Source organism: Lithobates pipiens, unplaced genomic scaffold (assembly GCF_037356315.1).
Source record: "Lithobates pipiens isolate NorthernLeopardFrog02 unplaced genomic scaffold, aLitPip1_a1.2 Scaffold_8, whole genome shotgun sequence".
In the NCBI taxonomy this organism is placed as follows: domain Eukaryota; kingdom Metazoa; phylum Chordata; class Amphibia; order Anura; family Ranidae; genus Lithobates; species Lithobates pipiens.
In genome coordinates, this window is record NW_027507903.1 from 135,270,342 (window position 1) to 135,414,520 (window position 144,179).

The following is a 144,179-nucleotide window of genomic DNA, read 5'->3' on the forward strand; positions in this document are numbered from 1 at the left end:
CCTTCTTAAAGGTGGCTCCCGGATTCCGATAAGCCCCCCGCCCGCAGACCCCGACAACCAACGGCCAGGGTTGTCGGGAAGAGGCCCTTGTCCTCATCAACATGGGGACAAGGTGCTTTGGGGTGGGGGGCCGCGCGGCCCCCCTTCCCCAAGGCACCCCCCCATGTTGAGGGCACGCGGCCTGGTACGGCTCAGGAAGGGGGGCGCGCTCGCTCGCCCCCCTTTCCTGGCCGGCCGGGTAGCGTGCTCGGACAAGGGTCTGGTGTGGACTTTGGGGGAACCCCCACGCCGATTTTTTTTCGGCGTTGGGGTTCCCCTTTAAGCCCATTCCAGGCGGCGGAGCCCGCGACGTATCCTTCGCGGGCCCCGCCTACCTGTACACGCGCTCGAAGTGGGCGGACTTTCCGAGCGGGAACAGTCCGCTCATTTCGAAAGTACAGCGGACAGGCCCACACACGGGCGGACTGTTCGCTCAAACACAGTTTCAGCGGACAGTTTTTCGGAATTTCCGAAAGACTTTGTCCGTCCAACTGTCCGCTGAAACTGTCCGCTGAAAGCCCACACACGAGCGGACTGTCCGCCCAAACACTGTTCAGCGGACAAGGTTGGGCGAACAGTCCGCCCGTGTGTACGCGGCCTGAGACTCAGTTTCCACTCCAATACTTAAGGGCCTGTGTTCACAGACTTTTGTTTATTAGCTTGTCTAATTGGACAAAGTAGAGAGCCTGCTGTCACCACCCTGCTTCCCTACCTTGTCCAATCAAAGAACCCTTTGCACCTACTGAGAAGATGCAAAGTGATTTCTGATTGGTACCTATGTTGAGTGGCCAACCTCCTGTGTTCACAATGAAGCAGGGCAGCCACTCAGCATGGGACCCGGAAGCAACTGGAGTAGCATTGTTTACTACAATGATTTCCAGTTTCCAGGGGCATTGGCCAGGTTTGGTATACCATGTATGGTCCAATGTGATTATGTATAAAGTGTGCATATTTAGGATTCCTCTTTAAAGCTGATCGCCATGTTTCCTAGTGATTTCTAGCTTCTAGAGCTGGGGTCTCAAAGTGGTGGCCCTCCATCTCTTGCGAAACTACAAGTCCCATGAGTCATTGCAAGGCTGACAGTTACCAGCATGACTCCCACAGGCAAAGGCATGATGGGATTTGTAGTTTTTTTTTTTTTTGCATTCAAGAAATATATTTATTGAAAGGTAGAAACAGTACAGGGGTAAAGTACAGACTCGGAGTGGAGTTAGACAAAAATAAGGCATAAGAATACAAATTACCAATCAATAAGTGTATCAGGTTATGTCCAAAACAAGAATTATCTATCAGCTCAAATCTGAACAGGACTGTAAACCAGGGTTAGCAGCACAGCTAATTGGCCATACATATTGTGGCTAACAATGAGCAGCGCAACATATCTATACTTTGTGAGATAAAGGAGAATAAGAAAAAACAGGAAAAAAGGAGAACAAAAAGGAAAGAGAAAGTTGAGTCAGCAGGAGAAACGGTGGGGAATCCGGTGGACTAAGGACATTGTATACAGCATGTAATAAGTATCATAGTGGAGGGTCATCAATCCAGACCACGGTAACTTTGTATTTCTGCCAGGTCAAACTCCAGGTCACCCGACCAAAGACTTGAATTCCGGCGAGAGCCGGTACTCGAACCAGGGAGACCAGGTCTTATGGTAGCGTTCAATGTTTTCCTCCGATTGTGCTTTGGTGTCTTCCAGCTCACCAATGTAAGAAATTTTGAGTAACCATTCTTTCAGGGAGGGAATGCGAGTGGTCTTCCAGTGTAGCGGAACAAGTGACCGAGCCGCATTGATTAAGTGTCTAGATAAGGAGTTTTTATACTTCTTCATAGAGAAGTTGGTAATGTTGAGTAAACAGCACGCAGCATCTAAAGTAAGCCTGGTCTCCGTGATTCGACGCACCTGCCCAATCACTGCATCCCAGTATGGCTTTATCTTTTCGCACGTCCACCAAATATGTAATATAGTACCCTTATCCTTTTGACAACGCCAGCATAAGTCGCTCGACAGAGGGTACCACTTGTGTATTCTGTCGGGTGTAGCATACCAGCGGGTAAGTACCTTGTACGCTGTCTCCTGCATCCTTGTACTGATGGAACACTTATGAGCCAGTGAGCAAGCCCTCTCCCATTGGACATCAGAAATGTTTACATTCAGGTCTTCCGACCATCTCTCTCTGAACCGGTCGCTCGTTGTTGCTTTTAGGTGCTGTAGCCACTCGTAGGCTGTAGAGGTTGTTTTTAGAACCCTGTCCCCCTTGAGGCACACCGACTCCAACTCCGTGAGGTCTCTAGCAAAAGAATGCTTACTAGACTGTCGATTAACATAAGAACGTATTTGGAAATACGTCCACAGGGGCATGTCGGGTATATCGTTGTCAGTTTTCAGGTCTGAAAAGTCCTTCATAACTCCCTCATTGAAACAGTGAAGTGCAAGGAGGGGGTGTTGTTTGTTGTTGGATCTTAACAATTGGTTCCCCAATCCTGGGGTGAATTCTGGATTGTTTTGTGAGGGGACCTAAGGGTGTGGTAAATCTGTCTTGTTTAGATAGTAAGTGGAAAACGTCCAATGTTGTCCCTATTAAGGGGTGTTTTTTTAGGCGCGAAGGGTACACGGATCTCGGGATCCAGGGGGAAAAGAGCAGGGGTATTGGGGCAGACTCCTTTTCCAGCACCACCCACTCCTTTGTATCGGCATGACAGTGCCAGTCAATAATGCGGGCGATGTGGGAGGCATGGTAGTAGGTCTTGAAGTTTGGCACCCCCAACCCTCCCAGAGGTTTAGGTCTCATTAATAGAGCGAATCTAATACGAGGCGTTTTCTGCGCCCACAAGAATTTCAGCAGCAATGCCTGTATGGCCCTAAAGAAACTTTGGGGAATCCTGACAGGGAGGGCGCGAATTAGGTATAGTACCCTAGGCAGGACATTCATTTTGCAAATAGCAGCCCTACCAAACCATGAGAAGAGCTTGGCATGCCAATTTTGCAAGTCCTTCTCAATTGACCGGAGGAGGGGCACAAAGTTATGTGTGAAAATAGAGTCAACCTTGGGAGTTAACCAAACCCCCAGATATTTAATGGCATGCGTGACCCATCTGAAGGTACTATTGTCCATGAGTTGTTGCAATTTCTGTGCCGGCAATGATATGTTCATCGCTTCCGACTTGGAGTAGTTTATTTTAAGGTTAGATATGTAACCATACGTTGTGAATTCCTTTAAAAGGGATGGCAGTGTTATGTGTGGTTCGGTGACAAAAAATAGGAGATCGTCGGCGTAACCGGCCACCTTAAACTCCCTCTCTCCGACCTCGAAACCTCTCACCGACCTGTTAGTCATGATCTTTCTGAATGAAAGGTTCAAGTGTAAGGATGAATAGCAAGGGGGACAGGGGACAACCCTGTCGGGTGCCATTCCTTATGCTTACTCTGTTAGACAGCACACCGTTAATTTTTAACCTAGCTGAGGGATCCTGGTACAGGGATGCTATCAAGTTCAGCATGCCGGGTCCCAGTCCCACATATCTACAAGTCTCAAACATGTAATCCCAAGCTACTCTATCGAAGGCCTTCACCGCATCGGTTAACAGGAGAAGGCCCTCGATCTTTCGCTCACGGGCCGCATGTATCAGGTCCAGGGCCTTAGTAACGTTATCTCTGGCCTCCTTTCCAGGCATAAAACCCGCCTGACTCGGGCCTATCAGTTTGGGAAGAAAAGATAACAGTCTCGTAGCTATAATCTTCGCTAGCAGTTTGGCATCTAGGTTTAACAGCGAGATCGGCCTATAACTAGCGCAGTTTACTGGGTCCTTGTCCGGTTTTAAGATAACTGCAATGTGAGCAGACAGAAAATCCGGTGGGACCTGCCCTCCCTCCGTCAAAGAATTCAAAGCGGCCAGAAGGTGTGGGGTCAGTATATCTCGGAATGTCTTGTAGTATATGCCTGTGTATCCGTCCGGGCCCGGGCTTTTGCCTGTCTTAAGTTCCTTGATTGCCAAATTGAGTTCTGCTAGGGTTATGGGGGCGTCAAGAGCAGTAGAGTCTTCTTGTGTAAGTGCGGGGAGTCCCGAGTCATGTAGGTATTCTCGTATCGCATGTGTTCTAACACTCTGTATGTCTGGGGGTTTATGTTGAAAAGCTTAGTATAAAAATCGTGGAAGTGTTGGGCTATTTTGTCAGTCCTCCTGTCAACGTGACCGTCTTTGTTGCGAATACCTGGTATGTTGGTGTTATTTGTGAGGTCCCTCAGGGCTCTAGCGAGCAAACATCCAGCCTTGTCTCCCTGTTCATAATACATCTTTTTCCGAAGAAACAGAAGCCGCTTGGTTTTTGAATCAAAGAGCTGTTTAAGGGTCAGTCGCGTCTCTAGTAATGTTGCAGCAGAGCGTTCGGACAGAGACTGCTTATGAAGTGTTTCTAAACTACGAATGGTGTGAGTCAGTCGTCGAATTTCGTCCTCTCTTTCCCTCTTCCTTTGAGCTCCCATCGCCATCAGAGTCCCCCTAACGGTGCATTTGTGGGCTTCCCAGAGCACTAAAGGGTCAATATCAGGGGTTACGTTAAGCTCAAAAAAAATCTTTTACGGCAGCTTCAATTTTTGGAAATAGTGAAGGATCCGTCAGGAGTGAGGAGTTCAGTCTCCACATGGGGGGCGTTTTATTGGTAGGCACCAAGTCGATACTGAGCGACACCGGGGCATGGTCAGAAATAGTTTGAATTCCTATATGAGCCGCATGTACTAAGTGTAGGTCTCTTTGGGAAACAAATAGGTAGTCGATCCGCGAGTGTCTGTCGTGCGGGATAGAATAAAATGAAAAGTCTTTATCAGCTGGGTGTAAATAACGCCATGTGTCTATCAAGTCTAACGTGTGGAGAAGAGTTTTTATTGTTTTCAAGGTCTGAAAGGAGACGAAAGTCTTCCCAGTAGAAGTGTCCAGTAAGGGGTTGAGTGGGATATTAAAATCCCCACCTAGGACCAAGCATCCCGACCCAAAGCTCTCAAGTTCTTTTATCATTCCCCTACAGAAGGCTAGATGGGAGGTATTAGGGAAATATACATTCGCCAATGTAGTAGGTATACCCGCCAAGGTCCCCTTTAAGAAGATAAATCTCCCGTCTGGGTCCACTAGTTTGTCAGAAAGCTCAAAGTTTGCCCCCTTACTCAGTAGGATGGAAACCCCTTTCGACTTAGAGACATCATTAGTTGAGTGGTGTGCTTCTGTGAAGTAGGAGTCGGTGAGCCTAGGGACGTGGCCCGTTCCAAAATGAGTCTCCTGTAGGAAGACGATCTTAGGCCTACCTTTTTTCAACTCCCTCAACAAGGTTGAGCGCTTCTCAGGGATGTTTAACCCTTTCACATTGTGGGACACCAGCGTAGGCGCAGTGCCCAGTGCCGAGTAAGCCATCGGTCCAGGTCAGAGAGAGATGTCGAGCTGTGTCCAAAGGCCCCACCTGTGGAGAACAAAAATTACAGACTTAGAAATTATTCCACCCCCACCGCTTCCACCAATAAGAAGGCCAAGAGAAACAGATAGAGAATGGGGAAAGGAAACAGAGAAATAAATCAGAGGGAGCCGAGCCCCAGCCCTTGTAGCGTACATAACTAACTATAGAATCCTCTCTGCCATAAGAGGAGATGTATAAAACTTACCTCTTAAACGAGTGAACATATTAAACTAAATCCGGGCATAAGAACTGAGAATCAAACCTGCTAAATATTAAAGCCAGCATCAGGGGGTGCCGCCGACAGATGTGCGGGCAGGAAGAACGGGCAACCTCCCCCCTCCACCACCACACACCACCCCCCTCACAGGTACGCTGTGGAATACCCCATGGCCCACCCCAAACCATCTTAGAACCCGTAGCTGCTCAAGTAATACAAATGTCTGCAGGGTCCTGCGGTTATAGGGCAATAGACTGTTACAACCCTCACAGCGCCCCCAAAAACAATAAACCTGAGGGGTCAAATGGTGAGACAGCATTGCACAGCAAACTAGGAAAGGCACTAGTCTCTAAGGTCAAAAATTTCTTAGAACATCCACAGTGATACTGAAAGCGTAGGAACGGTAGCAATTGTTTGCCCAGGAAAGAAGCGGTGAGGGCGAACCACAAAAACTAGAAACTTGTGCGTAGTAATTCAACATGTCAAACTCTAGTCCTCAGGCTGGGACCGCGAGGAGTGTGCTCTTCTGCGAGGCGTGCCCGCACCAGGGCTCTCCAGCCAGGCCGAACGTTGTTTTTTAGGATGGCGCTTGTCGGGTGTTGACACGGGGGAATGGGGCGGACTTCTCTCCCTGGGTGGCAGTGCATACTCCTGGTACCAGTCCGGTAAGTCCACAGGATCTAGGTGCAAAGCGTTGCAAAATTCTGGGAGATCATTCGGCGTGCGGAGTGTGTATTGCTTGCCATTGTGAGACACCAGGAGGGCGAAGGGGAAGCGCCACGTGTAACGTAGGTCTCTGGCCCGCAGTATCTCCAGCAAAGGGCGCAGGGCTCTGCGATTTTTAAGGGTTATTTGCGAGAGATCTTGAAACAGCTTAATGTTCTCGCCATTAAACACGATCAGTTCGTTTCTACGAGCCTTAAGCATGATTTCCTCCTTTAGGGAAAAGTTCTGCAAGCAGCATATTATGTCACGCGGAGGCAAGGTATCAGGGCCTCTAGCTCGGAGAGCCCTGTGGGCCCGGACGAATTCAATAGCAGAATCTTCTGGCCTCTCCAGTACACTATTAAAGACCCTTTGGAGCGCTGGTACTATCTGCTCAGCGGTCACTGATTCTGGCACCCCCCTGACTCTTATGTTGTTCCTCCTTCCTCTGTTGTCGAGGTCCTCCATGTGCCTATTCAACTCAATAAAGTGCTGAGCATGTGTGGAGGTGACATTGTCTAAGCGGAGTATTGCTTTGTCTCTGAGCTTCCCTGCTGTTTCCGCGGTAGCCATCTTTTCAGTGAGCACAAGCAGGTTAGTTTTCAAGTCTGTAATGGCCGCTGAAAATGATGCCTTGATGTCAGCAGCAAAACCGGACATGTCTGCATATGTGAGGGGATGGTCAGGTCGAGCCATTCTCCTACCGTTATCCTCCGTAGCGGATTGGGAGTCCTCGCTGAGATCGCCGTCAGTGGGAACTGGCGCCATCTTGCCTCGTTCCGGGGCCCGCTGTGCCATCGCCTGTTTCTGAAATATGTCAGAGATATTTCTGCTGGCAGATACCGCGGTCGATCGGCGGGATCGTGAGTGCTGTGATCCGCGAAATTGCTTGTTCATCCTCGCTGGGTGCTGGGCAGAGAGGTGCTTAGGGCTTCAGGCTGCACGGAGCTCCTCTTTCAGGCGGCCATCTCCGTCGCGTGCCAAGCCACGCCCCCCCGGGATTTGTAGTTTTGTAACAGCTGGAGGGCTGTCAGTTTGAGACCCCTGTTCTTGAGGGATCCCAAAGGGATAGTATGTACATAGTTACATCAGTCCAAGCTGGAACAATGTAACTATGTAAAAATATCCATACCTGGAATTCTTTAAGTGTCATGTGCAATGCATGCATTTTGAATCCTTATATTGTAAATGCAGCCTGACTCCATGCATAAGAGCCAAAGGATCAGCAAAACAGTTAGGGAATTACCATTATCGGAAGGAAACCAGCAATGGTAGCTTATATAGGTTTCTAATATCTTTTTGTCTGATTTAACAAATATGAATCATTTTCAGAACCAATAGGACTTTCTATAGTATGGTCGAATTAACGTTATTTTTATTTCAAGTTTCCTAATTAGAACGAAAGAGGAAATGCTTTCTTACTGATAATTTTTTTTTTAATTGCTTGCTAATTCTGGTGACAGAATTAGTCAGACTTTGGCATTAAAATAATGTGAATTGCTGCTATAATCCCGGACTAAACAAGATTCTATATTAAGGAAGAGGTCAGCCAGTGCAACAGATGCCACGCTAAAGATCCTGATGGATGAGGTAATGTGTGTATCTTCTTGCATCAAGATTAAAATGGATGGAATGGCAGTGATGTATAGATTTATACAATGAGAAATCCCGATTACATAATTAAATTGTTTTGAAACACTGTGCATTCTTATTCTTAGGTTCACTTTATATAAATATACCTTGGCTTACTGGCTAGTAATACAGTATATGATTAATTGACTTTTGCTGTCTTCTGGTGACATTTTCAAATTTCAGAAATTACCTTTTAAATAATTATGTGTCCTTGCTATAGTTCTAATAGAAGATTTCTACATATTTGATGAAACTGTTGTCACCATGAAAGAAAGCGAGGGAAATCTCTTTAATGGGGGCCATACATGAAACAATATTATATAGATAAAATTATATATAGATTCCCTGTTCGATTGGGAATATTATCCAAAGATTGCACCATGTACTTCAGTTTTTGCATTCAGACTGATCAGAATAATTTAAATTAATTTGATAATTGATCAATGGCACAGTATGTGTCTTTTTGATAATTCATAGATCTGATCATATTATCCGATCCTGTGAAGAATCGTTCAACCAGATCATTACATGTATGACCACTATGGGTGGACATTCATTTTAAGGTATTTCTCCTGCTTTAAGTTTGGTATTATAAGTGTGTTAAAGTTTTATCCTGTTTTTCTTTATACAAGTTCTTGTAGTGTCCACTGAGCCCAGTGGGAAATGTTCAGTCGTATAGTGACTATGTTGCTTAAAAAAAAGACGTACCTGCAAATACAGAAGTCAAGTACTTATTTCTCATGCTGCCCACACTGCCAAACACTGATCGGATGCAGAGAAATCCCCAGAAGTTCCTTCTGAAACTGACTCTGAAGAGAGTGTTGCTCTCTCCCCTGTGCTCGGTGGTTTTTCCAAACACCCTATGTTACCACTGTATCCTGTGTAGGTTTCAGATAAAACGTTGCCCGGGGATTTCTTCGTATTGGTGTCAGGAAAAATAAAATTATCGTTGCATATCGATTTAAAGCTCAACTCCAGACCTTAACAGACACATATACAGTGCCTTGCGAAAGTATTCGGCCCCCTTGAACTTTTCAACCTTTTGCCACATTTCAGGCTTCAAACATAAAGATATAACATTTTTATTTTTTGTGAAGAATCACCAACAAGTGGGACACAATTGTGAAGTGGAACGAAATCTATTGGATTTTTGAAACTTTTTTAACTAATAAAAAAATGAAAAGTGGGGCGTGCAAAATTATTCGGCCCCCTTGCGTTAATACTTTGTAGAGCCACCTTTTGCTGCGATTACAGCTGCAAGTCGCTTGGGGTATGTCTCTATCAGTTTTGCACATCGAGAGACTAAAATTCTTGCCCATTCTTCCTTGCAAAACAGCTCGAGCTCAGTGAGGTTGGATGGAGAGCGTTTGTGAACAGCAGTTTTCAGCTCTTTCCACAGATTCTCGATTGGATTCAGGTCTGGACTTTGACTTGGCCATTCTAACACCTGGATACGTTTATTTGTGAACCATTCCTTTGTAGATTTTGCTGTATGTTTGGGATCATTGTCTTGCTAGAAGATAAATCTCCATCCCAGTTTCAGGTCTTTTGCAGACTCCAACAGGTTTTCATCCAGAATGGTCCTGTATTTGGCTGCATCCATCTTCCCCTCAATTTTAACCATCTTCCCTGTCCCTGCTGAAGAAAAGCAGGCCCAAACCATGATGCTGCCACCACCATGTTTGACAGTGGGGATGGTGTGTTGAGGGTGATGAGCTGTGTTGCTTTTACGCCAAACATATCGTTTTGCATTGTGGGTAAAAAGTTCGATTTTGGTTTCATCTGACCAGAGCACCTTCTTTCACATGTTTGGTGTGTCTCCCAGGTGGCTTGTGGCAAACTTTAGACAAGACTTTTTATGGATATCTTTGAGAAATGGCTTTCTTCTTGCCACTCTTCCATAAAGGCCAGATTTGTGCAGTTTACGACTGATTTTTGTCCTATGGACAGACTCTCCCACCTCAGCTGTAGTTCTCTGCAGTTCATCCAGAGTGATCATGGGCCTCTTGGCTGCATCTCTGATCAGTCTTCTCCTTGTCTGAGCTGAAAGTTTAGAGGGACGGCCAGGACTTGGTAGATTTGCAGTGGTCTGATACTCCTTCCATTTCAAAATGATCGCTTGCACAGTGCTCCTTGGGATGTTTAAAGCTTGGGAAATCTTTTTGTATCCAAATCTGGCTTTAAACTTCTCCACAACAGTATTACGGACCTGCCTGGTGTGTTCCTTGGTCTTCATAATGCTCTCTGCGCTTTCAACAGAACCCTGAGACTATCACAGGTGCATTTATACAGAGACTTGATTACACACAGGTGGATTCTATTTATTACCATCAGTCATTTAGGACAACACTGGATCATTCAGAGATCCTCGCTGAACTTCTGGAGTGAGTTTGCTGCACTGAAAGTAAAGGGGCCGAATAATTTTGCACACACCACTTTTGAGTTTTTTATTTGCTAAAAAAGTTTAAATTATCCAATAGATTTCGTTCCACTTCACAATTGTGTCCCACTTGTTGGTGATTCTTCACAAAAAATTAAAATTTTATATCTTTATGTTTGAAGCCTGAAATGTGGCAAAAGGTTGAAAAGTTCAAGGGGGCCGAATACTTTCGCAAGGCACTGTAATTACCTTTCTTTTTTTTTCTTTCAGCCCTGCAGCTTTGAAGAAAAAAAAAAATACTAGTGTGTACCAGGCTATAGTTTGTGGGAAAATCTGCAGGCAACAGCCTGTACAAATAAATAACAGACTTTCAGGAACCTCTGCTATTCGCATGTAACCATACAAGTACATACAAGTGGTTATATAAATACATACCGACCGTACAGTTAGGAACTTTGACAGGCTCTGGACACGGACAGTTTGCACCCAGGGATAGTGTTTCTGGCTGGAAACAAACTGGATGCAGCTAACTGGCAGGTTTATATGCACCACGGCATAAAGTTTTGCTGCATCTAGAGAAAGCATTTAGCTGCCTTTGAACACAGAAGCCTATACTCTCCAGATTACTCATCTGAATTAGCCCTGCAGATAACTCCTTCACAGTACATGCAGGTAGAGAGGTTGGGAAAGGCTTGTTTTTAAAGTGCTTTTATTCTTATTGACTATTATACTAAGATTTCTATATAAAGATGCTTTGCATAATAGTAAATCAAGAAAAAAGCAGCTTTGTGCATTCTGCATTCTGTATTCTTGTCCATGAGAATGTAGTACAATGGTTTGGGACTATACAGTACTAAATCACACTGAGGCTGGATCCAATGAGAGCTTTAATCTCCATCAAATTATATCTAGATTCCTAAAACTGCAGGTGAATTATGCTGAGTACACACGAGCAGAATGTCTGACAAAAAAAGTCAGATGGAATCTTTTCATCGTATATTCCAATCATGTGTATGCCTCATCTGACTTATTTTTTTTTTTTTAGGAAAGTTCTGATGGACCTAGAAATAGAACATGTTTTAAATCTTTCAGACGGAACCAAATTCTATCGGGAAAACCAAAAATGACACATGCTCTGAAGCAAGTACGAGATGGAAGCTATTGGCTACTGGCTATTGAACTTCCTTTTTCTAGTACCGTCGTATGTGCTCACCACGTTCTTGACGATTGGACTTTGATGTGATTGTGTGTACGCACGACAGTTTCAGCGGAACTCCGTCGGAAAAACCTTCAGAGTTTATTCCGATGGGAAAATTGGTCTTGTGTACGTGGCAGTAGAAATGAGCTAGATAATAACAGAATTGCTGAATACCAATCTTAGTATAATGGAGGAGATATAATGCCTGAACTTCATATTAAAATACAGAATAAGTATTCAATGACATACACTTAGTTTTCATGTGATTTATACTTAAAATGTTTATTGTAAAAAAAAAAAAAATTGTCCCATTAGATATTACCCAACAGTATTCCACAGTAGCAATTAATAGTTTATTCACTAATCAGTAGATAATGACGGTTATTTACTGAGGCTGTAATCTATTTGGTATATAACAGACAGTTCCCCTGCATTTCTATCTTTACCCTTATGTCATCAGTCAATATTTAGCAGGGTGACGTCATCAAGTCTTTGCTTTTTCCAGATAACACTTGAAATCAAGTATGCAATCATTTAAAGCTTAAGTAAAGGTAAATATATTTTTTTTAAATCATCATTAAGGGTGGTACTTACATTGAATAAAAAGTGTCCCTTGTGCTGGTGGCTGCTATGTTCATTTAAATCTTCATTCATCTTTCTGCCAGATTCCCTTGCAACTGTGATGTTCTGATGTTGGGGGGTTAATATGAGCCGCTGGACTCATCACAGCCACTCATCAAAAGTGCTGATTATGCCCACCCTTTCCGCCCCTGCTTGGTTCATAAAAGCTGTAACATAAAGGTCTGCCTCCTCCATTCATAAAGCCTTTCCATTATAGGAAGGGATAGTACAGCTTTTATGAATGAAGCAGGGGGGAAAAAAAGGGTGGGCAAAGTTGGCAGGCTTGACAAGATGAAAGGTCTAAAAGGCCTGTAAAAACCCCCACAGCACCGGAAGTTACCAGCTACAGGGGAATGCAGGGGGCACAAGGGACCCTTTTCATTCAATGTAATTACTGGCTCCGGTGCTGATTAAAAAATAAATTATATATATATAATCTTAACTTAGACTTTAACCTGATTTTTCTACACATTCATGTTTACTAATGCTTACTCTGTAGGTATATGTATTCTGATGTCAGGTGGCATTTTTTGCAGTTTCGCTAACAGCAGACTACTATGCATAAATTGGTGTGCTTGTTCTGTAAAATAAAGTGCTGGGTGAACTGATATCTTTCAAGGTGAAAATACTGATATATATTGATAATAAATACATATGATAAACAGGCATTTCACATTTGTCAGACAGTCAGTAAAGTTACCAACTCATTGGCACAAATTGGCAGCAACCTGACATCCCAGCACTGAATGTCCATCTCCCAATGACTAGACCAAAATGGAGATGTTTTAAAGGCAGAAAGATAACTGTGAAGAAACATTATTCATAACATTGCTGCATTTCTCACTGAACTTTCATGATACATATAAACATATCAGTCAATTCATGCATTGTAAAAACTGGTCTTATCTGACACATATGTTACACATGCACATTCCTCTTACAAAGCGTTTTATAGCTTTAATGTGAAACAGGGTCTTGGTGATATACATAATCTGCTGTATTTTATAACACAAAGCAGACTTCACAACTACTGATAGCAGTTTGTATGTTTGTAGTTAGTACAGGAGTGAGATTGCAGCTAATACGGTAATGCACATGTAGACTGATCTATTCATTGATATGACCCTCCACCATCACTGATTAATGAAAACTGTCCTGAACAAGTATAAAAAGGTTATTGTTTATCAGACCAAATCCTATTATAGTTCACACAACAATATCAGCCTTAAATTCCCAACAGGGTTGGACGGTACCAAGGCATAGTTTCCAGCCTCATGTCTTGTTGTCCACAACAATCAATTGGAATATTAATTTCTTTTCTTTTAGGCATGAGGCTTAAAGGGATTAACATTCAATTGAGTCTTCCATTAACTGCATGAGAGAGCCAGGAGTGATAATTTCACTGCCCATTGGTGGAGTATGGGCATTCAGTTCTCTGTCGTGTTCTGTCACTTCCTCATTCACTTCTACAACAATGGGCAGCCGGGCTAGTTGTGGGGGTTCAGGCCATGTTTCTGAGGTATCCTGGTTCTCTGACACTTCCTCACTGGCATCAGTGTTTGCATCATTAATTGCTTGAAGACAGCTATTGAGGTCATCGTCTAGTGGAGGCTTCTGGTCACTGCTATCCACTTCTTCATTGACCACCAGGGCTTGGGTAATCGCAATTTTTTTTGATTGGAGTTCCTTTGTTGAGGTGGCTTCCTGGTGGGTACATTGATTTCTATTCAAAGGCTCAGCTACAATGAAAGGGGTGGGGTTTATAGGAATATAACAGAAAATATTGCCACATCCAATAAAAATGTGCACAAGATAAATGTAAGATTTCCTTTAACGTCACTATGCCTGGTGGCAAATTTGTCAGGCATAATAGTACATCACTTAGACAATAATACATTATATTAGTCCCATCCTACATAATGAGGTATGAAATGGAATAAGCTAGAATAGGCTATTCTGTTACTTGGCTTGGGTATTTACCTGACAATTCTTGTCTGTTTCTGCATGGAGAGCTTCCATGACACTGGTTTCCAGGTGAGATCACAGCTACAGCTGGCGTCCTTTTTTGCTGCTTGCTTGTGTTCCCGTCTGCCTTTCCTAACTCTTTTATTTTGCTTTGTTTGCTAGGTGACATCCCCTTATCTTGCTCTTCAGAAGTCTTCACATCATCGGGGCTCTCACTGTAAGCTGCATTTTGGTAGCCTTTCTCCGCTCGCTGTGGTGAAGATTTGCTGGTATTTACCTGCAAAGGTCAAGCCATAAACAATGTCATTCACAGCTATAAATCATGTGAGTGTGATACTTGGCTTTTTACTTATTTATTGGATTTAATAAACGTTAATGCACTAGGGCTGGTGTGAGCTCTCTCTTGCTCTGCATTTTACAGCTATAAATCTGCAAATCTAAACCGGAAATTTAACATTGAAAGAGATTTTTTATTTTAAATCAGAAAAGTTTATTGAGCACACTGTAAACAATTTTTGTTAACATACAGTACATAGTCAAAAACAATATTAAGGTTCCAGAGTGAGAGAACAGCAAAACATCAAGTGCAAAAGTCTGTGACACATACGTAATCATCAGGAATGCAGTAAAAATTTGAGCGTCCAATATACCATAATCTGTGACCCATAATAAGGTCTGACATGCAATTGGTTAAAGTGTAAAAGCATTAGACAAGATTTCCACAAGCATTAAGGTTACAAAATTTTATCTATGATAAGATCTGTTGGGAAAAGACCTGGTATGGCCAACCAACTTCCCTACAGCTTCTCAAATTTCCCAGGACACCCTACAAGCTGGAACAAGACTGAATCCAGGTGGAGGGTATCCCCCATGGGGTTGATCTACTCTCTATTGGTCGGTGTCTGCTCTGATTTCCAGCACTGTAAGATAAGTCTCATAGCCTTATAAAAGGTTCTGCTCACAGCTGTCTAGTAAACTCCATTAGGTCGTGGTCAGAAAAAAGAATTTACCAGCAGAAAAGCTTTTATTGCATTGGAGACTCAGTATGTCTCTTCTGTAATAAAAGCATCCTAACTGATTGCTAGTGAAATTCTAAAGATTGTACACTGGCATTTCTTGGGGCTGGGATGAATTGACTCCTATTCACAGGTGCGGGAGTGCCATCATCTTGAACCCATAAGAAGATTTATTAGCATATATGCCGTATTAAGGAGGTTTTCCTTCCTGTTTTGTACACACAATACAAAGTGAGAGAACGTTTCTCCAAAGTAAGAGAACACTCCTCTTAGCCAGTTGTGATCAGAAAAAAGGGGTTCCCATTCCAAAGTACTGACACCTGGAAACGTATTTATATTAACAATTTATAAAAATATATTATATACAAATGATATATATATATATTTTACAAGGGTGTATGTGAGAAGGGTTACGTGTCACCCAGGAATCTTATCCATACAGGTTGAAAGCCTGGTTGTTCAGTCTCCTTTTAATTATAAAATCTTGGTCCTGAGTCCTGGAGTTTGGAAGCTTTGTAGAAAGTCAGGAGGGAAGAAGCCTCCAATCCTGAGTCCATGTTTTGTGAGCAACCATCTGTAAATAGGCCATTAGATTGGAAGTGACTGTGGTTCAGGACTCCACACAGGAGACAGAACAGCTTTACCTAGGAGAGGGTAGGAGCCAGTGTAGCTAGGGGTGATGCATATTAGACACAAGAGTGTGTTTGAGAAGAGGAAGAGGAATGGAGGCCTGTAAGTCCAGACAAGCCAGGAGGCTGGTATGAAGTATTAGTTTTGCTGAGGAATGCTGAAAACCCCTGTGAGGGTAACTCTTTGTGTGAAGTTTGGAAAGCTACTTTGGTTGTACATCTCAAATGGATCACAGGTGTGCAGTCCATTCTGCACTCCTGTGACCCATTCTCAGCTAAAGCCCACTGTTGGCTCACATTATAGAGCTGGTTCAGGAACTGAAAAGATCCTGACCATATGGTAGGAATCCACCCAGAAGTCTGGGGCGGCACCTGGCTCAGCTTCTCAGCAATCACGAGATCCTGAGCCAGCCCCTCCCACCCCCTTGACAGCCCAGCTCTCCAGTGAGCACTAAAGGGGCAGATCAGACTGCTGAGAACGACAGTCCCAGCTCTCTACTCATATTTGAGGAGGAGAACTGAGTGATCATGGTGTTAGATCGATCAGTCCTCACTGCAGAGCCGGGGGGGATAGATGCAGCATCAGGTCACTGCCGCATCCACCTAGGTGAGTATACGTTTTTTGAAGCCCTAAAGCCTTCTTGAAAGTATATACGTTTGTATATGTATATGTTTGGAATAATAACTGTGCTCCTCCTGGACCGCTGTTTTTAAAGTAAATTCGGAGGTAAATTTTGATGTCAATTTTGAAGTAATGTTTTTCCCATCAACCAATACTCACTGTCTGAAACCATTTCAAGCTCTTTTTCGCAGCGCAAGAGAGAGAAGAGATGCAAGTTAGCATTCATATAATTAAGGCTATAACACTGAATTTGGAATCAGTGTTAAATATTACGTTTCCTATTAATATCTTTTAATTATTAAATTCCATAGCTAAAATTATTGTACAAAGTATCTAATTATCATTTGGCTAGTAGATTACATAGCTGTGTCATTTCAAGCTTCACCAGATGTTTTTTTTAGAGTATGTTGGTATTTTTTCTTTAACTTCTGGCCACTCCTATGTCAAATAGGATTTTAAATAAATTCTGTTGTGTATCTTTTATACTGCGGGGCAGTTGAAAGCCCATGCCTAAATGAATTGGTACACCTCTTTCAATAATTGGAACATATGACTCAGATGATGCTTTTTTAAGTTGCCATTATCCAAATCAGTGGTTCCCAAACTGTGCTGATAGATTATGCTTTTACCACTGTCTGTACCTGACCTGCCCACGCTAAGTTGGCTGCAGCCTGTGCCAGTGAAAGCCTCAATTTAAAATTCAGACTCACACAAAATGGCTGCTGGAGTCTACAATCACAGACATTTTTGTGCACAGATTGTAAACAATGAGCAGAAATGTGTCTATAATTGTAGACCTTGTTCTCCATTTTCTAGAGTGTTGTCAGTGTGTGGGTGTGGCAGACAAAGTACAGAAAGATGTCCAGAAATAAAAAGAAAAATGCAAGAGAAGGGGGATAACAGTAAATGCTCAGACTCAAGAGAATTCTGATTAGGGCAAGTCAACTGGTGACAAGACTAGAGGAGAACTATGCACCAGACAACGAGACTTTGCTTGGGAAAGAGTCAGAAATGGATATGTCCACAATTAGTCAGGGTTAGAGGGTATGGTCCTTGCCAGTCCCAAGTATCTCACAAATACTGTGTAGACTGAAGCGTTGGTGGGGCGCTTGATACTAATGTCAAACAATGACTTGCATGTATGTAGTGAGGGCAGTTCTCTGTAAAACAGGTGAACCCAACAGAGGTCACTGTTAGTAGTGATGCCCAAAAAAAATAAAAAAATATGGTTAACAGTGAGAAGTCCAACTAAGTTTAATAGGTCCAGTTGACTTTTATTTGCAAAAGTTAAAGTCACAGAAGTAGTCAACACTAGTGAGCCTCTCAAATATGTTGACTACTCCTGTGATCTTCACTTTGGCAAATCAAAATCAACTAGGCCAATTAAACATGGTTGTCCTGGTCACTTCTTGACCATCATTTTTGTATCACTAATACACTTTAGGCATAGTTTTGAATAGTTGTTATTTCCTCTCATCTAATAAAGAAAACACACAGTATGCAATGGTGTTGTAATAATTTGGTTTTCACTTAAAAAGTGTGATGTGTCTTCAGGATTTAATGCTCATTTGCGGTGTGCCATATGTTGGCAAGAACCACTGTCACTGTCCTAGAGGGCAACATTCTTCTTCTTTTAATGACTAGAATGTTTAAACCATGTGTTCATCAAATACACACCAATATGTTGTTTGCTAAATAAGATAGTAATTGCTATAATAATTCCAATATGATTCTATAATTCAGTTAAGATCTGATCACGTTTTTGGAACCGATAATTCAGATTAATTTACCATTATTTGACTTATTTATACTTGAAATAAGTGTGGCCAGGGTTTGGAGGAAATGCATCTGAACATTCCCCACAAAAAGACTCTGCTAAAGCCTAAAATAATCCTTCTATACAACTGTATATCTCATCCAGTGTGGCAGCCTTGGCCAAACTGTGCACTAGTTTAGATGCTCACTATTTAGGCCAAATGTTAGCCTACAGTAAAGCACTGCAAAAAGCTACGCTGATATATTAAATTAAAAAAGAAAAACAAATATATACAATGCTCATTGCCATTTTCAAAACTTTTTTCCATGCAGTGTTTGAAGATATGCCTGAGACAGTTTAGAAAATAATTAATAGTATTTTATTTCTGTCTAATATTTCATTAATAACTAGCAGCACTAGAATTGTCCGTTCGAATCCCAGCCACGACAACACCTGCTTGGAGTGTGCATGTTCTCCCTCTGCTTGTGTGGGTTTCTGCAGTTTCCTCCCACCCTCCAAAGACATTCTGGTAGGTTAATTGGCTCCTGTCTAGATTGGCGCCCCAGTATATATGAATGAGAGTTAGGGATATAAGATTATAAGCTCCTTAGGGGCAGGGGCTGATGTGAATATAAAATAATAATAATTATATATATATATATATATATATATATATATATATATATATATATATATATATATATATATACACTATATTACCAAAAGGATTGTGAAACCTGCCTTTACACACACACAAACTTCAATAGCATCCCAGTCTGTAGGGCTCAGTATTGAGTTGGCCCACCCTTTGCAGCTATAACAGCTTTGACTCTTCTGGGAAGGCTGTCCACAAGGTTTAGGAGTGTGTCTATGGGAATGTGGGACCATTCTTCCAGAAGCGCATTTGTGAGGTCAGGCACTGATGTGGACGAGAAGGCCTGGCTCGCAGTCTCCACTCTAATTCATCCCAAAGGCGTTCTGGTATCAGGTTGAGGTCAGGACAGTCAAGTTCCTCCACCCCACACTTGCTCATCAATGTCTTTATGGACCTTGCTTTGTGCACTGATGTGCAGTCATGTTGGAACAAGAAGGGGCCATCCCCAAACTGTTCCCACAAAGTTGGGAGCATGAAGTTGTCCAAAATGTCTTGATATGCTGACGCCTTAAGAGTTCCCTTCACAGGAATAAAGGGACCAATATCAACCCCTGAAAAACAACTCCACACCATAATCCCCCCTCCATCAAATGATTTGGACCAGTGCACAAAGCAAGGTCCATACAGACATGGCTGAGCGAGTTTGGGGTGGAGGAACTTGACTGGCTTGCACAGAGTCCTGACCTTAACCCGCTAGAACACCTTTGGGATGAATTAGAGTGGAGACTGTGAGCCAGGCCTTCTCATCAACATCAGTGCCTGACCTCACAAATGTGCTTCTGGAAGAATGACCAAACATTCCCATAGACACACTCCTAAACCTTGTGGACATTCTTCCCAGAAGAGTTGAAGCTGTTATCGCTGCAAAGGGTGGGCCAACTCAATATTGAACCCTACAGACTAAGACTGGGATGCCATTAACGTTCATGTGTGTGTATGTGTAAAGGCCGTCCCAATACTTTTGGTAATATACATAACTAAAGTGCTGCATAAATTGGCACACGTATAAATACCTGTAATAATAACTACAGTAGGGTTGTTAACAGAAAAAACAAACTTTCGGAAATAATAGCATTAGAAAACGTTTAGGGCTAAACAACTTCAGAAAACCACTCAGATGTAAAATTGCAATTGGTTATTGATAGTTAGGTTAGGTAGGCTCATATTCTACTTCCTGTGAAAACAGTACAGCTGCACTGTACTAAACAAATCAGGCTTTTCAATAAGCTTCATTAGATGCTCCAGTTTCCCCTTCCCACCCCCTCTTCTCTTCTTTTATCCTTGTAATATATGTAATGGTGATACCTGTGCAAAATGTTTGTCTTTGTTCCTTTATGCAACTATACAGAACAATGTTGAAGTAAATTGTATAATAAGGATAAATTAATCATTTTGAACATACATTGGTTTTGAATTTCATACATTGGTATGAACATACATTGGTTTCATTTTAATAATTTTAAATATAGAATAAGGATTACTTTTTATGGCAAATGTAATTGATTGGGGTTGATTATATCAATACTGATGTTATACAATGATGTATTACAAATGTGCTGTAACTTTAACAATGCTATTATTGCTAGTGGAACTTGTATATAAATGTTTACACAGCTCCTTAACTTCCTTGATTAACCATTTCAGCCCTGGAAGATTTTATCCCCTTCCTGACCAGAGCTTTTTTTGTGATGCGGCACTGCGCCGCTTTAACTGACAATTGCACGGTCGTGCGACACTGTACCCAAACAACATTTCTTTTGGTGGTACTTAAATACCTCTGCGGTTTTTATTTTTTGGGCTATAAACAAAAAAAGAGAGACATTTTTTACTATAATAAATATCCCAAAAATATATTTAAAAAAAATGTATTTTTCAGTTTAGGTTGATATGTATTATTCTACATATTTTTGTAAAAAAAATCATAATAAGTGTATATTGATTGATTTGCACAAAAGTTATAGTATCTACAAAATAGGGGATAGATTTATGGCATTTTTAGCAAAAAATTTTTTATATAAGTAATGGCGGTGATCTATGATTTTTATCGGGACTACGACATTGCGGCAGACAGATTGGACATTTTTGACACTATTTTGGGACCATTGACATTTATACAGTATTCAGAGCTAAACATAGCCATTGATTATTGTGTAAATGTCACTGGCAGGGAAGGGGTTAAACACTAGGAGGCGATCAAGGGGTTAAATGTATTCCCTTAGCGTGTTCTAACTGTAAGGGGGATGGGCTACCTAGGACATGACAGAGATCACTGCTCTCGATGACAGGGAGCAGTGGATCCCTGTCATGTCACTAGGCAGAACACTTGTTTACATAGGCATTTCCTTTTTCTGCTTCTTCTCATCATGCCCGGGATTACGAAGGGACGTACGGGTACACCCGTTTGCTCACGTGCCATTCTGCCAACGTACTTCGGTTTGCGGCGGTTGGGAATCGGTTAATAAAGAAGTGTGGGAGTCTAAGAAAACAAACAATTCTACTCACCTAGATGTCTGCACCATCAATCCGATGCTGCCACTGTCCCCTGCCACCTCTACATTGAGAAATGAGCGGTCAGAGACGGTGGTCTTTTTTAAAGAGAGAGTAGAGATTGTCAGTGACCGGCTCTCTGCTCTGCCCCTCTAGCACTCATTGAAGTGGTGGGCTGTGGAGGGGCTGGATGCGGCTGGCTCAGGCTCTCAACAACATGCTAAAAGCCTGAGCCAGCAGCTAGTCAGGCATCTGGGCAGATCCCAACCTTATTGTTGGGATCCCTGCACAGCCTGGATAAGCTCTGTGATATCAGCCAACTTTATCCAACTGTTAGCTGATTCTGGGTCACAGGAGAGCACAAGTAAGTGCACTCCTGAGACCCACAGGAGGAGTATGGTCAAAAGAGCTTTGGCGATACTTATTCGTTTAATCTTCTGGGTGGGTGAAACATATCAAAGCAGAAGAACATGGAAGGGTATTTGTTCCCATTGGCATACAACAAAGCTTATTCAAAATTCTGATTTTCTTGGCTGGTGCAGTTGTACTTTTTTAATAAAGTGGAAAGGTGGATGAGGCAGGTCTCTAAGCTTAGCTGATACACAAGCCTGGTAAGAGCAGCCTGAGGGTTGCATATTACATGAGTTCTATTGCATAGAATCAGATTATGTTATGTAATACATCTATTTTAGCATCAGGTAGACACAAGACCACTAATGTCATACCACACTAGGATGCTTCTCTGTGACAAGTGAAGTTTGGCTCATCTGTTGCTGTTGTTGTCGACGATTCTTCACAATTCTTATTAAAAGGAACAGCAACAACCCAAACACTATCCCCAAAACCCCAAGTCCAGCACCTATCATGGGAAAGTCTGGCAGAGTGAACATGGCTCTTGGCTCTGATGGATCCCGAGGTGCTAAGAAAACAAGTAAATAACAATAAAAAGAGAGTCTCAAACAATAAGTTTTAAAGAACATTCTACCTCTATGGAATTGACAGGCAGAATGATGGGGACCAACAAAAATAGGATGCCAGCTTTTACTTAAACAATCAATCACTTTAAGAAAGAAATAGGAAAAATCCATTTTGGTAATGTGGTATATTTTAATGTCACTATGCGTGCTTGATGGCTTTAACAACATTACCTTGTGGTGTTATAAAGCTATGGTACAGAGTTGAAGGTGAGGATCTAACTATCGGGGACATCTCAAAATTCTGCTTACTAGAAGAGTGGATGCGTAAGAGGGAATATGTTTTGGTGGTGTTCACTTAAGTAACTTCCATGAATACGCCCTTTCATGGACGCTGCTGTATCATTTATAAGTTTACAGGTGTAAAAAATATCTTAGGCCCGTCATACTTTTTGTATATGGGACCAAACATTATTTTTGATGGAGATTTTGTTTTTAGTAAAAGCTGGAGAAGCTATCATCTAGGTCTGGAAGTGCTGCATTTATATATATATATATATATATATGGGATAATGGGAACTACACACACAAACACACACGCAAAGTAAACTATGTAGTATTAAGGTTCATATGGTAATTTACAGATCTGGTTGTCGGGAGAGGTGACACATATCCTACCTGCTTGCCCATGAGCCAAGACCTTCACGGTCACTGTGCAATTTGCTATTTCCCCAGATTCTTCATCTCTTGCAATTATCTATAGTTAACACAGGAAGAATGTTGGTTAAATATGAATCACACTTAACAACCGTTTGTTTTAACATGAAACAATGCTGTCTGAATCACTTATGGTTAAAGTAAAGGAAATAAAATGAATTACCAGAATATATCATGATGTAAATATACAGCAACTGAATAGAGAAAACAGTAGCAGTGAGAGGAAGACAGTAGGTAAATAAAGGTGCATCAGTTTATATTGGTTGTAGAAAGGCTTTATGATCTGTGACTTAAACAGTGTACATGTTGTAGACATGTCACTGGAGAAGTGATCGAGGGGGTGTACATCTCACCTAGGTTGCTACACAGTGTGAGATGGTAAATCCAGGATGGATCAGTTTCTCAGCAGCGATATGCTGCTGAGTTGTTATTTAATTTTGCCGGGCCTGGGTTTATATGGAATGGCAGGTAGGTTTGGTAGAGGGACCTGTCATTCCACATCCCCCGATCCAGTTCTGGGTTTGGGATCAGGTGAGCTTGGATCCTAATTAGCCTGGGAAGCTAAAGGCTCTGTAGGGTCTGCAGGTGATTGTTCTCAGCCAGGGAATGAACAATCTGTGTGTTGAAGGAAGCTGCAAGCACAGCCACTGCTGGAGCAAAAACTCACCCTGCGATATCCAGGCGAAAGACGCTGTGTTTGTAAGTGTCAGATAGGTGAGCAGAACCTGTTAGTAAGCGCCCAGCCGGGCTAGGACTTTTATTTTTGTTGTACTTAGAAAGCACGGTGTTGCTGTATATTTTGTTTGCTGGACTGTTTGTACCACGAATAAACGCCAAGATCTGCTTTATAAATTCCAAGTCTGCTGTGAACTGTGTCCAAACACACCCTACCCCGGGAAGATCCCTTACAATGTTTAATATTTGAAAAATCATTTGCCAATCACTATTGCTACTTGAACAAATTATGAATTCAGAAGGAACTGGACCCTTCTGCTTCCAATCCTCCATAGCGCACATGTTGTCCTAGCTATAAATACATACCTGTGGGATATACAATCTTAAAATGTCCATGCTAGTATCAACAACAATCTTTGTAATACAAGCAGATTGCAATAAGCTTTCAATAAGGATATATGTATATAAGGAATAAGGATATGTATGTAATCCATTCTAAACTGTAAAAAACAAATCTGCAGCCCTAGGAATGGGACCTCCTCTCAATCTTCAGCTTAAACAGTAATCCAACTTCCACATATATGAAGTACCACTAAAAGTGCTGTCCTTAAATTAAAAAAGAGGTCAAATAGACATATAGCATACTGTATGTGCATCTTAGTGTATCACCATGCTGCAATTGTGAAAGGTCACCACCATTGCTAAGAAATCCAGATGGACACTCACCAGAATGTAGGCCCTCACTGCAATAATAATAGGACCTGTCCCAACAGATAAGATATTCAAAGTAATTCTTAATGACGAATAATCCTCCAAGTCATATAAATCATAAAAGAGAGAAAGTCTCCAGTAGTGCAGCATTCTTTTTTAACAAGGCCGCACTCTAAATTTGAAAAGCCAGCAAAAACGTACTATCACCCAAATAGAGCGGACAGGGAGTGATGTCAGTACTCAAAGCTCCTCCCCACGTATTTTTATCCTATGGGATGTCATCAGGGGCTCAACACTGCATGTTTTTTTTTATAATGTACTTGTGGGATGTCTATTTGATGATAAGGCTATCTCAGCTTTTGGCACCAGGAGCCTGAAGCAGCACATTTTGTTATTGGACTTTTGATGGGGAAAACAAATATGCCTTCTTATAGTAAACACATGTGTCTCCCTTACCTCAATAATTTATTGTCACCTAGAATGTTAACCTTACCCTTAGTATTTACAATAAACCTGACCCCTAAATTGAACACTTAAAGTTTAACCTCCCTAAAACACTTAAAATGTATTCCTAATTTGACTATGGACATGAACCCTTAGTAGATAAGCTAATCACTTAAACACTTAAACTCTAGCCTAGCCCACCAGTTCACGTCCTGGGCTTGCGGTGGTTATGCCGGGATAATACCTGCATCCTGGTATCAAAATGTACAGCAGCCAATGACTTGTAAAGCAAAAGTGATTTAAGTATCTGTACAGCCTAGGTCCCATCCCACTGCCTTTCTCGGGCCTATTCCATCTGATCAGGAAGCTGGAGACTGTTCCGACCGGCAGTATTGACTGCATTGCAAAGAGAGAGAGGAACTGACGTTCCTCCCTCTCTGTGACCCCAGAAACCAGAAGTGACAAGGATTTGGTCACTTCTGGTTCTGGTTTTCTTGTTTAATTAATGGTCAATGAAGCAACCGATCAGACTGATCTGTTTCTGATTTGCTGTTTTGGCTGCCAGAGGAGAGCTCTTGGGTTTAATAGACGGCCCATGCTATCACAAGGGATGTTATTCATCATTTGTGATGGCAATAAAGTTGATTAAAAAAATGACAGTGTAAAAAATAATAAATAAAAAAGAATAATAATAATAAAACATTTTTTAAAGCGCCCCTGCCATGGGCTTACGCACAAATGCAAATGCATATGCAAGTCCCGCATATATGAACAGTGATCACACCACACATGTGAGGTATCGTCACGAACCTCAGAATGAGAGCAATAATTACAGCTCTGCCCAACCACTGCCCAGATTACTGTGCCACTACTTATCTTGTACACCAAAAGTATCAGCATCCAAACACAACAGTCCTATTTCAAGAAATAATAGGATTAACATCACAATGTATAAAACTCCTAATTTGATGATATACTGTGCCATTCTTTTAATTTTGAAAAAAGTGGTTGGTAAGTCTAAGCCAAATTTTTGAAAGAATTCCATGAATGTTCTTATTACATAAAACTGTACAACAGTAACACATATTAAACAGTATATGTTGGATGTAATGCAGCCTCTTACTTTGTGTATCTGTCTGGAAATCTTACCTTTAGAGGATAGGTTTCCATTACTTTCAGCTGGTTTGCTCTGGCTATGAGTAGACCACTTTCTGTTATGTGAAATAGCTGACTATGATTAGACTGTGAGGCTAGGCTGAGATGAATCTGAGGATTGGTTCCCTGAAAAGAGATTAAGATCTTTTCTGTAACCTTCAGACCACAAAGCAGAAAAATACTAGATTTATAGACTGTAAACAATATCAGCTTTACAATTATAGAATAGTAAATAGGTTTGTTAAAAAAGCACCATAGGGTCCCTAATATTTTTTTCTATATATTTTACTTCATGAAGCAGAATATCAAGTCACAGGTTACAAAGGTAAGTGCTTATGTTTCCTATTTAACACTGTTTAGCAATGGACATTAGCTCATGGCATTTTACTGGACTTACATTTGGGAAATCTTCATCTGAAGGTATAACGGAGAGCACACGTCCATTGTAAGTGCTGACAAGGGCTGCGGGATTGTTATCTTCCTGAACAAATCCTTGGTACTGAGGAACGACAAACCGGGGTGAATGCTTATTTGCTGCCAGCAGTCGTACCAGTACTTCAGCCAATGAATATTTTCTGGAATCACCAACCTGTGAGGCCTGCAATGAATGCATATGAAGAAAGTACTGTAAGTCTGCTATTCAAACATATGTAAAGTCATGCTCGCCTCCAGGACTTTTCCAGAAGCTTCCCTAACCTCCGGAACTCCCTACCCAAGTATGTCTGGTGAGCTCCTAACCTGTCTGCATTTTGACGATCCTTGAAAACTCTTTTAGTCAGGGAAGACCACTCCACCTCCACCTAAAAACTATATATAATACTGTATAATGCAAGCGCACAAAGAAATAACCTATGCAATACCAGTGGTGAGGCTTAATTCGAATAGTCTTTGCAATATTGTAGGAACTTGTCCTGAATAGTAAGGTCAATCGACCAAGAGATTGATCAAGTATCAGTCTATAATAATGTAGGGCAAGCTCTTCTCAAGGGTGGAGTCACCTCTGTATGGCTGAAGTACAAGAAACAAACAGAAATGTGCCTGATAAAGGAGAAAGGAGCACTCATGCTCAGTACGAGCCCTGCGCATCCTCTGAAACACGTTGGGTTCCTTGGGCATTCTGCTCCCCAGGGATGTCACACGCCACCTTCAGTGCTGCATTCCATGTTGCTTCCCATCTACCAAAGCCCTGAAAGGACACTGAGTGGGCCGGCCTCCCTCCCTGCCATACCGCGGTTTCTGCTAAGCTGGACAGATGCACTGCACTACTTCTACCTTGAGAGATATCTATTATTTATTTGTTTAAAATGTGAGTGTTTCATTGATTTTTTGGCCAACTTTATACCTCATTAAATACTGCAATTAAAGGCGCTTTTCTGTTTGTTTCTTCTAAAAACTGTATGTGAGTCACCTCCAGCAGATTGGCCCCTGCAGCTTTTACCTTTTGTACCATCTCCCCCTCCCTTTAGATTGTAAGCTCCATGACCAAGATCCTCCTATTCCTTATGTATTGAACTGTGTTGTAATTGTACTATCCCCTTTATATTGTAAAGTGTTACACAAATTTATATAAATATTTTGCAGCTATATAAATCCTGCAGAATAATAAAAATTGTATAAGTCAAATTTAATGCAGAGTAGAATTAGGATCAATTATTGAACAAAGCTTTATAAAAAAAAAATACTGCTACACAAATTTAAGAAATATCTTATCAAGGTCATGCAGGCTATTTAATCTCTGTCTAGTCCTTGTCAATCTTGTCTGTCTGTCCAAGTATTCAGCTTCTATTCCTGTTTCCAGTCAAAGCACATTTGCCCATGGGCATTTATTTACTATAGAACAGCTTCTCCCAATATAAGTCAATGAAAATGCAATAGCAGCCTGACACTGGCTGATTATCCTCCCTGTCCTGCCCACATCCAATTCCTCCTGCAGTTCAATCCCCCCCTATGTGCCTAGGAAGAGGAACAGAGTATAGAGGGCCACGTATCGGCAGCTCTGGACACAGCTTAGAAAAAAAATTGATCCAGAGGTCAGAAGCAACTTTCAAAGAACTCATTAGGATCTCAAAAGTATGTCTAACTGATCTTAAGTGTAGATAGATGCACTTAACAGTATGTTGCATTTGCAAAGTTACACAAGCCCCAAAGCAGACCATAGACATATGAGTGGAAATGGATGAGGCAGGCACAATACAATTGCACAGGAATGTAAGTTTAGCTAGCTTTAGCCTCACTTACGCATTTAGGATGTTCTTATCCCAGTGTTTGGTTTATATGAATAGAATAGGAGGAGACAGCACAGGTGGTATGCCCAGTGCCAGCTATCTTGTTGGAAATGACAGTCATTGGGCTGGTTTCCAACCTACCTGATTGACTTCCCCCCCCCAAGAATGGTCCAAAGAGAGAGGGTCTGATGTTGCCATAAACAAAAGATTGTCATACAAAAAGGCTGAAAATGTCCAAATCAGATGATGCCCATCTTGCGTCTAAGGTCAGTGTATTTTTGTCAGTGAGTCTTCCAGACCGTCGTTTTGATTTGTAAGCCTCTACTAAACTCTTCTTTTGTCAGACTACTGTTTATGTATGTGATGTTAGTCTGTTAGTTTGTGTTAAGTTGCTGCTCAGTTTTACATTGCAGTCATTTTCTATTTCTCATTCTTCAATTGCCTCAAACAAGACCCCAGTATGCTGGCCACACTGTCTCCTACTAGTCTGTCTAAGATCCCTTGGTATTAGGAAAACTGAATGTGGCATGAAGTTCCTTTCTTCTCTGCTAGTATTCAGTGTACCACATTCTGTTCTTTAAAAATTATGGCATCCTTGCATATTCGGGTCAATTGAGGTAGTTTCCCATAAGGTTATTACATGTTGATACGTTTCTGTGTTTTTTCGTGTTGATGTGTCTTAAATAGAGTATCCTGATTTATACCCTGTCAACTTTTCATTCTTCACTCTTCTTACTGCTTTTCTTATTCCACAATCAAATTTATTTTTTTCGTGTTGGCTAAACTGAATGTCTTTTTTTCAACTAAATTAACTATGTAACTATGTCAATTCAGATTCCTGATCTGGGATCTGACTTTGTTTCTATTGATCCTGCCTCCAAATGCTTTTTTATAGTTCACATCAGTGGCGATACCTCCACCTCCCCCGCGGGAGATGGACGGGAAGGCGGCCTTACTTTAGGAGATGACGAGGATCATTAAGGACAGGGGGTAGGGATGCTGCTCCTCGCTCCGGCCGAGGGAAGAGCAAGGGGCTTCTCCTCCTGACTGAACAGTCCTAAGACTCCCTAGCCAATCGGGTCTCAGGAACCGCTTCCTGATTCGCCAGGAGGAGAATTGGGAAGACAATAGCGAATATTAATTCGCTATTGTCACACAACTGGATGGGCTCAGGGCACAGTGCTCTGTGCCCCGAACCCACCCTTTTTTTAAGCCAATTAGAGCCTTGGGCTCTAATCACGTGCTTCCAAAAAATTTTTTTAAATCCATGCGTCCGGCACCCTGCATGGAGATTAGGGGGCCTGACGCGTGGATTAGGGGGGTGGTGCCGCCACTGGTTCACATAGTATATTACATTGCATGAATTGGCTTTGTGAGAATTAATTAAACAATTTTACTCATTAAATATCTTTTTATGAATGAAAATGAAAAGACTGTGCTCACCATAACCTTCAGATTAAAGGTTATAGGGGCAAGATTGCTCTCCAGGGTGTGAGTAAAGAACACAGACCCAGTCACATTATCAATCTGGAATTTTTCACTGTCAGGACCTATAAAGACATAAATAGAAAATGTTTAGATTGATATAACACAGACAAGGACTGCTAAGATTACAGCACAACAGACATATGGATTAGCAGATAAGAGATTCAGATAGAATTAGTAAGAAATATTTTGTTTAAATAGCAAACTTATACATATTGCAATAAAATAAAAAGGATAACCATGAACCCTGGGATCTCACGAAACTCAGGCCGCGTACACACGGGCGGACTGTTCGTCCAACTTTGTCCGCTGAACAGTGTTTGGGCGGACAGTCCGCTCGTGTGTAGGCTTGTTCGTCAAACAAAGTTGCGCGCATGCTCAGAAAGGATTTTCACGCTGAAAGCTATAATGCAGTGTATAGGACGTCGTATTTTTCGTCCCGTCGTACGTGCCGTTCACGTCATCGCGCACGGTTTCAGCAAACTGTTCGTCCGTCGTGTGTGGCCATGTCCGTCCATGCTAAGTTTGAGCGGACTGTTTGCCGAAACTGTTGGACGGACAAAGTTGGGCGAACAGTCCGCGCGTGTGTACGCGGCCTCAAAGGAAATACACTGTCAACAGAACTTCAGGATCTACTAGATTCTAGTAATGGATTTAAAACCACTGAATTTACATGAGCATGTTAAAAACCAACAAAGGATAACAACCTTATGTTCACAGCTCACTCCAAACACATGACCCCTCATGTGAGGCAAACCATATGAGCCCATTTAGTCTATAAATTTCACCTGACAGCAGGGAATATGAGATGGGAGCCATGATTCCTTTGTCACCATCTTCAGCATATATAGGTCCAGGAGAGAAGACAAGGGGCCCTGTCTAAAAATACAGATAGAAGTGCATTATTCATATCCACTATACAATTTTTTCACAATATTGCCTTACAAAGAAAGAGGTGGAACATTGTACCCACAAATACTCACTGGCTCCTTTCCTTTTGTGATATTGACCAAGTATGTAGGGCTAACACAGACATTAAGACCATCATGAGACATGAAGTTACATGGGAGGAATTGTGGATATTGGTCATCTCCATCCAGAACCATGACCCGCACTTTAACTGTAGTGCGCTGACGTTCTCTGGTTGTCATCTCCTATTGAAATTACAAAGAAAATCATCTATTGTACATTATAATCTGTTTCATTGATATTACCTCAGGGGTACTTTATGGTTATTTTAGCCCTTGTAAACATGGTCAGAGATTCCGATGGAATGTGTCCTATCGGACCGTTTTGTCGGATATTCCGACTGTGTGTGGTTTGCATTGGACTGTTTCCATCGGAATATCCGGCGGACCAACTTTTACAACTTGCCGGTAAAATTTTCAGACAAAATGCTCCGATCAGACATACTTCGATCATGTGTAGCCTACTCCGACAGACAAAGTGCCACGCATGCTCAGATCAAATTCCTAGACCAAAGCTATTGGCTACTAGCTTGAACGTAGTCCCGTCGTAACGAAATAACGTCATCACGTTATGTACAATCGGATTTTCCGACAACTTAGTCCGACCGTGTGTATGCAACATCACTTCCGGACCTCTTCCGGAATTAATCCTTCGGAATTACTCTCCGACCGTGTGTACAAGGGCTTAGATATAATCAGCCATATATTTAGGTCATTTATGGACTTTCCCTGTCAGTGTGGCCCACTCCAACAAGAGTGTATGTTATCAGTTGTTCACTTGTTTTCCAGTGTCTTTCAGATTTGGGCATGACCATACAGATTACAGATTGGGCTACCCACTTCAAAGTAGTAGATGTGTCATTCTGCTCAATACGTTTATGTATGCAGAAGAAAAGTGTCAATTTGTCTCTCAAATACCACAATGAATATAATATTCTTGAAATGACCAGAACGTATAAATCTCATGTTTTTCTATGAATCTGAAGCCTAATCATTAAAGATATAGGGTTTTCTTTGCCTTAATTTGGATCAGCTGGACTGGACTAATATAACTGCACTTTTCCTCTACTAGAGTAATGGCTGGAATACACGGTTAGAAAATCGGTCGATTGCTCGACCGTCGATCGATGAAACAGCGTTCGCTGGTTGAGATCGTCCCCAAAATTAACCAATCGACAAAAATCTTTAAAAGAGCAATCGATTTTATACATAGTGTTGACATCTCATGTACAAGTGGGGTCATCTATTGGTTCCGCTCATGCGTGATAATGTTCAAAGAGATGTATTACTGACAACCTTGACACCAACAAATAGAAAATTGTTCGAAGAGGTTAAAAGCGCTGCTGCCACAGCAGTTTGCAGACACTTCGGCAGCACTGCTCAATGATTTCAATGGGCAGGGCATTATCGGAGCGGTGTATACCTAAACTGCCCCAAAGAAGCTGCTTGCAGGACTTTTTTTAATGTCCCGCAAGCAGTGCTGGCACAAGGCCATTTGGTGCCCAGGGAGAAGATGGCAAATTGCTAGGTTTAATGCGATAGAAACAGAGTTCACTCGCACATTTTAATTATATGTGTTTTTATTGGAGCCACTTTGAAATAATAATGCAAAAATTGTATTTTGTTGTTTATAGTGTAAAAAATAAAAACCGCAGAGGTGATAAAATAGCACCAAAAGAAAGCTCTATTTGAGGGGAAAAAAGGGCATAAATTGTATTTGGGTACAGCGTCGCACAACCGCGCAATTGTCAGTTAAAACAGCGTGGCATCGCAAAAAAATGGCCTGATCATTAAAGGGGTAAAACCTTCTGGAGTTGAAGTGGTTAACACATACCTAAGAGTAAATATCCCCGAGTATAATCCCACCCTCACCGTGTAAATCCCCCCAGTGTACTCCCTGCAGTGTAATCCCCCCCTATAAATCCCCCAATGTAATCCCTTGCAGTGTATTCTCCCATGCAGTAGGAGGTGAATTAATGGAGCAAAATGCCTTGTTCCGGCACTGGGCTCTGGGACTCCAGTGGTAATGGGTACCCCGAGAGGAGAATGGGGAGAAGCGCCTCCAAGTCAGGATTAATCAGGTTTATTAGGTACACAAATGTATTTGTCCACTTACATGTAAAAAACGAATTCAGCACAAGAAATCCTCATTAGTGGCGCCAACCCAGCGTGGTGAGTCCTCTGTTGTGTATCCATCCATTAGTACCAAATAAAGTCCCGTCCAGCGGGATATCGATGTACAGTCTAATGGAGCTGAAAACGAGGCTTGGATCTTATCAGCTGTAGAACACAGAAGCCCAGCACGGTGACGTCACTGCTAATGCAACGATGTTTCGGCGCATGTGCGCTGTATGCAACAGGCACGTGCCTTCCTCAAGCATAGAGGACAGAGGCTGATAAGGGCCTTATATGTGCTGATGTTTGGCACCATCATTTGGCGCCATCATATTAGGTACACAAATGCATTAGGTACATTTGTGTACCTAATAAATCTGATTAATCCTGACCTGAAGGCGCTTCTTTCTGTTTGTTTTGCATGTCTTTGGAGCTAGCTTCTGGCTTCCCCTGGAGTATGGATTGTCAGCCTATTTACACAAAGGTTTTTTGCACATTTGCCCTATATTATCGTTTTTTATTTGATATAGTATCATTGACTGATTTGAAGTGGACATTTCTTGAGTATTTAGTACAATCCAGCAACAGCGCTACTAACCACTGATTTTGAGGAGCCATGAATACCTGGTAGCGAGCTCCATACTCAGGTGCCGAGCTGGGGAAGGAGGGGCAGAGCTGAGGCACTGGGATTGAGTCGGAGGAGGAGCCAGCAATACTCGGGAGCAAGCTCCATACTCAGGAGCCGTGCTGGAAGGGAGGGGCGAAGCTGAGGCGCTGGAGGGAGCCGGAGGAGGAGTCAGGAATACCCGGGAGCAAGCGCCATACTCAGAGCCGGACCGGGGAGGTGCCCAGGTGAGCCGAGGGAGGAGCCAGGAATACTTGGGGCCGAGCTACAGAATCGGAGCCAGACAGGAAGGGAGGGGCGGAGGTGCCAAAGTAACCCCTGGGGAGGAGCGAAATGATATTGAGCAGCCGGGAGGGGAAGGGAGAAGGATCATAGCCGCCCATTGGTCTCCTGATCATGCCTCCCTTGCTTGAGCAATCTGATTAGCTGCACTGACTCTGAGTTGCATCCTGGCCGGGGCGGTGCCACCGCACACTCTGCACAGACGTTTATTATGGTCAGTCTGCCCCTGCTCGGGAGATGTCATCTGGTGGAGAATACAGAAGCCAGCGGCCATGGCTGCGCCCTAGGCGGAAGTGCCTAGTTCGCCTAGCGGTAGCGCCTGCCCTGAGGACACTTCACACTTCACATCACCCCTCCCACCCCCAATAAATTGTACTGTCCAGGGCATCTTCCCTTCACCCCCCCCCCCCCCCCCCCTTGTACCTGTTCTGCCCACAAGCGCACCGCTCCTGTGTGAAAGAACTTGGGCTTTCACACTAGAGTGACAGAAGAGGCTCTTTACAGGCACTTTGCAGTCACAATTTTTAGCACTAAAATGCCTGTAAAGGGCCTCAGTGTGAAAGGGGCATTAGTCTTATTGTTTGAGAAGGTTTTCATGTTTTCTTTGAGGCCTGTTAAACTGTACTGCAAGCTGAAATTTCTCTTATATATGTTTATTGTTTAACTTAAAACCTGAATTCCAGGTATGGGTATTTTTGCATAGTTACATTGGCCCAAGGGTTCACTCAGCACAGGCACCATTCAGAGAACACTGCATTTTCTCTGGATTTTGTCCGAAACTGGTGTTGCATACACGCGGTCGGACAAAGTTGTCGGAAAATCCAATCCTTCGGAACGTGGTGATGTTCGTTGCGTACGACGGAACTATGTAGAGGCTAGTAGCCAATAGCTTTGGTCTCATAATTTGATCTGAGCATGCGTGACATTTTGTCTGTCGGAATTCTCTACAAACGATCGGAAAAAGTCTGATTGGATTTTTTAGTCGGAAAATTTTAGATCTTGCGCTCAAATTTTTTCCGTCGGAATTTCCAATAGAGCCCACACGATTGGATTTTCCGACAATCTGATCGGACCTTTTCCGTCTGAATTTCCGACTGTGTGTACAGGGCATTACAGTGTAACTATGCAAAAATAATACCTGGAAACAGAGTTAATGGTTAATTTGTATGTGTGAAGGTTGAAGAGCCTCTTCTAAACTTGTGGCTTCCTTTAACCTTATGGCTGCCAGGTATTCCCTCATGGTGCCATTAACGTCATGAGGGTGCTTGGTATTTATTTATTTTTTCTATTTTTCCTCATGTACAGAAAAAAAGCCAAACCATGAGGAACAAGGTTAAAAACTCCAGTGTATTTCCTTTTTCACGTCAAAAAATGAAAAAAAAAAGGCTATTTCTCAGCTTCAAAGAGCTTTGACTCGCAAAGTCACCTTGAATATAGTGGCTATTCTTTTTTCCCCTTATGTTCACAAAGGTGCAGGAAAAACACAATGACGTTAGTCTGCTACTTCATATACCTTCAACATTGTTAAGAGGATAGGACCCATATATAGGTAAGATCAGGATGTTAAGCTGAAATCTTAAAGGTAATAGCAGGGGAGTCCTATAATGACCTAGTCAAAACCAGTCAAAACCTAGCATGGGCAGTAGTGTCAAATGGTTTATGAGCAATACTATTACCAGATTAAAGTTAAATGTGATTACTTGCAGTGTGAGGGGGACACCCATAGCCAGGATTACTATCTATTTAAAACTTATGTCTACCTAGAAGAATGAGTGCATCTGTCTTCACTTACTACAATCATCATAGTTAAGTCTATTTAATGAGCATTTAAAAAGGGTTCACACTAAAATAACTTGACTGAGAGATAGCCTTCTGACCCACATGGACAATTTCCAAATTGTTTATGGCCCACATTTGAAGATTTTAAGAATTTATATATTTTTTTTAAATATTCATTTTTTTTTTGTTGAAAAGCTAGACGACTAATACAAGCTTCGTGCTAAACTGATAAGATTATGTCACGACCGGCTTTAAGAAAAGTAACCAACAAGTGCCTTCATAAAAGAAACGGCTCAATCCATTTAATGAGGATATACTGGATTAGAGAAGACACTAGCAAAAGTGTGCCCTATTGCTAACTGGGAGAAATGTACAGATACTGGGAAATAAATGTGTGTAATAGTTTGACAACACTTTACCATAATAAAATATAGTACTATAAGTATACAACATTAAGTACCGTATTTATCAGCGTATAACACGCACTTTTTCCCCTTAAAATCAGGGGAAAATCGTGGGTGCGTGTTATACGCCGATACCCCGCCGATCTCCAACTGATTGTGGGGAAAGGAACAAGCGGAGCCGAGATACACAAAGCTGTAGTACACTCGGCTTTACTCGGCTCCTCTCGCAGTCTCGCCCACCTCCACTGATTGCGAGAGGAGCGAGCGCCGCTGACATACAGAAAGCCAAGTGTACTTTGGCTAGACTCGGCTCCTCTAGCAGTCCCACCCCTGACTATGAGCTAGCCGAAGTACACGCGGCTTTCTGTATGTCAGCGGCGCTCGCTCCTCTCGCAATCAGTGGAAGTGGGCGGGACTGCGAGAGGAGCCGAGTGTACTTCGGCTTTGTGTATCTCGCCTCCGCTTGCTCCTCTCCGCTCAGTCAGTGAAGATCGGTTGAGATCAGCACCAATTTTAAATCGGGGCAAACCTGAAAAGAGACAATGCTGCAAAGAGACTGGGCAAGGCTGCAAAGGCACTGGGCAAGGGTGCAGATGGACACTGGGCAAGGGTGCAGATGGACACTGATAAGGCTGCATTGATGGGCATTTAAATGTAAGTTTTTTCCCTTAAACTTCCCTCCTAAACTTGTGTTATATGCCTGAACATGTTATACGCTGATAAATACGATATATAGCACAGACAATATCACCTTTAGATATGATTTTATGGTGAGGATAATCATTATATAGTTACACAGTTAGTCAGGTTGAAAAAAGACACAAGTCCATCAAGTTCAACCATAAAAAATAAATAAAATACAAAATAGCATACAATCCCATATACCTAATCCTATACCCACAGTAGATCCAGAGGAAGGTGAAAAAAAACCCCAGAAAAGCATGATCCAGTTTGCTACAGCAGAGGAAAAAAAATTCCTTCCTGATCCCCCAAGAGGCTTTCGGATCTCCTTTCAGGATCTTCTGCATAGTGCCCTTTACAATTGTCATGTCCCTGTCAAGTTGCCCAATAGGTAGTTGGATCTTTTATCAGATATTTTTGGAATAAAGGTGTCCATATAATATACATTAATAGTCCAAGATCACATTTAGTATGTACCTTGGTAATTATAAGATGAATACCTGATAAAGAGATGAAGGAGGGGGGTTTAACAATACATTCCATTTTTACTGAGCTTTTAACAAAGTGAGTTAATAATACCCATAAAGACAAAAAATGCATGCATTACATCATTCAAAATATTAACTAATATACCAAAACTGTTACTACACGCAATGATGTGAAAAGTCGCTTACCAATGTTCCCTGAACCCTTAAAACTGTTCTCTGTGAGGACTTTAGGACAACAGGACAGCTGTCTACTAAAAGCAGTAATAAGCCCAAGAGCAAACATTTATTATTATGCAACTTACCAATTCTTAGATGTAATGGCCGTATTTTTCCCTTTTTTAGGCTTTCTTTCTTCCGTTTTCATCTGATGACTGAACCACTAAAGCCGAGTACAAATGGGCCAAAATTTGGGGCGACATCGGCTGGTGCAATAGAAACTGACCGGCATTTGGCTTATGTGTACTAGAGTCAGTCCAACAGTTCGGCCGGCTTCTGTCGAAGGAGTATGACTGAAAAAAGGTCTGACGATCGGCTCCTGATCAATGCTCTCAGCCAATGGCTGACAGCACTGACTGGAGTGTTCTCGCGTGGGGGGGGGGGCGCCCCCCTGTCAGAACACATTAGAATAACAGGGGAGACCGCTGTACTAACGTTTTATAGTTAGTTCAGTGGCTTCTCTTCTTAAATGACAAAAAAAAACTACTAGTGTGTATAAGCCTTAATACTGTTTTTCAACAGAAAAGCTCTCTTGCAGTTACAGGGATGAGAGAGACCATTTAACACTGACAGGGGTGCTTACAACGATCAGCTTTTATTTATTCAAGTAAAATCTTTATCCCTAAAAGAAGAAAACTGTTTGTTGTAACTGCTTATAAAATGTTATCTGGAGTTTGGCTTCAATTTATTAGTGTATCTAAATCTGCTAGTACTTTTAACACTCCCCTCCCCACAGACTGAAAATACTGCTGTCCAAATGTGCCCCCTGTTCTCATTCATCCAGAATAGTGCCTAAATACCACAGGAGATGTGTTGCTGGCTGGATCAGCAGTAGAAAACAGAGGAGAAAAAAGCTTGAAAAAGAAAAACGAATACAGCCCCTCTACTTAATGATTGCTAAGCTGCAATATATTACATTTTTGGTTTTAATACAACACTATGGGGGTTATTTACTAAAGGAAAAACCACTTTGCACTGCAAGTGCATTTCAGAGGTAAAGTCGCTGTAGATCAGAGGGGGACATGCAAGCAAAATAAAAAACAGCATTTTAGCTTGTACATGATTGGATGCGAAAATCAGCAGAGCTTCCCTTCATTTCAGATCTACCCCTTAGATTTAGAGGGACTGCACTTCCAAGTGCACTTGCAGTGCAAAGTGGATTTTGCTTTCATAAATAACCCCCAAGGTGTTTTAAAGCTCAATTGTATTTTTCATAACCTAAACAGATATACTTGGAGTGCAATTATCTAAAGTTTTTACTGCCTCCTTGATTATCTAGAAATCAGCTCCAGCAAGATTCCTTTCCCAAGGCAGAAGTCTGCAATGTCGGTAAGATTGCTGCAATCAGTGTGAAAGCAGCAGTCTCTCTGCAGCAGTCTGACACTCCTCCACTGAGTCACAACTAGAGTTTAGCATCTGAGCGTGAATGTATTCTTACCACAGCATGAATAACAACCTCCAGTTGTTGCATACTTTCAAAATCCAGAGGACGGGATAGCAGTACTTTGCCGTTGTTTGGGAGATCCATGTGAAAGTATTTGTTGTCACCCTGGAAACAAAACTAGGATTCAGAACCAGATCTTTAACTCATTAAAAGTTTACTTACTCATTCTAGCCATCACATTTTGTCATCCATAGTCAATGCTATACATTGGGTAGGGTGCTGTTTTAGGTAATGTGTTCCTAATGACAAGGAAGATACAAACTACTGTTCTGATGACTGACCCAATCAGATGATGATGACTTATGCCCCATACACACGATGAGATTATCGGACGAATGATCGTCCATTTTTTATTGCATGCTAATCTCAGATCGAATCTGATGAGTTTACTAAAATCCCGAAAATTCCTGCACAACAGAAAAAAATTTGGAAGTGATGTCATGTGTTGTAATGCATTTGTATTGCATTTTCGAACGACAGCTGTACCGATTAAACGAAAATAGTATGATCCGGCATCGTACGAAAAAAATTTCCGTGCATATCCGATAGAATAATATCGGATGAACTGTCCTGATCGGCTCTCGAAAGCTCTGTACGAACGATCCGATTATCGTACGATCATTTCGAAAGCGGTATTTTCTGTACGATTTTCTGATTGTGTGTATGGGGCATTACATGGTTGATCAATAGATATCCAAAGGGGTGAGAGAGCAGATGTGCCTCAGTGATCTGCCTATGTATAAAGTACTACCATTCCCAACATTGCTCCTGCAGCCCAGGCACTGAACGTTCAGATCAGTTAGTTATGGTTATACTATAGGTACAATGTAGGAATAGACCAGTTGGGCCATCAATACACTCATTTATTTTGGTTCTGATGTTATAAGTTACACGTTTATGGGCACATTTACAGGACAGTTTAAACATCTTATGTTCCTATCTACTTATAATAGAATAACTGACCTAAAACTCAAAGACAGATGGGTTAGTTCATTATATGCAGGTTTCTGACATATGGTAATACGTTTTTACTTACTTCCTCTTTCCAGAGAAGCAGATATGTGGCTAGCATTTCTTTTTCTAAGAAAGTGGAACACAGTTGAACATAGGAGATTGCAAGTTTTTTCTTACTTTTATGCTATCTTGTTTCACTGTGTAAAATGTAGTGGTATTAGATATCAGGTAGGTCTTAGTAAATTGTGGGGGATGACACAAATTTTGAATTTAGCCCATAAACCTGATCTCTATTGTACGGAAAAGAGACTGGAGTGGCTGTCAGGAAAATAAAGGTTGTCTTTTGGTGTTATTAGAGAGCATAATTCCTGTTGTCATGTAATGTACAATATTGCCAGCCTTAGGGGGCTTGTTCAAACGAGTAGCCGGGGGTACAGTATAAGCAGGTGGCTAAGCCTTGGTTTTAGAGCCGCCTGACCACCCATCCAAACAAAGCAATGCAGCTTCTCAGGGCTGTACCCATGCTGCGTCCAAGATATTTTGTTTCGTGCCAATGGATAAGGTTAAATGGCATGTCACATTTTGCAGGTGCTACCACCACCAAATGCAACCCATTCAATGAATGGGTCATGCCACAACAGCTCTGTAAATGTGTAGCACTCACCCCCTGAGGGGCTGCTAATTATGACCCAGGTCTCCCTTGACAGACCAAGACACAGTTTCAAGCACATCAACAAATATTGGCTTAGTCTAGGGCAGGGATATGCAATTAGCGGACCTCCAGCTGTTGCAAAACTACAAATCCCATCATGCTCTGCCTCTGGGTGTCATGCTTGTGGCTGTCAGAGTCTTGCTATGCCTCATGGGACTTGTAGTTCTGCAACAGCTGGAGGTCCACTAATTGCATATCCCTGGTCTAGGGGATGTCCTTTTATGGGTTTAATGCAGAAAACTTGAACATGGAGTGGGATGTGGGTGCTGGAAACTTCAAATTGTCAGCAGAAATTAGCAAGAAGACAAACATTAGCCAAATCTTCTTGTAACAGCCTTTGCTGGTGGTAGAAGGGAATGGCCAACCAATCTGGAACTCTATGTGAGCAGTCCCAGTCCTCAAAGCCAGTTCTGGCACTTGCATCCCCAAGCACATGGACACCTGGGATCCATAATCAAAGTCTTAAGCCTCATACACACGACACCTCATTGTTGGCCAACAAAACCGCAGAATTTGGTCTGAAGGGCGGTGGCCCAAATTTGTCTTGCATACACATGGCCACACAATTGTTGGGTAACAATTACGAACGTAGTGCCGTACTAGACATACTACGTGTTTTGTGGTCACTTTAGCGCCACCCTTTGGGCTCCTTCTGCTAATTTTGTGTTAGTGCAAGTTTGGTGAGTGTTGATTCGCGCTTTTCATTTCAAGCTTTTCATTTAATGCTCTTCAGTTCGTTTCTGAACGGCCGTTCATCAATCAGACATGTTGCGGAATCAGTGGAGATAATATGTTATTTATTATTGGCCTTGGAGTTATTGCTATGACATTATTTTTTTGGTTTAATAATTTGATTTGGTATATTTTCTATATTTTTGGATGCATAGAATGCACTTTTTGTTTAAGTTCTATTGGCAGATAACATGTTCAATTTTATTTGTTTTCTTTTTTTTAATGCACAATAAAAAATTGTGTAGAATAATACTTGGCTATGTGTTTTATTTCAAAGGACAGTTTGGGAGTAGGCAGTTATATTTTAAAAAATACAATGTATAATTGATAAGGGACACCAACATTATATACGGTATGTATTTTTGACCTTAAAAACTAGGGGATAATGGTTTTGTGGTAACTTGCCCAAATAAAAATAAAAAAAAGCATAATAATATTATTCTTGATATCACTAGAAAAAAAAATGTGTTTGCAATAACTCCATCAGTATCACCACCAAAGCAGCTTCATTATTATCCCATTAAAAAAGAAGAGAATGTGCGCTGCATTTTGAGATTTCATAATTTGCCACGTCACGAAAGTTAATTCTCCATTACGAACGCTAGTTTACAAGACTGGCTCTTTCTGGCTCGTCCTTGCTTTCGAGCATGCGTGTTTTTACTTTGGACTTTTGTCCAACGGACTTGTGTACACACGCTCGGAAAATCCGACAACAGACATATGTTTGCGGAAAATTTGAAAACCTGCTGGACAACATTTGTTGGCGGAAAATCCGACAACAATTGTCTTTGTCTGCCACTCAGCCTCCATGGGACATTCTACAGTCTCCACAGGTGACACCCCCCAGCAAATGTCTCTCAATCAGATCTCCTTCAGGCCTTCAGCCAAACACATTCTGATCAGATCTCCTTCGGGCCTTCAGCCAAACCCATTCTGATCAGATCTCCTTCGGGCCTTCAGCCAAACCCATTCTGATCAGATCTCCTTCAGGCCTTCAGCCAAACCCATTCTGATCAGATCTCCTTCAGGCCTTCAGCCAAACCCATTCTGATCAGATCTCCTTCAGGCCTTCAGCCAAACCCATTCTGATCAGATCTCCTTCAGGCCTTCAGCCAAACCCATTCTGAGACCCAAACAGCAACTCCAGTACACAGGCTACATCCCAAGCACAGTAGCCCCAGGAAAAAAACACTCTGAGCAAGCCTCCCCAACATCTATCTTCTCCCACAGCCACCTTGTGGGTGCCCTACCTAAGAATCGGTTGAGAGCAGATAAGTATTCATAACTTTATGGCTGGCCCTACTACTCTGTTCTCTGGAAGCATCTTCCGGAGACAGGCAGGAGTAATCAGACACTAAGCTTAAGGAAACCTGACCAGACCAAAAAAGAAAGATCACCACTCCACTTAGTACAGTGAAGCCAAAAACAACATTTTGTCTAACTAGGGCAGGGCGGTACATGTGCAATGCATGCAGGTATGGAGTGTTGGTACAGAATTTGGAGATTTAAAACAAGCGGTGAGGAGGTGACATATTGCCTCCTTACCACCTGCTGCATACCCTCTGAAAAGCAATCAACCACAGATCTCTTTTCAGTGCAGCAGCTATGTTAGCCGCATGTGTGAACGAGCCCTTGGACAACTTTAAAATTATGATGCCAGACACTACATCATCAGGCAATGCATCAAGAACACTAGCGCTGACGTTTCTTAGTCAGAAATTACTATGGTCTGAACGATCTTATCATAAGAAGGTGAGAAAAAATTTGCTTGTCTGGACTTATTGCTATTGGAGTCTAACACCACCATAGTATTCTTGCAATAGATAGTCCTGTCCGATACAGTGTAATAGTACTGGCAACACAGTTACTGCATATAAAGTAACTCAAGTATATAATTTGTGGTACAATTTGCTTTATTTCAGAGTATAAATCAATTGTAAAGACCGTCATGATAATTTCTACAATGCAACATTTAACCCTTTTACTGACTGACATTTTTTTTCTTGCACGCATGTTAAACGCACATTTTAGAAATCCCTGCACCTCTCCCTCTTCTCTGTGCAGCCCTTCTGAGATGGAACAGTGCGATTTTGATTAGGCAGTGCCATCACAGAGCATTGCTCTGATCTGCCTCAGAAGAGACGCATGGATAAGAGTGGGGATTTCAAGGTTAATTGAGCACAGCCTATGCTCAATAAACCACAGGAGAATCGGACTCAGTAAATAAAAGCCTCCGCCACTGTTCTGACCACCCCCTTTCTTGTGCTGGAACCCCCAGCAGCACTGATCACTCGCTGTGTGCCCCCCCCCCCCCCGTGCTGCTGGTCGGCTTCCCCTCCTCCCCCTTCCCGCCAGCTGCTGCTGGGGCAAGAGATTGGTGTCAGGATGGATGGAGAGTTGGGGAGGGGGAGGGGGGGGGTCTGATAAATATGTTATGTTCCAATTGCTCCTGTGTCCATTCATCACTGAATGGACACATCACTGAAGCATAGTAAGCTGTGTTTACTATGATTCAGTTTTCTGTATAGAGCGCTTCCTATTCCTTCATCTGCAGTGCAGCAGAGGCTGCAGAGAAAGGGACTGAGGACTCTATATTAAATAGCAGCACTATAATATACTGTATGTTTGGGATCTTAGCAAATATGTTTGAAAGCAATTCAGATTTTAATAAGTTGGATGCTTTTATTGTAAAAGAACCATCATGCAATATATTGAAAAAAACATATATAAATTTAAACGTACAATTAAAACATTTATATTTACAATTTTTTTTACATACTGTCACCAGAGCAGTATAGTGTCACCATAGATGTTGATAGATAATGATCAGGATTTTTTAACTTACACTCTGATTACTTGTTACAGTGATGATCACTGTTATAAGCAATCTCTAACACTGTTCAAAGGTTTCATACATTAAACCCTGCTTACTATTGTGATGCTGTGATTGGTCACAGCTATCACATAGTAAGATCCGCTATGATTGGCCTTCTCTAGGGGAGAGTCAGAGACTTTGGGATAACCCAAAATGGCGGCATTAGCTGGAACACACACAGTAGTAGCACTTATGGTACTAACACTGTGTCGCTATTATGCATGTGCTGTAACATCTAAATTTAAATGTAGACTAGCACTATGTACAACAGCTACACCCGGCAAGAAGCTCACTCAGCTTGGTTCCTGAGTCTGTCTTACAATGGGACATAGCTTTCTAAATTCAGTCCCTGCCAACTCCTACCACCTTCCTATCCCCCTGGCTTTTGTTTCAGCTTAGACAGGCATTGTAATCTCTGACCTGCCAGCTCGCATCACCAACCCTTCACCTAAGCTCTGGCACTGGCAGTGAGGAATGCATATGAAGTTACAGCTGACAGCTCCTCACATATGTGCCACTCACCATGGAGCCTTCAACCTCCTCCCCAACACTACTATGCCAGCATCCCCCTGCCCCCGTGGGCCTGTGTCTGTTTGCTTGTACTCCTCTTCATACTACCATGCCTGAAACCTCCCCATCAATTCAACTTCATGCCACCTTACCAATCAACACTCTAACTACCAAAGGTGAACGCAATCCCCCTCTGCTCTATCCTACATGCCCCCACTTTATTCGCCACTGTACCAATACCTTTGTGCCACTGCACCAATGCATGCTTCAGCCAAAACCACCACTGCAGTGACTTGCCCTTCTGAAGAGGCACAGGCACATTTTGTATTGCTCTATTTATTTAAATAGATATGGCATTATACAAATAAGGGCACTTATCTTGAAAACTTTCAAGACAGTTTTGCAGCCATATTAATCAGTCTATTCATTGTGTATCTGGGTGGGACTGCAGGTGACTTGATTTGGTGGTGTTTAACTTTCTTCTTATGGTCCATGGTTTGTGGGCAAGGCTACAGTGGACTGGAACCAGGGAACACATAGCAACGATTCTAGAAAGGGCTCTTCTAAATGATTTCTGCAAAGGTTCCATTTAAGAGCTATTCCAAGAAATAAAGTAACTGATGGCTACAGGGATTTATCTAGTGCATGAATGCCAAGATGAAAATTAGGGATGAGTAAGTGGCTGTTTCCCCAGGGTGACCAGTTTTATTTTCAAAGTTACATAGTTAGTCTGATTGAAAAAAGACACAAGTCCATCTAGTTTAACCAATAATTTTCATGCTTGACTGTAAAACATGCATTTGCAGTGCAAATATTTAGGAGCAAGTTTAAAAATGCCTTTATATAGAGCTTTAGGAAATAGTAGACTATACTCACCATAGTTCGGTCAATGACATACATTAAAGTATCTCCATCCCGATCCACAGCTTTTGCAGTAAATACTACCGAATCTATGTCTGCCAGCTGTAGAGAAGAAGATTATTATTATTATTATACAGGATTTATATAGCGCCGACAGTTTATGTAGCGCTTTACAACAAGAGAACGATTTAGTTGGTATTTTGTGACTAGGTTAGTGATGTAGCTGAGGACAGAGTTGTGGGTGGCTTTGTAAGTTATTGTTAGTATCTTGAATGCCTTTTAATTTGAAGATCCAAATTTAAGCCAAAATGTGAACTCAGAATACTAGAAGAAGGGTATTATGTTATATTACATCACAAATTAATCTTCTATTTACATTAACAAAAAAAAGTGCCATGGTAAAAATGTAAAAAAAAAGTTGTACTAAAAAAGAGTTTGGAAGTTTGTTTGATTATGGAAACATTTTAAAAGATTTCCCTGTCAACACTCATCTAAGAGGTCCGCTCTCACAATCTGACCATATACAGTGCCTTGAAAACTTCTTATGGCTTTCTTTCAACAATGGTTTTCTTCTTGCCACTCTTCCGTAAAGGCCAGATTTGTGGAGTGCACGACTAATAGTTGTCCTGTGGACAGATCCTCCCACCTGAGCTGTGGATCTCTGCAGCTCCTCCAGAGCTACCATGGGCCTCTTGGCTGCTTCTCTGATTATTTCTCTCCTTGCCCGGCCTGTCGGTTTAGGTGGACAGCCATGTCTTGGTAGGTTTGCAGTTGTGCCATACTCTTTCCATTTTCGGATGAAGAATTGAACAGTGCTCCATGAGATGTTCAAAGCTTTGAATATTTTTTTTTATAACCTAGCCCTACATTAAACTTCTCCATAGCTTTATCCCTGACCTGTCTGGTGTGTTCCTTAGCCTTCATGATGCTGTTTGATCACTAAGGTTCTCTAACAAACCTCTGAGGGCTTCACAGAACAGCTGTGTTTGTACTGAGATTTAATTACACATAGGTGGACTCTTTTTAATAATTTGTTGTGTTTGAAGAGAGTTAGTTAGACTCTGTTTTAGTTAGGGGTATCAGAGTAAAGTGGGGCTGAATTAGAGCTGCACAATTAATTGTTAAAAAATCATGATCTCAATTCAACCCCCCTGACGATCTCTATTGCAGAGTTTGCCGATCCTTTCATCTAACAAGTGGAGAGACTCAGCTGTCAAAAGAAAACATCCGGGCAGTCTGACAAGTTTTTAACATGAAACATTGTAACTAACTCTTCCTTTTTAGATCAAAGGGATAAACTTGTGTGTAAAGAAAAAATCCAGGCAGTCTGCCAGGTTTTTAAATGCAGGAAGTTTAACCACTTAAAGTCTAAATCTTTTTCTGACACTTGTTTCTTAAGTTAAAATCAATATTTTTTGCTAGAAAATTACTTGGAACCCCCAAACATTATATATATTTTAGCAGAGACCCTAGGGAATAAAATGTCAATTGCTGAAATATTTTATGTCACACTGTATTTGCCCAGTAGTCTTTCAAATGCAATTTTTTGGGAAAAATAAAATGAAACAGTAAAGTTAGCCCAATTTTGTTTGTTTTTATGTGAAAGATTAAGTTACACCGCGAGAATCGTGATCTATCTTCTAAGCAAAAAAATTGTGATTCTCATTTTAGCCAGAATCGTGCAGCTCTAGGCTGAATACAAATGCTCACCACACTTTTCAGATATTTATTTGCAAAAAATGTTAAAAAACATTTAACATTTTCCTTCCACTTCACAATTATGTGCCACTTTGTGTTGGTCTATCACATTTACGTTTTTGGTTGTAACATGACAAAATTTTAGGGGTATGAATACTGTGTCAAGGCATATGTTGTGTAAACACAAATGGGCTGGACCTTTTTCTATGTAAATAATTCTCCAGAGTTTTGGCCTTATCCAACATATCATATGGTGTATTTATAGGACCACCATACGATTCAATTCTGTCTTGGAAAACCTCACTGCAAACAAATTGGGTGACAGTGAAAGAATAATCCATTATTCTGTAGTCAAAACTTTTCCAATTTTGAATTAAATTAAAATATCTTTGAGTCTACCCAATACTGATATTTATATCTTTAGTACATGCCTACCAGTTAAATATTGCAATTTCTACTTAAAGAGGAAGTAAACCCTGATGGGTTTACTTCCTCTTTCATTCCCTGCAAAGGCATCGCATAGTAGTCCATTATGTGTCACTTACCTGACACAGGAGCCAGCGAAGTCACCGCTGTCCCCTGTAGTCTGGCGCATCCATCTTCTCGGTGGGTCTCGCAGCTCCGCCGCTGTCATGATGACATCACTCCTGCGCATGCGCACGGGAGCCGACACGCTCGGCATCTTCGTCATTGACGATGCCACGCTTAGTGCGCCTGCGCGCCGCTGTCTACGGCGCATGCGCCGTAGACAGCGGTGCCTGTCTTCGGGCAAATATCTCCTAAACCGTATAGGTTTAGGAGATATTTCTTGGACCTACAGGTAAGCCTTAATCTAGGCTTACCTGTAGGTCAAAGTGGTTTGTAAGGGTTTACAACCACTTTAAGTTTCTACACCGGTGGCATATCTGCATTGAACTTTCCCTCTAAGCCCACGTACACACGGTCGGAGATTTCCACAACCAAATCTGTCGGATTTTGCCCGTCGGATCTTGTCCGAAACTGTTGCATACACACGGTCGGGCCAAGTTGGTGAAAAATCCGATCTTTTAGAACGTGATGACGTAATTTTGTTACGATGGGACTACGTTCAGGCTAGTAGCCAATAGCTTTGATGTAGGAATTTGATCTGAGCATGCGTGGCACTTGGTCCGATCAAATTCTCTACACATAATCGGAATATGTCCGACCGGCCCAGTTGGTCAGGAAATATTTCCAACATGTTGGAAAATTGGGTCCGACAGAGATTCAGACGGAATCAATCCGATGCATACCACACAGAGTCGGATTATCTGACAACACGGTCCGATAAGACGCATTCCGACGGATTCTCCAACCGTGTACGCGGCATAACAATAACTTTGCGCCATCTTCCTGCTTTTTTTTTCTTTTACTTTGCTTTAAAACTAACACAATGTTGTAATTGACTCTCTTTCTGCACGACAGTAGGAGATTGAAAGTGGGAGACAGAGTAAGGGAATGTAGTAAGGAGATGTTGGAGCACATGAGAGTTATAAGAAGTCAGTGGATAGTTTATCCTAATAGCATCCATATGTGAAGTGTAAATTATGTGGACAGACCCTTTACAGGACAATCAACCTTTACCCAGTTTATCTTATGTATACCTCATCTAAAGGGAATTCTTACCACTTGTCAAACACCATGTGTAGTTGACTACACTTTTATTTTGTAAAGCGTGAAAAGTTCTTGTACATATTACTTACCTCACTGATGTTGTGTGGTAATATTGATTCTTCTAAAAAGGTTGGTTTATTGTCGTTTTCATTTAGGACTTGGACTATTATCCTAAACTGGACCTAGAAATAAATGACAAAAATATATTATGAGGGAAATGTGGTGTCTATCATTGCTGATCTGTTGTCTTGCTGTTATGCTGATCCACCAGGAAAACCCAAAGATTGTTATCTGCATGCTTCTCTTGCTTCAGTGAATCAAAACATTAAAGCAAGAGAGCCAGCATGACACCTGGGCAATTTCAGAAAGAGAAGTCCAAAATGGCAAACTTTATGTATATTACTCTAATGATAGGTTTTCTTTGGAAGGAAGAGAGGAAAGATCCCTGGTGCCGCACTTCCACGGAGTCCTATGGTGGTTTGAGAGAGACAACCTCAACCTGGGCTCCCGGCAGGCCATGCCCCCAAGGCGTTTCACTCCGCTCCAATGGGGATTCCTACGATTAAGCTTTGAGGGCCGCAGCAAACTGCATTAGGGGAGTGGCCTGTCAGGAGCCCAGGCTGAGGTTGTCTCTCTCATACCGCCATAGGACTCCGTGGAAGTGCGGCACCTGGGATCTTTTCTCTCTTCCTTCCAGTGAGACACAGGAGCTGGGGCGAGCTCCATCCACTCCTGCAGCAGACACGGCATCACCCACACGACTTCCTATATTGATCAAGCCTGAGCGGCACACTAAACAAACCGGTTTTCTTTAGAGGTGAATAGAGAATCCTGGAACTAGGGGCCAAAGGGTTGCACAGGAACATGGAATTGTTTTGAGTTAACACAAGTAAAAGGAACCACCACAAGGTACCACAAGAAGCACTGATCTTGCCTTAGAATTATTTTAGGGTGGCTCAGGTTCATATGCATTTTTTTCAGTTTGATTAAGTTATATATATATATGTGATGCTGATAAAACTATTGGTCACTTTTTGCTGTAGGGGCACATTGGCCTCAATGCCACTCACATGATGCCTCCAGGGCCGATCCCATGATTACGGACACCTGGGTGCAGAAATATTTCTGGCACCCTCACATAGGTGTGGTTATCGTACTGACTCCTCCCCTTTACATATGTTTCTATGGCAATGACTGCACCTCTGCATGGTTTGTACCTCGGTGTAAACCAGAGTAATCGCTCCCTCGCAGTTTGGTGCTCATTAGTGAGTGCACTACTGAGAGGGAGTGATTACGGTAGTCTGTACAAACTACACATACCCTAGTTCTGTATCAGCCCATAGCTGCCTAAGATAGAGAGATAGATATATAGATAGATATGTCCCAGGTGATTTAAAAGAAAATACAATACAGTGTTACAAGTGATTATGTAGGGAGACGGCGCTTGTCATGAACGTCATGTGACGCCTTCACGCACTGTCTGGGACCTCTTCTCCCTCCTGGCCCACTACTGCCTCCTGGCTAGAATTAAAGTAGCGATATGCCCAGGGAGGTAGCACACAGCTGATAGGGTAACCATATTTCCAAACTGCAATTCAGAGACACCCCCCAACAACACCCCCCCATCCAATCCCTCCCCCCCGCCCGCCCAAAAAAAGATGATGACTTGTGTCACCTTCTTCTTTATTACTATTTTCTCAGTTCCCCTGTGTCTCCTTCATATCTCCTCACTTGTCAGCTTCATTAGTGTCCCCCACTTGTGTCACCTTCTTCTTTACTATCCCCTACTTGTGTCACCTTCTTCTTCCTTACTGCCCCCCACTTGTGTCACCTTCTTCTTCTTCATTACTGTCCCCCACTTGTGTCACCTTCTTCTTCATTACGGTCCCCCACTTGTGTCACTTTCTATTCCAATCCTCACCCCTCTGGTGAGTGAGTGAGTGAGTGGTGGTCTACTAGTCTGACATCAGACATTGGACCGTGGGTGGGAGGAGGAGAAGATGGGTAGCCGCCAGCAGTGGATCTGGGCCAGTCAGCATTCAGCTGATACCACCGGGCAGTGGGCCGTGGGCGCCTGAAAAATAGGTGGGTGGAGTCAAGACATTGGAGATCACACCAGTCCCTGCCCTGCTGCCTGCAACTTACTCTGGGAGCCGGACAAGGAGGAGGTGGATGGAGAGAATCAGCAGTGCAGTGCAGCACTGTGATGTCCACTAGGGCTTGATTTTCGGCACCCCCCTCTGCCACAACTTGCTGCGCCTGGGCCCTGGATGTCTCAAAGCCACAAACTCACATATCTGTATCCTTCAGGTACATAAATCTGTCACAGACACTGACATTTTTTATACCTTTATAACAGTGGTTTCTTAAGACCTTGGGCCAAATATAATACTTTTATATATATATCATCTTTGTTTTAAAAAAAAAAAAGCATCATGAAACATATTACTTCCTACAAAAACTACAATATAAATGGGTTTTCTACATGTCAAGGGCTCCTTGCAACCAGTGACACTGACAGAGGACAAAGCTGATGAGGATTAGTTCCCTATCAGGTCCACTCACTTCATGAATAACAGCAGATATTGGACAGATGCTATAGAAAATAGCAGGCTTTCAAATGGTTACTGATCTTCCTGCTGTCAATCACACAGGTATGGACCTGATAGGAAATGTAGTGTCTCTGAATCCTCATTAGGCCCAAGTTTTGTCATATAGAAAAGTAAGTATACCTCAGGGGGCATTCTCACCTCACATTTGCACATATACAAAGGTTGTGGTTACGTGTGGCTTCAGGGTAGGGAATGCCTCCACCGCTTAGGATTGGCTGTCCGCAGTGACAGCTTTCTGGTGGGATAGCTCAAACGGGTTCCGACTCCTGTCCAAACAAGTCTAAACTCATCCCTACTATGTATGCATGTGGAACCTGTCTTATTTAAACTTTGATATCTAGAGTCTGATGTTCGCTTTCATATCATGTTATTATTGCAAGATCAATAGAGCTTTCTAAGAAAGAACAATAGAGCTGTTCTCAGAAAGAACACTATGGATGCCTATGAGTCTGGCAAGGGATTTAAAAAGATTGCCAAATTATTTGAAATTAATCAAATTGTCAAGACATACAATTGCTAATTTTCCAGGACTGATCAGCTCAGCAAATTCAACCCAAGAACTTATTGTATGAGGCTAAAACATGTCCCCAAGACTCCCATAAAATTTATTTTGAGGCTGATCAGAATAACTCTCGCAACAGTTTTGTGTCAAAGTGCATTCGTCAACAATCAGAAACTGATTGCACCATTTCAACCTCCATGAGAGGTGTGTTAAGAAAAAACATTTTCCGTCCAAAAACAACATAAGAGCAAGATTACAGTTTGCCATTGAACATATAGGCAAATACCAGGCCTTCTGGAACAATTTACTAAAGACTGATCAATCATAAAAAGAGTTGTTTGGTCACAATAACAATAGACATGCTTGCTACCCACCAAAGACAATACTTCAGGAGCACATCATACCAACTGTGAAGCATGGTGGTGGAAATGTTATGGCTTGGGGTGGCTTTACTGCTTAAAGGCTTCAGCAGCTTGAATTATTGAGTCAACTATACATTCTGCATCATATTAAAGTGTTCTTGATAAGAATGTGAGGCCACCTGTCCAAATGTTGAATCGGAAATTAGACTTTCCGCACAATAATAATGTGAAGCACATTAGCAAATACAGCAAGGAATGGCCAAAAGGGAAGAAATTGAGGGTTATGGGCTGTAATAGTTAAAAACCCTGATTTAATTCCCATTTAAATTCTATAGGGAGATTTTTAAATGGGAAATTCATGCAATAAAATGATGAACATATTGCAACTGAAAGAGTTTTACATGAAGAAGAGGTCAAATGAATAAAAAATTGAAAAAGGCATTTTTGTGTTCTTATTTGAATATATCCCCTTTATCTGTAAGAAGTGATTAAATGTTGATCAATCATTTGCCTGTTTAAATATGTTAAAAAAGTCAATCATTTCCATTATGTCTACTTCCACATGACTGTATATGATAACAATACAAACTCAGCACAATAAATGGGTATACATTAAGCACAGTTTCCACTGGATGGCAGTATTCTGGAAAATTACAGTATATAAATACATATTTATATATATACACGAACTATAAAAAGTTTGGGGTTAGTTGCAGCTGTGGTAGTGCTCCAGGACCACACGAAAAGCAGTTTTTGAACAAACAGGAAGTCCTTATTTCTCCAAAGATAAACAAAACAATGCTTTCAGCAGCAAACAGAAAATGGCTTAATTTCAACAAAAAAACTAAATTAAAGCCCGCTTATCTTCAGCACAAGGCTTTTAAGTGCTCGAAGTATCACCCGATCCTAGCATTTTTAAGCAGCTCCCAGCAGATTGCAACAGTTAAGCCTAGTACATTATCAGGTGGCATCGACCGGTTCAATAGAATATTTGGCCTGTGTGCACGGCAGCCGGGCCAGCTTCTGACGAAGGGGCATGACCGAAAAAGCTCTGCCAGTCTGCAAACGATTAGCACTCTCATCTGCTGTGTTCTGGCAGGGGGCATTCCCCTCAGCAGGGGGAGATCGCTGTACTAACATTGCATAGTTAGTACAGTGGCTCCTCCTGTGCCCTTCAGTTTTTTTCATTCAGCCCACAGGGTTGAACGAGAAAAAACTAACAGTGCTTTGGGCCTCATGCACACAGAGCTTAAAAAATGTCACAATTACAGCATTTAGCATTTTTTTTTTGTAAAAGCTCCTCTGTGTTAATCTATTTGTCCATGCAAACAAAGACATTTACAGGCATATTAAAGTGGAGAAAATTAAAAGTCAGCCTTTACAAAAGCTGTAGCTGCTGACTTTTAATAAACACACACTCACCTGTCCCACGATCCAGCGGTGTACTCACCCCAGCCATTTTGTCCCGGTGTCCTCCCTCGGTGGTGCCAGCATCTTTACTATTGGCACCTGGCTGTAACAGCTTGCGGCTCCACAGCCGGGTGCCCACTGCGCATGCACGAGTGGCGCTGTGGTCTGTGACTAGTACCAAAGTCTTCTGGGACCTGTGATGTGTCCTAGAAGACTTCATGAGGGAGGGGGAAGGAGAACTTCCAATTCCGATCACCTCAGGCGATCGAAGCAGATGTGGGAGCGGGTACCTGTCAAAATATAAATGAATATTCTGGCCAATAGAATGCATTAATGCTTAAACACTAGACACACCTAAATGCCTCTATTGACAAGGCTTTTGCAGCATTTTTTAAGCAGCTTTCTCCTTCCAAGGGTTCTGCCATTTAGAGGGGTATACAGGCGTCCTGTGTGCATTATGCGGCCTTATGCAGTTTTCAGACACTTTTTCACTCTCAATATTCCACCCCTGCTCTAGAAGTTTCTTGTCTTTAGGAGCATCTTCCTAGAGGTAGGTTAATTATTTTAACTGTAGTCAGGGTTGGAGGCTCTTTCCCACCCAAAAATCTCTCTCAGCCCCTGAATTCCAGGTCCCAAATGAGGACTTACTAATTCAGAAAACACGGTAAATCAGTTCTCTCCACTCTGACCAGATTACCACAAAACCCCTAACCCTGCATGGGTAAGAAACCAGGAGTAAACCTGGGTTCTTCCACTTTAAAGGGACCACAACCCAAATATAGGCAAAATATAGCACTCATCCAGGACTCATCCTTAGTGTTCTGTACGACATAATAATATGTTACCATAGCATATCCTTCTTCAGAGCAGGATAAAGTAACTAGGAGAACTGAGGAATTCAGTGCCTGAAACAAAATAAAAGATAAAGTTAAATAGCCTCATGCATTCTCATTCATTCTATGATGAAAGACCAACACCTTTAAGAGGACCATTGATCATGAGTCTATACCAGGGGTTTCCAAACTTTTCAAAGGGCCAGTTTACTGTCCTTCAGACTTGTAGAGGGTCAGATTGTGGCCAGCAGGGGTAGAAAATGTCCCAGGCCCAACCAGCATTAGTGAGAATAAATATGGTCTCAGGGTTAGTGGTCCATCGGAGGAGGAGTAGTGCCCCTATTAGTAGGAGGAATAGTATCCCATCATTGGCATCAATGGAAGAAATAGTGACCCATTGTTAGTATCAGTGTGAGGAATAGTGCTTCTTATCATTGGGAGTAATAATGCCCCAATGGTCTGATAAAGGATAGTAAAGGGCCACATCTGGCTCTCAGGCCACAGTTTGGAGACCCCTGGTCTATATTATTATAATATGTCTTAGTCAGCAATGTCATACCTCTCGATCTAAAGTTTTTCCCGATGACACATTGAGCCAAACGTTCTTCCCATCCAAGTAAAACCAGTCAGCGTCCGTACCACTCAGACAGAGCTTTACTGTGCTGGTCACGGGGTCCCCGAACATGCTAAGGTTAGCCACAAATGTCCCATTAGGACTGTTTTCTAGGATCTCTGTGAAGATGTTACTACCACTAGAGCACTGATCTCCTGAGTGTAAGAAAGGGAGATATTGTTAGTATATGAATATACTAGAGTCATACAAAGAAAGTCTTTTTTGCTTTTACAAAGGTCTGACATGAATTATGCTGGTATGTAATGTGTAAATGGAAAACAAATATACTATATTTCCTTTATATAGCTCTAATAAATGAAGCAGTGTATGCATTATCTGTAGGAGCTTAAAATCAAATGTCCCTAGTTATAAGTTATATAGTTAGTTAATAGTTATAAAAGCACACAAACTATGCACACCACTTCATGGTCAAAAACTTACATACAGTGCAAGATCCATGCAGTTAGTGTTAGTGGTGGAAACTAAACCCAGAACCCCGGTACTGCAAGAGAAGCCCACCAACCACACTGTTTTACTTCTCCTGGGAACTTTATTGGAGATATGTGTGCTTGAGTTCCTAGGTCTGCACATCTACTGTTGCCTATGTAAGGGTCCCTGTTGGATTTATTTTTTTTTGTAGTAGGTCTTATTCACATGGACATAAATAGTGCGTACCCATGCAAGGACTGTTTTTGCTGTCATGGGGTGCATAGGTGTTCTGTGCATCCATGTGCAGGCAGTCCCTATTGTATCAAGTGAGAAAATAAACCACCAGAGGAAACCATAGGTTGTTGCTAGCATCCCTAATAATTGAAAGTAGGCAAATAAGTACCCTCCTGGTACTAATGGGACTTTAAAGGCAACTCATATATTAAACCAATAAAGCATGGGTCTTCAAACTATGGCCCTCCAGTTGTTCAGGAACTACAATTCCCATCATGTCTAGTTATGTCTGTGAATGTCAGAGTTTTACAATGCCTCATGGGATGTGTAGTTTTGCAACAGCTGGAGGGCCGTAGTTTGAGGATCCCTGCAATAAAGTATAAAATGTAAAATGTTATTTGATACATGCATTAAATAGGTGTATGCATCACCAATATAAAACATATCAGAACAGTGGCGTAGCTAGCACATCGGGCACCTGGGGCCAGACTTTTTTGCACCCAACCCCCAAGAAAAATGGTATGTGGCAATATGGCGGTGCCATGTCAAAACTGTGGGTGTGGTCAGATTGCATCAGCAGTGGGAGGGGCTCAAGGGGCCATATGCTTTAATGACTGTGACACAAGTGAATATATATCAGACAGTACAAACCTCAGTATGCTCATTTTGATTTGATAAAATAAAGCTGTTCTATTGCATATCCTTTACTACACACAGCTAACCTTAAAAAATAAACATGGTATACTTACCTGCTCTGTGTAATGTTTTTTCACGGAGCAGCTTGGATCCTCCTCTTCTTGGGTCCCTTGCCAGTGCCCCTGGCCCCTGCATCTTTCTGGGTGCCCCCACAGCAAGCAGCTTGTGTCCATTCACACACAGAGCCATGGCTCAAATCCGTTCCCTCCATCTTCTGATTGGCTCACTGGCTGTGATTGACAGTCAGTCAGGAGTGCGAGTCCCCAGACAGACAAGGCTCTGGACATCGCTGGATCGAGAGGGGGCTCAGGTAAGAATTAGGTGCATAGAATGCGTGTATTTACAACCACTTTAAATAGAATGTGCTGTACTTAGAATTCTTTAGTTAGGAGTAAGGAATGTAAAACACAGTGTGGAATTTATCAAAACTGGTGCAGTCAGAATTTTGAACAGTTGACATTTGACTGCCCATGCAGCTGCTGCATCCCAATTGACTTTGGCTGGATTGCCTGCACAGGAATGTACAGAACACCATGCATCCCCATGCGGTACATACTGGGCATGGATGCATATGCTCCATGTAAATAAGGCCTAATTGTCATGTGGGCCAGATGGCAGGAAAGTGAAAATGTTGGGTAATTAAGAGAGAAGTATGGGAGTTTTATTTATGAATCATACTTACCTAGGGAGGTGCTGCATCTGTCCCCCACTGGCTCTAAGGCTGAGAACTGAGTAATCAAACAACCGATCACTCAGTTCTCAGTGCTCTCTAAGCAGAGAGTTGGTGGCTGTCAGTCTCTGGCTCTGCCCCCGGACGGCTCAGGCTCTCAGCATGCTGAAAGGCTGAGCTGGGTGCCGATCCAGGCATGTGGGCATATCTCAACCATATAGTTGTCATCTTTACCCAGCCTGGACCGATCCTGTGACATCAGCCAAGAGCAGGCTTAAGCCCACTGTCAGCTGAAAATGCGTCACAGGACTGCAAAACAATCTGCACTGATGTGATCAACAGGAGAAGTACAACCAAACAGGCTTTAATAAATCTATCACATGACCTGTCTCTCTGCTCCTGTTTGACATTACTTGCGACAATTAATAAATGTCCCCATTTATGTTGTGAACTCACCCTCCAGGGCCCAGGCAGGCTCTTCCTCAGCCCAGGCTTTAAGACCCCTTTCACGCCAGGGCGTTTTGCAGGCGCTCTAGCGTTAGAAATAGCGCCTGCAATCCGCCCTAAAACAGCTGCACCATTGTCTGTAGTGTGAAAGCCCGAGGGTTTTCACACTGCAGCAGTGTGCTGGCAGGACGTCAGGAAAAGTCCTGCCAGCAGCTTATTTGGAGCGGTGAAGGAGCAGTGTGTTTACCGCTCCTCCCCATTGAAATCAATGGGGCAGCGCTGTAATACCGCCGTCAAAACGCCGCTATTGCGGCGTATTGCCGGCGGTTTTAACCCTTTCTCGGCCACTAGCAGGGGTAAAATCGCCCCGCTAGCGCCCGAAATGCGCAGCAAATTCAACGGTAAAACGCCCGCAAAAAATAGCGGCGTTTTACCGCCGACGCAATGGGCGGCGTGGTATGAAAGGGGTCTAAATCCAGGCTCTCTCTCCCTGAAGCTGGAAGGTCTTCAGGCACTCTCTTTCCTAGTCCAGAGGGCCTCCACGATCCCCCTCTCATAGTCCAAGGCTTCCAGACACCTGCTGCCCAAGTCCAGGGCCTCCAGACACCCTCTCACCTAATCCAGGACCTCCAGGTACCCTCTCACCTAGTCCAGTATCTCCATTGTCCCCCACCTATCCAGGGGCCTTTGCCACACCAAGCACCATTTGTTAGTCAATGGCCTCCTCTGCTCCCACCCCCCTAGTCCAGGGCCTCCTCTGTGTAAGGCCTCCTTTACAGTCTAACTCATAATAAGAGCCTCCTCTGCACCCTGCTCTCCGACTCCAGGTCATTTATCAACCCCACTTTTCAAGTCCAGGGCCTCCTCTACCTCCCCCAGTCCAGAGCCTCCATTGTACTCCTCTCCTAGTCCATGGCTGCCTCTGTATATCCCAGTCCATGGCCTCCTCTGCAACCCCTAGTCAAGGGCCTCCTCTGTTCCCCCCTCCTAGTCCAGGGCCTCCTCTGCATCCCCCCACTCCAGCACCACCTCTGCACACACCCACTCCAGCACCTCCTCTGCACCCCCCACTTCAGGGCCTCCTCTGCATCCCCCCAGCCCACCAAGACATTCTCTGCACCCCCCCAGCCCAGGCCCTCCTCTGAACCCCCCTCAGTCCAGGGCCTTCTTTGATGCCTCCCCTTCGCTGGGATGCCTCACGCAGAAAAGACATAGGCTGCTTGGTTACTGGGCAGGACTAGGAGGGAGACATGCCCATCCATTACACTTGATCAAGCGGCAATGACACCCTTAGAGCAGTGGTTCCCAGTGCGGGTGGGGGCAGCACCCCTGGTGGCACCACCCTAGATGCCCCCCCCCCTGCCCCCCCTAGTTTCGGCCTTGTATCAGAACATGATGAAGTGACTGACAACAGAATAATCAATGATGCCGTGACAATGTCTTCTCTTTGTGCCCAGGCACACAGAGAAGACATTGTCACAGCAGGTTTTATATCAGTGATGTATGCACCTATATTATGCATGTATCAAATACAATTTTACATTTTATACATTATTAATTTAATATATGAGTTGCCTTTAAAGCCCCATTAGTACCGGGGGGTACTTATTTGCCTACTTTTATCGTATCAATTGGGACAAAACCGCTGCATGGACACAGCCTCTGCTGTCAATTTGACATCCGCGTGGGTGCTTGTCCCTGAATTCACAGTACATTCTGCACTCGGGGACCTGCACCCATATAGTTGTCAAATTTGGAGCAGCAGCTGGGTCCCAGTTGACATGAATGAGACTGCTTGCATGCGGATGCACGGAACACCAAAAAATCATGCCTACCTAACTCATGAGCAGAGTTGGGAAGAGTTGGGAGAATGCAATAGGAACATCCAAGACATATCAAGAACCGACCAAGCTCTACAGGCTTTTTCTATAACTAAAATATGCCGTTTGGGTGGATTGCCCCTTAAATGTGTTAAATACACCTGGACAAATAGAAACCTTTCTCTGAATTCATTTAACACACACATATATGTTTTTTTTCCTTGTTCTATTTTAAAATATACATTTTAATGTTGTCTATGAGTTTTGTGGTCATACTTTGTTTTATTAGAGTATTGGCTTTCCCTTCCTAGTTTTCTTCTCCCAGCAATATAATATGTATACTGTACCTGAAGTCATTTGGAAAGTAAGGCCGACTGTCAATAATAGGATTTCAGCCGAGGGAAGCATGGCCACAGTGTTCTGATCTCCAGTGTAAAGCTTCCAAGCTCTGACAAATAAAAATATGGCTGATGTAAGGCACAGTGAATTAGAAGGATTTCAGGATAACAGCCCTAACACCATTCTGAATATGACAAAATCCTACACCTACAAGGCATTGATAAAAAGCAGCAGAATAAAGTGTTTATACTGTCCAGGTATGGGATGAAGTTTTTATTAAAGCTGAACTCCAGCCTTATCATCAGTCTGGGGCGGTTGTACCGAGGCTCCTCTACTCTGAAGCTGCTTACTCTGATTTCACTGATGCAGAAAATCAGATGGAGCCCGGCTGGCGGACGGCCATAGTCATCCAGCCCTTTCCTCGCCTGCTTTATTGCCCCTGACTTGCCCCTTTCATTTACTGGATTTAAAGGAGTTGTAAAGGCTCTTGTTTTTACACCTTAATGCATCCTATGCATTAAGGTGATAAAACACCTGGCAGTCACTGGCCCCCTAGCCCCCTGGTTTACTTACCTGAGCCCCTTAATCTCCATCGACGGGGATGCACCGTCCTTCTCTCCACAGAGCCCTGAGTTTAATTGGATAGATTGATAGCAGCGCAGTCATTGGCTCCCGTTGCTGTCAATCAAATCCAATAACCCGGAGGGCGGGGCCGATTCATACATTCAGCTTCTATGGACACCGAATTAATGACTTGGAAGCGTGCCCGCAAGGTAACCCCCTCGGGAGATCACTTCTCCTAGGGGGTTATCTAATGCGGGGAGGAACCGCGAGAGCCACCGAGGGACCCCAGAAGAGGATGTTCGGGGCCACTCTGTGCAAAACCAGCTGCACAGTGGAGGTAAGTATGACATGTTTGTTATTTAACCACTTGCTTACTGGGCACTTAAACACCCTTCCTGCCCAGACCAATTTTCAGCTTTCGGTGCTCTTACACTTTGAATGACAATTACTCAGTCATGCAACACTGTACCCAAATTAATTTTTTGTCCTTTTCTTCCCACAAATAGAGCTTTCTTTTGGTGGTATTTGATCACCTCTGGGGCTTTTATTTTTTGCGCTATAAATGAAAAAAGACAGAAAATTTTGAAAAAAAACGCATATTTCTTTGTTTCTGTGACAGAATTATGCAAATTATTAATTTTTCTTCATAAATTTTGGCCACAATTTATACTGCTACATATCTTTGGTAAAAATAACCCAAATTAGTGGATATTATTTGGTCTTTGTTAAAGTTAGAGAGTCTACAAGCTGTGGTGCGAATCGCACAAAATTGATCACATCTGATGTACTGGTGGCCTATCTCGCTTCTTGTGACCCGAACAAGTCAGGAAAGTACAAATACCCCCCAAATGACCCCTTTTTGGAAAGTAGACATTCCAAGGTATTTAGTAAGAGGCATAGTGAGCTTTTTGATGTTGTCATTTTTTCCCACAATTCTTTGCAAAATTAAGATTTTTCATTTTTTTTCTCTCCACAAAATTGTCATTGTAATAGGTTATTTCTCTCACGTGGCATGTGTATACCACAAATGACACCCCCAAAAAATTCTGCTACTCCTCCTGAGTATTACAATACCACATGTGTGGGACTTTTTCACAGCCTGGCCACATAGAGAGGCCCAATATGCAGGTAGCGCCATCATGTGTTCTAGGAACATAAATTACACATCTAACTTGTTGACTATTTATTACACTTTTGAAGCACCAGGACAATGACACGTGACACTGATGACAGATGGCACTGATACGTGGCAATGATGACACTTATACGTGGCACTGATGACACGTGGCACTGATGACAGATGGCACTAGTATGTGGCACTGATGACAGATGGCACTAATATGTGGCACTGATGACACGTGGCACTTATACGTGGCACTGATGACACGTGACACTAATACGTGGCACTGATGACAGATGGCACTAATACGTGGCACTAATACGTGCCACCGATGACAGATGGCACTAATACATGGCACTGATGACGCGTGACACTGATGACAGATGGCACTGATAAGTGGCATTGATGACACGTGACACTGACAACAGATGGCACGTGACATTGACAGGTGGCACTGATGACAAATGGCACTGATACGTGGCACTGATGACAGATGGCACTAATACGTGGCACTGATGACAGGTGGCACTATGTGGCATTGATGACACGTGGCACTGATGACAGATGGCACTTATACGTGGCACTGATGACAGATGGCACTGACAACAGGTGGCACTGGGGGCAGGTGGCACTGGAGTGGATGGCACTGGGGCGGATGGCACTGGGGCAGGATGGCACTGGGGGAGGATGGCACTGGGGGAGGATGGCACTTTTTTTTACTTTTTTTTTTAAATCAAATCAAAGCAAAGCAGAACGGCTGCCGCTGCAGCCGTTCATCTCTCCCCTCTCACACTCTGTCTGTGTGAGGAGGGAGAGCGGCGCTGAGAGATGATCTCATATGTTTACATATGAGATCATCTCCCATTGGACACGCCGATCGCGCTGTAAACGGCCACTGTGATTGGCCGTTTACAGCGATCTGTGTTTGCCTGTTCCCGGGGGACACGGCAAACACAGAACTTCCCCGATGCGTGCCCGCGGCGGCGCACATTGCGGAAGTAAACATTAGGACGTCCAGGGACGGCCACCCGGACGAAAGCGCCTGCTCTACGGCCGTTATTTAGCTATAGGGCGGGCGCGAGGTGGTTAAAAACAAAAAAAACAAAACAAAGCTTTAATAACACTTTAAGTTCTGTCAATTATAACGGTCCAAGCATCACATGTGGGCATTACCACAGCTTCTTGTTTTCAGGAAGCTATGTACAGCTCCTCACCAGCCCCTCCTACCAACCATGATCTGTCTGCATTGCATAGAGAAGCACAGTAATGTTGTCACTGGGTCTCTAATAAGGTATGTAATGAAAAGGAAAAAGTTTATTTAAGAATTTTATCAGCATGCCAATGAGGGGGAATGAAAGAACCAAGAAAGGTAAAATATAACAAATGGGCACTGTCTCCGCTCATTTGTTTGTACTGTTGGAATACTGGTGAGGGGATGCACTGGACACCTTTGCTGCCATTGTGCTATATGTTGGGTGTCCAGTGCATCCCTGTGCCTGTAAAGTGTTATGCCCTGTACAAACAATCCGACATTCCGACAACAAAATCCATCGGATTTTTTCCGACAGATGTTGGCTCAAACTTGTCTTGCATACACATGGTCGTACAAAGTTGTTGAAAATTCCGATCATCAAGAAGTGGTGACGTACAACACGTACGATGGAACTATAAAGAGGAAGTTCAATAGCCAGTAGCCAATAGCTTCTATCTTGTAATATATTCTGAGCATGCGTGGCACTTTGTGCGTTACAATTGTTTACACACGATCGGAATTTACGTGATCGGATTTTGTTGTCAGAAAATTTTAGATCCAGCTCTCAAACTTTGTGTGTCAGAAATTCCGATGGAAAAAGTCCAATGGAGCCTACACACGAACGGAATTTCCGATAACACGCTCCGATCACACATTTTCCATCGGAAAGTCAGACCATGTGTACAGGGCATAACTCCATATTCTCCTCTCTGTGATTTATGTACATTACAGGGATTTTGAAATTCCTGTGTGTTTGTCTGTGTCCATTTGAGAAAGTGAGTCTAATGGGAGAGGTTTCTTAACCACTTCCCGACCAGCCGCCACAGTTGTACTCTGGCAGGTTGGCTCTCCTGGGTGAATCGCCATCATTGTATGTCGGGTGCATACATGGCGATCTGTGGGCGCACGCTAGCGGGGGAGCCAATCAGCGGGTCCCATGGACTCGATGTCAGCCGCCCACCCGCGATCGCTCCACAGAAAGGCAGAACGGGGATCTGCCAGTGTAAGCAAACAGATCCCCGTTCTGTCAGGGGAGTAGAGTGAAATTGTCTGTCCCTAGTGATTAGGAACAGCGATTCCTCTCTGCTCCCTGTCAGTCCCCTCCCCCCACAGATAGAAAGCACTTCCCTAGGGAACATTTAACTCTTTGATTGGCCCTAGTCTTAACTCCTTCCTTGGCAGTGTCATTTATACAGTAATAAGTGCATTTTTATAGCACTGATCGCTGTATAAATGTCACCGGTCCCAAAAAAGTGTCAAAAGTGTTCAATCTGTCCGCCACAATGTCACAGTCCCACTAGAAATCGCAGATCACCGCCATTACTAGTAAAAACAAATAGTAAAAAAAAAAAATGCCATAAATCTATCCCCTATTTTGTAGACATGATAACTTTTGCGCAAACCAATCAATATATGCTAATTGGGATTTTTTTTACCAAAAATATGTAGAAGAATACATATTGGCCTAAACTGAGGAAGAAATTTGTTTTTTTTACCTTTTTTTGGATATTTATTATAGCAAAAACTAAAAAATATTGTTTTTTTGTTCAAAATTGTCACTCTTTTTTTGTTATTAGCACAAAAAATAAAAACCATAGAGGTGATCAAATACCACCAAAAGAAAGCTCTATTTGTGGGAAAAAAGGGACAATTTTATTTGGGTACAACGTCGCATGGCTGCAAAATTGTCCGCTAAAGCGACGCAGTGCCATATCGCAAAAAATAGCCTGGTCAGGAAGTGGGTAAGCCCTTGTACACACGGTCGGAGATTCCGACAACCAAATCCGTTGGATTTGGTCCGTCGGATTTTGTCTGACGGATCTTGTCCGAAACTGTTGCATACACACAGTCGGACAAAGTTGTCGGAAAATCCGATCTTTTCAGAACGTTTCATTACGACGGGACTACGTTCAGGCTAGTAGCCAATAGCTTTGATGTAGGAATTTGATCTGAGCATGCGTGGCACTTTGTCCGATCGGAATTCTCTACACATGATCGGAGTATGTCCTATCGGACCAGTTTGTCTGAAAATATTTCCAGCAAGTTGGAAAATTTGGTCCGACGGATATTCCCGACGGAAACAGTCCGATGCATACCACACACAGTCGGATTATCCGACAAAACGGTCCGATAGGACACATTCCGATGGATTCTCCGACCGTGTGTACAAGGGCTAAATCTTTCCAGGGCTGAGGTGGTTAATTATCAACCAACTGCTGCACCTGCAAAGCTCTAATGAGGAAAGCTGCTGGGCCTGCATCCCTTTAGATGTGATTTCCTATTGGGAGTATCTCACCAAAAATGACATTTTTGTTGCAGGAGATGCCTGAAATCTGACTTGTATCTTAGTGCAGACTTCTGGGAAAATCAGTGAGCCAATCACAGTGGGAAATTACATATCTGGGGGGTGTTCTGTTTACATTCTGTGTGCGGAACACCTCCAGGTAGCCATATTGCATTGCATTTCACAGAAAATTACAGAGCTGCAGATTGAATAGGAAAGGACATTTTTAATAACATTCAATTACAATATGACTTGCGTCACAATTGTATATGCTATATTGTTTTATTTTATTTTGCTATTTTTTTTTCCATGAAAGTGTAAAAGTGTAAAAATTCCCAGCTCAACTCACCAACCAGCCTGCAAACAACCAAATTATCCTATCTAACAGTTTGTGTAAAAACAGGGGTTTGTTTTTTACACCTTTGCAAATAAATGCATAAGCTGCAGAGCCACTTCATGGCACCCCAGTATTATCTGCTGTCCTAGCTCTATACATTTTTTTACCTCCGTAGTAGAAGCATATAAATAATAATGGATAGATAAAGAGCAGGTAAGCCTGGAGGGAGCCCACTCGTCCTTAAAGGGTAACTCCACTTTCGTATAAAAAAAATAATATAGCATAAACAATTGCAATTTTATGCCATTTTTATTATTATTATTTTTTTTTACTAGTAAAGGCGGCAATCTGCGATTTTTATCAGGACTGCAACATTATGGCGGACACTTTGGACAATTTTGACACATTTTTGGGACCATTGGCATTTTTACAGTGATCAGTGCTATAAAAATGCATTGATTACTGTAAAAATGTCACTGGCAGGGAAGGGGTTACCACTAGGGGGCAATCAAGGGGTTAATTGTGTTCCCTAGTGTGTGTTCTAGCTGAAGGGGGGAGTGGACTGTGTAGGGGAAGAGATAGATAGCTGTTTATAGTCTGTATGAACACCAAGGTTGGGTCCTGGACGGTTGCTATGTAGCACCAGTATTCGGATTGTGGTCCCTTTAAGGGAGTCCCCGGTAGACTTCAGGGGGTCACCCAAAATGGGTGAGAAATTCCGGGTATAGTCATCAGGAGAGGCGGTCCTCTCTATATTAAGAGAGAGATAGTTGGGACCCGGAATTTGGGGGGCTCTGATGTGACATTTGGGTGGGAAAGAGCCTCCCTCCCTGACCACAGTGATTCTGCACACAGGGGGTTAAAGGTCTCGAAGAAGACAGCTCATAAGACAGGAAGTAGTGAAGAGGTGGTGGTGAGGAGGAGTAGGAGATTAACACCTATCTGAGGAGCTGTGTTGCTGTCTTGCTGTTTTGGAGGCTGCAAAAGATTTCTATAAGGACTCTGAAAACTTTGGGGCGAAGACCCAGCTACAGAACTGTAGGTGTTTTCTTTAATTCTTGTTTTTTGTGCTGAAGATAAGCGGACTTTAATTTACGTTTTGATTTGTGTGCTGAAGAAAGCCTTATTTTTGATTTAATTATAAATAAAAGTCTTTTGGTTTCACCTTTGAACGGTTTATACACTTGGTCCCGCGGAGCTATTATCGCCAAAGTTCACAATTGGTGGAGAATGCGGGCAAAAGTGCATTTGCAGCCGCAAAAAACGTTTAAATACCAAAAACTGACATTTAAAAGAAACTGTGTACAAATGGCATTTCTTGGGTGAAGTCAGCTCAGACGCTGCAAGCAGCAGGTAAAGACACCGTGACCCAGCAGCAAGCTTCAGCAGATGCAAACCGTCGCCATGAGGAAGCGATGGCTCAGCAGCAGCAGGCCCTGGCACGGGCCATAGCTGCACAGCAGGAAAGCACACGGCTGCTAGCTGCTCAGTTTACTGCTCAGCAGGAGTCCACTCAAGTACAGGTGGCTGCCTTGCAGGAGGCAGTACAGCGGCTGGCTCAGGGACGAGAACAAGCGGCTGTCGCCGCTGGCAATCAGGTGTCTGTGAGGGCCAGCCATTTTTTACAAAAACTGACACCCAGTGATGATATAGAGGCCTTTCTCACCACCTTTGAGAGGATGGCGGAGAGAGAGGAGTGGCCCCGTGACCAATGGGCCGGCATTATCTCCCCTTTCCTCACCAGTGACCCGCAAAAGGCCTATTTCGACTTCCCAACGGAACACATCAGCGACTATGAGCGTCTGAAGGCAGAGATAACAAGGCAACCAGACCAGCCACAGCACCTAGTAGAGAAGCCCTGCCAGACAGTGGGACCCACAAAACTGCATCGTCGGTTGCAGAACCTCGAAGGGTGGTTCCTGTCCCAAAAATGGGAGATCTACAGTGTTGCCGATGTCCGTCCTGGGGACATGCCCGGGCGCAATGCCCACTTCAGGAGGAGCCTATGGACTGCGGGAGTGGTCGGAGAAGCTCCTTCTATGTGCAAAGCATCTGTGCCACTCATCTGGATCCAATTGCAGGACGGTTCGAGTGTGAAGTGTGGGTGAACCACATTCCTGCCAGGGTGCTACTGGTAAAACTTGTACATGCCAGGGTGATTGGGAGATTTGGCCCTGTAAGAAAAACTCTACGCATAGTGTGTATCCATGGGGACACCAAGGAGTACCCCTTGGTTTCGGTGACTGTGTCCTATGGCCATACCTCAGTGACACAAGAGGTCAGGGTAGTGAGAAGCATAATACATGACATTATAGTGGGGCGGGACTGTCCACTATTTTTCGAACTGTGGAGCCAGGTACAGATGGGGCTGCCAGGACAGCCAGGAGAACTGGGGACACTGGGCCTGGAAGAGACAGAGTCTGAGGGACCTGGGCCTGAAACCCCCACAACACACCCCACTGATACGGAGATACCGGTTACTGATAATGATTTTGCAGAGAATGTTAAGTTGAAGGATGATTCTGTTTCAGGTTTCAAAACCGAGTTAACCTCTGAGGGGGGGGGGGGAGTCTTCCTGTTACAGGTTATGCTGGGGGAGGATGATGAGGAGCTCTTCCCGTTGCAGTTCCCGGTTGAGGAAGGTGAAGGGGAAACATCCTCAAGGCCAGTGCACCCAGACCTGGATGTACCCAGGGGTGCATTTTGCACCGCCCAGTTGCGGGATCCTACCTTGGTCAATGCCCGAGAGCAGGTTTCTGTTGTGGATGGGGTCTCACAAATGCCAGGGGCAGATCAGAGGTTTCTTCATTTTGCGTTGAAGGGGGACTTGCTTTATCGAGTGGCTGAAAGCCGTGAAACTATAGAGCAGTTGCTGGTTCCCCAACTGTATAGGCGGATGCTACTTGATCTAGCCCACAACGACGCACTGGGAGGACACTTGGGGGCAGAGAAAACAGAGGCCAGGATAACTGACTGGTTTTACTGGCCAGGGGTGAAGGCTGAGGTTAAAAGATATTGTGCATCTTGTCCCATATGCCAGTTAACTGCCCCAGTGCCCCACTATAGAAGCCCTCTGGTACCCTTGCCGATTATTGAGGTTCCATTCAAGCAGATCGCTATGGATCTCGTGGGACCCCTGGTAAAGTCGGCAAGGGGGCACCAATATATATTAGTCATCCTAGACTAAGCAACCAGATATCCAGAAGCAGTTCCTTTGAGGAAAACTTCCTCTAAAACCATTGCCCGGGAATTATTTCAAATTTTTACACAAACTGGATTTCCCAAAGAGATACTAACGGGCCAGGGCACATCTTTTATGTCAAAGGTGATGGCGGACTTGTGCAAACTATTTCAGATTAAACAGTTGCGGACGTCCGTCTATTACCCGCAGACCGATGGCCTAGTCGAGAGGTTTAATAAAACTCTAAAGCCCATGCTAAAAAGAGTAGTCCAGAAAGACGGGAAGGATTGGGATATGTCACTCCGTGCCCTCTTGTTTGCCATCCGGGAGGTTCCACAAGCGTCCACGGGCTTCTCACCATTTGAGCTAGTGTATGAGCAAAGGCCCCGGGGTTGCTCGATCTGGTAATGGAAATGTGGGAAAGTGAGTCCTCACCGCACAAAACCGTGGTAGAGCATATCTCTCAAATGCGAGAGAGGGTGGCTAAGGTGATGCCGCTGGTGAGGGAGCACATGCAGAAAACTCAGGATGACCTTCAAGTAGGAAACCGGGTGGCTGTCCTAATACCCACAGTGGAGAGCAAGTTCTTGGCCAAGTGGCAAGGTCCATTTGAGGTAGTAAAAAAAGTGGGGGAGGTAAACTACAAGGTACACCAGCCAGGGAAAAGAAAACCATACCAGATCTATCACGTAAATTTGTTGAAACCCTTGAGAGACAGAGAACAGTTATCCACAGTGGTAGCGGTACAGTCAGCAGACCATGCAGGGATCGACCTGGTGCAGGTGGCTGCTACCTTAACTAGGCCCCAAACCCAGCAAGCAAAAGAGTTCCTTCAAAGAAATAGGGACATGTTTTCAGGGTTGCCGGGTCTCACCAATGTCATCGAGCATGACATTGTAACTGAACCCAATGTGAAAATTTGTTTAAAGCCTTACCGTATCACAGAAGCTCATAGAGTGGCAGTGTCTGAAGAGGTCAAAAAAATGCTTGAGCTTGATGTCATTGAGGAGTCGCAGAGCGAGTGGTCGAGTCCAATCATGTTGGTACCCAAACCAAACGGCACTCTCCGCTTCTTCAACGACTTTAGAAAACTTAATGAAATCTCCAAGTTTGATGCTTATCCCATGCCACGGGTAGATGAGCTAATTGCGAGGTTGGGTCCTGCCAGGTATATTACCACGCTGGACCTCACAAAAGGGTTCTGGCAGATTCCTCTGACCAAGGAAGCTAGGGAGAAAACGGCCTTCTCTACCCCGAAAGGCCACTTCCAATACAAAAGAATGCCATTTGGTTTACACTCTGCCCCGCTATGTTCCAAAGGGCTATGGACAAAACTTTGCGTCCACATCAACGGTGCGCTTCTGTTTATTTGGATGACATAGTCATCTTTAGCACTGATTCGGAGTCCCATCTTCCCCGAGTTCAGGCAGTCGTAGACTCCTTGAGAAGAGCAGGGTTCCATCAATCCAGAAAAATTTGCAATTGGGGTGGAGGAAGCCAAGTACCTAGGGTACATTGTGGGTAGAGGACTGGTGAAGCCCCAAATGAGTAAAGTAAAAGCCATACAGGGCTGGCCACGTCCCCTAATCAAGAAGCAGGTCAGAGCGTTTTTGGGCATAGTTGGCTACTACTGGAGGTTTATCCCCAACTTTGCCACCATTGCTGCACCATTGACTGACCTGACCGAAGGCAGAAAGTCTGTGATGGTAAAGTGGAATGACGATGCCAAAAAAGCTTTTCAGAAGATTAAGACGGCATTGTGCCAGGATGCGGAGCTCGTAGCTCCGGATTTTACTAAGGATTTTGTAGTACAGTCATATGCTTCAAATGAAGGGTTAGGCCGTGTACACACGGGCAGACTGTCTGACGGACTTGGTCCACTGAAACGTGTTTCAGCGGAACAATCCGCTCGTGTGTGGGCTTCAGCGGACTTTTTCGGCGGACAGTCTGGCGGACTAAGTCTTTCGGAATTTCCGTAATATTGTCCGTCCAAACTTGGTTTCAGCGGACAGTCCGCTCGTGAGTAGGCTAGTTCGACGGACTAAGTATGGCGCATGCTCAGAAAGGATTTACACGGCGAAAGGTTGCATTGCAGTGTATTGGACGTCGTATTTCTAGTCCCGTCGTACGTGCTGTACACGTCATCGCGCAAGCTTTCGGCAGACTGTCTGTTCATCGTGTGTGGTCAAGTCCATTCATTCGAAAGTAGGACGGACTGTCTGTCGGATTGTCTGACGGACTTAGTTGGGCAGACAGTCCGCCCGTGTGTACGCGGCCTTAGGAGCAGTCCTGTCTCAAGTAATCAATGGGGAAGAGCACCCCGTAGTTTTTCTAAGTAGGAAGCTGACGGTAGTGATGGACGAACGTTTCGCCCGGCGGTCGTTTCGCGGCGAATTTCCGACTTTCGCCGTCCGCGGGTTCGAACGCCTTTTTCCGTCGTTCGCCCCGGCGGACTTACGTGTTTAATGTATACAAGAACTTTAACCTTTCGTGACACGTTTATCATGTGTTACAGGACAACCAATTGAGACATGACAGCTCATGGACACTTGGACATTCCCCCTAACCTATAAATACACCCGATCCGGTGGCCATTTTACATTCTTTCTTCTGTCACTGTAGGGAAAGGATCCTGTGTGGAGTAGGGACAGAGAAAACGCTAGCTATTTGGTACACAAAAGTTCTTTTCAGGACTGGTATAGGTGTTAGGTCAGCAGCCTGAGTTTCTTTTGTCAGTTTAGATAAAGGGACAGAGCGCTGTATGCTGCTATTTTAGGGACAGCTCAGCCAGATTAGTCTTTCTTCATCATCATCATCATCATCATCATTAGCTGTTACTATCAGGTCCACAAAAGAGCTGTTCCAGCTAATCGTTCCAGCCTACTCTTTTTTGCCAATTTGTATAGGGACAGGCAGGAAGCAGTGTGTCAGGCAGTGAGGATAATTTTAAAGACTTGCTGTTACTATTAGTTCCACAAAGGTTCTTTTCAGGACTGGTATCAGTGGTACGGTAATAGGCTTGTACACGTATAATATTCTTTCTTCCAAATATAGAAAGAATATTATACTTGACTGCTGCCCTTCTGCTGCAGTCTGCTAATCATTCACAACTCACTTGTTCCACAAAGCTCTTTATCAGGACTGGTAACTTGGTCTGTCTAGGGTGCTACGGTACATAGGCTTGGGTGCGGTACAGTCTGCTGTTCTGTAAGGACCGCTATCGGTCCACAATACATAGGGTTGCCGTGCACTACTGCTGACCGCTGCCCTATACTGCAGCAGTCCTTCAGCGGTATAGGGACTGACGCACAGTCTGCTAAACACTAATACACAACCTGCTTGGTCCACAAAAGTTCTTATAAGGACTGGTAACTTGGTATAGGGTGCTACGGTACATAGGCCTGAGTGCAGTACAGTCTGCTGTTCTGTAAGGACTGCTATCGGTCCACAATACATAGGGTTGCCGTGCACTACTGCTGACCGCTGCCCTATACTGCAGCAGTCCTTCAGCGGTATAGGGACTGACGCACAGTCTGCTAAACACTAATACACAACCTGCTTGGTCCACAAAAGTTCTTATAAGGACTGGTAACTTGGTATAGGGTGCTACGGTACATAGGCCTGAGTGCAGTACAGTCTGCTGTTCTGTAAGGACCGCTATCGGTCCACAATACATAGGGTTGCCGTGCACTACTGCTGACCGCTGCCCTATACTGCAGCAGTCCTTCATTGGTATAGGGACTGACGTACAGTCTGCTAATCACTAACACACAACCTGCTTGGTCCACAAAAGTTCTTATAAGGACTGGTAACTTGGTATAGGGTGCTACGGTACATAGGCCTGAGTGCGTTACAGTCTGCTGTTCTGTAAGGACCGCTATCGGTCCACAATACATAGGGTTGCCGTGCACTACTGCTGACCGCTGCCCTATACTGCAGCAGTCCTTCAGCGGTATAGGGACTGACGCACAGTCTGCTAAACACTAATACACAACCTGCTTGGTCCACAAAAGTTCTTATAAGGACTGGTAACTTGGTATAGGGTGCTACGGTACATAGGCCTGAGTGCGTTACAGTCTGCTGTTCTGTAAGGACCGCTATCGGTCCACAATACATAGGGTTGACGTGCACTACTGCTGACCGCTGCCCTATACTGCAGCAGTCCTTCAGCGGTATAGGGACTGACGCACAGTCTGCTAAACACTAACACACAACCTGCTTGGTCCACAAAAGTTCTTATAAGGACTGGTAACTTGGTATAGGGTGCTACGGTACATAGGCCTGAGTGCAGTACAGTCTGCTGTTCTGTAAGGACCGCTATCGGTCCACAATACATAGGGTTGCCGTGCACTACTGCTGACCGCTGCCCTATACTGCAGCAGTCCTTCATTGGTATAGGGACTGACGTACAGTCTGCTAATCACTAACACACAACCTGCTTGGTCCACAAAAGTTCTTATAAGGACTGGTAACTTGGTATAGGGTGCTACGGTACATAGGCCTGAGTGCGTTACAGTCTGCTGTTCTGTAAGGACCGCTATCGGTCCACAATACATAGGGTTGCCGTGCACTACTGCTGACCGCTGCCCTATACTGCAGCAGTCCTTCAGCGGTATAGGGACTGACGCACAGTCTGCTAAACACTAACACACAACCTGCTTGGTCCACAAAAGTTTTTATAAGGACTGGTAACTTGGTATAGGGTGCTACGGTACATAGGCCTGAGTGCAGTACAGTCTGCTGTTCTGTAAGGACCGCTATCGGTCCACAATACATAGGGTTGACGTGCACTACTGCTGACCGCTGCCCTATACTGCAGCAGTCCTTCAGCGGTATAGGGACTAAGAGTTTTGTCACAGGGTGATTTAAAAAATGACAGGCAGAGGAAGAGGCAGGCCCTTCCGCAGGGGTGGTAGGGGTAGGGCAGGAGCAACAGCCTTGAGCCAAAGTGGGAAGTTGCAGAAGGTGCGTTCAATTACTTTAAAGGACGCACCAGACTTGGTTGAGTGGCTCACTCAGCCTTATTCTTCTGCACCCTCCTCATCCTCTCGATCTGCACCCTCTTCTTCACTCTCTGCTATGTGCACCCCCAAAGACACTACCACCAACAACACCACCACCACCACATACCTTCCGCTTGAGTGCAAATGGGGGCCTTCATGCTCCAGTGTTTTAATAGGGACCCCCGTATAAAAAGCATGAGGGTCAAGGACCAGTACTGGGTGGCAACGTACTTAGATCCCCGGTACAAACACAAAATGGCGGAAATGTTACCGCCGTCGCAGAGGGCTGTCAGAATGCAGCACTTCCAGGCCTTGCTTCGAGAAATGCTGCATTCTGCTTTTGCGTGCGCTGGCAGAGGAGCAATTCCCACTCCCAGAGAAGGATTTGCGGGTACCAATCCAACAGCGCCTGCAAGAAGAGGCCGGTTTGAAGATGTGTTGGTGACTTCGGATATGAGGTCATTCTTTCAGCCGACCCATCGACAGGTGTCATCCGGATCCAGCATCAGGGAACGCCTAGACCGTCAGGTGTCCGACTACATTGGGTTAACGGCCGATGTGGACGCTCTGAGGAGTGATGAACCCCTAGACTACTGGGTGGGCAGGCTTGACCTCTGGCCAGAGCTTGCCCAATTTGCAATCGAACTGTTGGCTTGCCCCTCATCCAGTGTCCTGTCCGAAAGGACGTTCAGCGCAGCAGGGGGGATTGTGACCGATAAGCGTACTCGCCTAGCTCACGACAGTGTTAACTACCTCACATTTCTAAAAATGAATGAGGCATGGATCTCGGAGGAATTCAACACATGTGATCAGTAGACCATGTATATGTCTATAAACAATTTTTGGAATCAAGCACACAGACCTTCTTAATTCATTTGGCTCACTTCCCTGACCCAAAAAAGCACACCGTACTATATGCCCCTACCCTCCTCTTTGAAGAGGTTGAGCGGTGTCATATTTCTACTGGGGCTGCTTATTATGAGGGGTTCCCACCATCCCTGTGCTGTGCTGACTTCCTCCTGGGTGTTCTTATTATGAGGGGCTCCCACCATCCCTGTGCTGTGCTGACTTCCTCCTGGGGGTTCTTATTATGAGGGGATCACACCATCCCTGTGCTGTGCTGACTTCCTCCTGGGGCTGCTTACGGTGCTGCTGTCAGCGCTGTATGTCACGGAGCTGCTGTCAGCGCTGTATGTCACGGAGCTGCTGTCAGCGCTGTATGTCACGGAGCTGCTGTCAGCGCTGTATGTCACGGAGCTGCTGTCAGCGCTGTATGTCACGGAGCTGCTGTCAGCGCTGTATGTCACGGAGCTGCTGTCAGCGCTGTATGTCACGGAGCTGCTGTCAGCGCTGTATGTCACGGAGCTGCTGTCAGCGCTGTATGTCACGGTGCTGCTGTCAGCGCTGTATGTCACGGAGCTGCTGTCAGCGCTGTATGTCACGGAGCTGCTGTCAGTGCTGTATGTCACGGAGCTGCTGTCAGCGCTGTATGTCACGGAGCTGCTGTCAGCGCTGTATGTCACGGAGCTGCTGTCAGCGCTGTATGTCACGGTGCTGCTGTCAGCGCTGTATGTCACGGAGCTGCTGTCAGCGCTGTATGTCACGGAGCTGCTGTCAGTGCTGTATGTCACGGAGCTGCTGTCAGCGCTGTATGTCACGGAGCTGCTGTCAGCGCTGTATGTCACGGAGCTGCTGTCAGCGCTGTATGTCACGGTGCTGCTGTCAGCGCTGTATGTCACGGAGCTGCTGTCAGCGCTGTATGTCACGGAGCTGCTGTCAGCGCTGTATGTCACGGAGCTGCTGTCAGCGCTGTATGTCACGGAGCTGCTGTCAGCGCTGTATGTCACGGAGCTGCTGTCAGCGCTGTATGTCACGGTGCTGATGTCAGTGCTCTGTATTACGGTGCTGCTGTCAGTGCTCTGTATCTCCTGCACCCTCTTGTTTGCCTACCCTGGTCCCTGACCTTCCCTCTCCTCCATTGCCTTCATTAGCTCCATAGTCCTGAATTGTCAGAACAATTTCCCAAATAAAAAAAAAATGCTTGTAGTTATCGATCCCAAATTCACCTCATACATGTATTATGCTATTGTCCAGGTGGTGGGACTACGTGCTACCCCCTAATAATTACCCCGTGGCCGCAAATTCGACCTAAAGGTTTGCGAAATTCGCCTCCCATTGAAGTCAATGGAGCCCGCGGCGAACGGTCGTTTTCGCGAACGTTTGTGTCCGTTCGCGTTTCGCGTTCGCGAAACGTCCCGTCGGAAGTTCGTCCATCACTAGCTGACGGCAGCAGAGAAAAACTATGCGGTGGTGGAGTGGGAGTGTCTTGGCATTAAGTGGGCTTTGGAATCTTTGCGGTATTTCCTCCTAGGCAGAAGGTTTCGCCTGGTATCCGACCATGCCCCACTGACCTGGATGAGGCAAAATAAGCACACTTATGCCAGGGTGACAAGGTGGTTCCTTTCTCTCCAGGAGTTCAATTTCGTGGTAGAGCACAGATCTGGGAGACAACATCAGAACGTCAATGCCCTCTCCCAGGTACATTGTATGATGTCAAGTGGTGCCTCCAACACCTCCGCGTTGAGGCGGGGGGGGGGGGATATGTACAGGACGCCAAGGTTGGGCACCAGTATTCGGGTTGTGGTCCCTTTAAGGGAGTCCCCGGTAGACTTCAGGGGGTCATCCAAAATGGGTGAGAAATTCTGGGTATAGTCATCAGGAGAGGACTGACTCGCGGTCCTCTCTATTATTAAGAGAGAGATGGTTGGGACCCGGAATTTGGGGGGCCCTGAAGTGACATTTGGGTGGGAAAGAGCCTCCCTCCCTGACCAAAGTAGTGAAGTAGTGAAGTAGTGAAGAGGTGGTGGTGAGGAAGAGTAGAAGATTAACACCTGTCTGAGGAGCTGTGTTGCTGTCTTGCTGTTTTGGAGGCTGCAAAAGATTTCTATAAGGACTCTGAAAACTTTGGGGCGAAGACCTGGCTACAGAACTGTAGGTGTTTTCTTCAATTCTTGTTTTTTGTGCTGAAGATAAGCAGACTTTAATTTACATTTTGATTTGTGTGCTGAAGAAAGCCTTATTTTTGATTTAATTATAAATAAAAGTCTTTTGGTTTTACCTTTGAACGGTTTATACACTTGGTCCCGCGGAGCTATTATTCCCAAAGTTTACAACACACAGATCCTGGTTCTCCATGTGCCCTGAATGCTCGCTGGAGCCCGGCGGTGATAGCGACCACCGGGCACTCGCATTGGCTTCGTGGGCGAGCAGAGGGCGCGGCGCACCCCTATTGGCCACAGGACCAAGCGACGGTACATAACGTTGTTTTGCCCAGTCGTGTCATTCTGCTGCAGTACAACTGCGACGGCCGGTTGGCAAGTGATTAACAAGGTAAAATATCAGTAGACTAAACGTCAGCTTTGAAGGTATAGGGCTATTTTATTTTACTGTTCTTTTGGTAACAAAAATGAAAAGTTTTTAACCCCGATGCATGTAGCTCAGGAATTTTTTTTTTTCTCAAACAAAAGGTTTTTATTGAGAAAAAGAAGCAGAGCATACATGGTCCAGAGGTAAATAAAAACAGAAGTACTGCAATATTAGAAATTGTGTGTTCAACACAGTATACATCATTATACATATACCAGTCTTTATCTTATCTGCATGCACAAACCATTTTCTTTTCTTTTAAGAATCACCATAGGGTCACTTCATATTCAACACCATCGCGTCATCAAACATGTAGTTTGGTGGCCACTTCACTATAGAAGTAGACAGTCCATAATCAGATTGACCGGGGTTAAGCCTGTAACATCTAGCCACAGGGGCCATCATTTGTCGAATTTTCCCTTACTGCCCCTGTGCTGGTAAAAAAACTTCTCAAGTCTGATGGTGTCCCTCATTTGAGCAATCCATTCCTGCTATGTGGGAGATTCTGTAGACTTCCAGTGTCTCTATATTAATATGGGGGCCTGAAAAAGGGCTCTTGCAATGCCCTGCCTATGAGCATCCTCCACTGCAAGACTATCTACTGTAATATTCCCAATAGACAATGTTTAGGGTCTTCTGGGATCTGAGCCTAGAAAACCCGGTTAAGAGTGTCTATAGCCTTCTTCCGGTATAGATACAACTTCGGACACCTCCATAGCAGGTGTATCAGATATCCGTGGTCCCTTTCAACACCCAGTACTGGTGGGATCTGAGCGCACCCCCATGCGGGCTAATCTGGCCGATGGAATATTGGCATGCACCATCTCCGGCTCTACAAGACTCCGGTCCGACTGCACCGAGAGTATGCTGTCCAGTTCTGGGCAGCAGTCCTCAGGAAGGATGTACTAGAAATGGAGCGAGTACAAAGAAGGGCAACTAAGCTAATAAAGGGTCTGGAGGATATTAGTTATGAGGAAAGGTTGTGAGCAGTGAATTTATTCTCTCTGGAGAAGAGATGCTTGAGAGGGGATATGATTTGAATTTATAAACACCGTACTGGTGACCCCACAAGAGGGATAAAACTAGGTTTAACCTTAAACTTTGTAGAGGGTTCTTTACTGTAAGAGCGGCAAGGATGTGGAATTCCCTTCCACAGGTGGTGGAACAACATACCGCAACATACAGGGATATACAGGCATACCCCACTTTTAAGTACACAATGGGGTTTATTTACTAAAGCTGGAAAGTGCAAAATCAGGCTCACTTCTGCACAGAAACCAATGAGCTTCTAACCCCAGCTTGTTCAATTAAGCTTTGGTAATGAAACCTGGAAGCTCATTGGTTTTTATGCAGAAGTGAGCCTGGTTTTGCACTTTCCAGCTTTAGTAATTAAACCCCATTGTGTACTTAAAAGCGGGGTATGCCTGTACAATGTTTTGCCCTGTACACACAGTCGGATATTCCGACAACAAGATCCATCAGATTTTTTCCGACAGATGCTCAAACTTGTCTTGCATACACACAGTCGCACAAAGTTGTCGGAAATTCCGATCGGCAAGAACACGGTGACGTATAACACGTACGATGGGACTATAAAGAGGAAGTTCAATAGCCAGTAGCCAATAGCTTCCGTCTCGTAGTTTATTCTGAGCATGCGTGGCACTTTGTGCGTCGGAATTGTCTACACATGATCGGAATTTACGAAATCGGATTTTGTTAATGGAAAATTTTAGATCCAGATCTCAAACTTTGTGTGTCGGAAATTCCAATGGAAAAAGTCAGATGGAACCTATACACGCACCGATCGCAACATTTTCTGTCGGAAAGTCCGACCGTGTGTTCAGGGCATAATACTGACATATAATCACACACATAGGTTGGACATGATGTGTCTTTTTTCAACCTCACATACTATGTAACTATGTAATTATGTAGTGTCCCCGCAAGATTACATATAATTGTGAAAGACGTTGAGCCACATTGAGCGAGCACTGTGTAACTGCTTGTAATGCTTCTTCCCATTGTTCCTCTTCAAAGGCTCCAACATGCCTTTGCCATTGGGCTACTACTTTAGGAGATGAATCTGATAGGAAGAGGTTAAGTAACATCACATAACTGCATAATATAAACCCTTTATAAGTAGTGACCTAAAACATGTAATTGAATATGGGGCTAGGTTCTAGTTCCCATTGATCCAACCCCTGTTGGGCCTTTATTGCATGCTGAAGTTGCAAGTAGTATACATGCATGGATGAAGGGAGTAAAAGTAGCTCCAGAATTTAGCTGGGATAGAGGGCACAAGTGTGCTGTCCAGCCCTGCTAATGACAGCCTGTCAAACTCAATTAGAGGCTGACAGCTGCTGTGGCTGAATATGGCTGGGAGGTGCATGTAAGCAATACTTACGGTTAGGTAAGCATATGCATAGATATGAATGCCAAGACTGCAGATGCTAGAACTCCAGGCCCAGTGTGCATGAAGCCTCATGCCGCGTACACACGGTCGGATTTTCCGATGGAAAACATTCGATGGGAGCTTTTTCTCAGAAATTCTGACCTTGTGTAGGCGCCATCGGAATTTTCCATCTGAATTTCCGACACACAAAATTTGAGATCTGGATCTCAAATTTTCCGACAATTAAATCCGTTGTCGGAAATTCCGATTGTGTGTACACAATTCCGAAGCACAAAGGAATCAAGGAGAAAAGAATAATCAAGCAGAAGAGCCGCACTGGCTATTGAACTTCAATTTTCTTGGATCATCATACATCACCGCGTTCTTGACGTTCAGAATTTCCGACAACATTGTGTATGCAAGACAAGTTTGAGCCAACATCCGTTACAAAAAATCCCATGGATTTTGTTGTCGGAATGTCCGATCTTGTGTACACGGCATTAGTGTGTTAGGACTACAGAACAGCTCCCCCTCTCCTCATCGTCAAAGCATAAGGGGAGGTGTTCTGTAGTTCACATAGGTAGCTGGGTACAATCCTAACAGTGTAGTACAGGTAGAGAGCATAGGAAGTTATCAGCTCACAAGATTTTTTTTTTTTTTTTACATACAGCACAGAATACAGTATTTTCAATGGTATACTTAACAGACTAAAAGGGAGCAAATATGAGAAGTTCATTGTTAGGTGAGGTCGGTTGCTGTTTTGTTGGCAGTAATGATATTCCTGGTAAAGGTATTAGAGACACACATTATGTTAGTCTAATGAAGACTTCTTCCATAGGTGTGCTGCTTCCTATATGTCTGTGATAATCTCAGGAGCGCTTCCCGCAGATTGTTGCTGTCACTAATGACCCGTTATCCTGGGGATTAGAATCTTTAAAGCTGTAGACTTGTCACCCCCTCCTGTGTGTTGACTGAGCATGACACACAGGAATCCAGTGTGTGTGACAAAATCATCTCTAGGCCAGCAGCGCACACGTTATAAATGAACAGTAAACCGCCATGATAATTGTTAGAGTCCTTCAAATACCAGCATAGAAGTGGACTGAACACGTGATCAGTGCTTTGTGTGGGAGGTGTATTATAGTACCTGTGGAGTAAATACGATGGACTGGTTTTAACAAAACGTAAAGAAAAAAATTGCACAAAGTGAGCTTTTTCTTGACTTGTCGTTATAGTCATAACCCAGCTCTGCTGCATCTTTCCTGTTATGTAGCTGTTATCAGACAAAACTTAGGTGTAAAGAATGTTTTGTGGGGTGTATTGACTATAAATAACAGTTCAGTAGAACCATATGTATGATGAGGCGAAGACATGCCTACGCCGGATCACATAGTAAATAGGAATTCAACCGTTCAAGAGAACCTGTCATCAAGCAAAAGTGCTTGCACAGCAGATCACTAACGCCATAAAGGTTCACTTTACTGAGGCTTTCCCTGTCTGAACTAAAGAATATGTAAACCCTAACAAGGCATTCACACTGCCCCACTACAGTTTCCCTGATGCATGGGTGCAACATAGTGTACCCAGTTTTTGTGTGGGTTACCTGCGCTTTCCGATTTTTATTAGATCGGGCGTTTTTGGTGCGTTTTCTGAAATAGCACCAAAAGTCCCGCAGGCTGCATCTTTTGTGCACTTTCAGAAAGGTCACCAAAAGCTCCTGATCTAATAGACGTCTATGGAAAAGTGAGGGTAGCCCACACGAAAACCGCAGGTACGCTGCACTGCGGGGAAACCACAGTGGGGTATTCTGAACAGGGCTTAACCGGGTGACATTAGGGGCTTACCCACATGGCCTTTCAGGATACCACGGGTACAGTCTGATGCTTACGTACAGCTACAGCCAGTCAGTTAGTACATATCAATGACAGGCAGAGAGGCTCATAGTGGTCCTCATGAAGTGATTACCTGCACTTAGGAACAGATAATCAGCACTGTATGCAAACAGTCTCATCTGTTCATAATTGCATGTAATTGCTCCAAATATGTTCTTTTTTTTAGAAAGCTCCTTACTCTTTCCAGTAGTGCTGCATGCCCTTGCTCAGAGCAAGCTTCCTGGCACAGACAAAGGGGGGACATGACTGTGCATTGATCATTGGCACAAGCACCTAGGGGTTGATTTACTATAAGAGCCGGTTCACACAGGGACAACGCGACTCTGGCTGCGAGGCGACTTGGACACGACCTGAGCGCGCACGACAGCACGACTTGGGGCGACTTCAAGTCAACTCCAGGACAGGCGACTTTACAGTGGTCAATCAAACAACAATCAGCTCTGTGGGAGGGAGGGGGAAGGGAGGGGTTTGCCTAAGAAAACATTATTCTCTTCCTGTATTGTTGCTTCAGTTAAGACACGATCCGACTTTGGAGGCGACTTCCATTGAAATCAATGGGTACAAGTCACCTAGAATTCGGATTGAAGCAGTACAGGAAGCTTTTCTGAAGTCGGAGCGACTTCAGTAGTGTACATTAAGACGGGGCTCATTGATTAACATGGAATTTGACATGTAACGCGACTTGGGGAGACTTGGGGCAACTTCAAGTCAGATCCCAAGTCGCCCTCTGTGAACCGGTATTACTGTAGAGTACTAAATCTGGTGCAGCTGTGCATCATAGCCAATCAGCTGCTAATTTCAGATTGTTCAATTAAGCTGTGACAACAACAAAAAAATGGTAGCTGATTGATTTCTATGCAGAGCTGCACCAGACAAATTTCTTCATCAGTTCAGGCCAATATGTATTCTACATATTTTCGGTAAAAAAAATCGTAATAAGTGTATATTGATTGGTTTGTGCAAAATAGGGGATAGGTTTATGGCATTTTTACTATTATTATTATTATTTTTTTTACTAGTAATGATGGCTATCAGTGATTTTTAGCGGGACCAATTACATTATTACACACTATAAAATTTTCCTTTGAATCTTTACTTTAAATTTACCAAAACCATGTAGTATGAGGTCAAACCGTAAGAGTTAAAATTTGTATGCAATCAGGCCTGGCCCTTGTACTTACATGGTTTTGGTAAATCTAAAGGAAATCAGAAAGTTGTATAGTGTGTATGGGGTCTAACTGTGGGGAGATTGCACTGACTGGGAGTACAGAAAGATCGCTGTTCCTAATCACTAGGAACAATCTCTCTCTACTCCCCTGTCAGAATGGGGATCTGTTTGTTTACATTGGCAGATCTCCATTCTGGCTTTCTGAGGAGCGATCAGGGGGGGCGATGGACATTGCGGCCCCTGGCCACGCACATTGGCTCTGGCGCTTGCTAGAGATATTAAAGGGTGCGCTGTACCAGTGTGGCGATTTGCACAGGTGAGCCATTATGCCGCAGTATAACTGCGGTGGCTGGTCGGCAAGCAGTTAAAGCTGCAGATATTTAAAAATATTGAAAATTACCTTTAAATTACATGTGAAAGATATTAGATATATGAGATTTTAGTAATTGGGATTCAATCTACTTTACAGGAAAAGTCCCAATATCATTATTATTAATGTGTTCTGCTCCCCAGGGGACAAAATGTATGTAGTATTTTGTTCCATCTTCCTATGTGCTATCTAAGGCTAGTTGTGAGGTTGGACAGGAAACCCTCACTGCTTCCACAGTCACTGACAACGCAACTAGCAAAGAGATGGCTGCTTTGCTAAATGGCTCTTGTCCCTATCTCCAAGCACTTGCACACCTGCCTTAACATTTTAGCTGACACGACACCCTAACCCCGCTTTTTTTGTGAGATGCTTGTCTCGGACAAGTTCTTGTAGACAGAACAACGCTGTCAGTCAAAACAGCTGCCTCCTGGGATACACACAGGTCCCAGAAGATAGCGGTGACTCGCGCATGCGCAGTAGGGAACTGGGAAGTGAAGCCGCAACGCTTCACTTCCTGATTCCCTCAATGAGAATGGCGGTGTCAGCAGGTGAGAGCCGAACGATTGCTCGGCTTCGGCTGCTGACATTGCTGGACCCTGGGACAGGTAAGTGTCCACTTCTTAAAAGTCAACAGCTGCAGTATTTGTAGCTGCTGCCTTTCAATAATTTTTTTTTAGGTGGACTCCCTCTTTAAAGTGATCATTTTATACTGATTACTCATCAATGGTAGAATAAATGTAAAAAGTAAAAGAAATGTCTTATTTTGTGTTCTACAACAGTGTGATCTTGCCTTATATCTGATAAACACACATTTAGCCATCAAAGCGGACATTTTTAATTTTAGACTGAATTGTTTCAGTTCACCATTTGCTTAGATGGGAGATGAGGGAAATCTATTAGCCCTTGTACACACGGTCGGACATTCCGACGGAAAATGTCCAATTGGACCGCGTTGTCGGATAATCCGATCGTGTGTGGGCTTCATCTGACTTTTTCTGTCGGAATGTCCGACCAACAAAGTTTGAGAGCTGGATATAAAAATTTTCCGACAACATGATCCGATCGGACTTTGTCCGATCGTTTGTAGAGAATTCCGATCCGACAAAGTGCCATGCATGCTCAGATCAAATTCCTAGACCTAAAATGAGCGGCGCTTTACTGCTAATAACCCCGGCGCTTTCAGTGTGAAAACAGCCTTAGGAAAAGTATGTAAGCATACAACACAACGCCCCCTTAAAGGAGAATTTTACTAAAAATGAATGGTTAAACCCATAAGTAGTTTCTTTTACTACTACTATTCCGTTATATTGGCTTTTGGAATTCAGAAGCGATTTAGAAACTGGATAAAATGATTTAGCACTGTAAAATACTTATTAAAGTATAAGTAGTACATATTATATAACAGCTATATAGATCACAGCAAAATGAGGGACAAATGAGAAGGAAAGAGGGACAGAGGGACTTTGTTCCAAATCAGGGACAGTTGGGGGCTATGCATATGGATTTTGGATTGAAACAAGATCTCTGGCAGCAGCAGGTAGCTGTAGATTTTAAATCTAAATTTAATAATCAATAAATCAATCAATTAATACATTTTTTTATCTAATTTAAATTAAAGAGAAGTACTTTTTTTTTTCCTGAATTATACTTACCTAGGTGGATGCAGTCTCTGTCACCCAGTGCCTCTACAAGCGATCAAACACCACTGATCACTTGGTTTTCAGAGCTCCATGAGCAGAGAGTTGCAGACTGTCAGTCACAGCTCTCTGCTCTGCCTCCTTCATCGCTCATTGGAGCGCTGGGCTGTAGAGGGGGCAGCTGGTTCAGGGTCGGAGCGGCTCGCTGAGAGGCTGAGTCGGGTGTTGGTCCAGGCACCTGGCAGATCCAGACTCCATTGTTGTGATCACGCGGTGTCTGAACCGACTTCTGTGACATCAGCAGACAGCGGACTTCAGCCAGCTGTCTGGTGAAAACGGGTCACAGGAGTGCAAAATGAATTCTCCTTTAAGGGAGCCTGTTTGAGGAGCTGTTAAAAGTCTCTTGTCTTTCTGAGCCAAGACTTCCATCCAGTGCTGGTGGTTGCCAATGATTGACTATTGATGAGCGTAATAAGCACTATTTCTGGGGTTGGTTAATGCTAGCCTTTCTTACAGATTCCCTTAAAGTGGTTGTAAACCCTTACAGACCACTTTGACCTACAGGTAAGCCTAGATTAAGGCTCACCTGTAGGTCCAAGAAATATCTCCTAAACCTACACAGTTTAGGAGATATTTGCAAAAAGACAGGCACTGCTGTCTATGGAGCATGCACCGTAGACAGCGGTGCGCAGACGCACTGAGCATGCCACTGCTAACGGTGATATGCCGTTAGTGGCGGCTCCCGTTCACATGCCATGATGTCATCGCGGCTCCGGCCAATCACCGCCCGGAATCATACCAGGAAAGAAGATGGAGGCTCCGTGGAAGAGGGGACATTGGTGACATTGCTGGCTCCTGTGTCAGGTAAGTGACACATAATGTGCTACTGTGCGATGCATAGTAGCCCATTATGCTTTACCTTTGCAGGGAGTCAAAGAGGAAGTAAAACCCATCAGGGTTTACTTCCTTTTTAAAGATGGTCATACATGATTCATTTTTCTTTTTCACTTGGCCAGCGGACAAAACAATAAAAAATAATAATTTGGATGGAGGAATACCAGATGCCCCCTAACTGAAGCATAAAAAAACATCCAGTGTGCATGAGGCCTTAGAATCAACTGGATGCTTGCTGTTATCTCTCTGTATAAGCTATTTTTTAGGGCATAGTAAGGTAAATTTATTAAAGGCAAATAGACTGCGCACTGAATTTGCTCCGGAGCTTAGTAAATGAGGTGAAGTTATGCCGACTTCCATTTTCCAATCATATGCAGGCAAAATATTTTCCTTTGCGGGTGATTGGGTATTCTTTGCAAAATGAAGCTTCATCTCATTTACTAAGCTCTGGAGCGAATTCCCTTGCAAAGTGCAACTGCACAATCTGTTTGCCTTTAGTAAATCCACCCATCATCTAAGGCCAGCCATAATCAGTTCAAATCTCGGCTGCTTCATTCGAACCGTTAATGGGCAGGCTGACTGTACCAAGTTGATCGACTTTAGCTACTTTTTTTATTTGCACAGTTACATTTTTAGTACAGGCTTTTGGGGGCTTAGCTCTTCTTCTAAGGTCCAAGCAGTACTGATACAAGAAGGTTTAGCAAGATGTTACATCTTGTTAAACTTTTTGGAGAATAATTTAATCATTTGTAGAATAAGAAAAAAAAACCTGCAAAAACCCAACTCTATTCAAAATGTTTTTAATTTATTTATCTTATTTTTTTTTGGATAGCACAGGGCAAGATTACAGTCTCTTTTAGGTATTTAGACCTCTGTCCACATTGAAGATATTCCCTATCACTTCTTGTCTTGGGTACCATACAGGAAGTGTATTCCCAACAGGAACACAGAAAAAAAAAGCCCCCAACAGAGGTTCTAACCTTTCCACACTGTGCCCCTCTCCGAGAGATTCTCTACACTTGGGGTCACACATCACAATATTACCAGAGAGAAAGAGGAACAGGAAAGAGTTATAACCCTTCCACACCCTATCCAAAAATAAAACACTTTTATATCTAGACTTCTGCTGTAATGATTTACAATGCATTGAATATAAAATTAACTGAAAAATCAGACATGCTTAGGCATTTTTTTTTAAGACAGTGTAAATATACTGCAATAATGAGCATAGTATGAAGTAGGACCCGACAAAGTACAATGTTGTGAGAGATATTAATATTAAAGTCTAATTGTTTTATAAGAATTTATGTGGCTTGCACATTATTGCTCATTGTTTAAGGCTACATCCACACATTTTTCACACGGTTCGTTTTAGACAGGTTTTACAGATATTTTACATGTATTGATATTTTTAGGACATCACACATACCACAAACACAGAGATTTGAATATAACCTGAATAAACCAATAATTAATAATAAATAATAAATAATAAATCTACTTGATTTTGCAATTGTAAGAAACAAATGAGAAGACAATGTCACTGCATTCTAAGCAAATTCCAATTCTAGTTATCGGAAATCAGCTTATTAGATACTCAACCTGCTCAGAAGTCAACACTTTCTAGCTTCTTGGGTAAACGTGTCGGCCTTTCCGTAGTCCACGCATGGCTCGATGCAGTTACGGGGTGATTGTGCCCATATCCAGGTTGGGGGTCAGCCTGGCCTTTTAGTAGAGCTGGTGGCCTGTAAAAGGGAAGCAGCAGAAAGGAGATACAGCTCATCAGAGAGCTTATAGTAATACCAACATGGGGAGGGAAGAACATCTGCTAAGAGAGGAGGAGGGAATATGCTAGGAGAAAATGAACAGAGAGAAAAAGTGAATAGTAGAGTAAGTGAAATGTTTCAGGATATGTAATAACTTGGTGAAAAGTAAAAAAAAAATTAAAGACATTAGTGAGTGTAATTTGAAGGAAAAACATCCTGGAAAAATGATCCTGTGTCATAATGAGGAATAATGTAGCTTGGTGAGGCAACAATTTTGTCCTGTGAATAATGCGATGAACGTGTACAATGTAACAAGCTTGCTTTATGATTTCACGTATCAGCTAGTTTTTGTAGGCAATGCAATCTGATCCACCAATGGACATACCAGATTCTGTGGTGCACAAATCCACTGGAAACCACACTGATTTATTTGTAATAGGAGTGGGCCTTCAAGGTTGGCAGGGACAGCTCCATAAATTCTGGTTCACAGTTGGAGATCCCAAGTGATTATAGGAGCTAGCAAGTGATTGCAATTCCTCATAGGGCCTCACAATACCCTTTGCTTTTTGCAGCATTTATTCAGCATTTTTAAAGCCTTATAACCGCCCTTCAATGCCTGCCATGTATATTACAATGGCACCACATACTGCTGTTCATGCAGGTGCAGTAGGATTGTATTCTGTTGTGCCATGTCAAAAATGATGCAGCATGTCACTTTGGAGGCATCAACGCTTGTTAGCCACTTCCATGGGTTTCAATGGTAATGCTCTATACCACATATGTCAAACACAAGGCCCAGCGGGCTGAATCTGGCCCACCAGGCCTTGTCACGTGGCCCTTGCACCCGGTTTCTCACCCAAGTGTTTGGGGACCTGTGTCCTGCCCCAGGGGACATGTATCAATGTATCAATGCAAAAAAAAGTTTTAAAAACTGACATTTTTTCGGGAGCAGTGATTTTAATAATGATTAAAGTGAAACAATAAAAGTGTAATATTCCTTTAAATTTCGTATGGGGGGTGTCTATATATAGTATGCCTGTGAAGGGGCGCATGTTTCTGGTGCTTAGAACTGTCCCTGCACAAAGTGTCATTCATTTATGCAGGAAAAAAAGTCCTTTAAAATCACTCGCAGCTATTATGAATTGTCGGCTCTGTAATACAAAGAATACTCATTGAAAGTCATTGATCTTTTCTCTCTGTCAAATCTTTTTTCTCTGTCGAATATTTTCTCTATATAATCTTGGACTAATAGAGGTAAGGTTCGGCACATTCGACCACAGGTTCTATAGACACAGATTGTTATTGTCAGAGTCATGTCGAATATCCTATTCTATATCGAACTGTTGTAACAATGAAAACGAAAATAAAGCATTTATTTATGTCGGATCTTTTGTTTTTCGGATTCTGTGCTTTCGTTATCGTTTGTCAAAACGAAAATAGCTGAAATTCGGACGAAAATGCATTCAGACGAAAATTAATGCACATGTCTACTTGTCATACGGTTTGACAGGTCAAACCGCATGACAAGTCACATCCTATTGCCGGCAATCGTACTGTTCAAATCGATTCCTGCATTTTTGGCAATTTTGGGTGCGACTTGCATAGACATCTGTGAAGGAAGCTGCGCAGATGTCTTTCAAGTCGCACTGACATGTGGCTTTGAAAGGAAGTCGCACGACTTCAGATGAAGTCGCACGATTTCAAAGCCGCAGTCAATGTGAACAAGGGCTAACTATTTCTCTTATCTTGGCCAAAGACTGTTAGTGAAATGTACCAAAAAATCACTAATAGGTGTTCAGAAAACATAAATGCATAAAACCAATATATAAATATGATCACATAACTGATAAGTTCCAATAATGTGATGACGTGCCCAACGATTAATTCAATATTATGAAAAAAAATCATAAGAAAGTTAAAAAAACTGTTCATAAAAAAGAGAAAGGAAAAAAGAGAAAGTAGCGCAGGGCCGGGCATGACAGTGTTTAGAGGGGAGACAAAAATGTGTTAAAAGCAGGAAGGTTTGCAAGGAAGGGGATGGTACGAATTGGTAAATGAGCAGAGTGGGAGGGGAATTTTTTATTTAAGGGGGGCGGGACTTCCGGGCAGCAGAGGCTGCGTTAGAAAGGAGGCATTTCTCCCAATGGCCGACACTGATTTCATCCTGGCCCAGCTGAGGGCAGCTGCTGCGACCAGGGGACCGGAGTGGCTTCATGGCCAAGTGTCCTCCCTGCTCCAGGACCAAGCATCGGGGTCAGCTGCGGGGGGGGGGGGGGGGGAGGGGGCACAGGGGTCTCCATGGGCTTGGAGGTCTTGGCCTCCGGAGCGTTTTTCACCGGGACCCTCCCCTAGAGCTTCTCGCCACATCAGGAGCCTCCCACAGGACCCACCAGACCCCCCAGTGAAGCGCCCATCTGCTTCCGCCAGTGGGGGTCCTGATCAGAAATCCTCGTCATCGGCGGAGCTTGTGGGCGGGGCTACGGGCCGCCACCACACCTCTCCCCGTTTGCTTGTCTCACAGGTCAGGAGCCAGGAGCCAGTGGACTCCTCCCCCTCAGCGAGGCCTGCGGGGGGGGTCTCGGTGAGGAAGAAGTGCATTACCAGACATGACCGATGGCTCCACTGATAAGAGGGGTCCTCCAGCGGTGAGGGACGGGGCAGAGAAGTGGTAGGTGATCAGGAACGGCTTGCCCAACTTGAGGGGGCATGCGCAGCGGTCGGCGGATCCAGTGCTGGTGGGCAGGGCCAACAACAGCAAGGATCCACAGCATCCAGGCCCTACTTGCCTGGGTTGCTGCAGATGCGAGATCAACAGGCTCTTGAAGTATGGTCGGAAGACGGGCATTAACTTCTGTACAACCAGGGTACCCATACATGGATCAAAATTCAACCAGCCCCTGGTGAACTATCCGAATTTTGATCGATGTATGGCAGGCTTAAATTAACGGTCTCTCCTACTCCTACACTAAAAAGCTTGTGAGCAGAAGCAAAGCACAACTATTGTGTAGCACTGTCAAGCATGAAGAAGAGTATATATGAGAAATTATTGTTGTGATATATATATATATATATATACACATACATACATACATACACATATATATACAGTGCCTTGCGAAAGTATTCGGCCCCCCCTTTTTTTTTAAAACCTTTTGCCACATTTTAGGCTTCAAACATAAAGATATAAAATTTTAATTTTTTGTGAAGAATCACCAACAAGTGGGACACAATTGTGAAGTGGAACAAAATCTATTGGATATTTTCAACTTTTTTAGCAAATAAAAAACTGAAAAGTGGTGCGTGCAAAATTATTCGGCCCCTTTACTTTCATTGCAGCAAACTCACTCCAGAAGTTCAGCAAGGATCTCTGAATGATCCAATGTTGTCCTAAATGACTGATGGTGATAAATAGAATCCACCTGTGTGTAATCAAGTCTCTGTATAAATGCACCTGCTCTGTGATAGTCTCAGGGTTCTGTTGAAAGCACAGAGAGCATCATGAAGACCAAGGAACACACCAGGCAGGTCCGTAATACTGTTGTGGAGAAGTTTAAAGCCGGATTTGGATACAAAAACATTTCCCAAGCTTTAAACATCCCAAGGAGCACTGTGCAAGCGATCATTTTGAAATGGAAGGAGTATCAGACCACTGCAAATCTACCAAGACCTGGCCGTCCCTCTAAACTTTCAGCTCAGACAAGGAGAAGACTGATCAGAGATGCAGCCAAGAGGCCCATGATCACTCTGGATGAACTGCAGAGAACTACAGCTGAGGTGGGAGAGTCTGTCCATAGGACAACAATCAGTCGTACACTGCACAAATCTGGCCTTTATGGAAGAGTGGCAAGAAGAAAGCCATTTCTCAAAGATATCTATAAAAAGTCTCGTCTAAAGTTTGCCACAAGCCACCTGGGAGACACACCAAACATGTGGAAGAAGGTGCTCTGGTCAGATGAAACCAAAATCCAACTTTTTGTCCACAATGCAAAACGATATGTTTGGCGTAAAAGCAACACAGCTCATCACCCTCAACACACCATCCCCACTGTCAAACGTGGTGGCAGCATCATGGTTTGGGCCTTCTTTTCTTCAGCAGGGACAGGGAAGATGGTTAAAATTGAGGGGAAGATGGATGCAGCCAAATACAGGACCATTCTGGATGAAAACCTGTTGGAGTCTGCAAAAGACCCGAAACTGGGATGGAGATTTATCTTCCAACAAGACAATGATCCCAAACATACAGCAAAATCTACAAAGGAATGGTTCGCAAATAAACGTATCCAGGTGTTAGAATGGCCAAGTCAAAGTCCAGACCTGAATCCAATCGAGAATCTGTGGAAAGAGCTGAAAACTGCTGTTCACAAACGCTCTCCATCCAACCTCACTGAGCTCGAGCTGTTTTGCAAGGAAGAATGGGCAAGAATTTCAGTCTCTCCATGTGCAAAACTGATAGAGACATACCCCAAGCGACTTGCAGCTGTAATCACAGCAAAAGGTGGCTCTACAAAGTATTAACGCAAGGGGGCCGAATAATTTTGCTCGCCCCACTTTTCATTTTTTTATTAGTTAAAAAAGTTTCAAAAATCCAATAGATTTCGTTCCACTTCACAATTGTGTCCCACTTGTTGGTGATTCTTCACAAAAAATTTAAATTTTATATCTTTATGTTTAAAGCCTGAAATGTGGCAAAAGGTTGAAAAGTTCAAGGGGGCCAAATACTTTCGCAAGGCACTGTATATATATATACATACACACATATATATATATATATATATATATATATATATATATATATATATACTGTATATAATTCCAATCTATTAACCACTTCAGCCCCAGAAGACTTACCCCCTTAATCACTGGGCCATTTTTTTTTTTTTGCGATACAGCACATCGCTTAAACTGACATTTGCAAGGTCATGTGATGCTGTACCCAAACAAAATTGACGTCCCTTTTTCCTATTTACTATAATAAATATCCCCAAAAATCTTTTAAAAAAACAAAATTTCTTCATCAGATTAGACCAATATGTATTCTTCTACATATTTTAAATAAAATCGCAATAAGCGTATATTGATTGGTTTGTGCAAAAGTTATAGCGTCTACAAAATAGGGGATAGATTTATGGCATTTTTATTATAAAAATAATTTCTACTAGTATTAGCGGTAATCATTGATTTTTAGCGGGACTACGACATTGCAGCGGACAGATCGGACACTTTTTTGGGACCAGGGATATTTATACAGCGATTAGTGCTATAAAAATGCACTGATTACTGTATAACTGGCATGGAGGAGGTTAACACTAGGGGGCGATCAAGGGATTAAATGTGTTCCCTGGGAGGTACAGTGGTGTGAAAAAGTGTTTGCCCCCTTCCTCATTTCCTGTTCCTTTGCATGTTTGTCACACTTAAGTGTTTCGGAACATCAAACCAATTCAAACAATAGTCAAGGACAACACAAGTAAACACAAAATGCAATTTGTAAATGAAGGTGTTTATTATTAAAGGTGAAAAAAAATCCAAACCATCATGGCCCTGTGTGAAAAAGTGATTGCCCCCTAAACCTAATAACTGGTTGGGCCACCCTTAGCAGCAACAACTGCAACCAAGTGTTTGCGATAACGTGCAATGAGGCTTTTACAGCGTCCTGGAGGAATTTTGGCCCACTCATCTTTGCAGAATTGTCCTAATTCAGTTACATTAGAGGGTTTTTGAGCATGAACGGCCTTTTTAAGGTCATACCACAACATCTCAATAGGATTCAGGTCAGGACTTTGGCTAGGCCACTCCAAAGTCTTCATTTTGTTTTTCTTCAGCCATTCGGTGGTGGACTTGCTGGTGTGTTTAGGATCATTGTCCTGCTGCAGAACCCAAGTTCGTTTCAGCTTGAGTACACGAACAGATGGTCGGACATTCTCCTTCAGGATCTCTTGGTAGACAGCAGAATTCATAGTTCCTTTTATCACGGCAAGTCTTCCAGGTCCTGAAGCAGCAAAACAGCCCCAGACCATCACACTACCACCACCATATTTTACTGTTGGTATAATGTTCTTTTTATGAAATGCAGTGTTCCTTCTACGCCAGATATACTTGGACACACACCTTCCAAAGAGTTCCACTTTTGTCTCATCGGTCCACAGAATGTTGTCCCAAAAGTCTTGGGGATCATCAAGATGTGTTGTGGAGAAATTGAGACGAGCTTTGATGTTCTTTTTGCTCAGCAGTGGTTTTCTCCTTGGAACTCTGCCATGCAGGCCATTTTTGCCCAGTCTTTTCCTGATGGTGGAGGCATGAACACTGACCTTAACTGAGGCAAGTGAGGCCTGCAGTTCCTTGGACGTTGTTGTGGGGTCTTTTGGGACCTCTTGGATGAGTCGTCGCTGCGCTCTTGGGGTAATTTTGGGCGGCCGGCCACTCCTGGGAAGGTTCACCACTGTTCCATGTCTTCGCCATTTGTGGATAATGGCTCTCACTGTGGTTCGCTGGATTCCCAAAGCTTTGGAAATGGCTTTATAACCCTTTCCAGACTGATAGATCTCAATTACTTTCTTTCTCAATTGTTCCTGAATTTCTTTGGGTCTCGGCATGATGTGTAGCTTTTAAGGATCTTCTGGTGGACCTTACTGTGTCAAGCAGCTCCTATTTAAGTGATGCCTTGATTGTGAACAGGTGTGGCAATAATCAGGCCTGGGTGTGGCTAGAGAAATTGAACTCAGGTGTGGACAACCACAGTTATAGTATGTTTTAACAAGGGGGCAATTACTTTTTCACACAGGGCCATGATGGTTTGGATTTTTTTTTCACCTTTAATAATAAACACCTTCATTTACAAATTGCATTTTGTGTTTACTTGTGTTGTCCTTGACTATTGTTTAAATTGGTTTGATGTTCCAAAACACTTAAGTGTGACAAACATGCAAAGGAACAGGAAATGAGGAAGGGGGCAAACACTTTTTCACACCACTGTATTTCTTATGGTGGGGGGGTATTCTTCTACATATTTTTGGTTAAAAGAATTTGCAATAAGCGTATATTGATTGGTTTGCGCAAAAGTTATAGCGTCTACAAAATAGGGATAGATTCATGGCATTTGACACTATTTTGGGACCATTGTCATTTATACAGCAATCAGTGCTCTAAAAATGCACTGATTCCTGTGTAAATGACACTGGCAGGGAAGGAGTTAAACACTAGGGGGCAGTCAAGGGGTTAAGTGTGTTCTAGGGAGTTATTCTAACTGTAGGGGGTGGGCTACCACTGACATGACAGCCATCACTGCTCCCGATGACAGGGAGCAGTAGATCTCTGTCATACCACTAGGCAAAATGGGGAAATGCCTTGTTTACAAAGTCATCTCCCCATTCTTCCGCTCCCTGACACGATCGCGGGCCCCCAGTGGACATCGAGTCCATGGGACCCACGGTCACGGAGTACGCGGCGGGTGCGCGCACGCCCACAATGCACGTCTTAAAGGGGACGTACAGGTACGCCCATTTGCACAGCCATGCTATTGTGATGGCGTATATTGTCGTGCACTGGTCGGCAAGCGGTTAAGCTAATAATAAGAAGAACGTTAAAATGGGTATATATACTCATTATTGAATGTTTGTGTTTGATTTGGAAGGTGCTATTAAACATTTCCGGTTTGTAGATTTTTGTCTAAAAGATGTTTTTAAAACAAAAAAATCTCTCTGAAGTATCAAAAATTGAAATCATATCTAACACACATTTAAAGAGGAAGTAAACCCTGATGGGTTTACTTCCTCTTTCATTCCCTGCAAAGGCAAAGCATAATGGACTACTATGCATCACATAGTAGTCCATTATGTGTCACTTACCTGACACAGGAGCCAGCGAAGTCACCGATGTCCCCTGTAGTCCGGCGCATCCATCTTTTCGGTGGGGTCTCGCAGCTCCGCCGCTGTCATTCGGTGGAGCCGCGATGACGTCACTCCCGCGCATGCGCACGGGAGCCGACACGCGTGGCAGCTCCGTTGTTGGAAATGCCGCGCTCAGTGCGCCTGCACGCCACTGTGTACGGCGCATGCGTCTTCGGGCAAATATCTCCTAAACCGTATAGGTTTAGGAGATATTTCTTGGACCTACAGGTAAGCCTTAATCTAGGCTTACCTGTAGGTCAAAGTGGTTTGTAAGGGTTTACAACCACTTTAAGTTCAGTAAAATGCACATGCCAAAGACATGCATCAAGATATGCACACGTGTATTATCATAAATATTATACAGGATTTATTTAGCGGTAACAGTTTGCACAGCAATTGCAAGATGTCTGTAAATGTCCATAATGGATGGTGGCTGCCCGTAAAATAAATAAAAAAAGCGAGCATGCGCAGTTCAGAAAGAGGGGCTCCAGAGAGGTTCAGTTAGAACATATCACTGAGACTTCCTCTTGTTTACATCTGGCCTGCCCTTCCCTGATATCCCCTTCCTCAAACGGTGTGCCATCTATGTGGGGCCTGGTGCTATAAAAAATCTCTCTGTATACTGTCTATAGTGTTCCCCTTTACATCAGGGTCCACAGAATTCCCCTTTACATCAGGGTCCATAGAGTTCCCCCTTACACTGTAAGAGGGAACCCTACAAAGTCTGATGTAAAGTGGAACTCTGTGGACTCTGATGTAAAGGGGAGCTCTGTGGACTCTTGTGAAAGGTGACCAGAGACCCCCTTACATGAAAGTTTCCCTTTACACCAGAGTCCCCCTTACATTAGAGTACCCTATAAATCAGAGTCCACAGTGTTCCCTTTTATATCAGGACCCACAGAGTTTCCTCTTGCACTGTAAAAGGGAGCACAGCAGACTCTGGTGTAAGGGGGAACTCTATGCTGGGGTATTCATGTGTAGCACCAGCTCCTGAAAAGCATGCGTTATATGTTTTGAATTTTAAAGTTACACCTAAACTGCAGTTTGGTTTGGGTATAATTGTTCCAAATTTTGACCTCAGCATCAGTCTGACTAGACTATAGGGTGTTCAGCCTGGCCATAGGAGGCACTGTCTCTTCTGTAGGCATGGAACCACAGACTGGTTGGGTGTTTTAAGGTTACTTTCTCTCGAAGCCAGCCCAGTGGGAGGGTCACTCTTTGTGGGCTTTCTGGGAGAGGGTACTTAAGATGCTGATGTCACATGGTTCGTGGGGTTCCGGTCCAGAAATATGTTCTGAATCCATGGTCCTGGTCCTCCTGACCAGCCCCCAGGAAGGCTATGGCCTGGGGTGCGGTTAGCCCGAGGCAGGGAAACTAAGGAAAGAATTCGGAGGTGGTACGGTGTCGTCTCCGGTTGTGGAAAGGCCCAGAGACTACTTAGCTACCCAGGGGAGAACTCTTCAGAAGAAGGCCACGCACGGTTGGCTTCTTAGCAAGAGCCTGACAGGGCTGAAGTACCTAAGTGAATCCAGTTTCGTGGGTATCGCCAAATTGGCTGAAAGATACTGGTACCACACGAGTGTTCTATAAGTCCTAGTTTCCTACGTGTTCTACAACAAAGTCTGTGGTAGAGACTTACTCCTGATTTAAGCACCTTGTTGGCTGCTAGGCCTTGTGAGAGAGGGACTATCCAACTTGAGTGAACATCCAGCTGTGAATGGCTATTCTCTGGATTTAGTAGAAGCAAGTTCTTTATTGTTGACTTTGACACTAAGCCCTTGTACACAAGGTCAGACATTCTGACCACAAAATCCGTCCGATTTTTTCAGACGGATTTTGTCCGAAACAGGTGTTGCATACACATGGTCGGACAAAGTTGTTGGAAAATCCGATCGTTCGGAATGTGATGAGGTTCGTTAGTTACGACGGGACTACGTTCAGGCTAGTAGCCAATAGCTTTGGTCTCGTAATTTGATCTGAGCATGCGTGGCATTTTGTCCAATCGGAATTCTATACAAACGATCGGATAAAGTCTGATCGGATCATGTTGTCAGAAAATTTTATATCCAGCTCTCAAACTTTGTTGGTCGGACATTCCGACGAAAAAAGTCAGATGGAGCCCACACACGGTCGGATTATCCGACAACGCGGTCCGATCGGACATTTTCCGTCGGAATGTCTGACCGTGTGTACAAGGGCTTAGAGTACCTGAACTTTCTTCCTAACCCTCTGATCCTATATTAAGAGTCTGTTTGTTAACTACGTTTTTGCAAATAAAAATCCCTGTAAGCAGATCTGTGGTCAGCCTCTAAAGTTTCTGGGCCATCTACCATGGGAAACCCCTAAATGCAAATCGAGGTGAAGAAGGTTACGGTAAGCCTAATCAAACCAGCAGCTCCTTCGGGGGTTAGTGCTACATGTGGGGGCTCGCAGTCCGGGATTTACCGTCACCCCTCGAAAGAACGAACTGTGCACGTGGTGAATACAGGTCAGAGGGTTGTGTTTTTTTTACTACGTCATCTTGTGAAATGATGGACATCCACTGTTGGCGTGTAAGCATGGGAGGAGCCTGGAAAAAGCCCGTGAGTTGTGCAGCCGAAGGAACCAGTGGGAGGAGTCTTACCTTTCTCTTTGCTCTGCACGAGGCACTGCGTGAGAGTATCGCGGAAGAGAGAGGAGGAAGGCTGTATGTGAGATTAAGAGCGAAGCTGCTGAAAACCTGCCATGAGTCCTAGGATGCCAATTGCTGGTATCCCTGCGGGTGTGAGGCTCCCAGGAACTTTGATTGTGGACACGGGGATATGCCTGGCACCTCAATGGTGCTTCCTACTGTACACCTCAGGAGACATTGAAGCCCTCGGGATGCTGTGTGGGAAGTGTGCAGGACTGGCCACAAGTCCCCAGCTGTTTTCCCATTGTCCAGGATGCAGAGAGTACCTATTTTGCATGTTGCAACCTGTTGTGCCGCCAAAGGCCTTACGAGTGGACTGGACCACGGGCGTGGGCGTGGAGGAGTTTTCTGCTCATACTCCTGTCGTGAGGCCTACCACAGCTGTGATGCCTGTCGCGGTCAGTACTCTGAATGGAGGAGTGACCACTACCACCATAACCACTACCACTGCTGCCATCATCGGAGGAACTAATGGATACAGCATCATCCACAGTGTCACCGCCACAACTATGCCTGCCTTGGAGAAGGTGGGACATTCCAAGTCTTCTAGCAGCTGTGGTCGGAGGCATTTTATGAGCTCCATCAAGCCTGACCGGAGGAAAGAGAGGTCAACCAACACAGATGGTGAGAGACCTGGGGCTGTTGTGTTGGGTGGGACTGTAAAGAACTATCTCCCAGCGGAGGAACTGAGAGATTCAGAGTTAGACTCTCTATCCGACGCTGGTGATGACGACCTGTTTGAGACATTATCTCGGGAAATGCTTTGAGCTAATTCGGACGATGTTGCCGCAGTTTGCAGTATCTCCGGATGGTTGGCCCTGAATTCGGGGAGTGGAACGCCCTGTGCGGAAACCCCAAACAACCATTGACTTAGCCTTGCCAAAACCCGTTGCTTTGCCCACGCCTACGCCCAGTTCAGATACTCCGGTGCGCAAGGCCCCTGATTCTTGTGTGCCCCTTGGATCTGAAAATGCCAGGTCTCTACCAAAGTTCGCCAGATCACAGAGACTATTGAATAAGTGGGTGGCGTCTGAATATGGGTTTGAGTTCCCTTATGTGCCTAGGGATCTAATGGACACTATTGAAAAGCACCGTGAGGAATGGTATGTGGAGGACGTTTGGAATTATCTAAAAGTCCCAAAACCGTTCCGGAAAAAGATTTTCTCCCTGGACATGTATGAGAGATTTACAGGTTGCCTCCAGCAGTGGAGTTATGGGAAGCATGTGTACAAGGTGGTGATCTGCAGGCTAGGGAGAGACGACGTTGTTTATTTTATCACAACAATAGACACACAGGGAAAGTCTGTAACTTTGCCGCATCCCTGATTTTACTGGTGAGGACTTTTACCGGAACTGTTTTTTTTAGTTGAAAAAAAAGAAATAAGAACTTTTGCTCCCTCCACTTTACTTGTGTGTGAGATCAGAGACTGTGGGAAGATAGCTAGACAGTAGGTTCTGGAAAGACTACAGGTCAAGCTGAACACAGCAAGGAAAAAAAAAGTTTTGTGATGGACTAGCACATATGGCTTTGACCACTAAGTAAGTCTGCAAGGGTATGCTTCAATACTTCAAGTTTGCAGCGTTTAGTAACAGTTGAGTTGGAAGAGAGGGACTCATCAGTTTCTGATGGAGACCTGCCTTCCTGGAATAGTGGTTTATTGTGTTGCATGTTTTTTTTCTTTGCAGGGAGAACATCTATCAAGCTGCCAGAGAATGGGTGGTTTAGGTAGATAGGTTCTGGGCTGCATTGTATGTGAATGATAATTCTGTGTTACTAAACAAAGTTTTATTGTTCCTTCCCTTTCCCCATTCCTACCCCAAAGTTCAGGTACTCTATTTTTCATAGAGCTAGATTTTGTCTCAGGATTTTATTTCCTGTCCTTCCCAGACGATGTTCGAGAGGGGTGCCTCAGCGGGACTTTTAGGGGAAAGGACAAATACATAGTGAACAATATATTAATTGAAACAAAGGTTTTATTTACTTCTTGTAAAAAAATGGTGATGTGGGCAAAAGGTAGCCCATCTAGTAAAAGGGTATGTTGAGGTGTATAAATACAGAGACAAACAAGGATGCAGTAAACAATGACACATAAAGCAAAATACAGGTAATGTATTACGACGCGTTTTGAGTATTTCAAACTCTTCTTCAGGGAAATGGATCAGCATAAATACAGTGTATAGCTATAAAGAAAAAAATAGCATAAGAAACAAGTATAGGTAATATTGAGAATACAACAGTTATGGTCGTATTAGCGTACTGGCACGAAGTTAGAACTGTGTTATCCTGACCCTGTATTGAAAGCTCAGTTCGTCGCAAATGCATCCACTTATACAATTAGATAAAAAACAATGGAGCCCAGGGAACAGAGAAAACGCTGCCTTGTATCCCCTCACACCGGACGAGGAACCCAGGAGATGGAGGCTGATCCTTGAAGAGCTCCCACCCTAGATGGAAACACCCCAACCTACAGTGACAAGGGTTCACTCAACAAAGGGCATCTGTAAAGGTCCCTCACGTAACCCGCAAGGGGTAATCTGGGGAAAATATAACACAAATTATGTGCTAAAACTGGTCAGCATGTACAATGACTGACAGTTAAAACATGTGTATATACGAGTATAGAGGTGGATTACCTTGAATGCCACTGATGGAAGGAGCAGGAAAGTGCAGGCTGGCGTCCCGTGGGTATTGGGTAAGCTAAAGATGATAGCGGTATAAGTAACCACGTGGCAAGCATGTGCTCTATTGCAACGAATCTGCTGGTTGATCCGTCTTTGGGGGTATTCTCGCCGGACTCCTCCGCTATCTTCTGCTAGCTCTTTTACTAGCGGAGGAGCCCGGCTTTCTTCTTCTTCGCCACCTGGGGCTCTTCTTCTGACCCGGGGGCCCGGCAAGAAGAACTGAAGAGGGGGACAAGACCCCCAAAGTCGGAAGAAGAGGTGGCGACAGAAGACCGGGCCACAGCTAGTAAAAGAGCTAAAGGAAGAAAGCTGAGGCCCGGCAAGAAGAACCGAAGAGGGGGACAAGACCCCCGAAGAGGGGAACAAGAACCCGGAAGTCTGAAGAAGACCCCCGGACGGCAATGAAGAAGAAAGCCGGGCTCCTCCGCTAGTAAAAGAGCTAGCAGAAGATAGCGGAGGAGTCCGGTGAGAAGACCCCCGAAGACGGAAGAAGACCCCCGGAGCTGTGCAATAAATTATTTTTAACCCTTGTGTGTTGTGTTTTTATTTACATTTTTTTTCACAGGTAAATGTGTAGGGGTATATTGTACCCCATACTCATTCACATAGGGTGGGGGGCCGGTATCTGGGGCCCCCTTATTAAAGGGGGCTCCCGGATTCCGATAAGCCCCCCAGCCCACAGACCCCGACGACCAACGGCCAGGGTTGTCGGGAAGAGGCCCTTGTCCTCATCAACATGGGGACAAGGTGCTTTGGGGTGGGGGGCCGCGCAGCCTCCTTTCCCCAAAGCACCCCCCCATGTTGAGGGCATGCGCCCTGGTATGGCTCAGGGGGGGCGTTCGCTCGTCCCCACCCCCTTTCCTGACCGGCCATGCTGCGTGCTGGGTAAGGGTCTGATATGGACTTTGGGGGGACCCTCATGCCATTTTTTCGGCATAGGACTTCCCCTTTAAGTCCATACCAGGTGACGGGGCCAGCAACGTGTCAATCACATTGACTTCCTTCGCTAGCCCCGGTTACCTGGAGCCACGTTCAAAATTAACAGACTTTCCTCCGTGTGCGGGAAAGTCTGTTCATTTCAAAAGTACGGCGGACTAGCACACTCACGGCCGGATTTTTGAGTCAAAACTACTTTCTAAGTCTGCCGGACTTTTGGGGAAAAAAAGTCCGCCGGAGCCCACACACGAGCTTTTCCGCCAGATAGTTTGATCGTGTGTACGCAGCATAACTGTTTCACAGCTGGATTTCACAACCCCCGGATAGACCTCCTCTCACTAGGCCTAGCAGCCGGCGGGGTGCTTAATAAAGTCTCTGCCACAGACTTGAATGTAGAATACTTAAAGAAAAGTCTCTGCCACAGACTTGAGCATTACTGAGGGACATAGAGGAATTTAAAGAGCTATCATATGGTACCAGTATCTCTCAGCCAGTCCAGCGATATCGTATGAGTGTAGATCCATGAAGTGTCCTTCAACTGAGCCTCCAGGCTCCTTCCGAGAAACCAGGCTTGCGCACGGCCTTCTTCTGAAGAGTCCTCCCCTGGGTGCTTCTCCAGTTGCTGGGCCTCTCCTTTAGACGAGATGGCACCGGACCACCTTTGAATCAATAGGACCCCGATATCCATTCAGGCCTGTCCCTGCAGTTGCTTTGCCTCAGGCTAGCCAGCCCCGAGACTCGGAAATGCATGATTCCGCACCCCAGGCAAGGAGGGCCATGGGGGCTGGTCAGGAGGATCAGAACCAAACAGACAGAAAAACCTCTCTGGACCGGAACCCCGGACACATGATGTCAGTACCTTAAATACCACCTTCCAGAATCTACAGCAGGAGAACACTCCCACTGGGCTGGTTCCGAGAGAAAACATGGCATTCAATACACCCAGCTAGACTGCGTTCTCACACTTGGCGGCGTGACAGCGACACCTGTGGTCAAGGAGAACCCAGTGCAACCCAACTAGACTGGTACTGAAACCATAAATTTAGTAAAATTAGCCCCAAAACCCAACTGTGGTTTCAGGACAATTAACTTTGAAAACATATAGCGCATGCTCGTCAGGAGCCGGCGCTACATATATAAGAATTTAATCACATAGAATTGCAATATATAAGAGATAATCGCATAGGATTGCAATACATTTATAGTTTTATTAGAGATTACAATATTATTATTGCGTGTGGTGGTCACATGACGGTATGGATAGTGCAGCACTTTATTAGAGTGAGAATTCAGTTGCCAGTCAAAAAATATTGTAATAAAACATGTCTCATTTAAAAAATTTAAGATTTACTGGATATATATCCATATACTGGATGGAAGATTTTGAAGACAGTTAGAACATAAATTGTAATTCTATGTAAATACAGAGAAAACATGCAAGCAATGTCAAAAATGAGATAAGACACAACCAAGACTGACATTTAAATTGGATTGGAATTGGGAAAATCTGTTCATGGGAAGCCTTTCTATTATAAGATCAGCTTTGATGACTAGTACAGGAAACACTGATAGATTTTTAAGATACAGCATACACTAACATGAAAGAGCAAAACATTTAGTTAGAGCTATTGCTCAGACACAGTAAATGTAGGATACCAGGACTGTCTCACGCACTGCAATGAATTGGGTTGTCGAATCTCTAATGTTATTACAATGCAGTATAAGGAATATGAGCACGCTTTGATTAAATCCATCTGGATCTGTGGGGTAATTTAAAGTAGTCCCTGGGGAGGCTGTTTGAACTCAGACTAGATGAAGAATGTGAGGGGGTGTAATGTTTGCAAGTGATCCCAGTTCATTCTTTTATCTGTGTCGGATTCACAAGGGGAATTTTACATTTGCAATAACATATCCGATTACATTGCAAAGAAGATGCCACAGCTCAGAAGGAGTGGGCAAAGGCAGGCTTCAACTTAGAAAGCAATAGACAAATATTGGGTAAACTAAGTGCCACAATGATAACGCACAGTACTGAAGTGTGTATAGTGAGTGCTGATTATATAGTGATCTTGTTACTAGAACACAAATATGAAATTGCTCTAGTAGTACACATTATAGACACTAGGGGTCACCTCCCTACAACAGAATCATGGGTGATTTTTACATACTGGGGTTATTTTAAAAAAAACGGAATCAATGGAAAAAGGTCTGTTACCCATGACAACTTGGCTTGCTATCTCACTCATAAAACTGAATTTGACATTTATTTTAGCAGTAGGGCAGACCATCCAACTTTTTTAGGGCCTGTGTTGATGGCATCATTGTGACATCATATTTGGATACTTATGAGATCATTTAGAATTAACTGACAGTTGCCTTTGACCTACAAATGACTCCTTTTGGCTTGCTTTTAGTGGGTTTTGCATTTCCATAAACAAAAGCCCATCAACACAGTACAGGACCAGTGTTCATACTAGTTCCTGGCAATGTACTGGTCTCACTGGTCATACTGTATCAGTACTTTTTTCACATAATCTTCCTCACACTAGATGTGTTCTGTGACATTTGCACTGTCTTCAAGATCCTGCATGGAGCAGAGCTCTAGACCCAATAGAGAACACATACTGGAGACCAGCTCAGTCCCCAGAGAGTTTAGTATGTAGCCAAGGCCCATCTGGAGGGACACCGGGAATGCCTTACAAACATAGCAGCCCCAGCAGCCTACATTGACAAGCCAGGCAAATGCACGTCTGGAGAGATCCTGGGGATGCCACGCAAAAATAGTTGATGGGTGCAGGATGTTTGTGCTAAGGAGGGAAGCTGGTGAACTCATTCCTGTGTCTTACTGTTTTTTATTTCCTAAATCTACATACCAGGAAGTCAGGAACTTTTCTATGGAACACACCAGGGGCTGAGGTAAGACCTTGTCTTAAAAAACATAGAAAGCTTTTATTTTTCTGCAACAGAGGTACATTAATAATATATTATTACATAAGGGAGCTGGAATTTAGAAAAAAAAAAAGAGAACTTAGCCTTAAACTGACCACAGTTGGATTGTCACATCCATGCATTTGGGGTGGATAGAGAAATCACCCCCACTGCGCTATTCTGACAGTAAGGACTCCACCACTATCAGAATACACTGATCATCGCTACAGCCAATTGGCTTAGCAATGATCGAGCAACAATTTTCCAACATTCCTGTTTGTGAGAAGTCAATCAGACTTAGAATGACTTCCCACAAATGGGAAAAGCCAGAGATGGATTGAAATTTGATTGAAATTTTGATCCATCTATGGCCAGCTTAACCACTTAAGGACTAGCCTCGTTTTGGAATTGAAAGGTGTTTACATATTTAAAACAGTTTTTTTTTTTTTGCTAGAAAATTACTTAGAACCCCCAAACATTATATATTGTTTTTTTTTCTAACACCCTAGAGAATAAAACGGCAGTCATTGCAATACTTTTTTCATTTCGTGTTTGCGCAGTGGTCTTACAGGCACACTTTTTTGGGAAAAAATTCACTTTTTTGAATAAAAAAATAAGACAACAGTAAAGTTAGTCCAATTTCTTTTATATTGTGAAAGATAATGTTACACTGAGTAAATTGATACCCAACAGGTCACACTTCAAAATTGCGCCCGCTCGTGGAATGGCGTCAAACTTTTACCCTCAAAAATCTCCATAGGCGATGATTGCTTTTTTTGCGTTACAGAGGAGGTCTAGGGCTAGAATTATTGCTCTCGCTCTACCGATTGTGACGATACCTCACATGTGTGGTTTAACCACCGTTTTCATATGCGGGCGCTAATCACGTATGCTATTACAAGGAATGTAAACAAAAAAATGTGCCTTTAAGAGCTATGGGCGGAAGTGACGTTTTGATGTCGCTTCCGCCCTGCTATGGTATGGAAATGGGTGGGGGCCATCTTAGCCTCACTCATCTCCATAAACAGGCACCAAGAGGACTCGATCGCCTTTGCCGCTGCCGATGGCTCTGATAAGTGGCGGGGGGCGTGGGTGGCACCTCTCCTGCCGTGGATAACAGTGATCTCATGGCAAACCCGCCACAGAGATCACCATTATCATAAAAATGAACGACTCCTGAAAAGATGGATTTCTTGGTTGTGGCAGCAGCTGCTGGCGTTACCGAGATATCCCTCTTCAAAGTGCCGAGGTATATGTACAGGAGTCGGTCGGCAAGTGGTTAAGGGAAGGTTATAACCCCTGTCAAGTTTTTTTTTGCCATCTGTGCCCCATGGCGAGGTTTCCTGTCACTTTCCTGTCACTTTCTGAAGTGAGAGGAAATATATTCAAAGTGAGGGAATGTCTTATTGGGTCACCAGAACTGTCCCATTGGAAATGTTCCCTCTATTCCTGTTCTTGTGACAACCCAACATTTGGGATTTTCCTTTACTTTCACTTTTGGTGATGACGGTAAAGAGTACAAATAGAGAGGGTGAATCTACCCAACTGGGACACAGACAGCAATTAAAACCCAACAGGTCTTCCATTCCCTCGCCAAAACTAAAAAAAGTTTTACCTTACCTTGTAAAACAATCCTGGTTTCTTTAAATCTGTCTCTGTGTACTCTGCTGATAGAGAACATCTCATTTTGAGCTTAGACCAAATTATAATAACAAGCAACGTTCCAACTTTAGTGGAATTTAGAAGTGATCTAATAGATTTTCATTCATCCAAATTACTTCCACAGTCAACGGAGTAAAATTTTTTCAAGCAAACTTGATTTCAGCTGTTGACTACCCAACAATAAAGTTTAAAAGTTAATAAACTGACTATTAACTCTAATTATGTGTATAAAACCATTAATTTATATAAATATATAATACAGGGTATGCCTCTGAACAGAATGCTAAGCTTAAATTAAGTAGAGTGAAAGTTGTGACATTTAGCTGTGTGTGTAATTTGACCATCAGCTCCATTTCATAGCACAGCTGTTATGGGTGCTCCTGTCTGAAACTCCCCACCTGCTGTCTTCAAATTTTTATTAATAAGTATCGATATGCATTTTTCTTGATTATCTGATTTAAAAAAATAAAAACTGTTTTTATTTTATTTTATTTAAAAAAAAATTGGAAATACATATCCATACCATAAATGCTTCCAAGCTTATGACTCCTAAGTAATCATGAAGTACAAAAAATGATTCTATTCTTTGTTTTGCTTACACACATCTGCACTGTCTGCTGCATATGCAGAATGTTTATCTATTGGTAGCAGAGCATTTCATCATACTCGCCTTACTAAGATTATACACATATACATGATAAACTGCATATTTGTAAAAATACTCTGGAAAATAATCTTTATGAATTGGTGATACTATCCTGCTTAATGCAAAGAAGTAAAAACTCTATAACGTGACCCTGTGGCCAATCTAAAATGTAAAAATAAAAAGCCTCTGTAAATAAGAATGTAAATACTTACCTCTCCTGTTGGCCATTTGTTGCTTCTCTCTACTTTGCTAGTCTGTCCTGCACTAACATGGGAGCAGCCCCTGAGCACTGCAGGGGGCACATGAGATCATGGTCAAGCTGGGCTGTGGTCAAAACTACTGATAAGTATAACCTAACCGTGCTGAATGCATCTTCATAAGCTATTGCACTCAGAAGCAAACAAGCCCTCTGAAAAACACCTCCACCCTGCTGGGTGGTCTAACTGGTTGGGGATTGGATGCTTTCAAGATGGCAAATGGCACAAAAAATATGCTACAAAATGCCCCCCCCCCCCCCCCCCATGTCCCTATTTGCTCCTCCTAGGTAGTGATGGCCGAACGGTTCGCCCGGCGGTCGTTTCGCGGCGAATTTCCGACTTTCGCCGTCCGCGGGTTCGAACGCCTTTTTCCGTCGTTCGCCCCGGCGGACTTACGTGTTTAATGTATACAAGAACTTTAACCTTTCGTGACACGTTTATCATGTGTTACAGGACAACCAATTGAGACATGACAGCTCATGGACACTTGGACATTCCCCCTAACCTATAAATACACCCGATCCGGTGGCCATTTTACATTCTTTCTTCTGTCACTGTAGGGAAAGGATCCTGTGTGGAGTAGGGACAGAGAAAACGCTAGCTATTTGGTACACAAAAGTTCTTTTCAGGACTGGTATAGGTGTTAGGTCAGCAGCCTGAGTTTCTTTTGTCAGTTTAGATAAAGGGACAGAGCGCTGTATGCTGCTATTTTAGGGACAGCTCAGCCAGATTAGTCTTTCTTCATCATCATCATCATCATCATCATTAGCTGTTACTATCAGGTCCACAAAAGAGCTGTTCCAGCTAATCGTTCCAGCCTACTCTTTTTTGCCAATTTGTATAGGGACAGGCAGGAAGCAGTGTGTCAGGCAGTGAGGATAATTTTAAAGACTTGCTGTTACTATTAGTTCCACAAAGGTTCTTTTCAGGACTGGTATCAGTGGTACGGTAATAGGCTTGTACACGTATAATATTCTTTCTTCCAAATATAGAAAGAATATTATACTTGACTGCTGCCCTTCTGCTGCAGTCTGCTAATCATTCACAACTCACTTGTTCCACAAAGCTCTTTATCAGGACTGGTAACTTGGTCTGTCTAGGGTGCTACGGTACATAGGCTTGGGTGCGGTACAGTCTGCTGTTCTGTAAGGACCGCTATCGGTCCACAATACATAGGGTTGCCGTGCACTACTGCTGACCGCTGCCCTATACTGCAGCAGTCCTTCATTGGTATAGGGACTGACGTACAGTCTGCTAATCACTAACACACAACCTGCTTGGTCCACAAAAGTTCTTATAAGGACTGGTAACTTGGTATAGGGTGCTACGGTACATAGGCCTGAGTGCGTTACAGTCTGCTGTTCTGTAAGGACCGCTATCGGTCCACAATACATAGGGTTGCCGTGCACTACTGCTGACCGCTGCCCTATACTGCAGCAGTCCTTCAGCGGTATAGGGACTGACGCACAGTCTGCTAAACACTAACACACAACCTGCTTGGTCCACAAAAGTTTTTATAAGGACTGGTAACTTGGTATAGGGTGCTACGGTACATAGGCCTGAGTGCAGTACAGTCTGCTGTTCTGTAAGGACCGCTATCGGTCCACAATACATAGGGTTGCCGTGCACTACTGCTGACCGCTGCCCTATACTGCAGCAGTCCTTCATTGGTATAGGGACTGACGTACAGTCTGCTAATCACTAACACACAACCTGCTTGGTCCACAAAAGTTCTTATAAGGACTGGTAACTTGGTATAGGGTGCTACGGTACATAGGCCTGAGTGCGTTACAGTCTGCTGTTCTGTAAGGACCGCTATCGGTCCACAATACATAGGGTTGCCGTGCACTACTGCTGACCGCTGCCCTATACTGCAGCAGTCCTTCATTGGTATAGGGACTGACGTACAGTCTGCTAATCACTAACACACAACCTGCTTGTTCCACAAAAGTTCTTATAAGGACTGGTAACTTGGTATAGGGTGCTACGGTACATAGGCCTGAGTGCGTTACAGTCTGCTGTTCTGTAAGGACCGCTATCGGTCCACAATACATAGGGTTGCCGTGCACTACTGCTGACCGCTGCCCTATACTGCAGCAGTCCTTCATTGGTATAGGGACTGACGTACAGTCTGCTAATCACTAACACACAACCTGCTTGGTCCACAAAAGTTCTTATAAGGACTGGTAACTTGGTATAGGGTGCTACGGTACATAGGCCTGAGTGCGTTACAGTCTGCTGTTCTGTAAGGACCGCTATCGGTCCACAATACATAGGGTTGCCGTGCACTACTGCTGACCGCTGCCCTATACTGCAGCAGTCCTTCAGCGGTATAGGGACTGACGCACAGTCTGCTAAACACTAACACACAACCTGCTTGGTCCACAAAAGTTTTTATAAGGACTGGTAACTTGGTATAGGGTGCTACGGTACATAGGCCTGAGTGCGTTACAGTCTGCTGTTCTGTAAGGACCGCTATCGGTCCACAATACATAGGGTTGCCGTGCACTACTGCTGACCGCTGCCCTATACTGCAGCAGTCCTTCATTGGTATAGGGACTGACGTACAGTCTGCTAATCACTAACACACAACCTGCTTGGTCCACAAAAGTTCTTATAAGGACTGGTAACTTGGTATAGGGTGCTACGGTACATAGGCCTGAGTGCGTTACAGTCTGCTGTTCTGTAAGGACCGCTATCGGTCCACAATACATAGGGTTGCCGTGCACTACTGCTGACCGCTGCCCTATACTGCAGCAGTCCTTCAGCGGTATAGGGACTGACGCACAGTCTGCTAAACACTAACACACAACCTGCTTGGTCCACAAAAGTTTTTATAAGGACTGGTAACTTGGTATAGGGTGCTACGGTACATAGGCCTGAGTGCAGTACAGTCTGCTGTTCTGTAAGGACCGCTATCGGTCCACAATACATAGGGTTGCCGTGCACTACTGCTGACCGCTGCCCTATACTGCAGCAGTCCTTCATTGGTATAGGGACTGACGTACAGTCTGCTAATCACTAACACACAACCTGCTTGGTCCACAAAAGTTCTTATAAGGACTGGTAACTTGGTATAGGGTGCTACGGTACATAGGCCTGAGTGCGTTACAGTCTGCTGTTCTGTAAGGACCGCTATCGGTCCACAATACATAGGGTTGCCGTGCACTACTGCTGACCGCTGCCCTATACTGCAGCAGTCCTTCATTGGTATAGGGACTGACGTACAGTCTGCTAATCACTAACACACAACCTGCTTGTTCCACAAAAGTTCTTATAAGGACTGGTAACTTGGTATAGGGTGCTACGGTACATAGGCTTGAGTGCGGTACAGTCTGCTGTTCTGTAAGGACCGCTATCGGTCCACAATAGATAGGGTTGACGTGCACCACTGCTGACCGCTGCCCTATACTGCAGCAGTCCTTCAGCGGTATAGGGACTGACGTACAGTCTGCTAAACACTAATACACAACCTGCTTGGTCCACAAAAGTTCTTATAAGGACTGGTAACTTGGTATAGGGTGCTACGGTACATAGGCTTGAGTGCGGTACAGTCTGCTGTTCTGTAAGGACCGCTATCGGTCCACAATAGATAGGGTTGACGTGCACCACTGCTGACCGCTGCCCTATACTGCAGCAGTCCTTCAGCGGTATAGGGACTGACGCACAGTCTGCTAAACACTAACACACAACCTGCTTGGTCCACAAAAGTTTTTATAAGGACTGGTAACTTGGTATAGGGTGCTACGGTACATAGGCCTGAGTGCGTTACAGTCTGCTGTTCTGTAAGGACCGCTATCGGTCCACAATACATAGGGTTGCCGTGCACTACTGCTGACCGCTGCCCTATACTGCAGCAGTCCTTCATTGGTATAGGGACTGACGTACAGTCTGCTAATCACTAACACACAACCTGCTTGGTCCACAAAAGTTCTTATAAGGACTGGTAACTTGGTATAGGGTGCTACGGTACATAGGCCTGAGTGCGTTACAGTCTGCTGTTCTGTAAGGACCGCTATCGGTCCACAATACATAGGGTTGCCGTGCACTACTGCTGACCGCTGCCCTATACTGCAGCAGTCCTTCAGCGGTATAGGGACTGACGCACAGTCTGCTAAACACTAACACACAACCTGCTTGGTCCACAAAAGTTTTTATAAGGACTGGTAACTTGGTATAGGGTGCTACGGTACATAGGCCTGAGTGCAGTACAGTCTGCTGTTCTGTAAGGACCGCTATCGGTCCACAATACATAGGGTTGCCGTGCACTACTGCTGACCGCTGCCCTATACTGCAGCAGTCCTTCATTGGTATAGGGACTGACGTACAGTCTGCTAATCACTAACACACAACCTGCTTGTTCCACAAAAGTTCTTATAAGGACTGGTAACTTGGTATAGGGTGCTACGGTACATAGGCTTGAGTGCGGTACAGTCTGCTGTTCTGTAAGGACCGCTATCGGTCCACAATAGATAGGGTTGACGTGCACCACTGCTGACCGCTGCCCTATACTGCAGCAGTCCTTCAGCGGTATAGGGACTGACGTACAGTCTGCTAAACACTAATACACAACCTGCTTGGTCCACAAAAGTTCTTATAAGGACTGGTAACTTGGTATAGGGTGCTACGGTACATAGGCTTGAGTGCGGTACAGTCTGCTGTTCTGTAAGGACCGCTATCGGTCCACAATAGATAGGGTTGACGTGCACCACTGCTGACCGCTGCCCTATACTGCAGCAGTCCTTCAGCGGTATAGGGACTGACGTACAGTCTGCTAAACACTAATACACAACCTGCTTGGTCCACAAAAGTTCTTATAAGGACTGGTAACTTGGTATAGGGTGCTACGGTACATAGGCTTGAGTGCGGTACAGTCTGCTGTTCTGTAAGGACCGCTATCGGTCCACAATAGATAGGGTTGACGTGCACCACTGCTGACCGCTGCCCTATACTGCAGCAGTCCTTCAGCGGTATAGGGACTGACGTACAGTCTGCTAAACACTAATACACAACCTGCTTGGTCCACAAAAGTTCTTATAAGGACTGGTAACTTGGTATAGGGTGCTACGGTACATAGGCTTGAGTGCGGTACAGTCTGCTGTTCTGTAAGGACCGCTATCGGTCCACAATAGATAGGGTTGACGTGCACCACTGCTGACCGCTCACCTATACTGCAGCAGTCCTTCAGCGGTATAGGGACTGACGTACAGTCTGCTAATCACTAACACACAACCTGCTTGTTCCACAAAAGTTCTTATAAGGACTGGTAACTTGGTATAGGGTGCTACGGTACATAGGCTTGAGTGCGGTACAGTCTGCTGTTCTGTAAGGACCGCTATCGGTCCACAATAGATAGGGTTGACGTGCACCACTGCTGACCGCTGCCCTATACTGCAGCAGTCCTTCAGCGGTATAGGGACTGACGTACAGTCTGCTAAACACTAATACACAACCTGCTTGGTCCACAAAAGTTCTTATAAGGACTGGTAACTTGGTATAGGGTGCTACGGTACATAGGCTTGAGTGCGGTACAGTCTGCTGTTCTGTAAGGACCGCTATCGGTCCACAATAGATAGGGTTGACGTGCACCACTGCTGACCGCTGCCCTATACTGCAGCAGTCCTTCAGCGGTATAGGGACTGACGTACAGTCTGCTAAACACTAATACACAACCTGCTTGGTCCACAAAAGTTCTTATAAGGACTGGTAACTTGGTATAGGGTGCTACGGTACATAGGCTTGAGTGCGGTACAGTCTGCTGTTCTGTAAGGACCGCTATAGGTCCACAATAGATAGGGTTGACGTGCACCACTGCTGACCGCTCACCTATACTGCAGCAGTCCTTCAGCGGTATAGGGACTAAGAGTTTTGTCACAGGGTCATTTAAAAAATGACATGCAGAGGAAGAGGCAGGCCCTTCCGCAGGGGTGGTAGGGGTAGGGCAGGAGCAACAGGCTTGAGCCAAAGTGGGAAGTTGCAGAAGGTGCGTTCAATTACTTTAAAGGATGCACCAGACTTGGTTGAGTGGCTCGCTCAGCCTTACTCTTCTGCACCCTCCTCATCCTCTCGATCTGCACCCTCTTCTTCACTCTCTGCTATGTGCACCCCCAAAGACACTACCACCAACAACACGACCACCACCACCACCACCACATACCTTCCGCTTGAGTCACTGGAATTATTTTCCGATCCATATCAAGAGGACATTTCTGATGCGCAGCCACTCTTGGTATTGGATCAGGAAGAGGAGGTAGCAACAAGCGCTACTCAGCAGTCTGACGCCAGTACCCAGATCAGCCCAAGGAGGAGGTTGGTCCCCGGTGTTGCTGCCTACTCTACTTATAGCGGTGGGGAAGGTGACGTTGATGATGACGTGTCTAGTGATGTCACGTGGGTGCCCACAAGAGAGGAAGAGGAGGGGAGTTCAGAGGGAGATATGGACCAGCAGATAGGGAGGAGAAGCAGCAATGACTTACATTGCACAGCAGGGACAAAGCAGACTGCAAATGTATCAGGAGCGAGTCATCGACCATGTACGGTCACATCTGGCGCTCCCAGGACACCGGCACATGGCTCCGCAGTGTGGGCTTTTTTTAACGTGTCCGCTGCTGACAATAGCGTTGCCATCTGCAATCTTTGCAGTCAACGCGTTAGTCGCGGTAAGCCCAATACTCACCTAGGGACGACCGCCTTAAGAAGGCACATGAGCAGCCATCACCGAGCCCAGTGGGAGCAACGGAACACACAAAGCCACACTGCAGGCTCTCACCGTCCAGCCTCGTCTTCTACTTCTCCTTCTCCTCTCTCCTCACAATTGTCCTCCACTCCACCTTCCATCACGCCAAGCTCACATTTTTCTGCAAAAAGGCAGGCTTCCGTGGGCCTAATGTTTGAGCGTAAAAAAATGATGACGCCGGATAACCCTCTTGCCCAACGGTTGGCGGCTGGCTTGTCAGAACTCATAGCCCGCCAACTACTGCCATATAAACTGGTGGACTCGGAGGCCTTTCGCAAATTTGTGGCCATTGGAACACCACAATGGAAGGTCCCAGGAAGGAAGTATTTCTCAGAGAAGGGCATCCCAGAGCTATATGGCCATGTTCAGCGGCAAGTGAATGTATCTCTGGCACACAGTGTCGGTGCCAAGATACATCTGACCACAGACACGTGGTCTAGCAAACACGGGCAGGGAAGGTATATCAGTTTTACTGCCCACTGGGTGAACCTTCTGACGGCCGTCAAGCATGTAACCCGTGGCACCCGTGTAGATTTGGTTTTACCGCCACGGATTGCATGCAGGCCTGACTCTTCTTCTCCTCCTCCTACTCCATCCTCCTCCCTCTCCTCCTCAGCTGCCTCCTCCTTTTCCGCTGCTAGCGTCTCTTCCACTGCACCGCCCAAGCTCCCCAGAACCTATTCCACATGCCAGGTGAGACGTTGCCATGCCGTGCTGCGTCTGTTGTGCCTGGAAGCAAAGAGCCACACTGGCCCGGCACTCCTTTCAGCTTTGCGTTCACAGGCAGATGAGTGGCTAACACCGCTCAATTTGACAGTTGGTAAAGTGGTGTGTGACAACGGTGCCAATCTGCTTAGCGCATTGAAACAGGGCAAAATCACGCACGTGCCGTGCATGGCACACGTCTTAAACTTGGTCGTGCAGCGATTCCTTGTCAAATACCCTGGGGTCCAGGACATCTTGCGGCAGGCAAGGAAAATCTCGGCCCATTTCAGAAGATCTTACACGGCCATGGCTCGCCTTGCTGACATTCAGCGGCGACACCATCTGCCGGTCAGACGTCTTATTTGCGATTGCCCGACGCGATGGAACTCAACCTTCTATATGCTTGATAGGCTGCTCCAGCAGAAACGTGCAGTTAACGTCTACCTGTATGAACTCTGCGAAAGAAACGGTTCTGGGGAGCTGGGTTTTTTTTCACCGCGCCAGTGGCTGCTCATGCGCGACACATGCAGACTTCTGCGGCCATTTGAGGAGATCACCAAACTGGTCAGTCGCAGCCATGGCGCCATCAGTGACATGGTACCTTATGCCTTCTTTCTGGAGCGTGCATTGCGTCGTGTCATTGATCAGGCTGTGGAGGAGCAGGAGCGGGAAGATGAGGAAGTCGCAATGCTGGATGAATTCCCAGGGGGGGCTACTCTATCTGAGACAAGTCAACAACAGGAGTCTGATGAGGAGTCAGAGGAGGATGGTGCCGGGGCGGATGAGCAGGAGCAAGAAGAGCATGCTTTAAACCTTTCTGGGATCCCTGTTGTGCGAGGATGGGGAGAGGAGAATGAAGAGGACGACATTATCCTGGATGATGAGCAGGAGCCAGGCCACCACACCGCTTCCACTTTAGTGCAAATGGGGGCCTTCATGCTCCAGTGTTTTAATAGGGACCCCCGTATAAAAAGCATGAGGGTCAAGGACCAGTACTGGGTGGCAACGTACTTAGACCCCCGGTACAAACACAAAATGGCGGAAATGTTACCGCCGTCGCAGAGGGCTGTCAGAATGCAGCACTTCCAGGCCTTGCTTCGAGAAATGCTGCATTCTGCTTTTGCGTGCGCTGGCAGAGGAGCAATTCCCACTCCCAGAGAAGGATTTGCGGGTACCAATCCAACAGCGCCTGCAAGAAGAGGCCGGTTTGAAGATGTGTTGGTGACTTCGGATATGAGGTCATTCTTTCAGCCGACCCATCGACAGGTGTCATCCGGATCCAGCATCAGGGAACGCCTAGACCGTCAGGTGTCCGACTACATTGGGTTAACGGCCGATGTGGACGCTCTGAGGAGTGATGAACCCCTAGACTACTGGGTGGGCAGGCTTGACCTCTGGCCAGAGCTTGCCCAATTTGCAATCGAACTGTTGGCTTGCCCCTCATCCAGTGTCCTGTCCGAAAGGACGTTCAGCGCAGCAGGGGGGATTGTGACCGATAAGCGTACTCGCCTAGCTCACCACAGTGTTAACTACCTCACATTTCTAAAAATGAATGAGGCATGGATCTCGGAGGAATTCAACACATGTGATCAGTAGACCATGTATATGTCTATAAACAATTTTTGGAATCAAGCACACAGACCTTCTTAATTCATTTGGCTCACTTCCCTGACCCAAAAAAGCACACCGTACTATATGCCCCTACCCTCCTCTTTGAAGAGGTTGAGCGGTGTCATATTTCTACTGGGGCTGCTTATTATGAGGGGTTCCCACCATCCCTGTGCTGTGCTGACTTCCTCCTGGGTGTTCTTATTATGAGGGGCTCCCACCATCCCTGTGCTGTGCTGACTTCCTCCTGGGGGTTCTTATTATGAGGGGATCACACCATCCCTGTGCTGTGCTGACTTCCTCCTGGGGCTGCTTACGGTGCTGCTGTCAGCGCTGTATGTCACGGAGCTGCTGTCAGCGCTGTATGTCACGGAGCTGCTGTCAGCGCTGTATGTCACGGAGCTGCTGTCAGCGCTGTATGTCACGGAGCTGCTGTCAGCGCTGTATGTCACGGAGCTGCTGTCAGCGCTGTATGTCACGGAGCTGCTGTCAGCGCTGTATGTCACGGAGCTGCTGTCAGCGCTGTATGTCACGGAGCTGCTGTCAGCGCTGTATGTCACGGAGCTGCTGTCAGCGCTGTATGTCACGGAGCTGCTGTCAGCGCTGTATGTCACGGTGCTGCTGTCAGCGCTGTATGTCACGGAGCTGCTGTCAGCGCTGTATGTCACGGAGCTGCTGTCAGTGCTGTATGTCACGGAGCTGCTGTCAGCGCTGTATGTCACGGAGCTGCTGTCAGCGCTGTATGTCACGGAGCTGCTGTCAGCGCTGTATGTCACGGTGCTGCTGTCAGCGCTGTATGTCACGGAGCTGCTGTCAGCGCTGTATGTCACGGAGCTGCTGTCAGCGCTGTATGTCACGGAGCTGCTGTCAGCGCTGTATGTCACGGAGCTGCTGTCAGCGCTGTATGTCACGGAGCTGCTGTCAGCGCTGTATGTCACGGTGCTGATGTCAGTGCTCTGTATTACGGTGCTGCTGTCAGTGCTCTGTATCTCCTGCACCCTCTTGTTTGCCTACCCTGGTCCCTGACCTTCCCTCTCCTCCATTGCCTTCATTAGCTCCATAGTCCTGAATTGTCAGAACAATTTCCCAAATAAAAAAAAAATGCTTGTAGTTATCGATCCCAAATTCACCTCATACATGTATTATGCTATTGTCCAGGTGGTGGGACTACGTGCTACCCCCTAATAATTACCCCGTGGCCGCAAATTCGACCTAAAGGTTTGCGAAATTCGCCTCCCATTGAAGTCAATGGAGCCCGCGGCGAACGGTCGTTTTCGCGAACGTTTGTGTCCGTTCGCGTTTCGCGTTCGCGAAACGTCCCGTCGGAAGTTCGTCCATCACTACTCCTAGGTCCTGTACCTTCCACCACAATCCTTCCTTTCATCTCACCTGCCATCTTGACCCTTTAGCCTCTCTATGCTTTTCCCCTCTACCATTCCCATCCTAATAGTCCTTCATATGATACCTTTCCTCCCTGTACCTCATCGTCAGGTTTCTTTACCGTCCCAGACCCTTGATCACTACAGGTATTCTACTTATTATTACCCACTTACTGTTGACCTCCTACTTTCCACAAGCATCTATTCACACCGCAGACTCACTATTATTATCACACTGCTAGCTGCAATCTTGACTGCTATCAGTATGTTAGGAAATACTCCATAACTGGTGAGACCTTCTGTGATCCTCTTATCAGAATCTCTGAGAAGGATACTTAGCCTCTGCCACTATATGACTTTACTGCCTTGAATATTATGGCTATGTTTTTATACATCTTGGAAATTGTATGCATAAGCTGCCTTATTCCCAATACAAGTTCTTAAAAAAAAAAAAGAAATTAATATTGCCCCAAAAGTGTCAGATTTGGAACTGTATTGACCATTTATGCATAAAAAGAAGAAAATATGAAATTAATATTATATACACAATTTCAAATTAAGTAAAACATTAATTCACAATAGAATCAACTAATATGGCCTATGTCTCACCTTTGGTAAGCAAGTGCAAATAATTCAATCCATATAGGACTAACTGATATAATGTGCAAAAGTATCTGTACAAAAAGTGCAATTTTTTAAAGTACTATATGAAATGCTTTTAGGCACGACACATAGTATCATGTGTGGCTCAGCAGTGTTCCTCCCCAGTTATCTCACAGCCTTTGTTTCCCTTTTGTTTGTCACTCTCTTTGCTTTGGTTTTAAAACTATATTTGGTGTAAAGTGATCCTGTGTCTATTTCATACACACTAAAGTATCTACATGCTCTGTAAAAGCAATAAGGGCTCCTGCACACATGAGTCCAGAGCCCATGTATTATAAATTCTGCCATACTTTCCCCGCCAGTATGGCCCAGGTGCTGCGTACAGCTGCCCATGGACATGCATGGCTGTGCACAGTTGTACTTGGACATGTGCTGGTACTCACATAAACACTCGTATAGAGTTACAGGTGTTTTACAGGAATAAGACCTTTTCTATTTTTTGGAATATACCTGTATGCTATATGAGTGTTCACGTGTGCACTGTCATAAACCCGAGTATAACCGTACACAGCCATTTATATCTATGAACGGGGGTACACAGCACCTGACCAATCCATGTGGGGTAAATATGCTGGAATTTATGTTGCATGGGCTATAGCACCCAAGTACAATAGCTCTAAAAGCATGTTCAAGGAAGCCCTCTTACCTTTGCATTTATAGGCATTGTAGAGTAATTAAAGGAAATCTATGGTCACAGCATACAAACAATAACAATTTTTGACAATCCCATATAAGCTTACTTGAAATATTTCCTTTCATATTGTGAGTTCTGCCATCTCTTTTCACAACTTCCTGGATTCCCCACATGCTTTGCAGCTTCTTATCTGCTGTTTACTTTTAATTTCAAACGACTGCATATCCCATGGTACCTTGTTGCCTGCAATGGCCCCAGACCCTTCAACCTTCCATCCGTATCAGTAGCTGGATGATAGGAGCGGTGATTTGTGAAAACTTAGTGATGAACAGCCGCTAGTATTTCACCAGCCCCAGGAAAGAGCGCAGCTCAGTAATGGTCTTTGGGGGGTGCCAGTCCTGTATTGCCTGGACTTTGGCCAGATCCGGGGAAACTCCTGGCTTCCATGGTATAGGTACTAGATTTTCTGACTCATCAAGTGGCACTTACTGGGCTTGAGTTTTACCCCTACTGGATTAAACAACTGAACACTCAGTCCAGATGTTGGTCATGATTCTTGAATGTTGTGGAGAAAATTTTGATATCATCGAGGAAATTGAAAGCACTTCTCTATCAAACGCTGGAATGTACTGGGGGCATTGCTCAGTCCGAAGGGCATGCAATTACATTTGAATAGTACAAGAGGCAAGATAAAGGCAGTCTTTTCACAGTCTTAGTCCCTCACTTGGTCTTGCCAGTAACCCCTTGTTAGGTCAAGGGTAAAGAAAAACTTGGCCTGGCCCAGCGGCCATAAGCGACTCCTCCATCCTGGGCAACATGTAGGCATCCTGGTGGGTACAGGCATGTATTTTTTAATAATCCAAACAGAATTGTAGACTCCCATCTTTTTTCTTTACCAGGACAATGGAAGCAAACCTACACGAGTACTCCAGCCTAGCAAGCTTCTTGTACTCAAAGACAGGAGAAGTCAGGAGCACAGGCAAGGGACCTCTGAAGAGGAGGATCGAGGTTGCTCTGTGCAAAACCACTGCAGTGTCAAAAGATCTTCAGCATAAAGTTGTGGACAGGCACAAGTCAGGAGATGGATACCAAAAAAAAATTCAAAGGCTTTATCATTGCCTAAAAGCACAGTGAAGTCTATTATTAAGAAGTAGAGGGTATTTAGTATAACACAGACCCTCCCTGGATCAGGACATTGCTCCAAACTGGACGAAAGAGCCAGGAGGAAACTGGTTAGAGAGGCTACCAGGAGACCTACAACAACTCTGAAGCAGTTATGGGAATCTATGACAAACAGTAGTCATTTTGTGCATGTGACAACAATATCACAAATTCTGCACAAATGTGGCTTGTATGGGAGGGATGCAAGAAACAAGCCATTCCTCAAGAGCCACATGCATGACCAAGCTTTGCCAAAACACACTTTGAAGATTCTGAGGCCACATGGTAAAGGGTGGTATGGTCAGATGAGACTAAAATTGAATTATTTGGCCTCAACACCAAATTATATGTCTGGAAGAAATCTAGTACAGCTCACCGTCCAAATAACACCATACCTACAGTAAAGCATTGAGGTGGTAATATCCTGTATAGAAGTGTTTCTCTGCAGCAGGGACTGGAGCACTTGTCATAATAGAGGAAAAATGGAGAGGAGAAAAATACCATCAAATTCTTGAGTAAAATCTGATGCCCTCTGCCAGAAAGCTGTCAAGGGGTAGAAGGTTTACCTTCCAACACAACAATGACCCAAAGCACACAGCAAAAATGACCACACAGTGGTTGAAGTAGAAAAAGGCGAATGTCTTTGCATGACCCAGTCAGAGCACAGACATAAACCCCATTGAAAAAAAAAAAAGAAAAGTGGGCATATTCTGCACAGTCTAGATGTGCAAAGTTAGTAGAGACATATCCCAACAGACTAAAGGCTGTAATTAAAGCAAAAGGTGGATCACCAAATATGGACACACCTTTTTCTAACTCAGTGATCCTGCTTTTTATTTTATTTTTTTGCGACATGTTGGTGTTACTGTATATTTTTCACTTGGATGTTATAAATGCAATAGTGAATACAGCTGGATAAAACGAACACTGTATCTGTCTTTATTTTAGGCTGTAAAGCAACAGAATGTGAATATTTTAAAGGGGGTGATTCTTTTCTATACCCACTATAAGATGTTGGTTATTTACTTTAATATCACTTTAAGAAAATCAGACAATATTCTTAGTAGAAGATTAGCAAACGTCTACGATAAAAGCAGTGAGTACATTTTTTGTTGTCAAATTGCTGAACTGCAAGTCTTTGTTTTTTTATGTGATGAAGTGATAAAACTGATGTATAAACCATTCTCTCCATGTTAGGTTTTGCAGCTTGTAGTGAGTCACTTTATTACGACTTTACCGTAAAAGTCTGATTTCGATTTCTGGTGTTAATAGTAGTGTTACATTTGGAAAGAATTTCATATTATGTGTAGGTGGCCAAACAACAGTCCTGAAACTAATATCGATTCCACTGGCTTTTATGATCCACTTTGCAGGATTTGATATTTGCAGTTCATCAGACAGTGAAGTAAACTAGTGAAGGTATCCAAAGGACCCCATACTAGGGATCAACCTTTTTAATGCTTGCTACATCACAAACATACTGTAATCAGCCTATTCCACTGATACGCTTTAAACTGCAATTCCAGTTTTATTGTTTCACTTGCTATGGAAAACTAGTTGATAACCAAACACAACTTTTGTTTGTTCTGTAGATTTATTGTGCAACTTTCCATTGCGGTTATTTGCACCATGTGCAATAAATTCTTTACAAATGTAACCAAAATGATTCGTTATAGAAGCCAGACAATTAGTGTTCAACAAACAATGTAAACCTTTAATGCCGCGTCCACATGATCGGAATTCCGGACAGTAAAAGACCAATGAGAGTTTTTCATCGGAAAATGCGACCATGTGTATGCTCCATCGAAATTTAGCTGTCCGAATTTCCGGCAGCCAAAAATTGATAGCATGTTCTCAATTTTCCTGACGGAAAAACCTTCTATCGGAAATTCCGATCATGTGTATGCAATTCCGACACGCCAAAAATCACGCATGCTCAGATTGAACTACGAGACAGAAGCTATTGGCTACTGGCTATTGGGCTTCCTTTTTCTAGTCCCGTCATACGTGTTGTACGCCACCGCGTTATAAACGATCGAAATTTGGTGTGACTGTGTGTAGGCAAGACAGCTTGAGACGAATTCTGTCGGAATTCCATCGGGAAAACCATCAGAGCTTTTTCCGACGAGAATTCCGATCGTGTGTACGCGGCATAAGTAATCCCGTGAGGACAGATATATGCTAGCTGCCATTACATACTTGGTTTATAAAAAGATTAGCACTAAGGGCCCTCAACCTGGTCCTAACTTTACCACCGATCTACTTGGAACAAACATTCAGCCAAGTGAAAACTGCAATGTTTAAACACATTCTTTATGTATTTTGCTATAGATCAAAAGCTTATTGTATTAGTTAGTGAAGACCAAATCAAACTTTATAGCATCTTCCCATGATCCCTTGCAGCCATATTGAGCAGGCCTTTGAGGACTAACTTGGAAAGACAGGGGCAACATACAATATACAAAGCAAGGTCCATAAAGACATAGATGTGTGAGTTTGGAGTGGAGGAACTTGACTGTCCTGACCTCAACCCTACAGAACACCTTTTGGAGGAATTCGATTGGAGACTGCGAGCCAGGCCTTCTTGTCCTGACCTCACAAATGCGCTTCTGGAAAAATGGTAAAATATTCCTAATCATTCTGAAATAAAGATTATTTAAACATTCAAGCCAACCCTACTACAGCGTCATAGCAGCACTGCGCCAGTAGTGCTAGAACCAAGTCTTGCATTGCAGTGTGCTTAGGTTTCTATGGCTTGCAGCAAAGAGTGACCAAATAATACATACTTGCATCAGAGGGCATCTAGTTTGCATTTATAGAATTATACTGTATTAACCTGTCAGTTAAGTGAGTGAAGATACAAATAGGAATAATATAATGAGCATTATTAAAGCCATATGTAGAGCAACCCAGACAAAACAGCTTAATGAACAGTTCCTCTTAAATAAATGTTTTAGTGAATTTATTGCTAATTTTGCTAATTTTCCATTTGGGGAATTTACAGCATGGTTTATAAAGAGATCTAGCTGATGCCATGCAGGTCCGCTAACAAGTCTTATAAGCTGGGAAATCCCTGGGCTGTAAAGAGTTAGTTTCAATGTGATTCTATGGAATGTGTGAGTATGAGGGGGTGAGATACAGATGTCCCCAGCTGTGAACAGAGCACAAGAGGCAAAATAAATAAAAGTCCCAGAGAAAGAGGACACCAACATGAGGGCTGTGGGAAAACAATATAGAAGGAGAAGCCACAAGAGGAAGAGCAAAGATAAAGACATTCTAACCTGGACAGTTCATTTTTAGAGTAATTAAAACAAAACTTGAATAAGGTGGGCCTCTGATTTATGTGGAAACAATACAAATTCAGTCTAACATCTGACTTAAAAGATCATTATGTACTGCACTGATCTCATTAAGTATATTATATTGAAAGAGTTTTTTCTCTACAAGTCTTCTTTCTTTACAGCAAATCAAGTGCTATTGTAATGCTATACATACGAGGACTTGCTATGGTAGTGTTATCCAAAACCAATTTAGGCTTTAAATTACTGAATTCCCCTACTTTTTTTTATTTTGTTGTAAATCAACCCATCTTGTAATTAGATGTGATTCAAATAACAATGATGTCAAAATGCAGGCATTCTGAATTATTTCTTGGAGTGCTGGGGTACCCATGGATCTAAGCTCTTGCTGTCAGGGATGACAACCTTGAAGAACAGTTTATAGACATTGACAATCCATAGGCATGGTTAATTTGTTTAAGTGGCATGGAGAAGCAAATACAATTTTTAAATATATTACTAGAGAGGTGTGATATTAAGTGTAATCATGGTGCTGTGCTGTCAGATAACAATGCAATAGAAGGTGTAGTGTAACATAAATGATGTGAAGAAAATAATATATTTATTCTTCTATATAAGTAAGGCAAAAAAACAAAACTAATGAATTTCCACAACAAATAGTGCCAAATATATGTGCTTGTCATGCAATGACAACGATTACCAGCTTTGCACAGAATGCAGTGACTGGTGTGATATTGAAAACAAAAAATTTTTGTAAAATACAAGTCCAAAACACACAAATGGTCTAATATATTAAAGTGCAATGTGATGATAAGTGCCTCTCTCAGTTCATAATAGTGAATAATGTGACTGGTGCCTTTCTTTTCAGTTGTGGTGACATCTCTGTGCTCTCAAGCCTCTCACCTTACTGCGGTAAGGTAACAGCATACGATGGATGTCTCTCTCTGGGAATCCTTATGCATTTCCACCTGCCTTTAGAAGTCCTGCTGGAGTTGGCCCAGCTTTTAGATCTCTAAGGTAGATGCTGCTTCCTGGGGGTCCCCTCCTATAACCTATATGATGGTAATGTACGAGAAAGAATTGTATTTATAAAAACAGCTGGTATAATACTCACTTTTAACAGTGACTATTGCAAACATATACTCCACCAGTGGCGAGCTTGTACTCCTGCATCACTTCCGGCATGGCTGACGCTTAGTCCCGAAGCGTATCGTCATGCACATGTGACTTCATTAGCCATGGATCAGCTAATCGGCACCTGCAGCAGTCAACCTCCTTCTATCCAGCTCTTAAAGTGATAGTTCGGGAGCATTACCTTTTAATTCATATCACTAGAGAGGTCACCAGCAAGATAACGGGGATCCTGAGTCCTCTGTATAGAGCTTTAGTTGGACCTTAAAGTGTAGCTTCACTTTTGTTGAGAAAAAAAAATTCGCCTCTGGGTGATCTATGTACACTGCAATGATTTTAACAAACTTTATTGCAGATTCCTACCTTTTGTTATGCTGAAGGAATCACAGTCTGTTCCTCTGTGCCTCTGTGCTAAGTGGGTCTAATTGGAGTGGTTTCATAATTATCAATCATCAGTGCAACTGCAGAGCACTAATGAGGAAATCTGCTGGGCCTGCACCCCTTTAGACTTGTTCCTTTTGGGAGTGTCTCACCAAAAATGAAATTTTTGTTGCAGGGGATGCTTGAAATGTTTTCAGAGCTTTAAGTCCCGGTTTACATATATGCAATGCGGGAACCAGCGCAATTCCAGTGCCGGAACAGTGCATGTCACCTGCCGGCGGTTCACAATGATATCTGCGAACCGCTGCATGTGTCAATGCAACATTAATGACACCCCCAGATCAGTTTGTAGATCACAGTGTAAACTGCCAAATTTGCAGGAATTGGATTGAATAGTTGTGAACACCCATGCGATCTAATTCCAGTGCAAACCAAAGAAAGGGTCCTGCACCATGTTGGTACAAATTTAGCCATACAGTCTACATGGCTGAATTTGCATCACACAGATATTGCATGTAATTTGCACAACAGTGCGATGCATGTCACATGCAATGTCTAACATCGCACCAGTGTGAACCCAGCCTCAAACTATCCCTGACATCTCTAGCTGCTTATACTTTGAAGATTCTAAAGTTGGATTTTACTCAGCTGCTAACAGCTTAACAACTTGGAAAAACCTGCTGAGTGTTCACATTAAAATGTCATCAGGATTCCAAGATTCTGCTCCCCACAGAAATTAAAGGGCAAATAAACTCAAATTTCAATGCCTCTGCTATGAATTTTGAAGATGAATTTCTCAGGAATGCATATAGCTACATAAATGAACAAGGGCTTGTTTGAAAGTGCTTTTATATCTAAATATGTTATTATGAATATCCTGGGTACCAGTTAATTTTAAGTCTTAAAGCTGAGTTTCAAGCAAATAGTTAAATACAGAGTTTAATGCCTTCCCACAAATGGATGTACCCATTCATACTCGGATCCTTCAGTACTTAGACCAGGATCATGCTGCATGTATGGGAGAATTGTCAGAATTAGCTTTGGCAGCAAGTGGTTAAATTCTTGTATGTAAGCTGTTTGACTTCTAACAGCTTTCTATTCCATTCCATCCTGTCCTGAAAGTTACCCAGCCCTACAAAACAGTAGTGCCTGCCTGGTGATCTAACTTTTATTTTCTGGATTCTGGTGTCACCTCTATGCCCCAGCTTGATGAGGTCATCTATATGCTTTCTTCTTCTGTCAGCATATTCTTTGTTGGTACATATGAATTGAGAAGACTTGTCACAAGTATTGCCCCTACCTTTCTCAGTCTGACATTTTCTGTACCATGAAGTATATTTATTGCTTTTTTTATCTACCTGGAATTGAACTTTAAAGGATTATAACTGTGCAGTATTGCTAATGAAGCATATTTAAGGCCTAATTTAGTTTTACTTGCTTTGTTTGAGTCTAAGCCCCTGTACACACGGTCTGAGATTTCCACAACCAAATCCGTCAGATTTTGCCCGTCGGATTTTGTCCGTCGGATCTTGTCCGAAACTGTTGCATACACACGGTCGGACAAAGTTGGCGAAAAATCCGATCTTTCAGAACGTGATGACGTAATTTAGTTACGATGGGACTACATTCAGGCTAGTAGCTAATAGCTTTGATGTAGGAATTTGATCTGAGCATTCGTGGCACTTGGTCCGATCAAAATTCTCTACACATGAGTGGAGTATGTCCGATCGGCCCAGTTGGTCGGAAAATATTTCCAACATGTTGGAAAATTGGGTCCGATGGATATTCCGACGGAATCAGTCCGATGCATACCACACACACAGTCGGATTATCCGACGACACGGTCCGATAGGACACATTCCGACGGATTCTCCGACCGTGTGTACAAGGGCTTACACTTCGGTGTGGTCAGGTGCTGTCTTGCTAATTGTCTCACCATTTCAGTTCTGCCATGCACAGGACTGGTGAAAGCTTTCGCTGTGATTCGCTGTGATTTGCTGTCACAGTGGTCACATGATCAGAAGCCCATCCCATCGACTCCCGATCATGACTAGAGACCATGTCTATGACAGCTCTGTCACTGTGCTGTGAGCATGCAGTCATAATGCTCTTAGCACAGAATCCTCAGCTGTCCATGGATGCATATATTTGACTACTGCAACTCCCTTCTCATTGGCTTACCTTTAAATAGGTTATCCCCTATTCAGTCCATCATTAATGCTGCTGCCAGACTCATCCACCTTACAAACTGCTTAGCGTCTGCTACCCCTCTCTGACAATCCCTCCATTGGCTGCCACACAGCCAATGATCTAAATTCAAAATACTAACAATACCTTACAAAGCCATCCACAACTTGGCCCCCAGCTACATCACTAAAATACTCTCAAAATACATACCTAATCATTCTCTTCATTCCTCCCAATACCTCCTGCTCTCCAGTTCCCTTGTCACCTCCTTCTATGCTCGCCTCCAGGACTTCTCCCATCCTCTGGAAATCCCTACCCTAATCTGTCCGACTATCTCTAACTCTATCCACTTTTAGGCGATCCCTGAAAACGTTTCTCTTTAGAGAGGCCTATCCTGCCTATCCTGGAATGGGCAGGGCTCTCTGATTCCTCTTGTATTGAATTGTATTGTAACTGTACTGTCTGCCCTCACATTGTAAAGCGCTGTGCAAACTGTTGGTGCTATATAAATCCTGTACAATAATAAAAAAAAAAAATTGGGCTTGTGCGCATTAAAGCCCACGTCTTTGCTGCCGCATATATGTGTTACTTGGGTGGCAAGAAATCCCATTTATTTGGCTTCTTGAATGCTTGAGTACATTAAAACCATGTCCTGTTTCAGAATATATAAGCAATATTTTAAGCAACAGACAGCATGGATTCATGAAAGACAGAAGTTGTCAGACAAACCTGATTTCTTTTTATGAGGTGGTAAGTAAAACCTTGGACAGAGGGGTGGCGGTGGATGTGGTATGCATGGATTTTGCAAAAGTGTTCGATACAGTTCCGCACACACAGCTCACGTGTAAGGTAAAGTCTACAGTTTTGGAAATATCAATTTGTAAATGGATAGAAAACTGGCTAAAAGAATTCAGAGAGTAGTGGTTAATGATTATTCTTCTGAATGGTCTAAGGTTATCAGTGGTGTACCCCAAGGTTCAGTGCTGGGACCCTTACTTTTTAATATCTTTATAAATGATATTGGGTCTGGGATCAAAAGTACCATTTCCATCTTTGCAAATGACACCAAGCTATGCAGTGGAATAACGTCCTTACAGGATGTCTCCAATTTACAAGCCGACCTCAATGCTCTGTCTAATTGGCAACTATGTGTCAGATGAGGTTTAATGTTGAGAAATGTAAAGTTATGAACTTGGGGGCTAAGAATATGCATGCATCATACATCTTAGGGGGAGTACAACTTGGGGGATCCATAATAGAGAAGGATCTGGGGGTTTTGGTAGATCATAAGCTCAATAATAGCATGCAATGCCAAGCTGCGGTTTCCAGAGCGAGCAAAGTCCTTTCTTTTATTAAGAGAGGTATGGACTCCAGAGAGAGAGATATCATGTTACCCCTGTTCAAATCATTAGTAAGACCTCATCTGGAATATGCAGTTCAGTTTTGGGCACCAGTTCTAAAAAAGGATATTGGTGAACTGGAGAAAGTGCAGAGATGGGCAACCAAACTGATAAGAGGCATGGAGGAACTCCGCTATGAGGAAAGATTAGAGGAACTGAATTTATTCACTCTTGATAAGAGGAGATTAAGAGGGGATATGATCAACATGTACAAATATATAAGAGGTCCATATAGTGAACTTGGTGTCGAGTTATTCACTTTTCAGTCGACAAAGAGGACAAGGGGGCACTCTTTATGTCTAGAGGAAAACAGATTTCATCTTCAAATACGGAAAGGTTTCTTCACAGTAAGAGCTGTGAAATTGTGGAATAGACTCCCTGCAGAGGTGGTTATGGCCAGCTCAATAGATTGCTTTAAGAAAGGCCTGGATTATTTGCTAAGTGTACATAATATAACTGGGTACTAACATTTATAGGTAAAGTTGATCTGGGGAAAATCCAATTGCCTCTCGGGGGATCAGGAAGGAATTTTTCCCCCTGCTTTAGCAAATTGGATCATGCTCTGCTGTTTTTTTTTTGCCTTCCTCTGGATCAACTGTGGGTATAGAATTGGGTATATGGGATTGTATGATATTATTATAATTTTTTTTTTTTGTGATTGAACTAGATGGACTTGTGTCTTTTTTCAACCTGACTAACTATGTAACTATATATAACGGTTTAACGCATGTCATATAAGTTTGTGTTACTAAACCACATACCATCAATAGGTCTGCGATTCTTCATAAAATTCAGGATATGTTTCTTTACAGATATCACTCACAACATTCACTAAATGAATAGAGCATGTTCACTTTGCAAAGTTCATTTTCATTAGGCAAAGGAATTTTATGTTAGCCTAGTGAAAGTCGGGAATCTGTTCTGATGTCAATCATCCAATGGTGTGCAAGCACAAATCCTGTTTTTAAATCTTGCATGTTAATGGATATTCTTCAAAGTTAATTTTCACTGCATTCACTAAGCTAAATGAAAATTCCCTTAGCAAAGTGAACATGCTCAGTTTCTTTAGTAAATCAGGGTCACTGTATTTTCTTTTTTGTATTACCAATTCAGCTGTTTTAGGAAACATTTATCCTGCTGAGTCCAAATCTTTTCCGTGACCAAATACTGCAAAAGGTCACCACACACACTGCTTGTGGGTAGCAGAAAGCCTGTTACGACCTACATCACTGCAGACCACTCATGCTTAGCCATCGGAATGCCAGGAAACACACTTTGTTCCTCATACTACTTTTGTTTTCATATCTATTTTATTTGAAGATTACATCCACTCAAAACTAAAAAAAGCAGGTTGTGGACAGATGTCTGTGTGTTTAAGCACACTAAGGATTTGACTGTTCAGCCTAAAGTCAAATGCAAAAAAAAAAGCTGTAGCATGTGTGTAGAGGTGAAAGTTATTTCACTAACATTCCACAGGTTCTTAAAGAAGAGCTCCAGGCTCCCCCCCAAAAAATTAAAAGTCCGCAGCTACTAATATGGTAGCTGCTGACTTTTAATATTAGGGCACTTACCTGTTCAGGAATCCAGCGGTGTCCTCACCTGAGATTTTTCAATCGGCTATCTATCGGGTGCCGGCGCCGCCATCTTGACTATTGGAAACCGGCAGTGTAGTCTTGCAGCTTCATAGCCTGTTTACTACTGTGCATGCGTGAAGTGGAGCTGCAGGGGAAGGGGGGGGGGGGGGAGAATTTCTGCCTCAGTTTGCCATGAAACACACACCCCCCTTCCGCCAGAACACTCCAGTCAGTGCTCTCATTGGCTGAGAGCATTGACAGGGAGTCAGTCGGCAGACTTTTTTGGTCATGAGCCTTGGACCAAAGCCGACCAAATGCCTGGCTTCTGTCAGACCGGCTGCCATGCACACAGGCCGATTGTTGGCAGGTTTCTATGGCCAATGTCAGCCCGTGTGTACTAGGCTTAAGGGATCTGCATATATAGACAAGACAAGAATGGATGAAAAGAGGTAGACTGACGTTTTGCCTTACAAGCTCTATAAGCCTGTATGTAGCAGTAGCCATCATATATTTAAAGTGACCTGAACACCTATGCGACCCCCCCCCCCCGCCCCCTGGCAGCCATGACACCTTAGGCTATAGCTCCTGTGGTTTAGTAAGAAATTTGTCCCTAACCATGTTTTTTTTGTCATTTTGGACAGAGTAGGGAATGGTCAGCACTCCTGTCTATTTTTTTTCCATCTGTGTCCCACTGGTGTTCCCTCAAACAACAGGAATTGAGAGGAGATCTCTCCAAAATGAGAGAATTTTTCTATTAGACCATTGCCATTGGCCAGCAGTGTCTACATGGCATTGTGCTTGAAATGTTTCCTGATGATGACAATGGTGGAACATGACTGAAAGAAAAGCAATGGTATGTCTGTTTCTAGGCTTCACTGAAACCGCATGTGACAAGGTGACAATGCAAGACAGTAATTAGGAGACATGGACAGAGCATTGTTTCTCCACAACAGGAAGTGCTTGGACAAGGACCTTTATGGCAGAATTATCAGGTGTTGTTCTAATAAAAGATACAGATTTAACCCAATTGAAAATGACTTTTAAAATTACATTAAAGATGAAACTTAAAACAGAAATTGTCCAAAGTGTTTACAAATAATAAATGCAGCTTTTGCTGCACTGCCCATCTTCTGATTTAAAAAGATGTTCAAGATCATTCCATACACTTCCTTTGAGCCCAGACTGTCATGGACACATCCTGAGTACTGCAGAGACCTGTGCTCACACCAGTGCTACCATCATTTCCAGCACTGTTCTTTGCAGCATTCAGGACCACCTACCCACTGAAGGACAGAAGAAGAGGAAGAGAACCTTTTCTGTGGCATAACTGGACAGAAGAGAACTGGAAAAAAGGTATCACTACAGAAAAAAAACAAAATAAAACAAACATATAGCAAGGGAAGCAGTGGGAAACCTGCTTAAACCTAGTATGTGACATTTTAGTGATTGGATTTGGGTCTATTTACATTTTTTAATCATAGTTGATTCCATGGAGGTATTATGGGAAGTATTATAAATGTATGTAAATACATAAAGGTCGATCTCTCTGTGTTAGTTCTTCATTGGCAGCGAGCAGCACATTAGGTAGGTGTAAAACAACTATATATATATATATAGTTGGTTTGATGGATGGTTGGCTGATTATGGCTGGTTGCTACATCTCACACTACTCACAGGGAATACAAAACCAGGGAACAAGCCCAACCACATTCAGTTATTAGGTATATTGCAAAATGATTTCAAAAAGCCTTGTGCAGCCTTCTGCTTATGTCATTCCTAGTCTCAGCTACTCAGAATTAAATGGGCAATATTAAATAAAGTAATGCATGTAAGGTCAATAGCATAAAGAGTTACATTCCCTTACGAAATCGAAATTCCTAAAATATCTACTGCATTTAGCATATTGAAAATACCATATGTTTAATCAAGTTACATTACTTAGCCTAACTGTATGTAAATCACTAAAATAAAAGTTTTGGTATTTACGCCTTTCAATAAATTCAATATTAACTGGCTTCCTTTAAATGTTAGAAAATAATTTATTTTTGTAGGGGGATTATTTCATTTGGTTGATCATTGAGTCTGGGACTGATAATGTGTGGCTATGTTATTATAATTTTCACAAACCCCCCCCCCATAGATTGTGAGTTGCATCCTACATCTAACAGTGTACAAGTACATGAATGTACAGTAAGTCACGTCATTTCACTACTGACAAAAACTCTTATTGAAAATGCAACTCATTACAGCACTATATGGTATTTAACAACCACAGAAAGCATTGTTAAATATTGAAGCAATCAATTGTAGAGTAATAGTTTATCAGCTCCTTTGACAAGGGATCACCAGAGAAGAGCAGGTAAATTATTTCCAGTACTTAGTGTGTACATTAAGCAGCAACATTAGTTCCAATATAACCTTTTCTGAATATAAAATTATCCAAAGCAGAGCTGTTTAGTTGGCACTCCATTGGCTAGATAGTCCCTCTGAGATTCAGTATGGCTGTGTTCCTGTATAAGTACGCAATAGTCTTCTATGTATTACATAATTATCATCAGGGTGTAACATATAAACCCAGAACACGATACGTTTGGATAGGACTGATAAACAACGATCAGCTGAAGCTCTGGTGGCTGGTTACTTGGACTTACATTTGGGTGAGGCTTGTGTCCAATGAGCATTATGTAGAGTTACGTTTTATTTATGGGTAGTATACCCAATTTTCTTTACAGTCATAGTAATTATATGATAATCCCCTAAAATATTTTTAAAATACTTTCAATTATGTATTAGGTCAACCTATAAATGGTACTGTTAAAAAGTGGGGAAGAGTAAGAATTTGTTCAGTTTTTTCAATTCTAACTTTGACCCCATTGGGGAAATTTTCACTCACTTCCTGTCCTTGTGGTACCTGTATAAGAAAGAAAGATGTGGATATCACTGTGGCAGGAAGGCCTAGATAACAATAAATTATATAGTAGATACTATATACCAAAAGATCTTGAGGTATCTCTTCAAACAAAATCATAAGATGATTTACATAACTATACATAATATGAAAATTCAAAAAAGACCACAGTGATATATTTAAAAAAGCTTTATTGGGCAGATAACCAAAAGTTAAGTTCTTAGAGCCCAGTGGCATCTCCTTTACTTACCTATTTTGAAGCAATTCCAGTCTGGTCTCCAGCGGTGCTCTCTGTGTGCAGGAAAAGGACAATAATGGCTAGGAAATACCTGGGACATCACCCGTAGACGTACTATAGGGCTTATATTGTCAGCTGCTTCTCCTACACACTGAAGCCACCACTGACAACTCAGCCTCAGACTGGAGAGGTTGCAAAATAGGTAAGTATAGCGATCTTTTCATTACAGGGCTAGAAATATTAGGCTTAGAATGGGGGTGGGAGTAGGTTTAGAGTTAGTTAGGTTTTGCCTTTAAGTCTATATCCTATGATTTATTGGAGAGATACCAAAAGTTCTTTTGATATATAGTATATACCAGTTGTAGTTTTGGAGGCAAGGTACTTGTCTCCTATTTTTTTTTCATAGGGTATATATTAGACTTGTGCAATGAGTTTTGTAACAAATTGAAATTCGGCCAAATTTTGCATCTATTTCTAAAAAAAGAACGCATTTCAACAAATACAAAAGAAATTATAGCGGATATAACGAATGAATTTCGACACGATTCGGTAATTCGTTAAAGATCTAATGAAACAAAAGGTCAACTCAAAGTACATCTTACAGTCCAATCAGCTGATTAATTTTGTGGTTGGATTACTGGCAAAGTGCATTCCCGAGAACTGAGTGAGAAGGGTGTTGTATTGTATTTGAGCAGAGGAGAAGAGATATTGTCATTGTGTGTGTTAAATCATTCAATAAACAAATGATTTTCCAAACTACAAATCAGTATCAGGAATATATATACATACATAATTATCGAATTTCAATAAATATGAACAACATTATAGCGCATATAATGAATGAATTTGACAGAAATTATGATAATTAAATTTGGAGAAAAAAGTTGGTTCTGCTACAATTACGCTTTGGCCAAAATTTTGGAAATTAAACCTTAAGCTGTATATTGGCAATAGGGATGAGCCGAACACCCCCCGGTTCGGTTCGCACCAGAACTTTTGAACGGACCCCAAATTCGAACGAACTTTAGAACCCCATTGAAGTCTATGGGACTCAAACGTTCAAAATGAAAAGTGCTAATTTTAACGGCTAATATGCAAGATACTGTCCTAAAAAGGGTTTGGGGACCTGGCTCCTGCCCCAGGGGACATGGGTCAATGCCTAAAATGTTTTTAAAAATGTCAGTTTTGGCGGGAGCACTGATTTTAATGACGATTAAAGTGAAAAAAAAGTGAAATATTCCTTTAAATATGGTGCCTGGGGGGTGTCTGTAGTATGCCTGTGAAGTGCCACGTGTTTCCCGTGTTTAGAACAGTCCCTGCACAAAATGACATTAAACGGAAATAACACCATTTAAAACTGCGGTTTTAATGTTATATCTGGTTCCTGCAATATGGTTGAAAATCATTGAGAAAAATGGCATGGGTAGCCCTCCCTGCCCATTACCAGCCTATTTGGGTCTTGTACGCATATTAAGGGGAACCCTGTACCCATATTAAAAAAAGGAAATGCGTGTGGCCCCCAGGCCCTATATACTCAGAACAGCAGTATACAGGCGGTGCAAACAAGACAGGGACTGTGTAGGTTTGTTGTGTTAAGTTGAATCTGTTTGTAATTTTCAACTGGTACATTTTTAAAGTGTAGCTCCAGTCAAAAAAACTATTTTTAAGCTTTTTGGAAAACATAGGGAAGGGTTATCACCCCTGTATAATTTGTTTTGTCGTCCATCTTTTTTCATCTCACTTGCTGTTGTCTCCTTCCGTTTGCAAGTAGGAGATGTTTGTAAATTGGATGTTTGAAAGTAGGGGCCAGCCCTATATGCTCTGCAGAAATGGCGGAACAAGGTGTTGGTTTTGCCACAACATTGTAAGCCCTCAAAGTGACTCTTGGTGGGCGCTGGAGCGCCCTGCTGTGAACGATTATATCAAGAATTGTAATTACATGCCATTGTTGAACAGTGGTAGAAAAATTGACGTTTGGTGGTTGTGGTGCTGGTGCCACAACACTACAGGTCCTCACCGTTACTCTGGGTGGGCACAGGAAGGGGCCCTCCTGTGAAATATTATATCAAGAATTGTAATTAAATTACAAAATTTAGCCTTAGGCACTGCTGCTGGTGCCACCACACTGCAACCTCTTCCATATACTCTAGTTTTATTGCAGGAATTAGCCCTGCTGCAAAGCATTGCATCAAAAATTGTACTTAAACGCCCCTGTTAAACAGGGGCAGAAAAATTGGGCCTTAGGCACTGGTGCTGGTGCCACCACACTGCAACCTCTGCCATATACTCTAGTTTTATTGCAGGAATTAGCCCTGCTGCAAAGCATTGCATCAAAAATTGTAATTAAACGCCCCTGTTAAACAGGGGCAGAAAAATTGGGCCTTAGGCACTGGTGCTGGTGCCACCACACTGCAACCTCTGCCATATACTCTAGTTTGATTGCAGGAATTAGCCCTGCTGCAAAGCATTGCATCAAAAATTGTAATTAAACGCCCCTGTTAAACAGGGGCAGAAAAATTGGGCCTTAGGCACTGGTGCTGGTGCCACCACACTGCAACCTCTGCCATATACTCTAGTTTTATTGCAAGAATTAGCCCTGCTGCAAAGCATTGCATCAAAAATTGTAATTAAACACCCCTGTTAAACAGGGGCAGAAAAATTGGGCCTTAGGCACTGGTGCTGGTGCCACCACACTGCAACCTCTGCCATATACTCTAGTTTGATTGCAGGAATTAGCCCTGCTGCAAAGCATTGCATCAAAAATTGTAATTAAACGCCCCTGTTAAACAGGGGCAGAAAAATTGGGCCTTAGGCACTGGTGCTGGTGCCACCACACTGCAACCTCTCCCATATACTCTTGTTTGATTGCAGGAATTAGCCCTGCTGCAAAGCATTGCATCAAAAATTGTACTTAAATGCCCCTGTTAAACAGGGGCAGAAAAATTGGGCCTTAGGCACTGGTGCTGGTGCCACCACACTGCAACCTCTGCCATATACTCTAGTTTGATTGCAGGAATTAGCCCTGCTGCAAAGCATTGCATCAAAAATTGCAATTAAACGCCCCTGTTAAACAGGGGCAGAAAAATTGGGCCTTAGGCACTGGTGCTGGTGCCACCACACTGCAACCTCTCCCATATACTCTTGTTTGATGGCATCAACCAGAACCAGAAATGTTCTTCCAACATATCAGCGGAAGAGGAAGAGGATAGACAATCAACATAACAGGACAGTCACTCAGCATCAGCATAGGCAGTCTTGAAGGGATGTGATATTTCAAAAAAAATTATTCTGTTACATCAGCTTCAGGTGCTTGGTAGCTGTGGGTGATCCAAGACTCATTCATCTTGATGAAGGTCAGTCGATCAACTGATTCGGTGGACAGGTGCACCCTGTGATCGGTAACAAAGCCACCAGCAGCACTGAAGGTGCGTTCCGAAAGAACGCTGGATGCAGGACAGGCCAGTAGCTCAATTGCATACTGTGCAAGCTCTGGCCAGTGATCCATCCTCAAGACCCAGTAAGCCAGAGGATTTTCGGTGGGAAAGGTGTCCAAGTCTGACCTTGCCCCTAAGTATTCCTGCACCATGTAAATCAGACGCTGGCGATGGGTGCTGGAACCGATCATACCTTGGGGCTGCGGACTAAAAAATTGTCTGAAAGCATCAGTCAGACGGCCACCTTCTCCACCGCTCCTTCTGACCGATGCCTCAGCAACACGTTGTCCAGGACCAGGAGTTTGTAACCTCCCAGTCTCTGGGAACGCGTTGCACAGACCTTTCTGCAAGGCCTCCCGGAGATGTCTCATCCTCTGCTCCCTTTGCGATGGCAAGATAAGGTCGGCAACCTTACCCTTGTACCGTGGATCAAGGAGAGTGGCCAGCCAGTAATGGTCCCTCTCCTTGATCCGAAGAATACGAGGATCCTTCCACAGGCTTTGCAGGATCAGGGAGGCCATGCAGCGTAGGTTAGCTGAGGCATTCGGTCCGGAGTCCTCTGGGTCACTAAGGACAACATGATCCGCAGCTACCTCCTCCCAGCCACGTACAAGTCCACGTGTTTCTTGGGACTGTAAATCATCCCTACAAGACTGCTGCTGCTGCTGCTTATGCTGATGCTGAGTGCCAGCCTCCACCTCCATGCTGACACAATTATCCTCCTCCTCCTCTTCCTCCTCCTCATCCTCTTCCTGTGTGATGGGTGGCACAGCAGGAACACTGTCTGGATAAAGGGGGCCTTGAGAGGCAAGGAAGTCCTCCTCTTCCTGCCTCTGTTCTGCCTCAAGTGCCCTGTCCATTATTCCACGCAGCGTATGCTCCAAGAGGTGGACAAGAGGTACAGTGTCACTGATGCATGCACTGTCACTGCTCACCATCCGTGTGGCCTCCTCAAACGGTGACAGGACAGTGCATGTATCCCTGATCATGCCCCACTGGCGTGGTGAGAAAAAACCGAGCTCCCCTGACCCTGTCCTGGTGCCGTAGTCGCACAGGTACTCATTGATGGCCCTCTGCTGCATGTGCAGCCGCTGCAGCATGGCCAATGTTTAGTTCCATCTAGTGGGCATGTCACATATAGGGCGGTTCTTGGGCAGGTTCAACTCCTTTTGGAGCTCAGCCAGCCGAGCACAGACATTAAATGATCGGCGGAAATGCACACAGACTTTCCTGGCCTGCTTCAGGACATCCTGTAAGCCGGGGTACCTGCCCAAGAACCGCTGCACCACCAGGTTAAGGACGTGAGCTACACAGGGCACATGGGTCAGTTGTCCCTGTCGGAGGGCGGAGAGGAGGTTGGTGCCATTGTCGCAAACCACCATTCCTGGCTTAAGCTGGCGTGGCGTCAACCACCTCTTGGCCTGCCCCTGCAGAGCTGACAAAACATCCGCCCCAGTGTGGCTCCTGTCCCCCAAACAAACCAGCGCAAGCACGGCATGGCATCGTTTTGCCTGCGTACTTGTGTAGCCCCTGGAACGCCTACGGAGCACCGCTGGTTCTGAGGACAGAGCACTGGAAGAGGCCATGGAGGAAGAAGAAGAGGAGGGGGTGGAGGAGAGAGGTGTGTCACAACCAATAGTAGCATTTTGGAGGCGTGGTAGCGGAACAACCTCCAACATTACTGCACCTTGTCCTGCATCCTTCCCAGCTGCCAGAAGAGTGACCCAATGGGCCGTGAAAGACAGGTAATGTCCCTGTCCATGCCTGCTGGACCATGAGTCAGCGGTAATATGCACCTTACTGCTGGCCGCCCTGTCCAGCGAGGCAAGGACATTGCCTTCCACATGCCGGTAGAGAGCCGGAATCGCCTTCCGTGAGAAAAAGTGGCGTTTGGGGACCTGCCACTGAGGAACCGCACATTGTACAAACTCACGGAAGGGGGCCGAGTCTACCAACTGAAAAGGCAGCAGTTGAAGTGCTAGCAATTTAGCCAAGCTAGCATTCAACCGCTGGGCATGTGGATGGCTGGGAGTGAACTTCTTTAGCCGGTCCAGCAGCTGGGGCAGGGACATTTGCCTGCTATAATCGGACGTGGGTGTACCGCTAGCAGAGTTCCCGGAAGCACTTGGCTGTGACACACCTAATTCTACACCTTCATTCCTCTCAGAGCAGGTTTCAGAGAGGACTGAAGGTCTAGTGGGGTTGGAGATGCCAGCTGATGAGGAGCAAGGAGAGGTCCGCTTTGTTCTTTGGTGTGGGTCTTTGAGGTACGCTTGCCAACGAGCTGCATGGCAGGTCAACATATGTCTGGTCAAGCATGTGGTGCCCAAGCGGCTGATGTTATGGCCACGTGAGATACGCTTGAGACATATGTTGCAAATAGCAGCGGTGCGATCTGATGCACTCGTCTCAAAAAAGGCCCACACCAAAGAACTTTTAGAATAACGCGCAGAGGCAGCGCTCTGCACAGGCGGAGCTCTGCGGTGTGATTCAGTCGGTGTGCTGCCCCTAAGCTGGCCCCCGGAGGGCATCCTGCCTCGTTGGACATGTGCCTCCTCCTCCTCCTCTCTCCTTCCAGGCACCCACGTGGAGTCAGTGCCCTCATCATCCCCTCCCTCTTCATCGCTGTAGCAAACCTGGCAGTATGCTGCAGCTTGTGGAACATGACTGCCAGATTGCTGTCCTTCTTGAGCATCCCCTCTCTCTGCGCTCACGCTACTGCCTTCCTCTAGCTGAGTGTCATCATCAGAGCCCACAAAACACTGGGCATCCTCCTGGAGCATGTACCCAACACTGTGCTCAAGGAGTTCAGGAGACTCCTCAGGAGGACGTGGTGGGTCTAGGGAAGGAGTCACTGATGATGACATTGAGAGGAGGGAAGACGATGCGTTGGCAGCTGCTTTGCTAGTACCCTGAGACTGGGTGAGAGAGGATGAGGAGGATGAAGAGGGCTTGGTCATCCACTCTACCAAGTCGTTGGCATGTTGCAGTTCAACTTGTCCAGCTGCCGAAAAGAAGGACAAGCGTGTCCCATGGCCACGTGCTGATGACAATGCACCGCGTCCACGACCAGCACTGTTGTCTCTAGACACAGAGCCTGCTTGCCCTCTTTTATCGGCTCGCGCCTGTCTGCCTCTCCTTGCTGGCCTTCCAGACATGGTAATGGCCTGAAGGGAGTTGGGTAAAAAAGCAGTTGGGTAGTGTATATTGTGCTAGAGGCACACAACACCCACTAACTCCTGCAGATGCCTTTATTATAGAACACCAGAGATAAAGGGGTATATACAGATGTATACTGTGCTGTGCTGGAGGCACACACAACTTCCAATAACTCCTGCAGATGGCAAGTGGGCTCAAATAGAGAAGAGCTATGTAGGTGGATATAGCGGTATGTACTGGGTACAGAGCACGCAGACAGCACGCACTATCTCCTAACACTACTGACTGCAAGCTCTATTATAAAAGATAGATCACTAGCTATATAGGTGAGGTGAATATAGCGGTGTATACTGCGGTCAGGGCACGCAGACAACAACCACTACACAACAGCAAGATCGAAAATTGGCCGAAAACGATCGGTGTGTACTGTGTTGAAGGTACACAGAACACCCACTAACTCCTGCAGATGCCTTTATTATAGAACACCAGAGATAAAGGGGTATATACAGATGTATACTATGCTGTGCTGGAAGCACACACGACTTCCAATAACTCCTGCAGATGGCAAGTGGGCTCAAATAGAGAACAGCTATGTAGGTGGATATAGCGGTATGTACTGGGTACAGAGCATGCAGACAGCACGCACTATCTCCTAACACTACTGACTGCAAGCTCTATTATAAAAGATAGATCACTAGCTATATAGGTGAGGTGAATATAGCGGTTTATACTGCGATCAGGGCACGCAGACAATAACCACTACACAACAGCAAGATCGAAAATCGGCTGAAAACGATCGGTGTGTACTGTGTTGAAGGTATACAGAACACCCACTGCTTCAGACGCCAACACACTACACAAGGCCGCCGCGCTGGCGGCCTTATATAGTGTGGGGCGTGCACTACACAGCCTGAGCTATGATTGGCTCTCCTCGCTGCTGGCGCTGCGATTGGCCAAGCATGCGGGGTCACAGTGCATGCTTGGCCAATCATGAGCCAGCAATGCACTGCGCCATCGCAGTGCATTGTGGGCCGTAAGCGCCACACGAATTTGGCGCGAACGGACCAAAATGTTCGGACTTCGCCGAACGGACGAACAGCCAATGTTCGAGTCGAACGTATGTTCGACTCAAACACGAAGCTCATCCCTAATTGGCAATATAGCTCAGCTCAGCAGTTTATGTTTTCAACCAAATGTACTGCACCAGTCCACCCAATCCCTTGTCTGTAATCTTGTGATTCTTGAACATTAGTGCCTATCACACACAGAAAGACTACTAAAAAAATAAATAAGAAGTTTCCCACAGCCCACAATCAGATTAAACCCTGCCTTGGAGGTTTGACTGTGATCGATAACTGAAGCAGAGAAAGCGAGGAAGTTACATAACACAGGCTTCATCTACTGAGCCTTTATAGTGGCCTGTTCTTCAAGAGATCATTCAGAGTTCAGATTAAGGGACACCGAATGAACTTTCTAACTTTAGTATAGTTGCTGTGTTTAATTGATACTATTAGTAGCTCAAGGAATTCTTTCACTTGTTGCCTGGAATTGCTCGTTAAGCATTATTACAGCCTTAAATAGCACAGTATGCACCTGCACTAAGTGAAATCTACAGTCTTAGCTACTTTAGGAGACAAACTCTCCTCCTCCAAGAGGATCTGTGATATGATGTAGTAGTGGGTACAATAAAGAGGTCCTTTAGTGCTTTTAATGTGTTTTAGATGTTTTTAGACTTTATATAGCAAGCAGTGGAATAATCAGTGCATGTGTGCTAAATACTGTTTCCTAGGTATACTGGAGGGCTGTCACCTTTCATCTACGTATACAACACAGAGAATAGTGGGGTTGCACGTCACCAGAGCTCCAATAAAAGCCAATTCAAATCAGTGCTAATCAAAGAGAATGGAACATGGAACACTTTGGCAGGCACAAGTGGGTTATTCTTCCAGAACCTGTCCACTGAAAATTGATGGATCAATTCTGGGTGGGCTTTAAAGGACCTAGCACACTCATAGTACACCTGCAGGAAGGCATTAAACCGGCAATTCAAGTGGAAATCTCAACATTTAATCTCAGTTTAAATTGAATTTTCCACTAATATCGAAAAATATCAAGGTTAAGCCACTATTTTTAATTGACTCATTGAGTTGAAGAAATACAAACTCACTAAGTGTGGCAAAAAATCATAATGTTTGCCATTTAATTGCTTGATAGAGATCCTGCTTTCAATTGTTGTCTATTCAATCACAATTTTTTTCAGTGTATTACATTATTATGTGTGTGGCCAGCACAAAAAAAAAAATCTGAGCTTAACTTTTTTCCTACATTTTCAGACATTCTATTGCTGGTATTTACAAATACTAAGGGGTAATTTACTAAAGGAATATTGACTGGTTAGCGAGATTTAACTTTTCAAGAGAATTTTTACTTAGCTCAGGCTAGTGAATGAGGTGAAGCTCTGTTGACTTCCATAATCCAATCATGTGCAGAGAAAAAAAAATCTATTTTATTTCCTTATTTTCCTTTTCCTTGCATTGGCTATTCTTTGCAAATAATATTTTCACCACATTCACTGAGCTAAATGCGCTTTTACATACTGTACTCCTGTAGTAAATCAATCACAGAGTGTCTTGAGAGAGAATTGATTTGCAAATCTGGCAACTCTCATCTTTTTTAGCAAATTTTCAATTCACCTAAATATGTGCATGCAGATTCATCCTATCTACAGGGAATGACATACTGTATTTTTCGCACCATAAGACGCACTCTCCCCCCCCTCAAAAAAAATGGGGGAAAATGTCTCTGCATCTTGTGGAGTGAATATTGACCAGGCACCGCCCCCCCGTGGCCGCTGTCGCCATGTTACAATACTGAGCTGGTGGCAGCCCGGCCATCTCCAATAAGCGCCAGGCAATCTCCCACTGAGCCTGTCACTCAGCCACAGACCAAAGACAGAGCAGCCTGAGAGGCCAAATGGAGTACAGCCACGGTGGCCTCTTGGGCTGCTCTGTCTTCTGAGTGACAGGTGGAATGGATGCATACAGGAATGTCAGTCTGTGCAAGGTGGAGGTGGCACAGGTAAGGCTGCATCTCATGGCACTGATCAGGCTGCATTTTATAGGTACAGGTCAGGCTGAATTTAATTGGCACTGGTAAGGCTGCGTTTAATTGGCACAGGTCAGGCTGCATTTCATGGGCACTGCTAAATATTTTAGTACACCATTTGGTTCAGAATATTTTTTTTTCTTGTTTTCCTCCTCTAAAACCTAGGTGCGTTTTGTTTGTATGAAAATGCTTTGAGAGCTGAACAAAACCTCTTTAATGAGAACATATAAATACAATTGGTTGTTAAGTGTAATAAAATCAAGTTTCAGCACGTTTTTACTCCAGGTAAAACAGGTCAGGTTGCTTCTCTCTTTTCCTTTCCTTTTCTCTCCTATCTGTAAGTTCATGAACAGTATTTATCACTCTGCAACCAGTTGGATTTCAGTTGCTATTCTCATAGAGCATATTGCAAATGAATGCAAGGATCTGAAAGACTGACATAGACCAGTGTTTCTCAACTCCAGTCCTCAAGGTGCCCCAACAGGTCATGTTTTCAGGATTTCCCTCAGATTAAACAGCTGTGGTAATTACTAAGGCAGTGCAAGTGATCAAATCCCCTATGCAAAATAATAGAAATCCTGAAAACCTGACCTGTTGGGGCGCCTTGAGGACTGGAGTTGAGAAACACTGACATAGACAATAAAGTCACTATCACACATATGCTTTATATGAAATGCAACACTCGGTGACATTCATAATAGATGACGTTCAGACAACTGTTTTTGGCTCTTAACACAAAATAATTTTGACCAAACATGATAATTATGACTTGCACCTGCATTGGTGCAGAGGGTATTTTTGTGTAGTTAACATTGTAGTTAATATTGTTAACCTTTGAATATTAACATTTATTTGCCACTGCAGGCTCAACTAACACTCCGAAATGCTGATATCATATTAGGACATCACAGTCCCAATGACTAACAGATCTAACACTACCAAAGCCCTGAAGAAGCAGGAGCCCCAACCACCCAAAACAAATTGTTTTATGTCATATTTCATTTCATTAGTAAGACCTTATCTGGAATATGCAGTTCCGTTTTGGGCACCAGTTCACAAAAAAGATATTGGGAAACTGGAGAGAGTGCAGAGAAGGGCAACCAAATGGATAGGCATTGAGGTGCTCAGCTATGAGGAAAGATTAGAGGAACTGAATTTATTCTCTCTTTATTCATGAGGAAATTAAGGGGGGATATGAACAACATAAGTGGTCCATATTGTGAACTTGGTATTGAGTTATTCACTTTAAGGTCATCACAGAGGACTAGGAGGCACTCTTTACGTCTGGAGGAAAAAAGATTTAATATCCAAATAAGGAAATGCTTCTTCACAGTAAGAGCTGTGAAAATGTGGACTAGACACCCTCAAGAACTGGTTCTGGCCAGCTCAATTGATTGCTTCAAAGGCCTGGATTCTTTCCTAAATGTACATAATACAACTGGATACTAATATTTGTTGGTAAAGTTGATACAGAAAATATCTAATTGCGCCTTGGGGGATCAGGAAGGAATTTTTTACACCCGCTGGAGCAAATTGGATCATGCTTTTCTGTTTTTTTTTTTTGCCTTCCTCTAGATCACTTGTGGGCATAGGATTGTGTATATAAGATTGTATGATTTTTTTTCCCTTTTGTTGAGCTAGATGGACTTGTGTCTTTTTTCAACCAGACTAACTATGTTACTATGTAACTATATACTACAGCACGATTGCCACTCCTCACCTACCTCCACAATCGTCCTATCTCATGTGATTAGTGATGTGGGGATAGTTTACCACTGTCTCTTATATATTATGTAATTATTATTTTTCCTGTTTACATTATATTATACTGGCTTACCTATATTTCTCCACAAATTTAGATGCACCCGCCCCTGAGGAAGTGTTTTTACCCACGA

The 144,179-nt window shown here is 43.8% G+C and overlaps 1 protein-coding gene across 3 annotated transcripts; it reads right to left on the bottom strand.

Annotated features, from left to right (window-relative positions):
• Positions 1 to 11,866: 11,866 nt before the first annotated feature.
• Positions 11,867 to 86,935, bottom strand: LOC143963454 (cadherin-related family member 5-like). 3 transcript variants are annotated; one of them, XM_077473084.1, is made up of 17 exons: positions 86,754 to 86,935; positions 59,640 to 59,740; positions 54,943 to 55,151; positions 54,396 to 54,455; positions 48,754 to 48,846; positions 45,350 to 45,436; positions 38,685 to 38,795; positions 30,672 to 30,842; positions 30,477 to 30,567; positions 29,647 to 29,753; positions 26,376 to 26,576; positions 25,973 to 26,104; positions 22,955 to 23,033; positions 22,088 to 22,281; positions 16,624 to 16,644; positions 14,213 to 14,474; positions 11,867 to 13,971 (listed from the first exon to the last, which is right to left on the bottom strand). In XM_077473084.1, exons 2-17 carry the CDS (start codon positions 59,698 to 59,700, stop codon positions 13,577 to 13,579), a joined length of 2,274 nt encoding a protein of 757 aa, XP_077329210.1. In that variant the 5' UTR covers positions 59,701 to 59,740; positions 86,754 to 86,935; the 3' UTR covers positions 11,867 to 13,576. The 3 variants fall into 3 exon arrangements, with proteins under 3 accessions (XP_077329210.1, XP_077329211.1, XP_077329212.1); XM_077473086.1 differs by having other exon boundaries at positions 13,734 to 13,936; XM_077473085.1 differs by lacking the exon at positions 16,624 to 16,644.
• Positions 86,936 to 144,179: the final 57,244 nt, after the last annotated feature.

Coding starts and splice junctions, on each gene's coding strand:
- LOC143963454 (XM_077473084.1), bottom strand. CDS start 59,700: ATGCTTCCCTCGGCTGAAATCCTATTATTGACAGTCGGCCTTACTTTC. Junction 54,456..54,942: donor GAAAAACTTTAGATCGAGAG/GTATGACATTGC, acceptor ATTTTGTTTCAG/GCACTGAATTCCTCAGTTCT. Junction 30,843..38,684: donor AGGTTGTTATTCATGCTGTG/GTAAGAATACAT, acceptor TAATTTCAATAG/GAGATGACAACCAGAGAACG.